Here is a 144,179-nt window from a genome sequence, read left to right on the forward strand (position 1 = left end):
GTTTAAAAAATTATTTTGTTAGATTTTATTTTATTAATGATTTTAATAAGAAAATAAAAAATAAAATAATAAAACAATAAAAAACAATAAAAAAATTAAATAAAATTAGTTTTATTTACATAAAAATATTATATCAATATTATATCAAATATTATGTCATTGTTGTTTTAATGATACATATAATATAAATAATCAAATAACTGTGTTAATTTTATTATTCAATTGTATATAACCAATACAATATATATTTAATTTTGTATTAAATTTTTCTAAAATTGGAAATTTAGAAATTTAGAAATTAAAAAATTAAAATTTGATATTGCAAAAAATTGATATCTTCTTCGTTTTATAATATATTATAAACAATCAAAATGTTAAAAATTATTTTTTATTAACAATATTTTACTTTATATTTTATATTATATTTTATATTACTTTATATTTTATTTCTGTTCTAGATGAATTTGATACTTTTTTCAATATATATTATTTATTCATTCAATAGTTCAATTGTTTGCAGGATATTTATACAACTGCAATATTCGTTAATTTAATTTGATAATTTAAATTTATAATATATAGTGGCGTGAAAAGACTTCAGATAATTTCTTTCCAAAACAAAACTTTTAGGAAATTCTTATTAGTAATATGTAAAAGGATACTATAAAAGAAATCAACGCTTTTAAATATATATAAAAAATTAAATCAACATTCATACGTGTTTATTTGGAGAATATGTATATTAACGTTCCTGGTCAGTTCCTATTATAGATCTGTAAAAGATCAGTAAGTGTTTATTTAAGTGTATTAAGTGTAATATTTAAATAATATTATACAATATTATTATTTCAGTTGGTAGTTAATTGCTAAATCGCAAAATTGCAAAATAAATCAAAAGACATAAAGTTGAAATATACAAAATTGTTAAAATTATCTTTTAGTTATCATGTGAAATTTCTTCAATATTATCTATCGGAAAGATAGATAAAAAGAAGAATATAATAAATGATATTAATAGATAATGTGTAAAATATAATGTAGAAGATCGTCCACGAAGCTTCAAAAGATTAAAAAAATTGATAAAATTATAAAATAAAAATAAATTGTGATCGTAGCTGAATTACAAGCAGAAAACTTTGTCAATATTACTAGTAGAAGTACAAAGATAAGAAGATTATACAAAATTATTTGGCAAAGTTAATGTTAAAAAATTATTGATTAATGTGAAAAATAAAATAATTCGATTAATGTTTCGTCGATTAATGTCAGAAAAAATGATACTTTTAAAATCTAAATTCAATCTTTCTGGAAACGATTATATACGACAAATGTTATGTACGACATCCAGTTGATATAAAAAATATTAAGTATCAAATACCAACTATTGAGCATAGAAAAAGCATTATGATTTGGGCAGCTTTCTCCATTCAAGAAATTAGTCTTCTTATAAAAATTAAGATGTCATGAATGATATCATATATATAAGGATATTCTAGAAACTAATATGTTATTATATGCTGAAAGAAAAATGCCATAAAATTGGTATTTTCAGCAAGACAACGATCTTAAACATGCATTAAAAATTGTAAAAAGATGATTGTTTCAAAATGAAATATAAGTTTTATCTTTTATTAATCTTTTTATTAATCTTTTTAAATAGAACATTTTTAAGAAAAGATGAATATCGAATGAAAAATTATAGAAATTCTAATAATTCAAAATGTTTTCAAAATTTAGTTAGTAATTTATAAAAATGAAATAAAATATACGATTATATTACTCAGTTAATTAAATTTATATTTCGTCGTTATGCTGCTGTAATTATCATAAAATATCTGGTTACAAAATATTAATAATAACTTTTGCACGCCACTGTATTTATATAAAATTCCCGGTCAGATAATTTCTTCAATTTTTTTTCCAAAATAAGAACCTTAAAAAATTTTTATCAATATCATATATAAAAATATATTTCGTAAAAGGATATTTATTATAAAATAAATCATACTATTGTTCATATATGTTTGTTTGAAAAATATATAGATAGTATTTCCCGACCTATTTAACAAGTAAAATGTTTATTTTTCATTGTGTACACACACACACACACACACACACACACACACACACACACACACACACGTAGGGCACGTAATATAAGTTATAAAAAATTAATTCTACATTAACAAACATAATAAACTAAACAAAGTGTTAAAAGTAAATTAAACACAAAAATTAATATATAAAAATATTAATTTATTTAGTAACAATAAATTTGCGATTAAATGAAGTAAGATTTAATTTCTGCTAATCCACAATTTCATTTTATGTTTCATCTTACTTGACATAAACATAAATTGCTTATTATTTAATAAATATTATTTAAATCTTAACATTTTTTGTACTAAGAAATCAAAGTTCATTTTATATATTAATTTTTATATTTGTTTTGGTTTCCATTGTTTTAGTTTGGTTTAATAAAGATATTGCAAAAAATGTAAGAGACTTAACATTCTGTGTATGTATATAATTATAAAATATAAAATTTCCAATAATTTTATAATTTATATATAATAAATAACAAATAAAAAAATAAATGTTAAAAAAAGTATATAAATCATAAATTAAATATGCTGTTATAAATACTAATAAATATTATATACTAATATATTATATACTATATATATAAAATATTATAATATAGTTATGAATGATATAATGAATGATGATTGAACGGTATAAATATTATGCGATATTAAATTATATATACACTATAATGAAATTTAATCAAATATTTCACTTTAAATAATAAATAATAACATAGTATAATAATTATGCTTTAGCATAGAGAATATTATTTACATACTTCGCTATTATAAATTAATTGAATAATGTGTAATTTAAGACGCGTATATATTATATAATCGCTTAACCGATTTCATAATGCAATGCAACTGAGACAATGCAACAGATTAATGACTTTTAAAATATATATATACAAGTGCTTGGATATCAATAAAATATATAAGATATAACATTGTTAATTTTTAATTTATAAATTTTTATATTTCAAAAAGTTATATTGAATATTTTAATTTTATATTATAAATGATATAATTGAAAATGTATTAAATAAATAATTGAATAGATTATTTATTACTATTTAAATTATTTAATTAAAAAACTATTTAAATTATTTAAATTAAAAATTAATTTATTAACAATTAATGATTTGAGATATTTTTTTCATAATTGAAAAAAGTTTATAATTACATCAATTAAAAAATAAAATTGACTCTTTGAACAAAAAAATTTATTATATTTATGTTAATTTTAATAAAATTTATTTTCAATTATGATTAATAAAAATATTTATATTATAAATTAAAAAATTATTAATACAAAATATATAAAATTTGAAAATAGAAAATTCAAATTCTTTTAGAATTTTATAAGTTTTGTATTTTTAAATTAAAATTATCAATAATAAATATATTAATAAATAGAGAATCAATAAATATTTCATTTGAACTTATATCTGTTTAAACGAATATATTTGTCTAAATTATTCAATTTATATATCATATATTTTGTTTCAAACTTTCATATTTAGGAAAAAAGTTTAATGTATATATTATTTAATATCTTGATTGAATCTTCAATTTATATATGCTATATATAATTTTATATTATATCGATACTTTTATACTACTATGGAATTATTAATTTTATAAACATCATAATTTATAATTAATTTTTAAAAATTAATTTTATAAATCATAATTTAAATTCCATTGTTGTTATAGTTATATTTTTAAGTTATGCTTATAAAAATATCAATTAAAAAAAAATATTATTTAATATTAATTACTAATAATTAATATTAAAATCTTTTCATAGCCATTTTCATCGTTTTTTTTTATTTTTTTAATTTTTATATTTCATTTATAAATGTAATCATTTTTTGTTCTAGTATATACAATATATAACTAAAAGTAGTTAATAAAACTTAATTTAAATGATTACATATGAAAAAATTCTTGAAATTTTAATATTAATCTTTATGAAATGAAACCTCTCCTCAATAAATATACATATTTATTATAGATATATATATATATTTATACATATATCTTTTTTGATTTCATATTATAAATCCATGATTAGTGATGGGATTAAACTAATATACAATATATATAGTATATATAGTATATATATTAGTATAGTATAGTATCGATATATTAAATATAATCGATACGAATAAACGTGTTCTAAATCCATACTATATAATGTTTGACCTCCAAAAGTATTCATGAAAGCAAAATGTATTAAGTTGTTGATTGATGAACGTTTTATAAGTAATAAATATCTATATTCAAATAAAATAAAATTTGCATAAAATATATTCAAATCTCATTATAAGAACATTATTAATCCTATTAATAAAAATATTACAATAAATCGATCGAGAAATAAAAAATTATTAAGTTAATATATACAAAAGATGACATAATAATAATATAATAATATAATGTTTTAGTTATGATTTATATTTGTTATATTATATTTATTTCTTATTATAATTATTATATATATAACTATTTAAAAATATATTATACATATAACTATTATAATATAACTATTTAAAAAAATAATTTGTTTAATTTTTTTTTTAATAATCTATTTCTTTTTTTTGTCTATGTTGTGTTTGAAAATATTAGTGAATATGTTAATATAATATTCAAATAATTTCTTTATTTTGATAATATAAGATATTTGATAGTATTTTCGATTTAAAATGAAAGTATGATTTAACATACTCTGTCATTAAATAATTTGAATTATATTTCTATTTGAAACTATAATATCTTTATTGACAAAAACTCAAAACTCGATCGAATTATTTTTATTCATATCATATTCTTTTCTTTTACATTTTAAAATATTTGTATTTGTCTCTCATTATTATAAAAATTTCTATTTATAATTCTATTGTTATTGGGAACATTAATAATTCTAATAATTGAATCCTGTGAGTTGATTCAATTTTAAAAGTAAATTGAAGAAACTGATATTGTAATATATATTATATGTATATATATTATATATATATATATATATATATATATATTCATACATGTATTCAATTAGTTTGATAATATTTATATTTTATTTATTTTTATAAATATATATATAATATAAACTTATATAATATATATATATATATATTATATAATATAATATAATATATATAATATAAACTTATATATATAATAAATCCAATATTATGAAATCAGAAACTACTACTTGTTAGTTAAAATATTTCTATCAGAAATATAGTATTTATTATAAATAGTATATTTAATATAATTTTCTAATAAAAAATTTTTCTAATAAATCATATAACGTTTATAGCAAATAGAATGCAATAGTAATAAATCGCCAATAACTTTCTATTTAATTTATAACTTTTATGTTTATAACTTATGAATTCTAGCGAAATTACGATTATTTTAAATTCAAATTTTTTTTTTTGAAAGATTTAAGCTATTCAAAGAAATATCAATATATTTATAAATATATTTATATCTTATAAAATAAACTTTTTTTATTGGATTTGATTAGATTTTATAAGTATATATCAATCCCATCATTATCGGAGATATATTTTCATTGAATTATTCAGGGAAATTCATCATTTGTAGTTATTTCTATTCCACAAATTCAACGATGAATAACATCTGAAAACATTTTTATAACATGACGGAAACTTAAATAATAACTATAGTATTTATATAATATAATATATATAATAATAAATATATGTAATATATATATAATATAATAATATAATAATATAATATAACCTTGTAAATAATAACTATTAGTACAGATATTTTATACCATATATGTATAATTAAATGTAATGTAAAGCAGTAAGAAATCCCAATTATTAGGCGCTTCTGATTTCTAAAGATTTCACATAAATATAGAAAAAAAAGAAATCTGAAATTTTAATTTCAAACTAAAATATCTTTAATGATTTCTCATTACGATACTTTCGTAAAGATTTATAATCTCAATTGTGATAAAAATATTAAAATTTAAAATTTTTTCCTACCTGATTGATGTCACTGTCCAAATCTCGCGTACTTTTCGCGCTTCTTAGTTGATCATCTCGATATTCTTTATATCTGATCATCACTTTGTCATCCATAAAGACTCTATTGCTGCTGTTCCTTGCATTCTTCTTGTTTTTCTCTTCCTTTGCTTTTTTCTGTTTTTTATTAAATAGTTACTTTACCTTGCTTATCGTACCGCTCTTCTTTGCTGCCTTTTTCTCGTATTTCTTATCCGCGTCTAACGCTAATTTCGGTAGTGATTTTAACATATCGTTCGTATATTTATCGTATTTTCGTTTTTCGGAAGGTTTAAAATTCAATATATTGTTTCTCATGTTTGATAAATTGTCTTGTAACAAAACCTTCGTCCTCCGACTCGATTTGTTCCCTTTGATCGACTTCTTACGAATCACGCCTGTAATCATTTTCGATCCCGGAATCAGCTAATGATCCTTCCGATTAGAGTCTCGCGATGTCTCTATTCAGTATGCACTTTGATATCTTGATGTGTTTTGACTTGCCATTATCATGATAAGTTCTCGGTTTTGTTGGATTTTTGTCGAATGGTTCTAATCGTCCAATAATCGTTTTCACGTGTCAATTTTCTCTGACTTTCTCTCCGAATTGTCGAAATAATCTAATTGATTGCGAAATTTCCATAAAAATTTCTCTGAATCTTTATTCAATTTTCGATGTTCTTTTCTTAATGTTCGTGAGATTTTGTCGTATCGAGTTTCGCAATGGATTGAATGACTGTAATATCTACTTGAATTGTAACCTCCGCAATCGATGCATATCCTCGACGGAGAATTATCATAATCATCGTGAATCGGATACTTGTTGTTCGTATATCATTGAGTGGTGCGTTTCTTTGTAGTATTTTGATTCTAGTTGGTTATTCGTCATTTGAGATATATCAGTAATCGTCGTTCTGCTTCTCGCATAAACTGTCCAAGTATCTTTTCGTAAACGGTGACTTTTCTTTCGTTCCGCTCGTTTATAATGGATTATCTAAAAGAAGTCGACGCACATTTCTAGTATTTATATAATCTACATGATTGGTTAAGTTCTCGTGCGATCTAGTCGTATATTTACTTTTTAGAGTTTTGATTCGTGAATTCTCATTTCATCCAAACGTGGATTTACTCATATCGGATTAATTCAAAATTCTTCTTCTTAGGGAGTACTCATCTCTCGGTCGAATATCTCTATCCGAAAAATCATCGCTTTTAGAGAATTTTTTTTCTGTCGTGATGAATTTCTTTGCTTATATAGGCGAAAAAAGAAAATTATTTTCCCTAGACTCGGTTTGAAAATGATGAATAACGGTGATTTCTTCGAATCGCAAATTAGATGACTTATAAGGATTAATTAAGATGGATAACGATCTTCTGAACTGTTCTTTCCTGTCATTAAGAAATAGTTTGAAATCATCCGCATAATCTTCGTGCGGTTATGTTTTAACAATATATCTGTCTCCATATTTGTCCGTTCTCGTTTCGGCTATATATCCATTTCACAGTTTGGTATCGATATATCCATCCGATAAAATTTTATTAGTAATTTTTTTTTCGTATCTGTATGACCGTTGTCTTCGTGGATTTTCTTTTCAAAAATATATTTCTTTCCATTGCTGTTAGTGCATGTTTCCGTGATGTACGTGATGTATCCATGTAACGTTTAGACGAGGCAATGCGATTAGAAGTGATCGGAGATAATCGGAACGATCGGCTGATAATCTTGTGCTCAGATTTCTTCGGCATGTTCGTGCTGTTCTTCGCGGTGAACATTTTGTTCGCGACCCTCAACTTGAATCTAGATTTAAAAAGATTACGTCTCGCGCTTAATTCGGATGTCTTATTCGATATTCCGCTTAGGATCTGTCTTGTAGAAAATTCGTTATTATTTCGTTGTCTAGCAGTTGTACTATCGATTCTGACCGTCGACTGAGACCGGAAGTATCTACGAATACTGTGGATGTATACTTTTCAAGTTTGTCATATAGATGCCTTATCATTTAATTCGTGATGTTTCGTGTCCATGTTTTTACTCGCGCAATCTCCCATTCCAACGTAATGATTGATGAATTTATCTTTTTCATATTTAAATTTGAATGTGTTCATTTCGTTATTGCGTCGCAGTTCATTATTACAAAAGAAATCCATTTTATAATATACCTTCTTCATTAGACTATTTTCACGCGACGAATCTTTTCTTTCAAGGTCAAATCCCTTGTCGCTATCCGAATGACTTCTTTGCGCCTTTTCCTTCTTGATCTTAAGCGTAAATCACATTAGTTTGCGGGGATGGCTACCACACATTTGTTCGATCTAGTGTAAAAGAATAGTCAATTATTATTATGATCGAACCAGATGAGACCATTGTTTTGATTAATTGCGGTAATGGTGACCGATTGCTGGATAATCGATGAATCATCTTATGTATCGTTGATTCTTCGATAGATCGTTGTTGGAAGTCGTATCAGTTTATGTGCAGCATGCTATCATATCGATTTTATCTATTTCGTCGAATCTAATATTTTTTACGATTGGCAAAGGACCAGTTGTCTTTTCTTTTTTCTTCTGTTCTCTCTTCTCTTCTTTACTTTTTTTTATCATTTATCTCTTGTTGGTTAGATATATATCGATTCCCTTATTTTTCTCTTCTCGATGATATTGGTTTTCTGATATTCACGTCCTTCTATTCGATTTTTTCTCTCGATTCCATCACCTTTTCGGCATTCCTCTTGTTTCCACTTCTTTGGTTCCGGTCTATTCTCACCGTTTTCGATTTTCAAACCGAAATGAAAAGGTTGTTGATCAATGTAAGGCGATACTTCGATAATAAGAGATAATTGATTCTTTACTTGATTCTTTACTTGATCTCCAAATGTAATCCTTCACTCTCGCTATCATTATTGGCCGTATCATTGAACTGGCTTATGTTTCCTTTCTAACTTCAGAGAGAAGAACTTGGATGAACTTCTTACCTTTTTCATCTTATATTGAACGGTAGTTCCTTTTTTTGTTACGATGCATTGATAATGTGCTGAAACAATCTAGCAATCATCTATTGTCGTGTCAACGTAATGAAGGTTGCCCTCTTGTTGAAATACTAGCGCCGCCTCCTGGACTAGAATCCTTCTTACTCCTTGATGCTATGCTCTCCTAATGGATCGAAGTGATGATCAATGTCTTCGCCTTCTCCTACAGAGCCATCACGCGGAATGCTCCACATCCTGAAACAATTTAATTAATAAGTAGTTTAATCGAAGATTTGTAATAAATATATATTATATGATATAAATATAAATTAATATGGGAAAATAAATAAAGTTTTAAAATCATGAGTATAGTATGGTATCGTAAATTTTGTTATGATTCTGTAGAGTTCTATAGAAAAAGAGCACAACTATATTTTCCTCAATTATTATTTCTTATTTTAATAATACTTACTATTTTACATAATTTTATATCAACTTTATTTAATTAATTTTATCTAATTGATTAATGTGAAAAAAAGGAATCTATCATTTCTAAAAATTGTTTCGATATTAATGTTAAATAATTTTTTAGCTAAATTTTATTTTTTCTTATATATAAAAAAATTAATTTAAAAAAATTTGTAGTGAAAATAAAGGTTCGAAGGTTGTTTTCAATCGAATATTATATTATTTATAGTATATATGTAAGATAATTAAATAATAGAATTAGAACTAGAATTAGATATTACGATATATTATATATCTAAAATAATTAAATAAAGCTCAAATAACAAAATAAACTTTCTAACTTCATGTCTCATTAAATTATTAAAATAAAATTTTCATGATTCTTACAAATTTAATTTTCTTAGTATTGTGTGAATTATTAAAAGGAATGTTTTTTTATAGATTATTAAAAGCGAGAAACAATAAATTAACGATAACTTAAATAACTTAAAAAATTAATGCATTCATAGTTTCCTCGGTTAATCTAATAATTTTATTAAATTATTTGATTATCTATAGGTTAATACTATAATCATTCAAATATTAATTGTCATTCTTATAAAAATGCGTCAATAATTTTCAAATCCAAATACTAATTGTATTATGATTATGTACTATTTCGTTAACAATCAAACGTTATATTATGTTTATTCCAACATAATCAATCTATTAATAATCTATAATGAAATTTAAACAACAATTACATTTCAAATCATTATGATTGTTTTTCCATTAATATATAATTAACATTTATTCTTGTCAATTTAAACAAATTTTATTTTTGAACAATGAGTTCGAGTTTATAAGATAATGAAATAAATATATTTATGTAAATAATCTAAAATTTCTTTCAAAATGTTAATTAATTTAAAAGTTTAAAATCAAAGAAAAAATTGAATAAAATAGATTTCAAGATACTGTAATATTATATTTATTATAATTTTAAAATTATTAGAATACAGAAAAAAAATTGGAATAAAATTTTTCCACGAGTTTTGCGAACAATTCAAATCTATCATTTATGTAAAAAAAAAATCCGTTCAAATATAGGTTAGATTAGAAAAAAAAAATAAAAAAAAAACTTCATTATTTATTAGAAATTACTATAAATGTCATCATAATAATAATTCAAATATGATAATTGATTTTCTTTTGTGTTTTCTTTCTTTTTATTTCTTCTTTGTTCTCTAATAGATAAGATTAATCTTGCAAAAATCGTAACTTAACGAAAAAACTCTAGATCATATAACTTTAATTGGACAACAACGATTGAAGATACATTCATTAATAAACGGAGAAACAAAATGGATTCTACTGAGAATAATGGATTATTACACAAAATTTATTATTAGATTTATAAATTAGTGATTTATATTAAATAGACTAAACTGATCATTAACAATTAATTATTAAGTTTATTTAAGTGCTAATTATTATTAAAATAAGTCGGATATAAACTTTTATAATAATTCATTATTCGACAAAATATGTATTTTTTTATTTCTTGTTTATAAATCGATCGTTAAATCGAAACAAATATTGCACTACAACAAAAATCGCCATTTTATAATATGCAAAGAACTGGTGAATTGTTCATAAAATAACATGTTTGCTAAATAATGTTTGTGTAAATAACATGTTTGCTTTTAATAATCTTATTTTTAAAAAATATAATAATAGATTTTTTTATTTATTATTTGATAATTTAAACCAAATATATAATCTATATGAAAATCATTCAAGGTCATTTTAAATCAATTAAAATAAAAATTTTTTTAAAGTATTCTTCGAATACATTTATATTTTTTTTTGTTATTGTTTTTCTAATCGCTAAATTCCAGAATATAATTTACAAAAGTTACAGAACATAAATAATTTTAACATTCGATTATTGGATTAGGAAATAATAAATGTTCTTCAAATTTGATATCTCTTCTATTTCTAAATAATTCGTATAAGAACGTATAAAAAAAAGGTTGTTATATAATACATTTAAATAAAATTTATCATATAGTAATATTCATATAGTATTGTTTGTAATGTTTTAAATCACATATCATTAATTTGAATACTTTATTAGCAATGGACATATATTAATTAATATATTAATGAATATTTATATATTTCATATTTCATACTTAAATTATCAAAATATTAAAAAAATACCTTTAAGCAATATTATATTTCGTCTTAATTTTTAATTGATTTTCATATTTTATTTGTCTTGAAACTGCATTAAATATATAGATAAGAAACTATATCAAAGAGAATTGGTTTTTATATCTTCTCCATTTTTATGAAAATAATGATATTAGATTTTCCCTTATCTTTCAAAATTGCAATTTTGATTTATTCAATCTATTTCTTTTATCATCAAAAACTATAATCATCTATTCAAATAATTTGCTTTAAATTTTTATTCTATATAATCAATGGATTATTATTGTAATTGCAAGTTTTAATTGAGAATCAATTATTAAAATCTGATAATGATGTTTATTTCTTCTCGTTCATTCATTGTTTTATCTTATTTTTTTATTCCTCAATGAATAAGAACTTTAAATTTTTATATGATTTTTGATGAAATTTAGAAATGTTTTAAATATATAATACGATAATTGAATAATTATCTATATATATGTATATATAAAAGAACAAATTTTTTGTTTATAATTGTATAAAAAGTAAGAAGTCTTTTTTGACATAAATAAATACAGTTCTTTTTTTGACATAAATAAATACAGTTCTTTTTTTGACATAAATAAAATATATAATAAAACATTTAACTTTCAAATGTTCATATATTCGAATGTTTTCCAAGTTTCAAAAAATAAAAATTAATAAAAATTAATAAAATAAAAATAAAATATTAAATCTAATGTCAAGATATTAATAAATATATATGAAAATTTTTATTGAATTAAAATGCATTTATACATTTATAAAAAAATCAAAATATGAATATATATATATATATATATATATTCATATGTATATATATATATATATATATATATATATATACTTGTTATAACATTTACTAAATGAAATTAATTTTTATTCAAATTTTATTTGTATGTGAAAATTGAAAATGTAATGAATATTTTAATTTTCAATTATTATTTAATTTCTAGTCGATTGATTTTTTGAATTAACTTTAAATCATTTGAGTCTTATTAAATGTGTCAATTCATAAATAATAGTATTATTATATTTTTCGATTTTTTGAAATAAATAATAAAAATCATGGCTTAGTTTAAAATGTAATTGGTATATAATATGCAATTCAATCTTTTCAATATATACCTAAAAATTTGATTGTAATTGAAAATTATTGATAGATTAAATAGAAAGAATATAAAATATCGCTTATAAAAACCCTTTTGCTAAATAAAATTATATATTATTTTACATAGTGTGTCAATTATAAATAAAGTATTATATCTTATATATATGTTATATTTAGTTAGTATTGTTTTAAATTTCAATTTATTGTTTCAATTTAAAAATTAAGATTTGAAAATTCAAAAATTTAAAAAATTCAAAGCTTTAAAAAAATAGTTTAAGTTAACTTAGAATAAAAATAAATTAACTTAGAATTTCTAAAATTATCAAAACAAAAATTATTAAAATATTCAAAAACATTGAGGACTACTCTTTTGAAAAGAAAATTATCTATGTCAAAATTCATAAAATGTCTTCGAATTTCGTAGGATAATTAAAGATAAAAAAAGTTCAAACTTATTTCATATTTATAAAATTATTTAAATCAAAAATGCATGTTTAGTTGAATCTTTTCTTTCATATTACATATTTACATTACACATTATATACATTTATAAAATGTATAACTAATAAGAGTCATTCGATTCTCTCAACAAATATCATTATTGAATTTTTTAAGATCAGATGTCTTCTACATAATTATAATATAATATATATAATACACTGTAAGTATTGATGTATTAACGACAGCTTTTTTATGATATTCATTTTAATATGTCAGATTATCGAATTTTCACATAATTTTAGTTTGATTTTAAATTTTCATGAAATTGTTAATTAAAATTCAAAAAAATATGGTACATAATAATATAGATTTATTATAAATAATAATTCTATCTATATAATAATATAAATTTTGAGAAAATATTAACAAAATATTATCAAAATAATATCAAATAAGATAGATAAAATTTAATACAATAATTTTGCATTTATTTTCTAACAAACTTTAAATGAATAATCTGTTACTTCCATATTTAAAAAAAATATAATTTATATTTTAATGTGAACATAAAAAAAATACATATATACATACATATATACATATATATATATATATATTGTAAATTATAATATAATACAATATAATTATAATATAATATAATATAATGTAATATAATATAATATAATTATAATATAATGTAATATAATATAATATAATATATAAAATAAAATATAATAAATAAATAAGATATATTATTATATATAATATATAATTTAATATAGTATAATATAATAAATATTCAATATTTCTGCAAGATTTTCATTTCAATTTAATTTTAGTTTAGTTTCTCAAATGATTCAACTTTTTAACTATATACTTATGATCGATAATTTTCTAAAAGGAATTTGCTATAAAAAATTCGCTATTTTTTTAGCTATTTATTTCCATGTAACTTTCATTATTTATTTATTTTAGTTATTTATTTCTTTAGATCTTAATTTTTTGAAATAAGCTGTGATAAGATGTAATATTTCTATATTAAATTCATAAAAGTTATATTTGTAAATTTTTAATTAAATTGTTAATAATAAAAATTCTTTTATTTCGGTTAATATCATTTATTGATTTATTGTCATTAATGATTTTAATTAATTAGATTGACCAAAATTTGTCTAATGTAAATGCAGTCTTAAATCAATTCTATAAGTTAAAAAGTCGCCTAATATGAATACAATCTTAGTTGCACAGTCAACAAATAAATTCAGTCAATGTAAATAAAATCTTATAAAAGATAGCAAGAACTATATTGAAATGGATTCAGTCTTTATTCAATAACATTTTTCCACGGACCTGCTTATGGAATTATTCATTTATCACCAATAATGAATTACAAATGACTATGAATCTTATTGTGTACTATATAGTGGAACATTGAGTTTACCTGCGACAATATCCAATATCCCAATTAGATTTTTTAAAATAGGATTATTAAAACCCAATGAGTGCAATTCATTGGAGATCCCAGAATAGTTGCGCCAATATCATGTCCATTTTATTGGATCTATTGAAATGCAGATCTACGAATTTTAATCCAAACAGCATTAATTTCTCACTTAATCGGAATGATTTTCTTGATATATTTCCAATTATGTTTGGTAAAATGAAATACGAAATAGTGCGATGAAAACCATTATATCTCGACGCTATTTCTAAATACTATATTGTATCTCGCATGTGGAACCCATTATTCTCACAATGCATATGTTCGACTCGGTGCAAAGTAAATAAGCCAAATTTCTTTACCATTCCATTAATTATAAAATTTGATTGAGAATCTGAATTCAACAATGCTTTGCATTCGTGTCTGAGTCTATATTGATCTTTTACAATCATTACAATCATTACCGTGGACAAAATTATTGTTCTGGCCAGTAATTGCAAAAAATATGATAGGGTTATAGATTTTGTCTATTGCCTCTTGTTTATTTTCCTTTGTCTGTTGTTGTCGGAAGTGCAATCAATACTAAAGAATCAATTCGTATTTTATTGTTATTGCTATGTTCAACATATAGAAGAATATTATGTTTCTTACTTTTTCAAGAACTACACGTACATTCTTTGTTTCGGTATCCATTCTTCAGACAATTAAAATACGCGCCTATTTTTGTATATGTGCGATCCATGCGCTTGGAGACAATTTTTTAAATTCAGGATATTGTAGGAGCTTGTATGATTTATTGCACAAGAAACAAGGAATTTATGAGGTTGCAATACATGCGACTACCTTTCTCACTCGGGTTCGAATACCTGCATTTATGATCTATGGTTTGGAAGACTGTAGCAGTGATTTTTTTATCTCTCTAGATACCTATATTGGGTTTCCAGAAATTTTGTTAAATTTGATAATTTAACGTTCTCAATAATCAATTGAGTCTTTTTCCATTCTCTTTTCATCACTGTGTCTAGTTTACTTGTCATCAAATGAATAATGATAGTCGCAAGAATCCCAGGCTCTTCTAAAGCTTGTAATGTCATAGATTATTGTTCGTGTCATCTAGTAACTCTCAGTTCATAAAATGATTCCTTATTCGATAGATATATCCCAAAGAATACGTATGTGATTTTGTTTCAAGAGTTTTTTATAATCAAATTTGTTTTTGAATGCCATTTATGTAATCGTATAATTACTCTCAGAAACATTGAGAGATTATATAAGTCTCGTCGCAACTCTCTTGAGAAAAAATTTCAAATAATGAAATTTTTCAATATTTGTCAATACGTCATTATTGTGTATCAATGATTCAAATGTATCTTTAAACTTCCTTTTTTCACATCAAAATTATAATTTTCATTAAAAGTCGGTAATTCTATTATTGGTAATTTTTATTCTAAAATGTATTTCAGAGCTATTATTTGAAGTTGTAGATATAAGTATGCCGGCAGATACAACCCGAACAGGATCAGATTTTTTAACCCCATTGGGCTATAAAATCCTTGACAATACCCACGATCTCGCAGTACAAGTTTTCAAATTCATCTCGTACTACGGCATGAGGTGCTTCAAATTCTGTATTTTTTATTTGTTGTTTTTTTGTATCAAAGACTTCAAAAATTGAAATTATTTCATTTAATCTTGAATGCGGAGGCACCCAAAGTTCGATCGTATATTTCGAAATATGATCTGAAGCTAATTTATATGAGATGCGTTCTCTAACGAGAGATTTTAATGCGGCATCTATACTATAAAAGAGATGGACTAGTAAAAGAGATATATGCTTAGTAAAAGAGATAGATTAGTAAAGATAGATTAAAATGGTCAAGGCGATGTCATCCAACTGGTATATTCTTATGTTGCATGAAGATGTCCCAGAATTCATTCATTTGCAGTTCAGCAGAAGGCAAGTGTCCTTGCTTTCTTGAAAGTTGAGTGTCTGGCAGATGTCGAGTAGGATGATGTATTTGACTACAGTAATCTCAAGATGTTAAAATTCTTAAGTTGCACCAATAGCATGACAAATTTTTACTTCACACTTTATAAATTCTCGGTTAATATGTGTATCGGTTAATATCTGTATTCGGCTCGAAAACCAGAAAAAATATTATTAATATTAATAATAAAATATTAACTTTAATCTATTTCTGGAACTATGGTACATAGCGATAAAAATGATTATTATATAATTATATATAAAGTTTGCTGTTAACAAGTTTAATTAACAAGACGATCAAAAGCAAAATCCATATGTTATCATTAAGATTGCAAAGTTACAAATTCGCAAAAAGTTGTTCAAAGTTAGAGAATTCTTAAAGTTCGAAAGATCCAAAAAGTTCTAATGACTCTGGTAGATCTCCAAGTTCTGATAGTTCAGAAAGTTTCCCCAAAACGCTGATATTCTCTAAAGCTCCCTGTTTATCTCGCCAGCTTGCAGATCTTCAGTGGGGTACATTATCTAATAACAGTAGATCAACCCCCAATCTAAAGAAAATTCCTAGAATGAGTTTGAGGGATTATGCCACTCATAAGTCCGTTGTTTTTCCAGGAAATTGTTTCGCACGTGTTTGCAGTATTTCTTCTCAGATAGAATGATATTGATTGTCGTTGAGATTGGCATGGTTGGAAGTTTCAGACTCCAGGACTAGATTGACACTTCAGCCATGTCGAATTGTTTCTACAATATACAAAGTGAAAGATTATTAAATTTTTGTCTCAAAAACGGCATTGTTCTTGCAGCATCAACCTGTGCCATCTATTCAATGTTTGAATACTATGTGTTCAATTTGAATAATTATTACTGTTTAAGACAAAAAAAAATGAAGAAAAAATGACAACAAGATGCAATTTGATGATTCCTATATTTTTTTTATTTCTCTATTTCGTTAATGATTTGACGGACTTGAATCAATTTGAAATTCATAAATCAATTGAAGCATCAATTGAGAAACTTTTGTTTTTATTTCACTTAAATTCAATATTTTTTATTCCGATATGAGATACTAAACAAAAAGTTGAAATTCGATATTTATATTTTAATATAATATTAATGTCACTATCTTATATCTAAAAAAATCATATAAGCATTGCATTTTTCTTTTTCACATTATTATTAATTACATATTACATATTAGAATTACATATTAGATTTTTTTTATTCACTATTCACGTTAATTTCTTTGAATAAAATTATTTTGATTATTATTTATTATTATATAATATAATTTTATATGAAAATTATTTAATTAAAATTTTATTTTAAATAAATATTCAAATATGTATTATTTCATCAAATTCTGAATTGATTCCGCGACGCGACAATGTGTTACTGATATAGCGTTGCTAACAATTGGATGCTAGGTGTTAGAAAAAGAGTCTTGAAAGACTTGATAGAAAGAAAAAATGAGATAATAATATTCGAAATCGAATGTTTGTATATTTTAAGTATAAGAATACGAAAATCTAGATCAATAATCTTTTTCGTTACTAAGATAATGTGCTTTGTTCTGGATTCAATTCGTTCGTAACGTTCATGTAACGTATATGAGAAATAAAAGTGTAAAAATAAAATTAGTAAATTTGTAATATTCATTCAAGCATATATAAAAAAAAAAAACAATTGCGATATGTATGCTTTTATGGATATGTGATATTAATATATAATATTGATTCATATTATTAATAAGTGATATCCAGATCGATTATTATTTCTTTCTTCATAAGAATGAAAAATATTTAGTGTAAGTGAAATAAAAATAAATATCAGTGATTTGATTGGATAATTTAATAATTTAAAATTCAAATTGATTCAAATATTTCGGATTTTCTTATACATGTGAAAATAATTAAAAAAGCAATTGTGTATATAAAAACATATTTCTAATTCGAAATCTTACAGAAGTGTGTTTTGATTTGCTTCTATGGATTTCGATAATGGTACGTTGAACGAAATACGATTCATTTATAATTTTAAATTAAATAATGTATAATCATCATATAACTCCAAATATTGTGGAATTTGCTATAATTTATCTGAGGTAAGTTTTTGTTAAATAACTAATTACATAGATTTTAATTTGCATAATTAAATTTTTTTTTAAATGACATAAAAGTATTTCATAGTTACATTACACGATATTTATGTATATTGTATATTATCTTATATTGAAATTCATTTGAAATAATCAATTGTATATAAAAAAATATTAGTATATTTATTTTCATTGAGGGACTGCGCTAAGCGACATTGTAATACGGTACTGCTGCGCATCCAGCTGAGCGTTCTCGCTCTTTCGCCGTCTCGCTCTATTTAATACAAACTTAAAATGCTTATAACTCGTTATAATTAAGCCTTATCGGATATGTGTATATGAACTTTTTTCATCGTTTTGATGTCTAGAATCCATCCTCCAAAGGTGTCTCACATGTTTATTAACACCTTGTATATATAATGATTATTTAATAAATCTTAAGAAATAAAAATTGAAATAAGAAAGATGAAATTCTAAACTGATGGAAAATATTTAATAAAGATAATTATCTCTTTGTGTAATCGATAATTGCATTAATTCTAATGTATATTCGAAACGTAATCAAAAATATTCGAAATAAAAATGTAATTTGTTTAATCTTTTCTATCGTAATATTTTTAATAATTTATCTGTATCTATTATGAGTTATTTATCAAATAAATATATATTGTTATAGTAAAAAATAATAATGAAGAAAATAAAAATGTATATATTTTTCATATGAAAAATCAAATGTTACTATCTGATTAGTCATTGTGTTGAACGATTTTTGAAACGATTATTCATATTAAAATTTCTTTTTCCTGCTTTATAGTAAAGTAATAATCTGCAGAAAAAATAATAAAATTTTTAGAAATTTTTAGAATAAATATATAAAATTTTTTTAAAAATGTTTTAATGTAATTGTATTAAAATAAGCTAATAATCAAGCTCAATATTTTAGAAATTGATAATTTCATGAATAATATAATAGCTTAATAAAAAAAAATTAAATAAATTATTTCTCCTGAAAAAATTATCAATTACAATAATATATAATAAATAATATTATAAATTATTGAATAAATTAAATAACAATATATAGGAAAAGATAATATTATCTTTTCCTATATATTGTTATTTATATATATAATATATAGGAAAAGTAAAATAATCAGGGAATATAATAAAAAGAAATTACACGATAAATTAGTTACTTGAAGTGAAGCATTTAAAGTCACGATTTTTGACGGAAGAATGATATCTCACACTATGATTTTAATTATCGAATTGGACAAGGAAGAAGATATAGTTCGGCAACAAATCGAAATATATCGAACGATATACAGTCATGAATCATCAATTATCCGAAAATAAAATATTTTCTACCTTAAATGTAATATCAAAATAAATATAAAAACGATACATTTTATTCTAAACAGACAGAATTATTATAAGAAACATTCTTAGCTTTGAAAAATCTGAATGCTAACATTTAATATATGAGAATATATATGAAATTGATTGACAACAATCTCGTCTCATTATTTTTATTTCTTAATTACTTTATATATGATTAAAAAACAAAAGAAATTGAATAATTAATGAAAAAGAAATAATAATTACTATTTTCTATATATTTTTATTTATTATATTATATATCTTTATTTTTAAATAAATCAATTTAGATATTTTTATCATATTTGCACTAAAATTGCATAACCTATTATATTTTTGAAATCATTCTATTAATTATCTAATCTCCAGTTTATTTAATTAAATGATAATCTCCACAAATATAAATAGAAATTAGAACCGTAAAACCAATTTTACATTAAATGTTAAAATAAAATAATAACTAAATTCAAATCCGTCATCGGATATTTTTAGTATGGATTATTGACGATAACGAGAAAATCAATTCAATTTCAAATATAATAATATTGTAAAAAATGATTTAAAACATATATATTAATTTAAAAAAAAACACTAATAATCTACAAATTAAATCATCAAATCCAATAAATATCAAATATATCTATATCGATATAACGCAATTCCTCTCTATGATTTTTGACAATAGACTAATGCCATGCGCACTGATTCGTCTTAATGTTGAATTTTAATGGTTTCCTGATTGGCTGAAATGGCACGGTTTCTTATTCATTTTAGTCGCGCGAAAATTGAAATATATTTCAATTGATAATAATGAATAATTAATAAAAAAGTTTAAAAAGAAATTGATTATAGGAATCAAATATATAATAAATAAAATTTAAAATATAGGAAAAGAGTTAAAAATAAATTAAAAACAAAACAAAAAAACAGAAGAAAAGCATAAAATCATATAAAACTGAATAAAAATTATTATATATTGAAATAATATAAGAATTCTTTCAATTGGTTTTAATATAGCAAAAATTAGAAATTTTATTTCATCATATCGTGATTATTTTCAATTGATTGGCGATTTTAGTTTATGATTATAATTATTTTTAATATTAATAAATTATATTTAAAATATTTTGATATAATTTAAAAATTAAAAATTAATAAAAATAGAAAAAAAAATGTAAAAATACATTTAATTTGTATTTATTTGTATGTAATACGTAAGAATATATTAATTTTTAAATATATTATTGTAATATAAATTAATAACAAAAATCTAACAATAATTGAATTGAATTATAATAGAAAAATTATTTTTCGCAACATGAACAAATAAAATATATTCAAATCCAATCGTTGTTACCTTAGGTCGTGCCGCGATTTCAGAGAAAAAAGATCATGATTTAAGAATCACTTTCTTGATCAAATTTTTGTAAAAAATACATCGAGTTCAATTTTTACCTAAATTTAATTCTTAATTTGATTTAATTTTTAACTTTTAATTTTATTTTATTCTAACTTTCAATTTTTAATTTATTGATTAATTTTCGATTTTATCTTTAAATTTCTTAATTACTTTAATTTTTAATTTTTAATTTTATTTTAATCTAACTTTTAATTTAAAAAAAACTTTTATTTTTTAAATTAATTTGATTTTAAATAAATTCTAATTTTTTATTTGCGTTAGCTATTATTATAAAATTATTGTTCTATTTAAAGAAAATTTTTTACAAGAATGAATTTAAAATTTTTCCAATCCCGAAGAAATTTATATATTATATTATTATAATATATTTATTAGTATTATATTTATTGTATATTTGTTATTATTATAATTATAATTATATTTTATAAATTTTATAAATTATAATAATTATTATAATATATACATATGTTGACTGGATGGTGATTTTAGAATTTAACAGAAAAATCAAATAACGATCACAGATCTCTGAGGAAAATGAAATATTAAAATCTTATTCAATTATATAATCTTATTCATCAATCAATTACACATATATTAATCTAAATAGTAAATTTACTAAATGCTTTATGTTTTTTAATGGATTAAATGTTGCATGATTATTTGAATTTTAATTTAAATTCAATTACCACGATTTAGCAGAAATTTTTATTAGCAAACAAAATTAGAATTATCCTCTATTATCCAATATCAATTATCCTTCTTTATTTACAAATTCTTATTTAATATTGCACCGCTATTCTTGATTGATCACTATCTGTCATTTTAATTTATAGCTACAAAACAGTCCATAACATACAAATAATTTACAATTGTTTTTCACGTAAAATGAAAATATCGCATTTAAAATATTTTAATAAAATTATAATTGAATAATTATAGTTGAATCGAAAATCACAGATAATGTTACAGAAATCTAAAATTTAGTTTTAGTTTATATATTAAAAATATATCAATTATTACGTTTACTATCGTAATAAATTGTTAAAGGCGTGATAAAACGATAAAAATAGTAAAGATACATCAATTTTTTATCGTAATAAATTATTACGATATTATAAATTAGTAATAAAAGTTGAAAAATTGTTAAATTATTCATCATTGTACTCGATAAACCAAATAAATCATTGCATCATTTGGCGCAATCGATAAAAAACGTACGTTCATCAAACTTCGTGACAGTGGCAGCGATTTCCTATACATACGATGCGATAGAGCGGATAGATAATTTATAATATTATCACATTTCAATGAACTTATGTGTCGAGAAGATCGATAATATTTTAACTAAATTTTTATAATATCGAGAACATTTTTTAATCATTTAATGTGAATAACGAAATAAAATTTATTTAATACATTATTATGATATATTATTTTATTTTTTAATCAATATTTACTTATCGCTTCATTTATTTATCATATTATTAATCATCTGCACATTCATTTATTTATTTTATAAGATATTTCTTAATATATAATTTTCACTCATTTATTTATTCACTTATTCTTTTACGTACCCTTTATTTCTTTTTTTTTTTAATTTATAGTTTATTATTTTAATCTATATTTTGTTTATTTATTCATTTATTTTTTCATCTATTCATTTCTAAATTTATTTCTTGATTTATTTTTTAATTTCTTATTTATTTATTCTTTTATCTATTCTACATTTATTTTTTAATTTATTTTTCAATTTAATTGAATGTGAGTCGATATAATTACCATCTCGCTAGTGAGACCCGGTAATCGATTTCCAATTTTTTTTTTCAAAATTTTTGTCCACGTCAAAAAAAAAATATTTATTTCGTTAAAAAGTTTCTAAAATATTTTAAACTTAAAAATATTTTGTCATTTATTATGATGGAAATCGATGGCAAGCCAAGAACTACGCATATGCACTCCAATCTAAACCTTGCGCGATTAATTATTTTTCTCAATCATTACAACTGGATTGCATGTAAAATTTATAGAATATTTTGAACTCTCTCTTACTAAGCATTGCCATTCTTGATATAAATTAATTATATAATTTCTTTTTTTCGCTTTAAATGAAATGAGAATATATTTGTTACGCATTATAAATTTAAGATTTATATTACTATTAATTATAATAAGTAAAATAAGATAGATGAAAATAATATCAAGGCATAAATTAAGCCTCGTTGTTGTCACAACGTGATTAATTGCAAGCGATAAATTGCTATTGTAAAACAAATTGCTATTGTAATTTAAATAATCATTTCATTCCGAATTAATTTTTTTTTGAGATTTATTTAATTTTTATTTCTTATTTTTTCTTTTTTTGTTTTTTTCATAATTTATTTAACATTAATTATTAATTCATTTCAATTATCAATTATTTATATTTTACATTTTTCTAATTCATTTATATTAATTATTAATTTTAATGTTTTGTACTTTATTTATGTGTTCTTAATATATTTAATTTTTGTTGCATTTAATTTTTTAGTTTTAGGTGTTTAGGTTTAGTTTTAGTTTAGTGTGTTTCGATAGTCACATCCTCGTGGTAAGATCTGGTTTTTTAAGATCTGCTAATTGGCATCATTGTCCAAAATTTCTCTTTTTTTTTTAAATTTTCACTTAAAAAGTGTATATGAAAAATATTTTATTAGAAAAATTCAATAATTTTCATTAGTAATTTTTTGCTTCTTTTTCTTTTTTTTTTTGAAAAAGGTGCCAAGCTAAGAATTACGCTTTAATCCATTTTTCTATGTTCTCTAATTTAATGAGCTTTTGTATTTCCTTTCTTTTTTGTATTACTTTTTACATATTTATTTAATTTTTATCTTAAATTACTTTATTGCGTTTTTAACTCTTTCAAATTCGATTAATTTTTATTGATAATTAATTTTTATACTTAATTTTTATTATATTTTTTTATAAATGAACATTCATAGGATTTCAATGTACAAGAAACTATAATTAATATTATATTATATAATGTTTCAATTTTCGCACGGTTAAGTATTATAATAATTAAGTATTATAATAAATTTGCATCGTTTCAACCAATCAAAAAGTCCTAAGTAAGAATATATATATATATACAGCGCATGGCATCATTTTTTTTTCGTGAAAAATCATCGTGACAGAATGTATTGCTAGTACTAGTGTTCTCTCAATTATGGGATAACTACTTAAATCTATCCATTGCCACTTTATTATGGAATTTATAGACTTTATTAAATATTGTGACAACAAAATTAATTAAACTTTTGAGTCTTTTTATACTTTTTCCTTCGATCGATAGTTTTATTGAGATTGCTGATATTATTCATATTGCATGTATTATGAATTTTTCAGTCAAGATTTCAATTGTTATCGTTTATCTTAATATAATTTTAATTTATAAAACGATTAATTTATAAAACAGACCGTGGTATATGAATAATCTGTAATTGTTTTTCACGTAAAGTGGCATTTAAAATATCTTAAAAATTATAATTGAATAATTCGAAAACTAATATCACAGAAATCTAAAATTTAATTTTAGTTTATAAAAATATATCAATTATTACGTTTACTATCGTAATAAATTGTTAAAGTGATAAAACGATAAAAATAGTAAAGATACATAAATTTTTTATCATAATAAATTATTACGATGTTATAAATTAGTAATAAAAATTAAAAAATTGTTGAATTATTCTTCATTGTAATCGAAAAATCAGATTTAAGTTAATCCGTAAAAAACGTATGTTTTATGTCGAACTTCGTGGCAGCAGATTTATATATACGAGGAATGGTGCGATAGAGCGGTCATTTCTTAACGTATCTGACAAAATACTTGATAACATTAATAATTATTCTATATTTGTATATATAAAAATGTAATAAGAGATATATGTAATATTAGTATGTAATTAAAGTATAAAATTATCTCTTTCGGTCGTTCTTATATAAGGACCTTCTCAACCGTTCTCATACTAAATAAACTTTTGGTCTCGATGCATCAGTAATACTGAAATTAGCAGAAAAAATCAGTGAAAAAAATGTGCTTTTCATTTTCGATAATTTTTCTCAAATTAAAAAATAAGAATATATACACGATATATACTGTACGCTAAAATCGCTTCGATAACTATCATTTTCGAGTGACAACGACATGAAAAAACTTTATAGAGGCTTCACTAAGTAATTTATAAATGAAAATGAAGAAATTATAATAATACAATGGTATGACACTAAGTCAATAGTAATAGTTGTGTCAAATTTTTTGTGTCAAAATTGGAAAAATAGATATCTGCAAAAGATGGAATAAAATTGAAGAGAAATATGTAAATTGAACGGTCAAAAACTATTCGAATTTATAATCGATATATCGATTATAATCGATATATGGGAGAGATCGACAAGATAAATTTTCTGATCAATTTATCTCACATTCATCAGATTGCGAAAGAAGATTCTTCGCATATTTGCTCAATCGATATTGTATGTGTAAATGCCTGAATTGTGTACAAGAAAAAAACATCGCAATTAGATGTTCCTAAAAATAAGATGTTTAATTTGCTTTACTTTAGAATAAGTGTAGTTGAAGTATTTATAAAAATAAACAAGCCAAGCTATCAGAAAAAGAGAGCGTCCTATTGAGAGACTAATGCATCTTCAAGAACCTCAAGAAAAGTCTACGTGAAAATTCGTCCACCAGCTGATGTCCGTTTGAACAACGTTGGACATTTTGCATTGATTAATGACAAAAAAAAATCATTTGATAAATATAAAAAACCAAATTTTTTTTGTGCAAAATGTAATATTCGAGCATTTATGTATTGATAGGAACAAAAATTATTTTTTTGATTATCATACATTTTCGAAAATTCAATAACTTACTTTATATATAGTCAATAACTAAACTTTTATAACGTATACTTATATAGTTTGGTGAAATAAAATCTTTTTGAATACTTTGAATTTTCAACTTATACTGCAGCCACTTGAACATAATGTCCTCATTTGGGAATGCGTTACATCTCCTTCTTTCCTAGAGAATTTCTCGGAGATATTTTATAGAATTGAAAAATCATAATTTAATTTAAAGAACTGCTTAGTAAAGCCATGATTTTTTTTCCAGGATTAAATGATTTCTGACCGAAAGAGTAAACTTGTTGATTATTATAGTATCAATATATGAGATTAGATTACATATAGAGTATATATTTTTATTCTAATGGGCGATGTGAAAAAAAAAATTAGGTATAGTTTTTATAAAGCATTTCTTTTTTATTTATAATTATTCAATATTATTTTTTATAATAATAAATTACAATAATATGCTATGAAATATATAACTATAAATCATGATTCTGATAATTATTTTTATTATATATCTGATAATTATTTTATTTATTAAACACTATTAATGACTTGAAATATGGGACAAGGGCTGTATCAAATTAGGCGTTGAACTTATTTGTATTAATACGATCAAATAAGTTGCTATAGTACTAAAAAACTAAAATAAAAATTAAATTTTTTAAATAATTAAGTCAAACATTATATTTATTTATTTACTAATTAATACTTACTAACATTGATAATTTATTGTTAAGAATATAACCTCCAGCAGTAAATTGTAACGGATGTAGAAGTAGTTGTAATGAAAATTGTTGTACCTGAAATTATTGTTGTTATTAGATTTATTTTTTTTTTATAATAATAATAAAATTTTATTTTTAATTAAATCGTAAACAGATTTTTATTGATTTGTATACGTGTATAGATTAGTATCCAATATATTTTTCAATATTATAATATTTTTCAAACTGAATCTAAATAAGAATACATTTTCAAATATTCCATATAAGATTAAAATATAAAATTTAAAGAATAATTTGTCTGAATACATTATTATAACAGATATGCAAAATTAAAAAATCAAATTTTTTTTAATAAGCATCTGAATACAAACAACATCTGTTTATAGATAAAAGATTAAAAATCAATTGGAAATATATATGTAAATCAAGATTATTTTTTCATATTATTCTGCATATTTATATAAATAAAAATCATTCTTCTGTGAAGAAGTTATGTCGAAGCGAGAACGAGAGATCCACTGTCCTATTTCGCGGTGGAGGAACGGGAAGAGAATAGTCTTTCTTATTCTTCGGAATAATAAACAACAACACTGGGTTGAATCAAGTCATCGCGTCGGCTCGTGAAAGCGGTTGCCATTGGGAATCTTGCGATGCTCCACCCTCAGTGAGGGCTGTGGGACCGTCGGCACGGATGGGAATCTGTGTCGACCGGATGGCGGTCCGTGGAGATAGCAGCGCTAGTATGCCCTCGGCATCGCCAAAAAGCATAATTCGAAATTTTGCACTATGTGACATTCCTCCCTCCTTCTTCTTTCGCACTAAAGACATGCCTAAGCGAAATAGGCGTCGCGAGAGGAATAATGGAAGCGTTCGCTAAAGGTTCCCAATGCTTCCCGGGGGCGCCAGAGAAGACCTCTCCTGTGAGCGCTTTGGTCGACAAAAGTCTGGCCGGAATGTTTTACGAAAATTTCTTCTTCCATAAAAAAAAGTATGTAGATGTTAAAGTTGAAGAGTGGTGAATGACTTTGAATATTGCAAATGGAGTGCCTAAACTGATGTTACTATTCGAAAGACCATCTACTATTGTAGGATTATATATTTGTTTATATTATGAGCTTGTATAGTGATGAACGAATGGCGATACTTTGACTCTTTGCGACTAACTGTGATGATTCTAACTATATTTTGATGTACACTATATCGTCGTCAAATTCTATCTGTTTTCGTTTCTATTTCTATATCAACTCTATCGTAAGACTGTCGCGACCCTTGATTTTTCCTTCAATCCTTGCCTTTTGGGAAAATGTATAAAGAGAGGGAGTTGGAGGGACCAATGGTCGAGCTGGAGGGCGGCTTCGAAGAGTGGGTCCTCGTGGGATCGCGTCGCAGCGCGTGGGAATCAGAATCTTTGCGATCGCTACCACGGTAGTCCATCACATGGAATGCAAATGTGACTTGTGAAATCACATTTCATTGCTATGACACCTTTGTTTAAATTAGAAATCTGGAAAATATTAAGGAAACCATGCCCGTTCATAAATTATTGTCAGGTTATTAAGAGTACTCGAACAATTGAAAACACAACCCAGATTACCCAATCGCTTCACAAGTCCTGTGCTTAAATAGATAAGTCAAATAGTAAAAGAAGAAAATATTCAAAATTATTGTAATCTATATAAAAATTGGAAATATAGTTCTAAATTATGTGATATTTTAGATAAATGAATTTTGAACTAATTCAATTATTCGAGTATTCAGTTTAAATAAATGAATATTATATTCTTATATTATATCATATTTATTATGTCATAAATCTGACTTTATAATATATGACTCAATAAATCAATAAAATATTATATTATCAATATATTATATATTATACTATACGATTATAACACAAAAATTTATTCATAAATTAAATTGATTGATAAGAGAAATATTCTATGTTGATAGGACAGACAAACAATAAATAAATGCACTGATTTGACTGAATGAACACATGTTTAATGAAAACGTAATTGAGTCTATTTGTTACAATAAATGAAAAATATAAATGTGAAAGGAAACTAATAGATACTTAGGCATGAAATAGTGCCGTTGGCAACATTCAATAATTCAATCAACATTCTTTTTCAATTAAAAAAGAAATATTTCGAGACTATGTTCTAAATAAAATTGGAAATTGTGAGAAAGGAAAAATGCTACTTGAGGTTCGTGTCTATTAAATCTATTGAATCATCTGAGAATCTTCGACTGAATGTTCATTTCGAATATCTAAAGAAAGAAGGACCATAAAAAATTTAGTGTAATGATGAGAAATTTAGTGTAATGAAGAAATATATCTTTATTGATTACGAAGAAATCTGAAGAAATTATTGGATTTGATTATCAATAGAAATAAGTAGCGTAGAAGCAAGCAATATAGAGTCTCGTAAAATTTTGATTTAAAAAATTCTGATAGAATTGAATTATGAAAAAGTAGAAAAATATTTGCTATAGTGTAATAGTATAGTAGTAATTTCTACTCAAAAATAGAAAAATACAATCGTTTGAAAAATAATAAAGACAGTATATTGAAAAGAAACATTTTAGGATACAAGTTGAAATAAAATTGAAATTTCAATGATATATGAATATTGAATGTCTGAATATAAACTTTTATACGAAAAATATATGTTCTAGATTATTCTTTCTAAAAAAAAAGCTAAATTAAAGTAATGAATGAAAAGATAAAGAATATTTTCTGACAAAAAATAAAATTTGGAAGCTAATCGAATCTGAAGAAAAGATATCTACGATCGTTAATTGCAAAATAATCTATAGTATGAAGCTAAAGTCAGAGAAATTTAAGACTCGGTTTGTTTGAGTTTGAATGAACTGAAGATTAGCCAGTTTTGATTATAAAACAGCTTTTCTGAATGAAATCTTAGAGAACGTTATATATTTTAACCTGAATAATGAATTCGGATACATGTACGGACTAATTAGATATCTATATAAATTTAAATAAATGGAATCAGAAATTAAAGAATTATAGAATGTTTAAAATCCATAGAATTTAAATGTGTTTATAATCTCTGCGTATTCATTAGTGGTACAACGATGATATGATTATTGCTGTCGATGAATTGATTCTTGACATAAGATTCAAAGACAAAATAAATTATTGGAGCGTTACAGCGTTAATTTGAAATTATTATTTGTAATGAAATCATTCATTTTCTGAGTTTTTGAATAGATCGTTTAAAAAATGGAAAAATAAAAATCGAGTAGTCTATGATTATCAGAACTTTGAAAATTTTTGGAGTGAAAAATTATTACCCTACAAGGATTAGGATACCCTACAAGGATAGTGGACAAAATATCTATACAAATGTTGAATACTGAGATTAACGTAGATAATGAAATATTCACATATTTAATTATTATAATGGCAAAATCTAATTTCGCGTTTGAAAAATCATTTTGGCTTTCAAAATCAATAATTGATTTTGGAAATTCATAAAACGCATAATAAGATATTTAAAAGAAACTATGAGTTAGTATGAAAGTAACAACGGTTTGTAAAGAAAATATCTAAACATAGCGACATCGATCACATATGAATATTTCAGATGATCATGTATAGGATATGTATTAATGTCGATTTAATAGCAAAACCATAATGATAGATATGTAGTGGTATCAATAGCTATCAAAGAACTTCGTTTCTTAGAGAATTTTAACTCAAAGAATTTACTATTGATTATAATTGAATTTCATTGATAATAGTCAAGATAAGACTTATTTAATATAAATAGTTTTTACATCAAAAACAAAGCATATATTAATTATGATTCTACACATGGAATTATTTAATAGAAATTCTGAAAATCATTGAATTAGTTAAGAAATAGTTAATAAGTACGTAGTTAATCTGTACGTTCTTTAGATTTAATATTTATGAATTTTTATTTTATTTTTTAAAATCAAAATAATAAATAAATAATAATAATAAATATAATTTTATAATTTTATAATAATAAATATAATAAATTTTTAATAAAGAAAATATGAAGAAGCATATAAAAAGGACCATATGAGAGATTACTATTGAATTGAATAAAAATTTTCATGCAGTGATTTTTACATCAATATTTTAAATCATGTATCAATATTTTATGTACCAGATTTTCATTTTGAACACTTTTAAAATACAGAGTACAAAAAATAAAATAGTATAAAAAATGTATTATAACATGATTCTAAACTTCTGGAAGATTTATAAAAATATAAAGATGCATGCAAAAATGACATTGATTTCGGAAATTTTTTTTTATTGCATTGTATTTTATTTATCACAAAAATAAAAAGATTAAAAAAATCATAAGTCACAATTTCGATCTTTTGAAAAAAAATACTGTATTTTCACTAATTGATAATTTTCACGAATCTATATTGATAATATAAAATCATACTATAATGCTCTTTACGCATCATGTATAAATATTAAATATAAATGATGATTTTTAAAAGTAATATATATACATATAAATTAAAAAAATAATATAAAATAATATATAAATTAAAAAAATATATATACATATAATATATATATATATATATTTATTATATAATATTCCATAGTATAATAGATTGATGCAACATTATTCAGCAAATTATTCTTAAGAAAATTTTCGATTATACAAAATTCAAACATTTCCTCTAAATGACAATATTTTTTGTTTAATATTTATTAACAAATTTTAGATTGTGAGAAAATCTATCATAATATTTCAGATATAATATGAATTTGTCTCAAGTATTAAAAATTGTATATCTTAACTATTAAAAGTTATATGATTTGGAACCTTAGGGAAATTTATTTTAATTTAATTTTTTATTTAGTTTTTATTAATTATAGAATAAATTTTAGTATATTTCATAAGTCCAGAGAATTTTCTCTTTTAATAATCCTGGGTACATGTCTATAACATTTAATGCAGATTTAAAAATTCTGTAAAAAATTTTTAAATAAAAAAAAAGAATTTTGTAAATATTTATTTTATAAAAAATGCCATTTTATAAATATATAAATATTTTGTAAACTTACAATTACTTACAATTTTGTAGATTTATAATTATTTTGTAAAACAGTATTTTTTAAAAATATATTATAAAGAAATATTTTATAAATAAAATGAATGTTAACTATACAAAATTAATTTTTTTTTTAAGAAAATGGTATATGATTTTTTTTTACTCATTGAAATATTATATAGTATTATAAAAAAATTGATTATAAAAATCATATTTAAAATAAAATTTACAGTCATTTTTTTAACAAATCTTCACTGTTGCGAAAGCATAGAATTATCTTCCAAATTCATAATAAGTAATTTATGACATCCATTTGATAACATGCTACACAATAGATATAGATTAAATAGCAAAATTAATATTTTTTGTTTAATTTTATTTTTACTATTTTTTAGTTGCAAAAATTAATTATAGAATTATATTTTTAATGCGTATTCTTGCACTATTTTTAAATATATTTGTTTTTGTGTTATTATATAATTATAAATCTTAATTTAATAATAAAGATTTTTTGTGAATACTTTTTGTATGTTATATTCATATTGAATAAAATTAAAAAAAATTTATTGCGTTATTAATAATTGGTAGAATACTTAGCTTATGTCATATTATTTATTTGATAGAAAATATAAAAAGTAACAAATGGCTAATTAATTTCCACACCTTTCTATCAAATTTTAACACCTAAAGATAAAATTTGATAAAAATCTATTAATAATAATAATAGTTTTATTAATGGATATCAATTTTTAAGTTTAATAATAAATTAATTATAAATTAATAATAATAAATAATAATAAATTCAATATTTATTTGTTGAATTCATGAATTATGAATTATGAATTTCCTTATAGGGAAAAATATAATAGATATTTATTTATTTAAAGTCTCATGCATATGTAATATAATCATGTATATCAATAGTATATATCAAATGTTTTTATATAATAGGCAAAATTGTGATTTGTAAGAATTCAATCGGATTCAATTTATTTGATTGATCAATTTATTGCGGATGGGTTTCAGTGTAAATTGCATAAAGATTTATATATTGGATTTTTGTATGTGCGATAAAAACATGATATATTAAGATATAATCATATGTGTTTTTTCTATCGCCCACAAATGCATTCTTAAAATTTAGAACAAGAGAATTTGAATCAGATATTAAAAGTGACAAAAGTAGTCTTCTTGATATCCAATAAATGAAAAAATTGTAGGACTTCTTAAAACAAAAAAATTTACCTTGACTATATTGACTAAATTGTTTATAATCATTATTTTTATTAATTTTCATAACATTTAGCATATTATAAGTTAAGTTTTAGTAAACGAATTTTATCTATCCATAGTATAAAACTAAATATTTATTAACTATTTTCATATTAAATCATTTATATGAATATATCATATTTTGAATTTTGAAACAATTTTTGATATGAAGATCAAACCATTCGATGCAGTTTACTGGATATTTAATAATTATTTGGAATAGAGAGTTCTTCACTGATTTTAATAATATTTTTGCTTATATTGTAGAGAACAAAATTTTTTAATAAATTTTTCCTGCTGAATGTTGCTCTATTTCAGTTTTCGAGGTATTTATAAAAAAAAGATTGCTATTATTAAATAAATTTTTTTTTATATACATGCCCATAATTGCGTATTAGCCTGTGTCCACTATTTATTATCTATTAACACACAATCGCAACAAATAGCACCCAAAATGTATAATAAACTGTCAAAAATTACTTTCTTATAGATTATGATGAGCTTAAATTTCAAATCCAATTTTACACACTCTACAAATCTTAAGGATTCTTTATGGATTATAGTTATAACCATATGCAAATATCAAGAATGATGCTAATATTCATTGTAACTTCGATTGCTTAAAAGTTGATTATATTATACTATTATATTATATTATTTTTATATTTTATTTATAGTATCCTAAGTATTAAATTTGACATTTTAAATCATAATCTATGAGCAAATAGATTTTTTACTAATTCCTATTATATGTTTAAATGCTTGCTGCCGTATTTATATTAATAGAAGATATATTAATAGAGATATGATTATATATATAAAATTAGGAAGTATAAAAGAAATTTTATTTATACAATTTTTTGTATAATAATTTTTTTTGTAAATATTTCAAAAATTAAAGCCGCGTAGTGATTATAAATAAAATTTAAAAAAAAATGATGAAAATGTTGATTTCTATAATATATTAAAAAATTATCCAGATTGGATATAAGGATTTTTCTATTTCGAATTTACTGATTATTGATGTTTTACATCTGATTGATACATTTCGATTATAAATCTTGTCACTTATAGAAGAAAATATTGACATAAATGCAAAGAAAAATTTACAAAGAAATCGATTTTATTGCAAAATTGCATTGTTCATATATATCACTTCATTCATTCATTTAGCCATTTAACATATTAATTTAATAATGTCGTATTAATAAGCAATATTTAATAATAATACAATATGCAATTTGTATTATAGTGATAATATGATAATATATAATAAGCATAATTTATTTTTTATTTTAATTTTAATACATTTTAATACATTGTTACTTTTAGTATATTAGAACTTAGCAATAATAATCTACGTACTATCTATCGATACTGCATGGATTGATGATCAATAAATTATCACTAAACTCACAATTGCAAAATGCCACTTTTTTAATATATTCACTATTATTATTGAAATATTATTAACGAATAACAAAGATTATCAGATGCTATATTTTGATAATGATGGCGAATAATTTTGTATCATATAATTTTGTATCAACGTAATTTTTATATAATTTATCTATAAATTTATTTTTTCTATTATCTATTAATTTTTTTTCTATTTATCTATTAATTTATTTTTTAATATTTTTTTGATGGCAAATGTGTTCAGATACTAAATAAATGGTGTTCAATAGTGTTCAGACAATTGAACAAACGGCACAGGATGATGCTGCATCATCTTACCTGAGAAAAATTACTGCAAACACGTGCGGAATAACTTCCTGGGAAAACAACAGACTTTGTGAGAGACTCTGTCACTCAAGATCCATTTTAGAAATTTTCTTTAAATTGGGAGTGTCGTTCAATTAGTGAGTTGGTCCATAATGTTATTGGATAATGTACCGCACTGAAAACTCGTAAACTCGCGAGATGAATATGGAGGGAACTTTAGAATAGGTATGAGTATTTTGAGAGAATTTTTTGAACTTTAGAACTTTTCGACTCTTTTTAATTTTTAGAAATTTCTTTCTGAATTCCCGAACTGTCGAAATTTTAAGATTTTTAATTTTTAATTTTTAGAATTCTTTTGAACTTATAATCTCGAACTTATACGATATTGAATTTAGTGATAAATGTGAACGTTTATTAGTATATGAATTTTGTTTTTGATCATTTTGGGAGAAATTTTTGAACGGCCAGAACTTCTAAAACATTAGAAACTAGAACTCGAGAATTACCAGAACAATCAGAATCTTCAGAACCTTTAAATCTTTCGAATTTTTAGAATTCTCTAACCTTCAAGAACTTTTTGAACTTAGAATTTTATCGAATTTGTAACTCCGAACCTTAAGTAAACCGTCATTAGTATATGGACTTTGCTTTTGATCGTCTTGTTAATCGAGTTTTTTAACAGCGAATTTTATAATAATTATTTTTATTACTATTCTATAGCTCTAGGAACAGATTGGATTTTAACAAAATGTTAAAATTGCTCACTTGTCAAAATCATATTTAATCAACAATTCATTAACATCCTAGATTAAAGAATATAAGTAGAAATATCAAGATTTTGCCCTATATAGTATTATCTTTTGACAAGAATTGTATTTCAAATATGATGACTAAAATCTTTCATATCAATTAATAGTTATTATTTATTTATTATAATTAATAGTTATTATTTATTTATTATAATTAATAGTTATTTTATTTATTTAATAGTTATTTTATTTTATTTTTATTTAAATCGTTTAATTATTTTTATTTAAAATGTTTGTAATTTCTATACAAACATAATTCTGTAATTCTCATTCAATAAAATTTATTTTAGTTTATTTTTAAAGAAAAAACTGATTTTGAAAGAAACAAAAAAAATAAGTTATAATTATTTAATTATAATTTTAATTATTATAATTTTAATTTCGATATATTAATAAAAATTTAAAATATTTTTGACTATGATATAAAAGAAAATAAAATAATGAATTAAAGTACAAAGTGTGAGACTTAAAGTGTGAAATACATGAATTAAAATTAAAAAATTAAAATTAGTAGTATAACTAAAATTTTTTGAATATTTAAAAGTTTAATTATAGATACAATGTATTATCATAATAATTATGATAATGGATCAATCATGATTATATAGCTCAAATATATGATATTGCAAAAAAAGGAAAATTATTCGCCTAATTATGTTTTATTAAAAATAACTTTGTATTATATTATTCGAATTTGTATTCGTTAGATTTTATCTTTATTTAAAAGAAGTAAAAAAATTCATGATATTTATGCAATATATTGCATATGAAATTCCTCAAATTTTTTCATTTTGATTTTTATATTTATTACTATTTTGAAACTTTTTATGCAAAACATTCAAATTCCTAGCAAAAAAATGTGATATCATGTGTTAAAGTTGAGTTATTGTTATTAAATCGATGCATTTCTATTAAAATTCATGTATTATAATTAATATGAATAATGCTGCAGTATACTGATCAATTATCGCTTAGTTATGATGAACAACAAATTATGATTCAAAAAATTTGAATCATATGATTTAAAATGAACAACAATTTATGATTCAAATTCATTCAGTCATTTTTATGTTATTTAAAATATGATTTGCAATAACATAAAAGAATAGTTGCAAACAATTATATTAGATTTTATATGATTTTCAATATTTTTCAATATTAATTATAATAGATTGAAATTTATTATTAATTATAATAGATATATTATGTCATAATAGATTTATCATTATTTATATTAAATACATAGATTTAAATTTAATTGATATATGAATATAAATCTTACCTCGTCTTTAATAGAATTATCCAAATAGCAAATTTCTAATTCTCGAAGCAAATGTGCTGTTACTTCTATCTATAAAATATGAGAATTACATATTATGAAGTTTTTTACTTTTATATTAATTAATAATTTTATATGTTAAAAAATAATCTTACCTCGCGATAATAATTATTACAATGATTATTTAAAAAAATAGTTTTTGCAGAACTTACAAAAATCCATAATAGAAATAATAAATTTTCTTTATTTGTTAACAAATCTGTTAACTTTAATATAAAAGAAAAATATATATTATAAAGTCCACACGTTATTAATGTAAAATGTACTGCTAAGTCTAACAGAATTTGATAAGTATAGGCACGATTAAGTTCATGTGAAAGTTTAAGAATCTCAAAATGCATATATCTTTAATATATAAAAAAGAAATAAATTAATAATAATAATAATAAATATTTTATTTATATTATTGCGAAATTATTAAATAAGTAATACCTCATAAGTTGAAGAAAATGCCGAGTAAAATGTTTTGTATTATAATAGTCCATTACAAGTATAAACTTATGTGCAATGTGTGATTGCATTTTGTATCTTATTTTTATGTCATTTATATTCGACATTTTTTTTATAGTCACATTCATTTTATGCAATTTATCTATTAAAATACTTAAAAATTTAAAAATATAAAAGATAAAAGAATTTACACAAATGAACATATAAACTTAAGAATATAAAAATATTTATGAATTTATTTTAGTTTCTTGTGAGAATTATAATATTTTTTTTGGATTTAATAGCAAAAAACTGGAAATTATTATTATATCTATTAAATTATTATATCTATTTTCCTGATCAATTTAGTTTATGAATATTTTTCTTTTCATATAATTTACCTTATGAATATAACAAAAGTAAAAATCTCCAAATAAATAATTGTAATTGGTATGTATATTAAAATATACGCATTTTCATATGTGAACCAATATATATTTAATAAGCAAAGGCTTGACATCATTGTGCTCCATATAATTAATGATTGTGTGACAAAAAGAAAAGTTTTCCTATAATTTTTTTCAATACCGAATGATTCTAAAGTATTGTCTATTTCTTCACATCTCGCAATAATTATTCTTGAATGCTATAATAATCAGAAAAGAAGAAAGTTATAAAAACTGTGGAAATTTTATAAAAATAAAAAGAATTATATATACATATATATATATATATATATATGTTTATTTATCTATTTGTTAAGTTTTAACTTTTATTTTTCTTGTAATATTTCAAAATATTATATTTCGATATAAATGGTAAATTTATTTAGTTAAAATTTTGTGAAGATGAAATTATTTTTTTCTGTTTTTATTAATAAAAATAAACAATAACAAATCGCATTTAAATTTTGAATTAAATTTAGACTACTTTATATTTATAAAAAAAATTGATATCTTGTTATTTCATTTAACAATGTAATAATTGATTTTCTTATTAAAGAATCTGAAATTAAAATGAAGCGATGAATTATTTTTAAAATTAAATTCAAGTTATTGGGATTTGTAATTTTTTCTCCTATTAGCATTTCTTTTTAATTACAGAAAGAATCATTAGTAAACAATTATAATAATAAATTAAATAATTAATTAAATATAATTATATACATAAAATCATTTTTATATCAATAAATATTACACATGTGTCTTTACATTTTATTTTTATTTTTATTACATTTTATTTTTTATTTTCTCTACAATCCTATATTTTTAATACAGGCTAATATTTAAAATATTCTTGAAATTTTCGATCATTCTCAATCTTCGTTCTTAACATAATTAGATAATAATAATATAATATAATTGTAATATATAATATAATATAAATGTAATGTAATATAATGTAATATAGAATAATATAATATAAAATAATTAACGTGAAAATCCATTCAAAATTGAATTGTTCACCTATATTTTTTTATCATTTTATCATTTTTTTATCTATATTTTTTTTATTAACATTCTTGGATATAATGAGTACATCGATCATAAATTATTAAAATTATTAATAAAGGTTTTAAAATAAAATTCTATCCAATAAGCAACTTCATAAATTTTCAGAAACAAATACTTTATTTCTGTTTGTATTTCTCTGTTATATTCGTAAGATTATTTGATATCAAATATCTTGTATTGTTTATTCTTTTTTCTATTCTGTCTTAAGAATTTTTCATGAATGAAATGATTATTACAACTTTTTCATGAATGAAATATTATATTACAACTATTTATTGCAACTGAATATATATATATATTATTACAACTGAATGGTTTTGAATATATATATTAGAGACATGTGTATATATATATCGAAATACATATTTTCACTGTATCAATATATATTAACCTTAATATATTTATATCTAATTTTTTATTAAAAATAAAAATAAATATTCGAATATTTAGATTTTACATAAATAATTTATAATACATATAATTATACATTTTAGATGAAAATAATTATGATTTTGGTTAATAACGCTATTTGAAAGCGTTAATTCAAAATAATTATAATTCAAAATAATTAATAAAAATTTTGAGTAGCTCAAAATAGCAGCAAAATATTAGAATAATAAAATACTATACGTGGATTCTAATAATAATATTATAACTTATTATATAAATATTGTATTATGTATTTTATAGAAATGTTATTGTAAAAAATTTTTTTTTACTATATTTTTGAACTATATGTACATATATATGGTACATCAAATACAATATAGAACATATAGCAATGGATAATTTATTGAAAATTATTAAAATTATTAAAATAAGATAATTTCATGTCACAAAATAGATAACATTTCTATGACTTAATAATAATTGATCTAATATCATATAATAAAATTATTTAAAAAATCATAATAAATATGGTAAATTTGAATACTATTATCTATTACAAGAGTGAGATTGGTTATTTGCTCTTTTATTTATTATTAAATAATCTTTTATTAGGAATTAATGAACATTTTTTATTTATAAAAAAGAATTACTTTTACATTATTGTTTTTTTTATTATAAAATTTTTATAAAGTTTCTTTAGTTTTAAAAATAACATATGTACTAAGTAATCCAATATTATTCGAATATTTGCTCCATTTTATATTTATTAGAAAAAGATATATTATTATATATCATTTATCTAGAAAAAAATATATAAAAAAAAAAAATAAAATAAATCGATTTTTATTTAATACAATCAAATCTTTATACGTAACTCGAAAACTTCTGTGAGATTACATTTTATTCATTCTTTTCATTTTCTTCTATTCATTTTCTTGAAAAATACTATAAATCAAAATATAAACTTATTTAATTCATTTGCTGTTTTACATACAGATTATTCATTATTGATTATTTCAAAAATGTAAGAACTGAAGATTTTTGATGTAATTTCAACATTTTTTTTTCTTTTGCAAAAACTTTCGTTGCGGTTTTGTTAATGAGTTATTAACAAAAAAAAAAAAAAAAAGAAGAAATACTCAAAAAGCATAATCAATCACAAAGCGTGTCTATTCGAGCCGTGTTCGCTACGTCATATAGCGTTGGCTACGTGCGTTAGTCGATTGAGCATAAACAAATCTAAGCAATATATCTAAGAAAGTATGTTGAATATTATAATTTATTCATTATTTGTGATATAATTCAATATAATTTTATTGATAAAAAAATATTTATTATATATTCAGTTTCTTGTTAATAATTTATTATTATGAAAGTTTTTATTATAATAATTATTTATTATAATAATTTATTATAATAATTAATTTATTATATGAAAGTTTTTGCAAAAAAATGTTGAAATTTTCAGATAACATTTTTGAGATATTGTGTATATATTACCTATAATGAAATTCAAAATATTTCGATTTCCATAAATTTAATGATTTCTATAAATCAAATTAAATCAACTTTATTATCTACAATTGAAATCAATTATGCATGACAATATATGTCTTCTATTTTTTTTCTTTCAATTCGTAATTATTTAGAATACTCGAAAATAGAAAAAAAATTAAAAATTTTTCCTTCTTTAAATCTTTAAAATTAAAAAAAAATCATTTACATAATTTTATAATATAAAATTTTTATTTATTAAATTGTTAGCCGAAAATTTTTTTATCATAATGTTTTATAATTCGAAAATCTTAGCTATTTTTTGAGATTCAAATTACTACACTGAATTATTGTAAATATTACAACTCAGTACATATTATGTAATGTTTTAATAAAATACTATGTAATGACTTAATAAAATAATTTAAAAAACAGACGAAACTTTTACATTTGTTTGCCTCAAATATTCGTCAAATCCAATATTTATCATATTTTTTCAAAGATAATTCAATATTAGTTCAAAAATCTAATTTCATTATCCGATTCATTACTAAAAATTGTATATTGTTACATATTCTTTATTTCATTTTCTATCATTAACAAAAATGAATTTAGAATAAATTTATTTTTCAATAAAAATATATTTCCATTTAAATTTTTATTTATTTGTTAACAGGATAGATATTGAAAACTAATTATTCCTTTTTTCGTTATTTTTTCTAAAAAAATGATTCTATAATATATTCAATATTTATCCGTTTTTCAAGAATGAATTAATAACGAATATAGTCATCCCTATATAAGCATTATTTTATTTGCTTTAAAATATATATTTATTAGAAAATTAAAAGATTAAGCAAAAAATATTAATTATAAGAAAATAAAATGTACATTTTCGAAAAAATTATACCGCATTCATTTTTAGATACATAATTTTTATCTATAATATCGAGTTAATTCTTAACTTTGGAACATTTATAAGATCACTAATTTTTATTTATCTCTATTTTTTTTTCTGAATAACTTATGACCTCATGCCATATATCTTTCAATTAAAGTCTAATGTTCAATTAATAAAATTATTGACAGTTTTATCAATATTTTTATTAATAAGATTGGTTTATTTTTCACCAGCGCTCTGCAAGACTGCCTATAATAAGTAGATTATTTTTTATTCATTTCAATATAAAAAATGTTTTTTATTTTATTTTTTATATTTGATTCAAATATATCAATATGATTCAATATTATCGCGAATTTATTTATTTTTTAAATTTATTTTTATTGATTTTTATTTTCATTACAAATTGAATACTAATAATTTTCACTAATAATTTTTATTAATAATTTTCACTAATAATTTTCACTAATAATTTTCCTTTTATATTTCTATCTGCTATAGAAATAAAATCTCTTGTTAAATCGCTAATTATTATTATCGTTATTATTATTATTATTTTTTTTTTAGTTCTTATGTAGAAAATTTAGATTATGAAGAAAAAAACATCATAAATTAGAAATGTCATAAATTAAAAAAAAAAAGAATAATAAATTAAAACGACATGTAATTACAAAAAAAAAAACATAACATTATTAATATATTTTTTAAAATTTAGGTCTCTTCATTATTGATGTATAAAGTAAAAATAATTAAATTTAATCGATATTTCTATGTATATGATTACAATAGATGTTAGTATTCTGAGACTTTTTATAATAGTTGCATCAGTTTTAATATTTTCTTTATTAAGATTAAATGTTTATCTGTAAACATTTAAACAGCATTTTGTTAATAATATAAAATCATTAAAGAGATTTTAATTTTCCATTTTTTAGATTGTTTTTCATTTGAAATTAAAAAAATTTATATTGATAAGTAAGAATGTGAAAAAAAAAATTCTCGTTCCGAGAATTTTCGAGAAGCAAAGATTGAGAATTATTCACGATATGTATGTAAAATCATTTATATTACTAAAATCTAACATAAATCACAAGTTACAATTATATTAATATTACTTTTTACTTTGTTAAAATAGATAGAACTTTAAATAGAAATAACTGATAAATGTTAGCTTTTTACTAGATTAAAATATTACTCATCATTAATTATAATTATAAAATAAAGATTTTTTTTATAATTATAGTTACATTGTATTTTTTTGGAATTATTTTATATAATACGTTTATATAATAAATCACGATTAAAAATAATTATGTGCATTGAGAATAATCAAAAAGTGAATATTTTCATATAACATTTTTGTTCAACAATCTTATAATATTCTTACTATATTTTATTATTATAGCTTTAGAAATACTTACTTTTGTATTCATCATTCCAAGAATTATAAAAATTATAACAACTGTGACAATAATAAATAAAAAAATTTTAAAAGTGATTTCTGCATATGCAGGCCAATCTTCGTAATTCCTTCTCAATGCTGTGTAAAGATAAATAATACATAGAATGATGCCTATACCGGCGTATATTATACTACAGCTATATCGTAAATTGCCTTTTGATTCAAATATACGTAAACTAAATATTTCATTGATTGTAATCAGAGGTGCGAGCGAAGCATATTGAGTTCTTGGTGTCCATATTAAGATTTTTGTTATAATTTTATCAATTATTACGTCTAAAAGCACAATAAATATTGGAATTATGATTAAATGAATTGTAACAAAAAATTATTCTGAGAAAAATGAGACAGATTTATAAAAATTGCAAATGTAAATTATAAATATATAATACAATTTTACAAATATTCAATATTTTTTATTTAAATTCATAGAATAATGTTTTTTTTTTAAATTGTATAAATACAATCTATAAATTAATGTGAAAACAAAGAAATAAAATTTTGAGTAAAATAGATCAATGTTTAAAACCATCGAGATAGTTTATTTAAATAATCATATTTCTTTATCATTATTATTAAAAAGATTATTTCATTATATAAAGAATTCCACATATATAATATTTGCTTACCTTTCATATTCTTCTTATTTTTGTTCATGTAAATAATTATATTTAATTTATATATTTTAATTTTCACTTTTTTACTAATTATCTATTCTTTTTTTTTTACGTTTTTACTAAATTGTTATATACTATTGCAAAATGAATAAATGCATCTATTTGTATGCCCATTATAATATTTTTTTCATTTCATTTATGATTAATCTGATTAAAGATAATCGTCATGTTATCTGGAGTTACAATATATTTATAATTATATATTTTCAAAATAATTCTTCTTTAAGAATAATCAGAGATCATATGTCATTTTACATGTTTATCGATAATAAAAATGATACAAATTAAGATGTAGAATAAAAAATGTAGAAATTTTTTTTTTAAAGAAAATGTTAAGCTCAATTTAATCTTCTTTCAAAATTAAGTTATATAAGTTTTATATTATGAGTGATTAATGAGAATTAGAATGTTTTCCATTAGAAATTCCTTGTAAAAATATTATGTTTTATTTGTGATAAAATCTTAACACATCAATTTTTCTTTATTAAACCATATCGTTGATTACTTCATATGATAAAGTATGATAAAGTAAAAATAAAATAGGTATAACACGTAAAAATACGTATAAATGTGAAAATATTTTAAATTATTTTAAATAATTTGTTAAATAACTTTTCAATTTATTGAATATATAATTAATGTAAGAAAATAAATTATTTACATTTATAAAAAACAGTATAAGAAAAATGAACAAGAAAAATTAACACATATAATTAAATTAAATTAAATGGAAACACATTTATATTATTAAAATATTATTATTTTTATTATTAATTTTTTAATATTATTATTATTTTTATTATTAAAATAATTTTATTATTAAAATAAAAATAATAATACATGATATATTACTACAGAGTAATGCAAAAGTAGTATATAATAATTTATAAACAATAATATGTCACTAACGAGTCATATAACATATAAATCTAACACATATAAATCTGTTTTAATTAGTCGGTCTTCCTATTGTTTCTTCAAAAAAATATACATGTTTTAGTTAAATGATTTTTCTATCATAAATTAACCAGTGTATGATCAGTAAAACAAAACATATGAAATATGATTCTGCGAAACAATTAAAAAATTATTATACATATTATATAATTTTCCTGAAAGATGAAGAGAGACAATTAATTCGCTAATTATCAGTTGGTTAGATCTCAATATAAGTGATAAAATGTACTTCATGTTGGAAATCAATATTTTTTTCTTTATTCAATTCAATTTTCTTTATTCAATTTTTTTCTTATTCAATCTTTTTTTCAATATAGCAAATACGATATATTTTTCTTATGAAATTATTAGGGTATCTCATAAGTTTCTTTCGCACTATACTAGAAATGATTTAAATTGGCTATTTTTATATGAACATAGGTTTCTCTATTATGGTTTATCTATTATGGCAACGGTTTCAGTCTCCCCAGACCTTTTTTAAAGTTCATTTCGTTAGTTAGATACAGTTAAATACAGTCTCTTTTAAAACTTTTTAGTATTTTCGATTTTTATTTTTTTAATTCTATATTGTAAATATTTAGAAAATTTTTGGAATAAATCTTATCATAATATATATCTCATTTGATGTGAATAATAAATATAATATTGTCTGTTTAAATATAAATTGCAGATTCGCATTATTTAAAGAGATGTTTTTGTGTTGTTCGGAAAATAGTTTCGTTTTTTTATGACAATAAAATATATTTTTTAATAGTATATATGTATTTTATTTAATTACATATTGATTATTGTGGTCGAATATATGTTGCCATCTTTTAAGTAGTAACATGATTCCATGCTCGTAGAACTTTTGATCTTTGTTTGCAAAAAATTGATCCAAGTAATTTTTGACATCCTCATTTGAGATAAACATTTTGCCATCTAAAGAATTCTGTAATGATCGAAATAGATAATAATCTGATAGTGCTAGATTTGGCGAGTATGGTGGATGTAGTAGCATCTCCATCCAAATTATAATAACTTTTGACGAATCATTAAACTCGTGTAAGCTCTAGCATTATAGTGATGAAACACCACACCTTTCCTATTAATTAATTCAGGTCTCTTTTATTTGATGGAATCCTTTAGTTTGTCCAATTAATTGCACTTCCAAATTAATTGTACAATTGTCAGGTAGAAACTCAAAAAAAAAAAAAAAAAACTCTCACCAGAGAGCACCACTTTTTTCTGGTGAATATTAGTTTTTGAAGTTCCTTGCGCCGACTCTCTATTGCTTCTTGATTGTTTTCGTTTAACATTATCATAAATGATCACTTTTTATCTCCAGTTCGATTCGCTTTAAAAATAGATCATTTTCCTCACGTTTGAGCAGTAAATTACAGATGCGACGGAGTAAATCTTTTTCTTTGAGAACCTGTGGAACCCAAATATCGAGTTTCGAAACGAAACAAAGTTGTTTCATATGATCAGTCGAATTGGATAAATTCAATCTCAAGGTAAAACAATTTCTCAAAGTATTATTCGTCGGTTTGTTTCAATCAGTGTCTTTATTTTATCTTCAGCTTCAACTAGTTAGTTTCTAGAATGTGGCACATCTTTAATACCGAAATTATCGAAAGCAAACGAAATTTTGAAAACCAGTTTTGATGTACTGTTAATACATGCATCTTCTCTATAGATTTCACATAATTTTTTTCTTGCCTGAACAACATTCTTATCTTTTCGGTAATAAAAAAATAAAATATGCCAAAAATGCTTCTTTTGGTCTTGTATTTTTAATACACAGGAAAAACACAATCGCATAGAATCAAACGAATTTTTCTTATAAATAAATCATGAAATGTCAACTTTTAAAATATATAATAACAACACGGTTTAGAATGAAGTTGGTTGGATAAACATTCAACTAGCGACATTTGTGTAAAAAAATGAAATTATTTTTCGAATAATCCAGAATCATGAGATTAGAATTATGTAGAATTGTTAAAAATATTTAAAGTTAATTGAAATCGCACAATTTTATTTGTAGTTTTATTATATTGAATGTTAGTGACACTATGTTTAAGTTAGTAATTATTGATTTTCACATACACACACTTTAAATATATTGTAACAAACATGCGCAATTATGTTTTATTAAACAACGTGTTCATTTAGCCAAATCAGTGAGTTTATTTATAGTTTTATTTGTATTTTATTTATATTTTTTTCCTATCAACAAGAACTAATATATAAATCAAACGATTAATATAATTAGCGAATTATATTAATGAATTATATTAAGAAAATATGAATTATAAATTAAATGAGATAATATGATAAGATTCATTTAAAAAATTTTTTATATATTTATATCAATATAGATTAAAAAAAAATAAAAATTGAAAATATTAATAATTTCATAAGAAAAATATATCGCATTTGCTATGTTAAATAAAAAAATGACATCAAATATAATGTTTAATTGTACAATAGAAATAGAAAAGAAAGATAAGAATTTTTCATTAGAAGAATGACTAGAAATTGGATTACGAAAGTCGCATATTAATTATAGACCAACGAATATATTAGTAAAAACATCATCCTACGACATTAATCCCACAATTTTTAAAAAATCGTAACTGTCTAAAAATGAAAAGAAATCATTTCTTTCTATATGAAAATATTAATTTTCAATTGTGCATCAATATTAGAGAAATAAGCATTAGGCAATTTATTATTAAATAATTTTTAAAAAAAAAAAGTCATTTGCGAAGAAAAAGAAATTTACGAAGAAATTAATGGTGTATCGAATTTCATTACAAATCGAAGTTGGCTTTGGAGATTTAAAGAAAGATATAATATTCATCAATCAATCATTCATTTCAAACAAGCTGATGTAGATCTGCAAAATAATTTATTTTTATTTAAAAAATTTAGATTATTTCAAAATGGTACAAAAAAATATTGCAACACAAAATGAAAATAATATATTTATTATTAATAAATATATTTATATTATAATAATATATAAATATAAAATAATATATTTACAATATATATATGGATATGTATGGATATATATATATATATATATATATATATATATGGATATATATATATATATGGATTGCAATCAATCAAAAAGTAATTGCAAAATGTAAAAATTCTTTGAAATAAGTTATTTTGGTGAATATATTTATATAAACAACTAATATTTTTTTTTCATTAATTATAATGCATTTTATTTTTGCTTTTATTCTTTCTAAAAGCATATCCAAATATTAAGACGAAATTAATTAATTTATTTATATGGATTATGATATAAAAAATTATATCAATTTAAATCCATTTCATAAAACTAACATAACAAAATCAAATATTTATAATTCGTAGCAGAAATTATTTAAATCGTGGAGACAAAGAACTTATATTGAAACCAGAAAAAATCGACAATCTATCATTTCGTTTATTTTAAATTTCCGATTTTTCAAATATCATATGGAATAATGTTCAATTTATTCCACAAGCACATATTTTAAGATATAATTTTTTATATTATTATAAAAATTATCTATGTAAACATTGTAAAGCTAAATATAAGTTAAAAAAAAATGTTTAATATTTTTTAAATTTCAGGATTCTATTGTAAATTTTGAAATTTATAATGTGTCTTATCCTTCTAAATTATTCTTACACGAATTCATTCTTACAAAAATTCCATATTTATAAATTTTCTAAGATTATTAAACGTTTTACGATTTTTCTATAGAATTATTCATCGAGATATTAGATAAATATTTTCTAATTTATAAATAGTCCGAAATTTATTTAAAATAATCAATTAGCTTTTGAATTTTTAACAATCTTTTTGTATCAAATATTTTTTTCTTAGAATTAGAAAAATGTAGATGAATAAATATAGATATACTTTATTGTTCCCATTTGATATATTATAAAAAAAATTGAATTATATTTATCACTGGATTCTTATATCAATAATAATTTTTTTTATATAGTCTATTATTAAAGCAAAAAATCTTTTCATTTCTTTAATTAACCGAAATAATTCACAAATTGTTACATATTTTCTTAATTTTCATTAAATATTGCTTCCTTTATTACTATCATTATTATTATACTCATAATATAATGGTAAAAAATTTCTTACATATTAAAATGTTGTGATATATTTGATGAATAATAATAGTAATTATCATTACCAATAGTTGTCAATTATATATGGATATTATTGGCATATTAATCCATAACACCGATTATGTTTTACATTTCGAGTACTATCATAGTTGTTATCACTATTTTATTAGTACTATTTGCGAATATAATCATCGAATTATTATCAAAAAAACATTCAAATTAAAAAATAACAATAATCGAATTAATAATTTCTAATAATATTTTTTATTTAAATAATTGTAAAATAACACTTTTGTTGTTTATGAACTTCATTAGATTATTTTATTTTATTTTTATTAAAATATTTTAATCTGACATAAAATAAAATATTTTAACTTTGTTTAAAGTATCGAGTCATCTTATAAGGATGTTGTTTTTTCAATTCTTTGATTGAAAGTTAAAAAATTTTATCGTTAAAATATTAAAAGAAATTAAAATAGAAACAAATTATAAATAATGATAATAAAAAATATTTTTGCAAAAACCATCTAATCAATTCTACAAATTTCAGTATAAAATATATAAAAAGAAATTTAAAAACTCAAAATATATTAAATGTGAATCATTATTTACGATAATACTATTTAAAATAAAGGAAATAAATTATGATAAACAAAATATTTTTAAAAAAATTTCAAATATTTTCAATATTCTTTAAATAAAATAATATTTTCAAATATTATTTTAAAAACTTGTTATATCAAATATTTTTTATAATATTCCATTTTCAAAATAATATATTTTAAAATATATTTTAAAATAAATAAAATTATTTACTATTCATTATTTAAAAATATTTTATATTCTGGTACACGATGATAAAAAATATCATTTGATTATGATCTTTTACGCGATATTATATCATCCATAACAGAAAGCAAGTATATATATATTAACACAATATCGCATCATTCATTGTTAAAGAATAATATTTTTTCTATTTCAGTTTATGAAAATCTGTATTTTCATAATATTTCAGAGATAATTATGATTTCTTTTAAGCATGTTTGCTTAATTTATTTTTCATTTTCTTTATATATAAGGTTTTGTTAAATATAATTATTTTCTTTCTCTTGTAACATGAAACATTAATTATTATAATGTTTTACTTTGAAATTTTTTGTAAAATTTAAAATTTAATTTATTTGTATGACTCCATAATTGTAAATCAAAAGATCATGTAAATTTTAACATTTTATATAGAAATTTTTCTTTCATAGGGATTTTTATAAAAATGTAAATTTAATATTTTTTTATATATAGATATTTTATTTCACAAAATATTATCACCTTAAATTATGTCATTATTATTATTCGCAGCGAAAAATGTTTTGATGTTATTAAATACTTTTAAGAAATATATATATTGATATTATTATCATTATTATTATTTTTTTGTAAGTAGATGTGTTAAAACATATATCAATTTTCATTTTTTAAATAGAAATATATTTTTTCACCAATCGAGTTACAGTTTTAAATTTTTTTAAAAAAACATTTAATTTATATTAGACATTTGACTGTTTTTAAACATTTTTAACCGCTTAGGAAATTATCGCGAAAAAAATCTTTTCAATATAAAATAGCGACAAATAAAAATGTAATTTTAAATAAAATGCAATAAATGAAATTAAAGTTTTACTTAGTTATATTAAATCCATCTTATCATGAAATTAAAAAACAATCAGAAATTAATCGGACGAATATTGTACGCATAAATTTGTGTTGTAAGCACAAATTCTACGTCACTTATTTAAAGTTCAAAAGTTGATTAATAATGATTTTCATTGTCATATAGAATTTTGAGAATGGACTCTCTATAAAGTTTTTTGATTTTCTTAAAAATGTCAAATTCACAGATTTACGAATGATTATGACTATAAATTTACAATATTTTTGATCTCCATAAAATCCATATTGTTTTAAACGAATTAATCATCGATATCAATTTCTCGATCAGTATACTAAGTAATTATATTATACTAAGTAATTATATATATATATATATATATATATATATTTTATTGATTATTGAGATTAAAATATATTAATTTTTTTCACAAATTTTTAATATTATTGAAAAATGTATTACATATTCGATTAACATGGATTCAACAGAATGAATTTCCTGTACATTATGCATTAACAAAAAAAAATATTATATATTGGAACAACTTTATCCAAATCGTTGGATATGACATGGCAAATCTATTAATTTTTCGGCATCATCACCTGATTTAATGTTCTTTAACTTTTTTTTATGTGGTTACTTAAAAAATAAAATTTATTACGGAAACTCCGATTACATTGTTCAATATGAAAGAATGTTTCATAAACATGAATATTATAAAATATCCCCTGACATATTACAAATATAAGATAACTATTGTATCACTTTCAAAAATATCGAAATGTAAATGGACATTATTATATTGAACTGTTTTCATAAATAAAGTTTTTAATTAATTAATAAATAAATACACTTATTATTAATAAGCAAAGTGATGAAGTTTTATAATAATTAATAATTAAATTAATATTTACATCAAAATATCTTCTAAATTAATTATTTTTCGAGATACATAAGTTTTTATAGAGAATTAAAAACTATATTTTTTTATAGAGAATTAAAAACTATATTGATTGATGCATAAAAAATATACGATTCTATTTGAAACATGAAAGTTAACTTTTATATATCCTTAATGCATTTACTTACAAAAAAATAATCAATATATGCACTGATAATCAATAGATGCATCTTTTGAAATCAATGTCCATCGAATAATAATAATGACATAATTTAAAATAATAATATTAAATGAAACATCTTGTATAAATTCCCCATTTGAATTTAGACTTGATTCTAAATAATTCTAAATAGTTTATTCTAAATAATTAAAATATAAAATAATTATATGATAATATAGTTTAATTAATATATATTATTATATCATTATTTTATGATATTTTGTGTGTATATGTGTATATGTGTGCGCGCACACGCATATATATATATATATATATATATATATATATATATATATATATANATATAACACGAGAGGAAATTATTGCACATACTTTGCATAATAATATTAATTTATTTTTGTTCTTAAACATATAATAAAATCTCAATTTCAATAAAAAAGAAATTGTCTAATTCTTATCGAATCCTTCAATTATTGTTTTGTTTTAACATCGAGGCTCATTTTAAAGTTAATTTTTTAAGTTTTTAAAAGTTTTTAAGTTTTTAAAATGTCAATATTATCATATTCTCAAATATATCATATTATCAAATGTCAATATTTATCATCACATATGTTCATCTATATTAATTTATTTATAGATTTATAATTAATTCATAGATTAAATTTTTAATCTTTTGTCAAAAAAATAATTATATAAAATAATACATATACCGTTTCTTTAGAATTTTATTTGATTTTATGTTTAATAAGTAAATTATTTCTTATTATTTTATATAACTTTTTTCAGAATGATAATAACTTATTCATATAATTTGCTAAATAAAATTACAACATTTTTGTATATTTTATTATATTATATTATATTATATTATATTATATTAATTAATTCCAATTTTTTATGATTTTTTATAAAAAAATTTTTAATAATTTTTCAATTTATTTAAATGATTTTCAAATTAATGGAAAATAACCTAAAAAATCATCAATTAATGAAGTATACTTTTAGCATCATTTTTCAATATGTTTTAAATGAACAAAAAATATTTCTAATTGTTTTATTTAATTTTTTTTATCTGTTGCTATGAAATATTTTTAATATTATTGTAGCTATAATTGAATTTTTTTAATAATAACAAATCGTTAAATTATTCACTAATATTATTATTAGTATTATTAAATAACGGCAAACTTGAACTTTTAAAAGTAAGTATGTAATAGATTTCAATTATTACCTAATTATTATATTAATAATATTAATATAAATATATTATATCTAATATAAAAAAAAGATAGAGTAGATAATCAATTGCTATATTTATAATAGTATGTAGATAATCAATTGATATCATTTATAATAGTACTATCAAATACTATTAATATATTGTTTTTATATGTTGTTGTCATACATAACACACAATATCCTATAAAAATATTTAAAAATGTTCAATTTTACTGTTTTCAATGTTACTGTTGGATACATTTTTTATTTTAAAATAAAGCAAATTTATAATTTTTAATAATATTGAGAAGTTTTTTTGTATTTGAACGAAACAAATAAATATCGATAATAATTTGGATAGAATAATGGCAAGAATAACTCTCGATTCTTGCAAATATTAAGATAAGTAAAACATTATGGATAATTATAAACTTTAGTTTCAACTTCCACTTTATTGCAGTAATACATGTTAGCCTCTTGAAATTAAAATTGTATTATATAGTAAAAATATAACGATAATACGATTTTTTCACATAATTTTGATGCAAATCATTAGAATTTTTAATATAAAGTTTATACATTTCATGCTTATTCAAATCCAAAAATAAATATTTTTTGTTCAAAATATATTATTTAATGTATAACAACTGAATTTTGGGAAATTATCAATATTTTTATTTGTTTTTTAAAAAAATTAATGCAATTACAGAAGTTTTATTGTTCAGTTTATGTCATCTGTTTATTGTAGCAATATTGATTGTTTTTTCTTCATCAGAATATTGTTAAATCATTTGACATTAATATAGTATAAGAATTAACAATAAGAATAAATAATTCGCAAACACAATGATTTTTTTAAGCTAATATTTGAAAAAACATAAATCAATCTAAAAAATTAGATTTTATGAAGAATTTACGAGAATACGAAAAATTCAATATGAGAATTTAAATATGATTATCTAAAATTATGCAATTCTAATTATATATAAAATATATTTATATTCAGAAATATTTTTATTGCTTTTATATTGATAAGAATGCTCATAGATAAATACAAAGTTTAGCTTTTTTTTCTTCTTCAGAACAATATTAGAGTTTCGTAATTTTTTATATTTATTTTTCTGCGACTATTTAGTAATAATTTCTTGAAATAATTTACGGTTTCATTATTAATTTTAAATGATTTTCCAAGTGTATTATTTAATTCACTTTGAAATGCTTTATTATAATAAAAATAAAAAAGCATAACATTTTATTTAAAAAAGTAAAATCCTTATATCTCCTCATTTTCACGTATTAAAAAATTGTTGATATCATATTATATGAATATGCGTGAAACCTCGAAATCAAAAAAAAATCAAAAAAATTATTTAACTTTTTTTTTATTTCACTTTTAAAAAGCGAGTGATAGAATAGATTGTTTAAGCTCTATTTGCTTTATAGTCATTCTATATTTTAACAATTTATTTTATATAAATTATAATAAATTAAATAAAATTATAAAATTATATAAATTATATAATCTTGAAATTGATTTTAAGCATGGTAATTACGAGAAATAAAAGTATCGAATAAATTGCAAATATACAATTTCTTTGAAAAAAAAAAATATTAAAATTTTATAATTTTCTCAATTCATTTTATTTATAAAATATTTGTTTATGTACTTTTTTATAGAATGCTTAGAATTTTTTTTATAAAATATATATTTATATAATTTTTTGAATACTTAATAATTGAATACTTAATTATAGAATGACATTTTTTGCAAAATTTTAAAGTCTGTATCAAATACTATGTGTTATTTATAAAAGGAAATTTCATTGAATTTATGAAATATATTAAAAGTCGCTATTGTTAAAGAACGTTATGATTTTTTATAATTGCAAAGTTTCAAAGTCATATTAAATTAAAATATCAGAGAATATCAGGTCAATCTCATAATTGACGCAAATAGAATAATCTTTATATCTTATATATTAAATATTATTGATATATATTATTATTATATGCAATGTTATAATATATATATATGCAATGTTACATATCGAATTGGAAAGCCTTCGATTCGACAAATATCAACATATTTAAACACTTTGATTAAATAATTATATCATTTATTGTTAAATAAATTGTGATAAAATCCACAATATTTTAGATATAATTTAATCTTCAAATTTTACCAATTATTAAAAATTACATCAAAAATTAATTACATATGATTTGAAGATCAATTTTAAAAGTAGTAATTTTTAATATATTTCATGAACTTAAAAAATTTTCTTTTCTATCAATAGCATATATTTTTATGTAGACTTTAAAATTCTGTAAAAAGTTATTTTGTAAATAAATATTAAATAAAAAAAATCATTTTTTATTAATATGATTTTAAAATATATATTTTATAATTAATATTTTAAAATATGTATTTTATAAAAATTTTATAAAAATGTTGTTCTATAAATAAATATTTTATAAAAAAATTTTTATAAAAAAATATATAAATAAATATTTTATAAAATAAATTTAAATGAATTATAAAACTTAATTATAAAACATTAATATTTTTTCTAAAAGAATGATACATTTGCGAATTTTTCCAAGATTTTGATTCATACGTATATTATGTGATGTAATATAAAAATTGATTATAAAAATCATCATATTGATAATAAAATTTATCATTACTTTTTTAACAAATATTTTATTTTATCTTCCTCGATAAAAATATTTTCCAATGATAAATAATTTTTAATATTTTATTAAATATTCATTTGATAATTTTTATTGCGCTACATAATAAATATAGATCAGATAGCAAAATTAATATTTTTTGTTTAATATTATTTTTTTACTATTTTATAATTATAGAATTATATTTTTAACATGCATTCTTGACACACTACTTTTAAATAGTGCATATAAATATAAATATATGTATTATTATATAATTTATAATTAAATCGTAATTTAATAATAATAAACATTTTATGTGATTTTTTTTTATATTACTTCATATAAGAGATTAAATAAAATAAAGAAAATTATTGCAGTTCTAATAATTGATAACATAAAACTTATACTATGTCATTTATTTGATAATTTTTTTGATAAAAAAAATAAAAAACAAACTTATACAACTTTATAAATTTTTACAATAAAACTTGCCCATCCTATTAATAATAATAATTATAGATACCAACTTTTTAGCGAATACATCTTATTAAATTCATATTATAAAATAGATATTTATTTAAATCTCATAAATATAGTCACATGTATCAATTCCAATAATCCCATAAATAAATATAATAAATATCCCATTTTTTTGAGGATTGTAAGCAAAGTTATCGATTTATAAAAAGTCGAATTAATACATACAGCTTATAGGAGCAGACTCCATATGTTGCGAATTGCAAAAATTTATACTCACGTCTGTCTAAAACAAAGTCTGTTTAGACATTACACGTCTAAAACAGAGAAATATTTTTGCTGTCGCTTGCAAATGTATCCTCAAAAACTAGAACAAGCTAGAACAAAAGAATTTGAATTGAATATGAAAAATAATAAGAAATATGATCTTTTCACTAAATTTTATCAATAAATATATATCTATAATCTTTTCAATAAATAAAGAAATCAAAAAATTTTTTAAAATGAAAAAATCCGCCATAACTATAAATATCATAGTTTTAATCATAGCATTGAATATATTATAAATTATATTTTAATTAATAAATTTTTTCAGTTGCAGTATAAAATTAATAAACTAATATAAATATAATATAAAAATATAATATAAAACTAATATAAATATAATAAAAATAATATATTAAATTAATAATATATTATATATTATATATAATATATTAAATTAATATATTATCTTATTTTGAATGTAAATATTTTATATACTTTTCGATATAAAATCGAACTATTCAGTGCAAATCATTGGATATCTTTCATTCTTTTCTGATTGATATGTTTCAGTCAAAAAAATGATAGCCATTTGAGAAAAAAATTTACAAATGACTCAACTTAATTACAAAAATGCTAAATATATCTTTCTTTCTCTTTTTCTTTCACATATATATTTATTAAAATTCTTTATAATATTGTATTATTAGATGATATTTAATATGATGTATGAAATAGATAATAAACATAGATTTTTTTTTGCATCTAACTTTAATACATTCATTGTTATTCTTAATATGTTAGAGCTTAGCTAATTGTGGTAAATTATCTATTAATAATAGTTCAACAATGCATTGATAAAGATTACTATTATATATTCATAATTATAAAAGAAATATCGATGTCATTTTTTGATATATTTATTATTATTATCAAAATAATATATTAATAACATCAGATATTCTAATCAACAATATTGCTTTGACAATGGCAACAAACATAATTTTATATCATCGTCTATGATATCATAACCATTACTGATGAAATTGTACGTAAATATATGTTGATATTTGATATTTAAATACATTGATTAAATAAAATAAAAGAATTGGAAATAAATTAAAAAAAGAAAAAAAAAAGAATAAATCATTTTATTTAATTATGATAATATAAGCTGAGAAATAACTTCAGATCCAATAGATAAAGATAAATAAAAATAGATAAAGATATACATATAAAAAAAAGAAGCACTTTTTTTAAAATAAAGTTCCTCTAAAATATATTTCTATGTTATTTAATTTAAAATCCGACATTAAAATAAATATAACCAAGTTATAGATTTATCGAACAAAATATATGTGGAGAATAAGATTTTTTCATGGAGTAAAGTGCAAATTCGATTGCATATTGTTTTGAAGCAGAAAATTGTAAAAAATTAAATTGTATAAACTTGTGTGTGTCTAATTAATAAAAAACTGTAATATACTCTAAATAATGAAAATCAAGTTCAAGATGAAACTAATAACTAATAATTCAAAGTAAATTAAGATGAACATACCTTATGGAATATGGGATTCAACTAATGAACATTATAATTTACGAGAAGAAAATTAAATCGTCCGAAAATTAAATGAGATATATGCATATTAATTTTATTAAAAAAATAACATTAGGACAATTTTTGAATTTGAAATCTGAAAAAACTCTTAAATGTATATAGTAAATAGTAAATGTATATAGCAAATAGTAAAGTAGATAAAAATCATAAATAATGCGATGAATTCATTGCGGCAGAATGAATTCATTGATTCTCAAAGAATAGAAATGTTACCAATGAAAAATAGATCAATATTTAAAATTAAACTAATATAAAGCTAGATAGATGGTATATTTAAAAAAAATATGAAATAAATTATTATCAAATTCTCAATTATTTGATTTTATTATGGCAATTCTTACAATATTCAAAGAAATGATCCTGCACCATTATGATATAAAAACATTATTCCGTTATTATAATAAAATTAACAAAGTAGTTTATATAAAACAATTTATGTTTTAGAAATGCATCATGTTCACAAATTAAATTATAGCATATATGTACTATAAAACATAACAAGTCTCAAAATATTAGATCAAATGCTTTAAAAGTATTTTAACTTGAAAAATTTAACTTAAAAAAACTGTTGCAGGTTTATGTGTCTTTACGAATTCAAATAAAAATTTGCAAGTTATTCTAATCATATATATTAATGATAATTGCAAGTAAAGTTAAAATTTTTGAAAAAACTCAAAATTTTGATCATCAAGATCAATAAATTTAACTATTTTCTGGATTTACGAAGAGAACACCATAGGAATGATTTGATTTTTTTATATCAAGACTTTTATAATCAAATTCTATGATTATTAAATTCATTTAATATATAGCAAGTTTTGCATCAGCATTTCAACTAATAATAATAAATAATTGATTATCAAGAAAAGGAAGAAAAAGCTACCAAAGCACCATATCATGAATGAACAGCTTATATTTATCTATTAAAACAAAATCCGATATTATATTTAGAATAAATCATGCAAAATAATATATGCAAAACCTTCTGAAAATTCATTAGAATGCTATAAAATGAATTCTCAAATATCTAAGGATATATAAAATATAAAAGAAAAAAACGTAATCAAGAAATGAGATCTTATTAGACATTTAATAACGAAAATTATATGAGAGAACTAGAAACCTAAAAATCTTCAACTGAAATTCTCAACTAATTGCATAATATTAAAAAATAAAAAATCATGATATTATTTGCAATAAAAACATAGTATCTTATTGTTTTTCAAATTGTAAAGTGACTTAAACTAATAATGAATATAAAATTTTATAATATTAATTTTATAATATTATCTTTTGAATATTAATCTTAGCAATTTTATTGATAATCAAAATGCTATTAAATTTATAAAAAATCCCATCAAAAGACAAATATATTGATATTATTCTATATACGTGTATAAAGAAAAAATAAGATGCTGAGATTTTTATTCCGCAACATGTTGTCTCAGAGAAACAGGAGACAGATTTGCTAACGAAACTGTTATCGAACATAGCAATTTTTCAACATCAAAGAAAAATGTTTCAAATATATAGAGTTGTTTTATTTTATTTAAGTTAAAATTTTAAGTTGTACCCATTATTTGACAAGTTTTCACAAGAATTATATTTCAAATATTATAATGATTAAAATCTTCTTTTACACAACAAATAGTTATCTTTTTTTTATTTAATGAACAATTATAATGAAAAATTTTTAAGTGTTCTTATTTAATGAAATTTGCTGTAGTTTATTTTTAAGTTATTATAGTTAACTTATAAAGAAACAGAAAAGATGAGTTTATGATATTATTATAATGGTAATTTTAATATATTAATAAAAATTTATAATGTTTTTGACTAATTAATAAAAACAGTTAAAATAACAAATTTTGGTAAAAAATATGAAATATGTAAGTAATAGTATAAAAAAATTTTAATTCTTTTATTATAGTTACAATATATTACAATCATATTAATTATGAACTTATTATGATTGTGCGAGTTAAAATTTGCATATTGTAAACACAATTATATATATGATACTAAATTTTGCTTTACTATAAAATAAAATAAATTGTTTGCCTAATTGTGATATATTTTTTGCTATATTTGATGTAATCTATTATATTTTAAAAAAAATTTTATATTAATAAAATTTTTCTATTATATTTCAAACACAATTTTATAAGTTCTCAATAGCAATTTCATATTGCTCTCAAAAGCAATATTGTACCACATTGTCCGAATATAGTTTTATCTTATATATCTTCTCTTCTATTCATAATTATGGCCCGTTTAATTAGCACGACAGCAATAATAAATAATAATTTTTAATTGTTAACATATCATTTATCATATATCATTTTTAAATGTTTACATATCATTAAAACATCACAATGTTGTATCAAAATAATCATAATATTGTACAAAAAAATATTTAATACAAATCAGATATTCTATTTAGTTTGTTTTTGTTTTTGAATAAAACGGGAAAAAAACGTAAAAGAGAGATTTTAAACAAAAGCAAATCATAAAATGATTGACCGAGCAATAATATTATTCTAAAGAATATTATAATATATAATATTATTCTTACTCTAAATGTTTTTCCAAACTGTATAAAAATTCATGATTTTCATAGACTTCTCATTTGTTTTTCTTTACAACTGATTTCGAACAAAGAAGTGAAAAATGCAGTAAGAAATATACTTATTTCAAGCAAAATTGCTGTTACTCATTTCGGAACAATATTATTTCATTATAAGTTAAAATAAATATACATTTATGTTATTATGCAAACAAGTGATTCATGAACAAAATATTCAAATTGCCAATGAAAAAATGCGCTATCGTACTAATGTATCATATAATCATACAAAATATCTGAGCAGTCTTGAGCATTAAATGGATGTATTCTATTACAATACATATGTAAGTTAATGCAAATATCCCAATCAATTACCAATCAATTGTTTAAATAAACAATGATTTTTGAATTGAAACAAGTTTTTGTGTTATCTAAAAATAGTGTTATCTAAATATGATTTGCAAAAAAATAAAAAAACATGTACATTAGATTTAGTAATTATAATATTTTTTTAATATTTTTAACAAAATTAAATCATAATAGATATTATATAATCTATTAAATCGTAATTTAAATATAATTATTATATATTAGATTTAAATATAATTATTATATATATTATATTATATTATATTATAATTATATTATACTACATATATTACTATACTATATATACTATATACATTATAATATTATAATATTATATTATTGTATTATATTATTATATTATTATATAATTATATAATAATTATATTATATTATATTATACTATATTCATAATAGATAATCATAAATCATAATAGATGTATTAAATCATAATAGATTTAAATATAATTATTATATTATGTTGTATTATATTATATTCTGTTATAATTATATTATAATTGCATTGTATTATATTATATTATATTGTATTATATTTTATTCTGTTATAATTACATTATAATTACATTATATTGTATTATATTATATTGTATTATATTATATTATATTGTGTTATATTATATTATATCGTGTTATATTATATTATATTGTATTATATTATATTAAATGTGAATCTTACCTCTTTTTTAATGGAATTATCCAAATAGCAAATTTCTAATTCTCGAAGCAATTGTGCTGTTATTTTTACCTATAAAATACGATGATTATACACATATCTATATATTATGTAATTTTTTTGTATTAATTATATAACTTTATATTAGAAAATAATTTTCTTACCTCCTGATAGAAATTATTACAATGATTATTTAAGAAAATAATTTTTGAAGAAGATATAAAAATCCACAATAAAGCTAATAAATTACTTTTATTTGTCAATGAATCTATCGATTTTAATATTATAAAAGAGAAATATATATTATAAAATGAATACGTTATTAATGCAAAATTCACCATTAAGTTGAATAAAATTTGACAAGTATAAGCCTGGTTAAGTTCACGTGAAATTTTGAGAATCTCAAAATGGATATGCCTTTGATAAATAAATAGAAAAAAATAAATTAATGATAATAATAATTAACATTTTATATATATTGTTATGAAATTATTAATTATACCTCGTAATTTGGAGAAAATATTCGGTAAAATATTTTCTGTTATAATAATCCATTATAAGTATAAATTTACGTGCAATATATGATTGCATTTTGTATCTTATTTTAATATCACTTATATTCATGAACTCGTATACTTCTTTTATAATCACATTCATTTTATGCAACTTATCTATTAAAATACTTAACAAAAATTTAAAAATATAAAAGATAAAAGAATTTACACAAATAAATATTTAAGTTTAAGAATATAAAAATATTTATGAATTATATATTTAATTTTATGTAAGAATTATAAAATTTTTTTCAATTTAATAATAGCAAGAAACTGAAAATTATCATATCTATTTTTATCATTTCGTTTACTGTTAGTTAATAGTTGTGTTTAGTTAATAAGTTGTGTTTAGTTAAGATTCAGTTTATGAATATTTCTATCTTTATATAATTTACCTTACGAATGTAATAAAAGTAAGAATCTCCAAATAAATAATTGTAATTGATATATGCATTAAGAAATATGTATTTTCATATGTAAACCAATATATATTTAATCCAAAAAGACTTAACATCAGTATGCTCCATATGATTAATAATTGTGTGACGAAGAGAAAAATTTTTTTATAATTTTTTTCAACGCCAAATGATTCTAAAGTATTATCTATTTCTTCACACCTTGCAATAATTTTCTTCATACGCTATAACATAAAAAAAGTTTAAGAATTGTAAAAATTTTTCTTAAAAATAAAAAAAATTGTATATATGAAATTATATATATAAATTATATATACAAAAGAATAATGTAGAAATTATTTTTAACGTAGTATTTATTTCTTATTTTTATTTATCTATTTGTTATCGATTTTAATTTTTTATTTTGTATTACAATAATTTTGTATTTATTTTTTTTTAATGTTTCAGAGTATTATAATGCAGATATTTTATCTTAAATATATATTGTTAAACTCTGTAAGGATAAAAAAATTTTTATTTTTGCACGATTGGAAATATGAAATGCTATTATTTATAAATTATTATTTTTTTGATTCATATAGTATATAAGTACAAATGTGTTTCGATAATGTATTTTTTAAAATAATTTTACAATATAAAATAAAGAAAAAGTCACTATGATATAATAAAATTATTTTAAAAATCAACAAATATAGATTTCAGCAATTCAATAAATCCAATATTACATTCAATATAAAAGATTTCCAATATTATATTAAATATTTATTACAATTATATGATTAAATATTTGCTCTTATCAAATAATTATTAAATAATTTTCTTTAGGAATTTATTGAAAATTTTGCATCTATATATAATATAAAATATAAAAAAGGATTATTCATTATTGTATTATAAAACTATTATAAACAAAATTTCTTCAAAACTTTAAAAATAACATGTATTATGTAATCGAAATTGTTGCTTTATTCTGCAAACAACTTATTTAATAGTTTGTGTATCAATTGATATGTTTATACTATTATTGATATATTTATATTATTATTTGATATGTTTATATTATTATTTACGATTGTTTAATGAATTATATGATATTGTAAATATACAATATCACACAAATATGAGCATATCTCGTTCGAGAATACATAGTATGGCTTTCATACTACTAAATCATTCTCCACAAAGATTAGAATCAAATAATTTTATAATGAAATATGAACATTATCTTACACTACAGTAACAGTGAATAAATATGAATAAACTATAACAAAAAAGTAATTATTATAGCTGAGAATATAACTGAAGTCATAACTAATTGTTTATACCAGAACAAAAACAAATCATCCAATTTATATTTCCAATTATTATTTTACTTTGATAGTAAATCAATTTAATGCCACAATTCTTAATGCTTAACTGTTATTGCAAATTATGTTATGGCAATTAAGAATCATAATAAAACTAGAACCATAATAAGATCATTAATTATTCTCAAAAAACAATTTTTTTATCTAACGAATATATTGAAAAATTTTATCTAAGGATAACATCAGAATGACCTTCAAATTAAAATCTGCGATTCAAGAACCAAGATATTGGTATAAATTTTAGAAGACAGATTTATGTAAATTCTGAAGATGCAGCAAAAATTCTTTTTAATAAATTACATATAATAAATAATATTCACATCTAAAGTGTAAAATGAAATGTTTTATATGCAAAAAAGAAAAAGGTACAATAATATATTATGAAAAAAATGATTTTCCAGATATAGTCACTATAAATTCAAATACAGGAAAAAATCCGAAAACTAATAAAATAATAAATTTAAATATCTTTGTTAAATTAAATAAGCAACTTTCTAGCTATTTCAAAGTCATAGAAATTACATAACAAATTATTATTAGTACAGATAACAAAAAGATATGTTACAATTCATTTCTGAAAACTCCAAACTTTTCTGAATGAGAATAACAACATTTATATCATATTATAATAATACATACAACATACATTTCAACAAACATACATATCAATTAATATATTAGGCACAATAAAAGCAGATAAATACCGAAAAATAATATCAAAAACTAATAAGATATCATGATAATATAGGATAGGAAATCGTGATAAATTCAGTAAAAGATATGAATAAATAATTCATTTACAAAATATTTATTAAATTGAATATAATTAATAAATTTTTAAAAAAATATAATCGTTCCGAAAAACTCTATAAATATAACATAAAACTATAAATAATTGGACATAATTATCTTAGCTAATATATTATCCATATTTCTAAACGAAAGAAACATAAAAAATAGAATCAGTAAAATGATTAAAAAACTAAATATCAATGTACCATTTTAGTTCACAATAATAGATAACATATCTCAAGATCATTCAAAATACATTAGACTAAAACAGATAACGAAGGAAATAATTATTGTTTCAATTTTATAATGAAATTTAAATAGTTTCCTCTCTTGATTACAAATATTATTAAACATATGCTAAGTACTAGATATAGTATATCTCGAGAAACAAACCTAAAACTTTAATAGATGATAAAACTTAAAAACGTTACGCTATTAATGCATATTAACGGTAATTAATTTCTAAAATTCAAACGGAGAAGTAACGTAATATTAATTAATTTATAAAATAAATATTAACAGTTACAGAATTAATATTACATAAAGATCCCAATTTAATTCAATATGGAACTAATAGCATGTAAAATTAATTTATATATTTACATATATTTACATATATATATTTAATATAATAATATATTATATAATATAATAATATATATAATAATGTATATATTATTATATTATATGTATATATTATATATTATATAATATATTATATATTATATATTATATAATATATTATATATTATATATTATATATACATATATTAGATATATTTCACACAATCATCAATCAAATAAACAATTTTTTTGAGAGCTTGCAAAAATTATATATAATAACAACAAATTTTAACGGTTACAACATCTTATAGAAATTAGAGAGAATATTAAAAAAAAAATCTTAAAGAAAACAATATTAAATTATGAAAAATATAAATATTTTTCAACAATTGAAGTCAATTTATTTGTAATGTAGCAAATAAAATAAATATAATCCATATATAATTTTAATATGTGTACATACAAGTGTGAGTATCATATTATAATAATTAATTAATTATATCAATATTATAATAATAAATATATAATAAATATTATAATAATAATTAATTAATTAATTATCAAATTATAACGATATTTGAATATTTGAATTTATATAATACATACTTTATATAATATATACTATATTATATATACTATTTATATGTACTCTAAATAAATATAACAATGATCATTTTCCAATATTAATAATAAATAAATACTAATTATTGTATTAATTATCTCAAACTCAAATAATAGTGAATCATATATTCATATTCAAAAAGAAGAAACATGCAAAAACTTATAAAATATTTTTTCCAAATATATAAGAATTAAATTTAAAAACATTCTCCAGAATCTTGATTATCGAAAACAAAATTCACAAGACTCGTATTAAATATCATCTTATTTTTATTATCAATAAATGGAATTGATATAATTATCGATGCTAATTCAATCAGAACTTTTTTTGATGATCTAATATATATATATATATATATATATATAATATATCTAATATATATATATATATATATATATTTCTTATAATATACTCTAAATAAATTATAAAATTGGAAACTCAAATTAAGCTTCCAATTTTTAGAAACGAAAATTAAATACATAAGTTTTTCAAAAAATAAAAACTAGTAAAAATAAAATTTTATTTCATTTTTTATATTTCATTTCATATTTCAAAAACTCAAACTTGAGAAAATGAAATGTAAATCAAAATTCTAAGCATAAAACTTAAAAATTTATAGTAAATACAGTAATTACAAGCCATTAGAAATAATTGCATATAATATAATATAATATATTTTTATAAATATATTATATTATAAAAAAAATAAAAGACATAAAAACATAAATACATTAATAAATCCATCATTAGAGCTAAAATAGAACTGAAATGAAATGAATAATTTATTATCAACTGGAAAAACTATTTTCAAGAAACTAGTTTCAATATAACGTAGCATATTATAACTATATAACGAAGTCATTTAAGACTAGTTTCATCTATAGTTCTATATTCTTCTCATCTATATTCTCTTTAGAGAGAAAAAAATCATTATTTCGATATAGAAGGGAATTTCTCAGTATCAACCATAAAATAAAGTAGAAAAATATGATTATTCCGAAAAAAATATATATATATTTAATCATTTTTGCGATACAAAAAATATATTGCACTAACACAAAAAGATTATTATAACTCAGAATAAATAAGTATGCAAAATTGAATTTAGAACTATAAAACATTATCCAAGGAAACCTCAAGTCATCCCATTGCAGAAAATTTATTCCATTGAAACAAATAAATCTAATATTATACCTAAAAGCCAATCCAGAAATTTTGACAACTAACTGTTGATCATTGTTGAAGATCTATCAAGACTTTATACACAGATAACTCAAAATCTATTTTTATAATAAGATATGCAGTCATTCCGTATTACACTGTTGAAATTAAATGCATCGTTAATTTTTTGAATCGAATTAATGATCGTTAACAAAATTTCTCAAAAAATAATGAGTACTTTATAATTACCAACAAATAAATAAATAGACATAGATAAATAGGCGAGCTCACGAGATGAATATCTCGAACCTCACGAGAGGAGGTTTAGAGTACCAATCTCAACGAGAACTTCGAGAATTGCCAGAACTGCGAGAACTATTAAAATTCCTTAACTTTCATGAACCTTAGAACTTACAATTTTTTCCGAACTTGTAACTTCGAACTTTAATGATAACGTCAATAGCATATGGATTATTTTTGATCGTCTTGTTAAACGAACTTGTTAACGGCGAACTTTGTAATAATTATTTTTATTACTATATATTATAACTCCAGAAACAGATTGGAGTTAATATTTCTTATCTTGAAGCTAGTTCTTCTATTCATCTTCTATTCAAGAGATGAATATATAAAATATTTTATTCAAATGCAATTGATTATATGCATTTGATACATATGAGTTTTATATCATGTGATTTGTGAATATTTTTGCTTACATTTAATATAAAATAAATAGTGCACATAAATAGTCTTTATTCAGTTTCCCATTGTAGTCTTAACCTTTTTTCGTCTGTCATATCGATATAGTTAGTTATATTCAATTAATGGAATTTGTAGTTTCTTTCGTAGCTGCATCTGCTTTTACAATTCTCTCTTATTCCGACATAGATCCATATGATTTTCGTATTATTTTTTTCTTTTAATTATTTTTCATATTATTTTTATGATTTTAATATTAAATATGTTAAATATTATATGATGAGTAATTGCTTATCGCTATTATTGCATTCTTTGTCAATGAATATTGGACCAGCCCCCTAATTAAACGATATCCCCAATCTAAAGAAAATTTCTTAGAATGAGTCTGACGCCATTCACAAATCCGTTGTTTTCCCAGGGAGCTGTTCCATACATGTTTGCAATAATTCTTCTCAGATAGGATGATGTTAATTGTTGAGACTGGCATGCCTGGAAGTGTTGTCTCAGGCCCCAAAACCTTAACACTCCAGCCATGTTGAATTTCTAAATGTATAAAGCGAATGGTTACCAAAATTTTTTCTCAAAAATTGCAGTCTCCTTGCAGCATCACCCTGTGCCATCTGTTTATATTTGAACATCATCTTGTTCAGTGAACTGAACAAGAAGAATGTAATATATCAATTATATTAAATTATTTTTTTGCAGTACCTAAAATATAAAGCTCCTCGATTGAAATACACATTAAAAAAACTTTTCATCAAAGAATTTAGAAGATATAAAATTAAAGTTTCCTATTAAAAAATCCTGTTAAAGTTTCTAAAATAAATCAACTATTCAAAATATTTAATTTCAATAAATTTCCTAATAATCCTTATCACCTTGATGCGATTTTAAATTTCAAAAGAAAGGAAGAATTTATTTAAGAAAAAAAAATTGTAATTAAAATTCAAAATTTTCTATAATAAATTATATAAATTAAGTTTACAATTTTTCATTAATCGGAATTTTTGATGAAACGAAATCTTCATAATTCGATCTTAACTATCTTTAAAATTCGAATTACCATACATTACATTGTATATATACATTGTATATATATTACATAATTAAATGAAATACATGATTTAATAAAATAATTTAAAAAACAGAACTTCCACATTTTTTTTGTATATTCTATCATCTATCAATATTCAAATTCAATATTTATTATTTTTTATAATGAAATATTTCAATATTTATTTACAAAATTAATATTCATTATCAAAAATTTCTTATTCTATTGTTTATTTCATTTTCTGCTATCAATAAAAGTGAATTTAGAATTTATTTTTAAATAAAAGTAAATTTTTATTTAAATTTTTATTTATTAACTCGATTTGATGAAAACTAATGTTTTTTTCATTATTTTTTTATAGAAAAAATTAATTCTATATTTAAAAACGAATCAATATAAAATAATGATTCTACTGTAATAATTCATCATATTAATAATTTGCAATCAATATTTCAAATTTTTTGAAAAATATGTATTAGTTTTTTTTATTTATTTTAAAATTTTTATTTATTTTAAAATTAGAACAGACATTTATGAACAGAAATTTAAATGGTAAAATTTAAACTAAACGATATTAATAATAAAAAAATGAAATATATAAGTTTTTAAAGAACTCATATTATATTCATTTTATAAATATTTTTTGTTACGTTACTCCGAATAACTATTAAATATTTATCAATCCTAATTTTTATTAATCTTTACTTCCCTTTTTACACAACTTATGATCTCATATTATTATCGTTCAATTAATGTCTTATGTTTAATTTATGAAATTATTGACAGTTTATATTTTTTAATTTTTAATAAGATTAATTTATTTTTCGTCAGCAGAAACTATATATACTTATAATTATTTTTATAATTTTATTTATAAATAATCATTTATAATCATATAATCATTTTGTCTTATTTGTTATTTCACATAACCGAAATAGCATCATTTCAAATTCATTTTTTTAAAATTTATTTTTATTGATTTTTATTTTTATTACAAATATTGGAATTAAAAATAAAATCTGATTTTTATAATAACTTGACTTTATTTTTTCATATTTATTTATTTCTATTTTTTAAGTTGAATATTTATTCCTTTTCTTTTTATATTTTTTATAAAAAAAGTTTAAGATTAAAAACAAAAACTAATCTCATAAATTAAAGTCATAATTAAATATATAAAAGTAATAATTAATAATTATAAAAAAAAGTTTTCAATACATTTGTTCAATCAAGTTTGAATTTTTTTATTATTATATATAAAATAAGAACAATTGAATTTGATTTTTTCGATATTTATAAATATGTATAACATAACATATAGATATGAGATTCTATGAGATTTCTTATAATAATTTTTTAAGTTTTAACATTTATAATTAAGGATAAAAAATTGATGCAGAATTGATGCAGGATAAAAATCGATGCAGAATTTTATTAATAGCGCAAACTAAAAAATTTGATTTTTTGAGAAATATTATTTTTTATTTAAAATTAATAAAAATGCGAAAAATAGCTCAATTTTCGATAATCAAATATTGAGAATCATTCACATATTTATATGTCACATTACTATTATTAAATTTTAAAAGTCTCAAAATTATCAAAATTATTAAAATTATTAAATTATATTAATATTGCTTTTTATTTCATCAAAGTTGCTTAATTTTCAAAGAGTAGATAAATATTAATTATTTTATTTTTTCTAAACTAAAATATTGTTTATTATATATAATTATAAAATAAAAATTTCTTATTAGTTAAAATATTATATTTTTGTATTTGATTAATTATTCTGATTCAAATGTAATTGATAATATGAATATTAAAAGTAGCTATATTCATCAAGTAAATATTTTCTTATAGTACTTATATTTCATTTATAATCTCTTTATTATATTATTATAGTTTTAGAAATACTTACTTCTGTATTCATGATTCCAAGAATTATAAAAATTATAATAACTATGACAGCAATGGATAAATAGAATTTAAAAGTGATCTCTGCATATACAAACCAATCGTAATCTTTTCTCAGTATTTTATAGAAATGGATAACATATAGAACGATGCATATGCCAGCATATATTATTCTGCAGCTATATCGTAAAGTTTCTTTTGATTCAAATATATATAAACTAAATATCTCATTGATTGCAATGAGAAATATTAGTGAAGCATATTGAGTTTTTGGTGTCCATGTTAATATTTTTGTTTTAATTCCATGTATTATTATATCTAAAAACATAACACATATTTGAATTATGATAAACTATAACAAATAATAATTTCGAATGAAATGAAACAAATTTTTAAAGAAATATATCTACAAATTTAATATAAATTCGTATAATAAAGTTCTTTTCCAAATTATGATATATCTTTATAAATTAATATGGAAATAAAGAAATACAATTTTAAGTAAATAAATGTTTAATTAAGTAAATAATGTTTAAATAACCATTAATGGTTCATTTAAATAATAATCATATTTCTCTACGATTATTTTTGAAAAAATTATTTCATTACATAAAAATATCATAATATACTTGCTTACCTTTCATATTCTTCTTAATTTTATTCGTGTAAATAATTCGTGTAAAAAATATATATTAATTCACTTATTCTAATTTTTATTTTTTTATTTTTCTATGTTTTTTCTTAATTCTTATATCATAGATATAATTCTTATATCTTAAATTCTTATATACTACTGTAAATTATAAAATGAGTAAAACCAATCTAATTTGAAAATAATCACCATATTATCTGAAACTACAATATACACTTATAATTATATATTTTCAACATAATTATTTTTTAAGATTAATCAAAGATAACATGTTATTCATTTATTGATGAAAATGTAAATTAAAATGGAAAATATAATTTTTTTTATGAAAATATTATATATAACATATATAATACTTCAATTTAATCTTCTTTCAAACAACAATTATATGCATTTTCTATATTATGAGCGATTAATGAAAGTTAAAATATTTTCTATTGCAAGTTTCTCATTAAATGTTATGTATTATTTGTGATAAGATCTTAACATGTCAATTCCCGAGTTATATCTCTATCAATAATAAATAAAATATGTGTAATACATATGTAAAAATGCGTTCTAACATTATTTTTTTAACAGTAAAATTCTCAATTTACTAAAGATATAATTAATATAAAACTAATATAGAAAAACGAATTATTATTAATATTTTATACTTATAAAGTTAAAAATTATACATACATATAATAAGAAATTAACATATAACATATAACTAAATTGAATTAATTGTATTGTAAATATTTTTATCAAAATAATAATAAATGATATTATTAATACATAAAATTATGTACTATATAATAATATAATATAATTTCAATATAATATATAATTTATAAATGAAAAAATATCCAGATATGTCTATATGCAATTTTATTGTTATTTCTTTAATTTAATTAGAATAATTGATAATCTTACTTTTTTTCTTCAAGGAATTGCATGAATTTTGCTCTTAATTAATTCTATGAACAAATTACATGCATGACAAAATATATGAAATATATAATTGTTAATTGTTGCGGCAAAACGATTGAAGAAGTATATATATATATATATATATATATATATATTTAGTATATATGTATTTATATATATACTATATAATATAAATATATATATATTTATATTCGTATATATTTATTATAATTCTATGAACTGTGCTTTTAGATGTAATTGTGATAATTAAAACGAAAGCATAGACACAAAAAAATATGCTTCGCTATTCTATTAATGAAATACTTGGTTTACATGTATTTGAATTAAAAGGACATTTACGATATGATTAAAGTATAATATATACCGGCATATCCATTATTTTATACATTATTGTATTTTAATATAATTATTTTAATATGTATTTTAATAACAATAAACTCATATCATATAACTTGACCTGCTTACAAAGAGATCATTTTTAAACTTGTTATATACTGTTCGTAAGTATATATTATTTGCGAGATTTATAAACGATTTATTTGGAGAAATTTTTTATATAAAAAAATTCTTTTTGTTACTATCGCGCGCAGGCTTCTATTAAGCCTAAACAAAGGATGATGTTATTTGAGAAGACTGTCTTTGAGAATTTAACCAACACTTATAATTATATATTTCTGTCTGTTGAATCGATCCTAACGGTGATGTATTCCAAACGTAACTGATTCAAAGAAAAATAATATTGTTCTGGTTCGAGGAATGTATAAGAGAAATGCCCCGATCTGTTCCTGTTTATCATGAGATCTATGTATAGAGATCACCATCCAAGCAAAGAATTTCTTTGAAATTGGGCGGTATCATGAACTGGACACTGACCGCGATATAATTGGTTATTGGCGTGTCCCACCGAGAAATAACCCTCCCAATTGAACAAAAAGGGATTTTTCTGACACGGACTTTACTTGCAAATAAAATCTCATGATTATCACGTTGTCGTTTAATCGCTGAATAATTGAATAATTTGTGATTCACATCGTGCTCTGATCGTCGGACATGATTATCTACTACAACTTTGTGAGAAACCCTTTAACCCTTTTTTTTAGATACTCTTTAATAGACACGCACTATGCACGTGTAACCACTTATACAGTCATTTTTAAGAAATATACCACTTGTTATGATATCAAAAGGCATTCGACAAGCACCCAGCTATTAGCTTACATTCATTAAAATCAATACAATATTATTATTGCGGGCGCGAACATATATATTAACATTATTATATGTGTTATATTTTTCATAATTCTTGAGATTATAAATATAAATTTATAAATATTTCAAAAATATAATCGCAAAATTATGAGATAATTAAAAGACATTAAAAGAAACAATTTATTTTATTTGGTATAGATTTAGCGTTCGTTATTATTTCTATTGAATCTTGAAAATAAAATCTCACAATGAGTTTCAAATTTGTCAATTAATATGACTTGAATGAAATTTAACAGCAACTTTTTATTTTTTTAATTAATTTATACTCATTTTCTCTTTCTTGTTAAAATTGAATTTGTCCAGAATATCCAGTTAAGATTCGATTCAGATTAAAAACGCTAAAGAAATTGATTTTTAATTGATTTCGGATTTTTTTCTCAGATTTTCACTATATTGATTAAGTTTTTATTAATTAGATAATATTAAAATAAGTATTTATATTTAAAAATTATTATATTGTATTTATATTGTATTTTATTAATGATAAAATAATTATTAATTAATTCGCTTATTATTTTTAATTGCTTATTTTTTATTTTTTACCACTTTAAGATACCTATATTATATAATTTTAAAAAGATATATATATATATATATATATTATAATGATATAATACATATAATAATTTCTATAATAAGAAATTTTTAAAATATATTTTATATATAATTAATATCTATTATATTAAAACATAATAAATATAATATTAATAAATATATTACATATAATAAATAGCTTAAGAGAAAAATGATTACTATGATACTTATAGAACATTTTTTTTTTATATAGAGTATTTCATTGCACCGGAGAATCTTTATCAAAGATATCTATAACATAACAAAAATCTATATCTATATCTTTTTGATCTTTTGAAGAATAATTGAATATTTTGATTGTTTTTGAAAACAAGCTTAAAGATATTTTGCCATTAATTATTTTATTTTCTCTAGATGATTATTTGTATTTTTTCGAAATTTTGATGAACTTTTTTACGAAATATCAACATATGTAAATGATTATTCTATATGTTATGGATATATGATATCGAATAAATAATGGAATTAATTCAAATATTTTTATCTTTTAATAGAATTATTTTGACATAAACTTAACTATAACTCGAAATCAAAATCAAATATCTATTTATTGATTTTAATCACCCATCGAAGTGGGATATTGTATATATTTCCTTTATTATTTACTTGCAAATGATTTGCAGAACTTAATTATTATAGCATTACAGGAAACTTCACATTAAATTTAATAACAATTAAATTTAAAAAATACTATATAAATACTAATATAAATAAAGTTTAGACATTATTTTTATTACAGTTCAATGAAAAAAAGAATAAAAAATATGTGCAATATATGATTAGCAAACTACTTTTATATTAATATATCGAGATATATAATTATATTATATAATATATATATATATATATATATATATATATATATATAATTTCACAATAATTATGAACATATGTTATCACATTTCTTTCAAAGTTTTTTTGCAAAAGTTTTTTTGTGGATGATTAAAATTATGAAAAAAAGATTATTCCTTATAATATAAATGATAAAAAATCTACCCTTTTTCAGTAATATCTGAAATTTTTATATCTGATATTAATTTTAAAATATAATATTCGGAATTAAATTGTATTTTTCTAATTATTTCATGAAAATGTATTATATTCAAAATACAAATTAATTAAAAAACTAACATCATACGCTTAACATTATAAATTAAATAGAAATCATTCGTCATTCATCTTTTAGCATTCGAATAAAATTTTTAATTTTATTATTTTTATCATTATTATCATGGATATTAGTCATGATTCATATTTATACGGGCAACTACATTGGAAAGTATAACAAAGCATAAAACCTTTTGATACTTCATGTTAAGTTTATATGTATAAAAATGAGACTTATATGTTATATATTTGTAATACTATATAAAATATACAAAATATTTTAATAATTATATTATAATATAATTAATATTATAATATACAAAATATTTTATTATGTATTTATTATATATATATATAAATTGGATGTCATTGAACGCGATCGTTGTTTCGAAACAAGATTTATTCTTTTCCCTTTTTGAATCGCCGTACGAATGGAAAATTGAGCTCAGGATAGTAGAATAAAGATATCAATTCACATTATATAACATAATTTATTCTATTTCCTTTATTAAATATATTTAATTGCTGTATATTCTTTATTTCATTTAAATCATTTCACAAACTATTTCTTAATAGATTATGAATCCAGTATCTTTTGTTATCGTAAATGATTGATATTGAAAGAATAATAAGAACTAAACTGCTGAAGTTTTGTAATTTAGTATATTTTATACCTGTTAAAATTAAAATTAAAAATAAAATAAAAATTGCTAAAGCAAAACTGTATCATCTTCATAGGCAAAATTATCTTCTATAGAAACGACAAAAAGAAATTCATATGATGGAGAATAAACTGAAAATATCGATGGTTTAATTCTTGAAAATGAAACAGATATTGCATTATGGATTCAAAAGGAAGCTGAAACTCAAGCCTTTTTAATGGAAAAAAAATAGGTCAATTAAGACATTGGACTATTCTATCATTAGACTATTATTGCACAGGTACGGACAAGATTGCGAATTATATGCGTTGAGAAAAATGATCAATCGGAACAAGAATTTTTGAATTAATTTATAAATGCAAAAATGGATCCGAAAAAATCCATCGCACATTTCGAAAATAGTCGCTGAAAAACTTAAAGACATGGATATAAAAGAAAAAAATTCTATTTTTATCGCAAAAATGTTATCAAGTTTATCAAGTTTTTTTTGTTAATAACAAAATATAATAATGTTCTCATAACCTGATATGCTGTATCACGAACGGAATTAAGTGATTGATATCATTTAATAAACGAAGAAATGCTGTTAAAAATACGAGATATACATATTCAAAAATAATGTGGCTACGAAAAAATCTATGTGGCTACGATATTGAAAAAATTATATTTAGTGTGATTCTCATGATTCTGATATAAACACATACAAAAAAAAGCACACGTCATTTCTGCAGAAAATTGGGCTCGTGATTGTACATTGAAAAAGAAAAGAATAATTCTTAATAACTCAAAAGAAAAAGAAAACAAAAATATTGAATATTGAATATTTTGGTTCAAGTGAATTGTTTAATATAAAGAATATTCCATAAATGAAAGATGAAGATACATGATTTGTCGATTCGGATACGACGGAATATATGTTTTTGAGAAAAGAATGATTCAAAAACATGAAAATGTATTTAGAAAATACATATACAATTCGTGACGGAATTAAAGATAAAAAATTACAGTATTGATGACAAAAAAAACATTGATAAAAGTGGTAAATACTGACAGAATATATATGCGTCATACAATTGATGGAATATTATATGTATCGCAATTAAAGTAAAATTTCTTATCAATCGGATGTATTTCTAAAAAAAGAATGAAAATTTTTATTTTTAAAGACGATGAATAAAATGCACATTTTTACAAAAACAATTAATTGTTCAGGAAAGTAAATTTAATAATAGATTATATAAATTAAATTTTATATCGATACTTGTGATAAGAGCAAATGTGTTAATAACTGTTACATTAGAATAGTAGTATGAAAGATTAGAACACGTCAATTTTAAAATTTGCGATGCATTCAACAAATTCAAATTGTGCAACAAATTCGAGTATGCAAAATTTAAAAATCGATGATGTAATAAAAAATGGTATGTTTTGTAAAAAATATATATACGCCAAGCAGCATTGAACGTCTTTTTCAAAAGGATTTGAAAATTTGCCAGAATCAAGTATATTATTTCATAACAATCTATGCTAGTAAGATGAGCTAACTATCTATTGGAGGATTGTATTATTTCTTATCATTAAAAGACAATTATTCAAGATATTGCTATTTTTATTTCTTAAAAGAGAAAATAGAAGTTCTCAATTATTTGAAACATTTTAATACTGATGTACAGCAAACGAATATAAAAAGATTGAGAACTGATTGTGGTAAAGAATTTTGTAATAAAGCGGTCAAAAATTATTTATTTTCAAAAAACATTAAACACGAGACAATACCGCGTGCACCGAAACAAAAGGAATTTATCAAGAGCTAAAATAGAATAATTATTGAATTAGCGAAGTTTGTGTCGCATGCAAAAAAGTTATCACTATATTTATGGACTGAGACGACAGCTTTGGCTTTTTACATTAAAAATCGGACAATTATGGAAACCTCCAGAAAGATCGATTGCCTTATATAAAAAATGATATGGTAAAAAGCCATCTGTAACGCATTTACAAATTTTTGGAAGTGATGCTCATCCCAAAAATCAAAGAAATAAGTGAAAGATAAATTCAGAAAAATATTTGATGATAAAATATAGCGAAGGAAATAAGACATATCGTTTATTTGATCCTGTGAAGAAATATTACATTTGTAAAAATATTTTCAACAAAAAATCTAAATATGAACCTATAGAGATAATTAAGTTTATTAATAATGAGACAAATAAAATAAATGTGCAGGCGGATAGTGACATCAATAAAGAATTAATAGATATTATTATTATATATATATTATTATATGTATATTATTAAAGAAAACGAAAAATTCTCAGCAACCGATTTAACGATTCAAGATTCATATTTGCTTCGTGCAAAATATTCAATAGAAACTCATTTTGAAATAGTTAAAACATTCCTTGTTGTTTGCGAACTACAAACAGTTCAAGAAGTATTAGAAGAAGAATATTCGAGTAAATAGACAGAAATGACCAATTCCAAAATCATACTATGTTAAAATCATTGGATTTTCAAAAAAAAAAAAAAATATTAAATGAATGAAATAATTTGTAAATACAAGATTAAACTCGTTATAAGAAGTTTATTTATTACATTATTTATTACAAAAAGATTACAAAAAAAACATTCTCTTCGGTTGTAAAATATGGCATTGTTAAATTAGCGTTATTGGTTGCTATTGTAATGAATTTGGAATTGATATAATTTAAAGGCTGCATTTCTGTATGATGATTTAGAAGAGATTATTATTATATTATTATTATGTTATTATTATATTATTATATTATTATATTATATTATTATTATATTATTTATATGAAGCAATTAATTTCCAACTAGCTTCAAACTAGATGATTGTATTTGTTATAAAAAAACTTGTAGACTAAAATAAGTATCGATACAAAGTAATAAAGGAATCAATAAATTTATGTGTGAATATAACACAATCTAAAAATGATATTTATATGCATTAATTAATCAGAAATTTTAATTATTATGTAGTACTTTATATTGATAATGGTATAATCTATTATATTCGTTTATATACTCGTTTAAAAATTAATGATTTACTTTCAAATCTCAATATTAAAAGTAAAATATTCTAAAATTGAATATTTTATTGGAATGCAAATAGAAAAAAATATAGAATTGTGAACTGTAAAAATATTTTAAAAAACTTATGCAAAAAAAGTATTAATAAATTTAATCATACAAACTATTCTTTAGTTGCAATAATCTGCTAATTCCAATGTTAAGTTCACTAAGATTGATACAAACGAAAAGAACGTTGAATCTTTTCCTTATAGAGACGTTATCGGTTTATTAATATTTTTAATGCACAAGACCTGATTTAGCATTCATTGTAAAAATATTGAACTAATTTGAAGAAAAACCAAATAGAAATGATTAAAATGGAGTTAAACAAGTATTAAAATATTTATAAAAGACGATAAATTATGGTTTAATTTATGGTCAAGCGTCAAAAGATTCAATTTTAATTACTTTAATTAATTTAATATTTACTAAATTATATATACTAAATTATTTTAATATTTTAATTGTGACTCTAATTGGATAAGTGACATATTAGAAAAAACTCCACTGGATGGATTTAAATGGTGATTTTGTAGCGTGATTGTTATATCAACAATCAATGATTATTGCCTCAGTAACTGAAGCGGAATTTATAGTTTTGTATTCGGCAATGAAAGAAATAATATAATTGAGACGAATTAAATTATATTTAAAATTTGTCAACAATTTATTGTAATAATTAAGCTGCAATTATTTTGATAAAGAATCTTGAGTCATGTAAAAAACATGTAGTATTTATTTTACTTGCGAAAAAATATAAAATATTTTAGAGAAATAAATGTTAAATATATTAAAACTAATAAACAATTAACCAATTCGTTTATGAAAACATTATCAAAAAATTTCAAAATTTATTATATCTCAAAATGGTATTAAAAGAATGGTATTAAATATGATTTGTCTGATGTGAATGTACAATTTCAAAAAGATATTCGTCAAATGAGAGTATTGAGTTTATATATGTACACATACGATTTATATCTTGTATATTTGTGTGTGAATTGAATGTCATTGGGATCTATTTCGATTCTGTTTTATTTTTTTCTCTTTTTAAACCGCAGCTGTAAATCGTGGAAACAAAAAGTAATTCTTTCTTGATATGAATAATAACTTAACAATATAAACAATCATAATATGAGAATTGTTTTTTAAATAAAATTTGTTTTAAAATAAAAACAAATTGAATATTGAAAAACTTATTACATATACATAAAAACATTTACTTTATTATTTTTTTACATAATTATATTATTGATTTAATTATATTTTTTATAGCACTTTTTTCACTTTTATAGCATTAGTTTTCAATTCATTATCATTTATAATTTTTGTGATTTAAGCTTAAATAATTACAAAAGTATTAAATTTTTCATGAATTGTTCATCCACTTTTTCAATCAAATCATAAATATCGATAGGTAGTCTCTACACTTTTTATTATGAATGTTTATTTATTAATCATTATTAATCATTATATCATTTTTAAAATAAAAAGTATCACTATTTTCATTGTCATTTATAAAAATCTATCTAAATTTTATTACTAATAACAAACTCATTATCAATAATATTATGATTTAAATAATACAGCTAAGCAAGCAATTTAAAAATGGATTTTATTTAAAAAAAGTTATATTTTGTAATTATACTTTCTAATATAATATTAATTTTGAAAGTTATATTTAATATTCACATTTTTATTATTTAAAATTTAAAATCATTATCAATATCTTTATGAGCAATTATGTATCAATACAATATCGTTCAATTAGTTTTTCTAATGAGAGAATTATCTGATACATATTATTAATAATGCAAGAAAACATTAATTATGATACAATTTAAAATAAAATTTATAATATAACAATTTATAATAAAATAATAGCTTGGTTTTGAAAATGTCGATGTTTTATAGAAGATTATCAATTAAAAAAGAGATATAGTAATTGATTGATTATAGTAAATAATTGATTCATGATATAAACACAATAAGTTTATAAAAACATCGATATAATTGAAATATAATAATATCAAATTGATTTCAATTTAACCATTAAAAAACTAGTTATAATATTCGTAAAACGTTGGAACGAAATGGGATTGATCTAATTTAAAACTGAAGTAATCTAATTAAAGTCCGAAGCAGTAATGTATATATTTGATAATAAAATATAGTTTAGATTTTACATAAAATTTACTTATATTATTCATAAAATTTTTTATAAAATAAAAAAAATATTAGATATGAACTTAGCAAAATAAATAGAAAATATTTTCTATGAAAATATTTCTATATTAAAAATATCTACATTTTTCTAATATTTTTATATTATATTATATATTATTTTTATATTAGTGTTTTTTATATTAGTGTTCAAGAAAAATTATTACAAGATATAAAGTAATAAATAATATCATTTGGTATCGAAAAAATTACAAAAATTTTTCTCCAAATCATAAAAATATTAATTATATGGAGAATAGTAATGTTGAGCAATTTTCCATTAAATTGATGATTCACAAATAATGGTGTACAAATCTTTCTTTTAAATATGCTAATATATATACCAATAATAATTATATGTTTAACAAATCTTATCTTCATTATATTTATAAGATAAATTATAGAAAAAGAAAAATGCAAAAGAAATTAAAATAAATTAAATTAATTGAACAAGATAAAAAAGATGGATATTATATTTCTTCATTTAAAATCAAGTTTTTTTAAAAATATATAATAATATATATTTTTAATTATAATTAAATATAATATATAATATTTCTGTATTTTTTATAATTTTATAATTATTAATAATTAATGTTAGATTATAAAAAATGTATCTGATGTTGATATCTTGATGTTCTTACTATTATTATAATTATTTTTTTTTTTTATATTATGATTTTCTTATTATACTCGTAGTAAATATGTTTCAAATGAAAATTGAATTATTGAGAAGAATATTATGATAGTTTATTAATTTATTTATTTAGTTTATTAGTTTATTATGATAGTTTATTAGTTTTTTCGTGAATGGATATATAAAAATCATATGAAAATTTACTTTTTTTTTTAAATAGAATTATATATTTTTGATATATTAATCAATACAATTTGATATTCTTTATAAAGAAAATATTATGTTATATATGTTTAAAAATTACTTCAAGAGATATTTTGATTTGAATTTTGTAAAATTTATTGTATGAAAGACAAAAAATACGCAAAATGATATTTATCTGTTAATTGATTTTCTTTCTCTTTTAATTTCAATAACTGTTATAAAATACAAATTCAAAATTCAATATCTTTAATTTTATAAATAATAATTTTTAGACATATATGAATTAATACTTTTTTACAAAATGTCGATCAATATATTAAAAAATATATAATTTATTTTAAAAGAATAAATGAATTTCATTTTTATATGATATTTAAGCATGCACCTTCAAAAGAAATAATAAGAATTCAATTTAATTTTAATCTGAAACTTTAATTATTTAATTTTAATTTTAAAATTTTCGTTACGAATAATAATATTGAGAAAATTAACATATCAAAATAAGATAAGATATTCTCTATATTAAAAATTAAAATTTTTTCACAGAAATCAAAATTAATCAAAATAATGTAAGTATTTTTATAAATTATTTATATTATTTTGGTTAATTTTTGCTAGTTTACATACTCTACTACATTTCTTTTTGAATTATGAATATGATTTGAATCTTTGTTAAATATTTTACAGAATAAGTTGTGTAACATGATTAAAATTATGAAGGAAGTATATCAACTATCAAAAGTAATTGATATAAATATAAGATATAAAATGTAATCACATACATTTATAGTTATAATGGATTGTTATAACAAGGAAAACTTTATATAACATTTTCTTCAGGTTACAAAATATAAGTTTTGATAATTTCACTAAAATAGAGAATATACAAGAATTATATTAATGATAATAAATTTTTTAAATTTAAAATTTAAACAATATTATTATAAAAATAATATTCATAAAGGCATATTCATTTTGAAATTTTCAAACTTTCACGTGAACTTAATCAAACATATATTTATCAAATTTTATTAGACTTCATTTTATTAGACTATTAGACTTAATAATGCATTTTATATTACTAATAGATTCTCTCTATTACTTATATTTTTACGTAATGTCATTGAACTTGTCAGAATTGTCATTAAATAATGAAATTTTACTTTCTTTGAATTTATTTGATTTCTTTGAATTTTGCAAAAATTATTATTGCAAATCATTAATGTAGTAATTTTTATTCCAGTAAGATTATATTTTTATATATTATAAAAAAAATAATATATAAATATGCATATTATATATAATATTATATATAATATTAAAATTTTATATAATTTTATATATATAAGTAAAAATAATAGCACAATTGTTTCGAGAATTAGATATTTGTTATTTAAATAATTATAATAGAGACAAGGTAAGATTTATGTTTATATTATTCATATATATATATATATGTTTATATTATGTTTATTATATATATTTATTATATGTATATAATTAAATTTAAATTAATGATTCACTTTTATCAAAATATTTCTATTTAAATGTAAAAAATCTATTGGGAATTTGTCGATGTACTTTTTCTTCATTTTTATTATCTTAAAAAATATAATAAAGCTTATCATTTTGGTCTTATAAAAACATTTCCTCCATATATAATAAGCTTCAATTTCTGAGTAATTCGTAAAATAATTCATTTATATAATTATATTTATATAAATTAAATTATATAAATAAATAAAAAAATGAAGTTGTTAATCCATTACTATTAAGCAAGGAAATTTTTATTTTGTCATTTTAATTTATTTTTTTTAATTTAGCCTATTTTAATTTATTCTAATGAACATTAGACAATATAACATCTAATTATAAAATCTAAAACAAAATCTTCTATTTCATTATTTTATGAATTAGTTTTATTTAAGCTAAATGCCATTATTTATATTATTTATATTACTTTGCAATAATATGGAACGTTATTAGGATATGAACTTTGCCTTTAATCATCCGGTGAATCAAACTTGTCAACAGCGAGTTTCGTAATAATTATTTTTATTACTATATTCCATAATTCCAGGATAGAACGGATTAGAACTAACAATAAGTTATAAAATATGAAAAAATGATCTTAATATGGAAAAATAATTTTAATCTAATTACATCATAATTATATTTACATTGATTTTTACATTTATATGATTTTTATTATTCCTACTAATTCTTATTTTGTAAAAAGATGTTATTCATATTTAAACATTTTTGAAAATATCAAATATCGTATTTTATATATTTATATAATAAGATACTATAATAATTACATATTCAAACAAATTTTTTTTATTCTGATCTTATTTAGAATGTTTGTTTTATTATTTGATTTTATTTGAATGTTTTTTTTTTTCTATTTATTTAGAATGTTAAAAAAAAAGATATTATGAATATACAAATATATATATCTGAAATTTTTTCAAATTTTTTTTTTTTTTTATATTAAAAAACATCGAATATAAATAATTCCCATTATTTGGAGTTATATATATTATAAAAACAATAATATCAGATACAATAAGTTTGGAGAATTAAAGTATATTTACTAATAACAACAATAATTTCAGATACAACAATTTTTACAACTTTTTTTTCATTTTTTAAAATTTATTGCTGGCGGTTATATTCTTAACAATAGGTTATCAACAATGGTAATTTAAATAAATGAATAAATATTAATAATAAATATTATTATAATTTGATTCACTTAAAATTTTAATACATATAATTCACGTAAAAATTTAATCTCTCTTTCAGTTTCTTTCTTTTAGTATTATTATTATAATCTTATTTAGTTAGTTGCATTAATACAAATAAATTCAATGTCTGTATAATATAATTTTTATATAATTTTCCAAATTTTGAAAAATTAAATGTTTATTATTATTAAAATTATAATTGGTCATTATCTATTTTAATTCTTATAACATTATTGTAATTTAGAAATAATAAAAAATTGAGATATACATAAAAGACTCTAAAATTATAAAATAAAATAAAATAAAATTAAAATATACACATAATGTATATTAATATTTAATGAATTACATGAATGCATATTAATTGTATATGTATGCATATTTATTTATTTTTTTATCAGAAAAAGATCCACAATTCCATTAATCATTTTAACTTTATTGCATTTCCCAAATAATTCTTTAATGCTTCTCTTGTTCAAATTTGTATTCTTGATCTTATCTTCTTTTTTTTCTTCTTCTTCTTCTCTCTTTAACTTAAGTTAATCTTATTTTTCATTATTTTCTTTCTAGTTATTATTATTATTTTCTGCTTGTTTCTTTATTTTTTTGTTTATTATTATTATTATATATTTTCTTATCATTTTATTTTTTCTAAATCCAAAGTATTTAATTTTATTTGCAATATCATATATTTTAATTGAATATAAAATATTAAAAAAGAAACGTATGTGAAAATAAAGTGAAATTGAAAATATAAATTAAATAAAAGGATCAGAATTGATTTATAAAGTGACAACAATAGCTTTCTTAATAACTTTAAAAGTCTTAATAATTCTAGGATTCCAATTTCTTAACAATAATTTATAAATATAGTTTCCTACATTGTTCTAAAATCAATAATATTTGATAATTAAACAATAATATTTGAGAAATTAAAATATAATATCAATGATCATTTTATAATTCACTTATACCAAGTATCTTACATTCAATTACTAGAGAAACAATCTTAACTTTTATAAAACGCAATTCTACAAAAACCCATTAAAAAATACTTTCTATAAGCATTTTTTTTTCATTTTTGCTTAGTTATATTTTTGTTAAAAGATTGTTAAAAAAAAATTCATTTGGTACGAGAATCAAAAATTTGCTATGGTTTTACAAAATCAATTAATATAGAAAATAATGAGAAATCATTCAACTATCATAGAAAACAATTAAATTTCAATTAATCATTAAAGAATTTACTTAGAAGTTAATTAATTATCATTTAATTGTATCAATAAGAAATTATAATAATGCCTTATTGTATCAATAAGGCATTACAACATCTTCATTGAAAATGCAGAATAAATAGTTACACAGTCCCACAATAATGCATAGTTTTTTGAGCAATAGTAATCACTTTAAATATTCCTTTTGTATAGTAATCAAATAAACCTTAATAAATAATATTTATTTGTTTAACACAAAATAGAGAACAGTTTGAAAACATGCTATGAATCAATAAAAAAAATTAAATGAAATGAAAAAACCTTTTTAGAAATCATATCATAAATAAAATATAACATAAGGAAAATATTAAAAATTATTAATAGGAAATAATCTAACTAATAGGGAATAATCTAATCATCATTAATCTCATTATAGCACAATAATAATAATACAAAAAGCATACAATTGTTTTATAATTGAAAAATAATTAGATTAAAATTAATATTTTCTTTAAAAAGAATTTCTACTTTTCATTTTAATTTACTTTTCAATAAATAAGAGAAATAATAGTCGATTATTGTATGTATTCTAAAAATATATATATAAGTGCACATTATATTTCCAGATAATATGCTGATTATTTATTAAGGACAAGACTTATGAAGCGGTTGGGTAACCTGTTTTCAATAGTTCGAGTATCCTTAATAGCCTGACAATAATTTATGAGCAGGCATGGTTTTCCTGCCAACATTTTTCAGATCTCTAATTTAAAACAAAAATGTCACAACTACGACTACTTCACAAGTCACATTTGCACATCGTGTGATGGATTACCGTGGTAGTGATCGCGATGGATCACCGGGGAGCGAGCGCAAAGATTCTGATCCCCACGCACTGCGACGCGATTCCGCGAGGACCCATCCTTCGAGGTCGCCCTCTACCTCGACCATTGGTTCCTCCAACCCTCTTTCTTTGTGCATTTTCTCAAACAACAAGGATTGAAGAAAAAATCAGATCGCGACAGTCTTGCGATAGAATTGATATAGAAATAGAAACGAAAACAGATAGAATTTGACGACGATATAGTGTACATCAAAATATAGTTAGAATCATCACAGTTAGTCGCAAAGAGTCAAAATATCGCCATTCGTTCATCACTATACAAGCTCATAATATAAACGAATATACAGTCTTATGATAGTAAATAATCCTTCGTATCAATAACATCATTTTGTTCAATATTCAAAGTCGTTCACTATTTTTCGACTTTAACATTATTTTTAATCAGATTATTTTTAATTCATAAATAAGATAAGAATCTATCTATTTTTTATATAAATTGGAAAAATTTATAGAAAAATTTTACGATGTTTGATCTTTTCTCTATATTATTAAAAAATAAATACTTCATATGGGTGTATATATATATATATATATAAAATTTTATTAAAATAAATTGCATTATTGAGAAACACTGAAAATCATAAAATATCTAGAAATGTATACAAATTTAATTTCAAATTTTTTAGTATTAAATTTAAAAAATTAAAAAGTCATTTCTCACTTATTGCTCGCGAGATTTATAAACAGAGATTTGGAAAAGTTCTCCATTATGCTGCAATATGAGAGACTCTGCTTTCTAATAAATAAACACTTAGTAATATATACAGTCCATAACTAAGAAATATATTTCTTATAACTAATCGAAGAGCATTCGACAGTCATTAACTTACATATATACATTAAATCAGTATAATACTATTATTGCGAGCGCGATCATTTCGAGTCGGATCCTTGGTGGATTCAAGCAACTACAAAGTTGAAGAAACCAGTTATAATCGAAACTGGCGTATATCCTATTCAGAAAGAGCTATTTCATCTTTTCTGGAGGACAATACTCAACAGACATTTGATTCCTGCGAATGGCTTCCAAACAACAAAGACTATAGCTGTTTTCAATCTATGTCTACTATGGATACTAGGCCAACATACGTTTCTTGATGATCGACATAAAAGGAGACCTGCAAGCATTTATTGAAACTTCGATCAACAATGATAATTTTCACTGACTTATCCATTAACATGGCATAACTCTATGCTTTATCAGTTGACAATCATTTCCAAGATCAACGAGAATGAAAATTTCTAGGATCAAACGATATCTATTATCGATCTCCTCTTTTTGGTGAGTTGAATTGTTCATTAAATTTCTTAATGTGTATATGTTGCCTCGACAATTGAACTCTAGAGATTAATCAGCGAACGTGATTGTATCCAGACCAATTTAACTCGATTAAAAAATTTCTGCGTTGCTCATGGGAAATTCATTAAAGCCGATTTTCTTCAGAAGCGATTAAATCATAATATTTCGCTAATTGATAAGTTTGTAATTCACGATCGCATTGAATTGCTTATCATAAACATCGTGGATGAGAGGATGCATTGCGATTTCCAAAAATTTTGAGAATATGTATTTCGATACGATCAATGAGATTCATGGTAATATATAATGCGTAAAGATGTATTCAATGTCTTGTCAACTTTTTGTAGATATGTCTTCCGCAATAGCTTTCGTTGCCATTAATTCAAATAACCCTAATCTCTTCTCCGAGTATTCGTAATGAGCCTGGAGAATGGATTTTCAACAATCAGCACTTAAATTCGCAGATTTACAATAAAGTTGTGAGCGATGAATTCACTATTCAATTCATGTAATCAAAAGAAAGAAGATTCGAAATATGATCAATCAATCAAGTTCTCCACATATCATAAATCGAGCGTAAACCACATATCGTAGAATCGAGCATGCAAAACGTTCCTATTGATCATCATAGAATCTCGATTATAGCTATTGACGGATTTGATGAATTAACGCATTCGCGCGAATTAAAAAAAATTCCGCTGCATAATCTAAAACAAAAATTCGCGAAACTGTTCGTGTTGCATGAGAATTTTGAACTCATTGTGAGAAAATACATTGCATAAGTCACATGATGGAAATATCATTGACATTAAAAATCATTGCGAATAGCGAGTTCAATTCGCGCCATGTTCTCAAAGCGTCGAATATCAATTCTAAGATGCATAGTATCCAAGGGCTTCATGTAACACAATATCATTGGTTGATACAATGCATTCAACCAATTATTTAAAACAATCTTCTGTCAATTTTTCTTCGTGTTAGACCTAACATCGTTTTATACGCCGACATAAATACTATGTACTAGCATTTTATGTAAAATCATTTTAACCTCTTTAGCGAAAAGAGTCTCTTGTGGAAAAAGGATATTGAATGGTTCGTAAATGGTAAAACCATGTAAACTGATCTGTGGCATATGACACTATTTTAATCCCTTCGTGAATATGCGGATGTTGATAGATTCAGCATCATTGCTAGGAATAAGAATCCGCGATATTATAATATAAGAACCATCGATGTTATATGAAGATTATGTTAAATGATTATATGTTATATTATATGAATACTTTTCCAAATATAAATGTTAGATACATTGTAACATGAAAAAACTGATAAAGAATACAAAGAAAAATTTTGAATGAAACGGGTTTTGAATGTAATGAGTTGTTTGGGAAATTTATTCTAAATATTTAAAATAAAATGAAGTTTAAGAAAAAATTTCATCGATCTTTACTATAAAATCATATATCCATAAAAGAAAACTGTACAATAATTTCATACAGCATGCAGAAATTATTGTAAAATATAATATTTGAATAATTTTTTTTTTATTTTCATGCGATGAAAATGATGATAACATTGCGCATTTTCTAAATTTTTAGGATTAATGTGTTTTAAGTTTTTATTATAATGGATACGTTTTTTAACAAATGAATTCTAAGAATAACAAATAAGATCGAAATATTTATAAAACATATTCTATATAAGGGATATTATATATAAGGAATATTTAAAAAATGGAACGTCTATAGTGTATTTATCTCATAAAAATGTATTTATCATAATCTATTTATTTGATTGTGCCGATGAATTTAAAATGTTAATTTGTTTAAAAATGAAATTATGATAGTATTGTACGATATCTTAAAAAAGATAACATATTATTAATAAATTATTAATAAATTGTATTGATGTATTGTATTGAGTATTATTAAGAAATCAAATCGAAAGAAAGGAAATCAATGTAATAATGTAATTCAAAAAATAGTAGTAACATTTATTTACATAAAAATTCATTTATATAAGTTAAAAATTCTTTGTAGTAGCAGAAACTATATTGACGGACGAATGAAAAAAGATACGCTTAAAGAAATTATATATTATATTTTAATTCCCGGATCATAATACCGATATAATCATACAATTAAAAAAAATTCATTTCGTATTCATAGTATGAAAATTGAATAAAAATATATATTCATTATGAATATATTTTTTTTAATTGTTATATATAATATTTAATATAATATAAAGCTATTACAATAAAAAATGAAATAAACAAGTGTTGTTAAAGTATGACTTGAATATTGCACAAAACAAATGCTTAACTGAATACTACCATTTAAAGAATCATGGTTATGGAATCCATATAATTGTTTATATTTTAAGTCTTGAGTAAGTTTAATGATGATTAATTTTTGCTTCTTTAGTTAATTGACAATTGGATTCCTAATTTGTGATTTCTAATTTATATCTGATTGACTTTTTTTTTTGTGATGGATTAAATAATATTATAATACTAATTGATGTTGTGTTTTGAATCTTTTGATCAAACTCTGATTTTTGGAAATTGTTGCGGATCTTAATTTTCCCTCCTAATTATTTTCGGCGAAAATGTAATTAAGAGAGTGGAAATAAAGCAATAATAGTATTGAAAGATAAAAAGATAAAAGACACTCTCACTAAGGGATTACATTGTACTGCACAGGGATCAAGATTCTTGAAATTATTTTTTTGATTGGGTGTTATTTGATACCCATGCAAATGTAATTTATTATTATTATTGTAATTTAGTTTCGAATAATTATTGAATATATTTAAAAAATATAAGGAATCGTTCATAAATTATTGCTAAAAACTTAAATTGTTGAAAATGAAGTTATTGAAAATTGAAATTTAATTATCTTGCTTATTATTAATCAGTCCTAATTTTTGTGTATTATCGAATCAACATATTCGTAATGTATCGCACAAAAATCACGGCGATTGCTAACGTTAAATATCGCTATCACTATATGTTTTATTAAGTTATTTCGTTTCTACATTAAAAATAAAAATAATTTTGTACTTTTCTTTAATTTAATAGAAACAAAATTTACTTGTTTTTTATATAATTTCATGGTATAGTTAAATTTTTCTTAAATTTTAAGAACATAGCAAGCATATATCTATAGTCTAGAAAATATATTTATAAATTAGTAGAAATAGATATAAATATTAATATTTAAAAAAACTTCAGGTTATGATTAGTATATTTTAAAAAAAATGATCAAATCTAGAAACGCAATTATAGTAATAGTGCAAAATTTAAATAAATATAGTAATAGTGTAAATTTTCAAATACAATAATAAAAAAAAGTTTTGTTCGATATCATGGTTAGAATAATTATCGAAATTTAGTAAATTAAAAAACTCTTATATCCATATCCATATCCAATATATAAAAATTTATATATTCATATCCATATTCAATCATATTTAAACTTTTTAAGAAATTAATTTTAAAAAGACTGATTTCTATAATAAAATAAAATCTATAGATAATAAAATCTAATTTAGATTTAAAATCATTGTTAAATATACAACCATTGATCAAGTCAAGAATGTCATCAAAGAATGTCATCAAAGAATGCTTTGAAAAAAAAGAAATATACTTAATTGTCCTAGATATATATACAAGTTTTCCACAAAATCCAACATAAAAGTTTTATCCATGAATTAAAATAATAGTCATCTCAAAATTATTATGAAGATAATTAATAGAATTATATATATAGATATATATATTATAGATTATATATATAAATAGTTAATAGAATTATATCTTACTGACAGTTATTTTAGAGTTAAAATGAAAAAAAAAAAAAATAATAAAATGACTTGCAGAAAATTCTTCATACGACAATATTTTCTAACAATATTTTCCAATAAATAAAGACATATAATAATATTCGCAATAATATTGCTCAATTAACGACAACAAATAAAATACAACAGAATTTCAAAATGTAGTCAATAAAATGAACGAATAAATTAAACTATAATTAAATGAAATAAAATTTGTACATGTACATTTGTTATAATATTTATATTAAGAAAAGAGAAATATCTTTACATTAAATGACAAAATATATATTATTGTATGATAATTAAACTAAATATCTAAGAACGTATACTTCAAACTAAAATGACATGCACATCAAAAAAAAAAAAAAATATGAGTTAGACGTTTTAAAATTCAAAAAAATATAATTCATAAAAATATAATTATTAAACAGAAAATTCTAATTAATAATTTTTTTATAATAATTATTTTATTTATAAAATAATATTTATAAAATAATCGTAAAATTTGTTTGGATCTATGGAATTCAATTATAGAGAATAATCAAGAAAAGAAAATAAATCAAATTAAAAATTCAAAAATAAAAATATTAAAAATTATATAATTATTTATAAAAAATATATGTCTAATGTATACTTAATTTTAATAAGCATTACATATGTAAAATCAACATCTGTAAAATCAACATATGTAAAATCATCAATATTAAAATGAACTTAAGAAATAAATTCAAATTTATTTCTTTCAATAGAATATTAGAGTAGAGATCATATATATTATACTTATTATAATTATAATAAATACTTATAATAATTTAATAATATGCTTTATAAATATGTAGAAATTATGTAATAAATTTAATATAATACAATGATATTAAAAATTAAATGAAATCATAGTTATTTTTGTTTAAAAATATTTGAACATTTTAAAAATTTTTTTATAACATTTTTTTATAAAAGTTAACTTTTGATATTTTTTTAGTTTTTTAATAGATATTTTTTAATAGATTTTAAAGTATAGATTTCAAGATATGAATTATTTCATTATTTTATTTTAGTAATGCATTTTATATTTTATTTCTACTCTTTATGAATTTATTATTTTTTTCTATTGGATGGTTTGATTGTTTATATTTCCTTTTTTTCTTTTTATTTTTTTTCTTTGAATCTAAAATTTTATTAAAAAATGTTTAACATTTTTATCCTAATCTAATACTATTTAATTTCATTAAATAGAATATTATTCTATCAGATGATAAAATTTTACAAATTTTTCACATAATTTGAAAAATAAAAATCACGAAAATGTAAATTGAACATATAAAAATCAATCTGATTTTAATAAATTAACAAAAGCGGAAAAAAAGGATGAATATCGATTCTAAAGTTAATATATGAAGAAAAGAAAAAATTGTGAACTGCATACAAAATATATACAAAATAATAATAATAATAACAATCAATAAATAATTAATGATTTTTTTCACAATTTTTTTCAGAATTTTTCCATGTGAAATAAAATTCTTATAATTCTAAAAAGTTCTGCATAAATGTTATGTAGCATTACAATTGCAACTATGCAGCATAAATAAATAAATCATTAAAATGCTATATATCAAATAAATACTACAAAATAATATCATAAAATAATACTATAAAATAATACAATAATTAATTTTGTATTATTTAAATAAAAATTATAATAAATAATAAATAAATAAATAAACCAATAAAACTTTAAAATAAAAGAAACTAGCGAGGAAATATATTATTATAATTTATGTATAAAATATTATCATTTCAAATATTGAAATATCAAACCAGAAAATAAGAATTTTAGAAAATTAAACTGCAGAAATTTTAAAAATCTTAACATATAATATTTATAATGAGAAATTTTGGACGAATAGAGAATCCTCTAATTCTTATTAATCGCTAATATACAGAACATATAATATAAAACATATAATACAGAATATATAATACAGAACATATATAATTATTATTTAATCTTGAAAGAAAATTATATTAACTTTTTTTCTTTAAAAAAAATTGAATTCCTTATTTTAATTTATATTACTTTAATTTATATTTTCATCAATAAATAAATAAAATAATGCATAAAATATCTTTGATTAATCTCAAAGAAGAATTATGTTGAAAATATATAAATGAAAATACAACTCTTAATAAGATGATAATTATCTTTAATCGCATTAGTCGTAAATGAGATGCGAAGGAAATATGATAATATATAAATAGATACCTATATAGATATAAATATATTCATTTTATAATTTACAATAATATATGGCAGGAACGAAAAAAAGGATAAATAATTATTCTAAAAAAGTAAAAGTTTCTATTAAACTAAATAAACTAAATATTATTATTTACATAAACAAAATGAAGAAGAATATAAAAGGTAAGTGGATATCATGTCTACGAATGGAATTTTTGCTCATGTAATCTTTTTAATCATGATAGAGAAATATAATTATCATTGATTATCTCATTTATAATTTTAGACATTAATCTACTTTATCCAAAAGTTTATTTCCACATTAACTTATAGAGACATTCACAATTTGTACTGATTAATGAAATTATTTATTCCGTTTATGATCATAATTTTACCGTGATGTGCTTATAGATATAATGATTGATGCAATTAAAACAAAAATCTTAACATGGATATCAAAAACTCAATATTTGTCACTAATACATCTCATTATCATTAATGAGATATTTTGCTTAGGTGTATTTGAAATGAAAGGATAACTATGATATATTTGGAGTATAATATACGCAACTATATACATTATTTTAAATGTGTTAGTTATGCATGCAATAATAAATGTAAATCCCGATAAATTCTCTAAATATCTAAAGATTAGTTATAAAGTGGCTTCATGCGTTAACATTACATGCGTTATAATTTTTATAGTTATTGGAATTATAAAAACAAAAGTGACTATTAATAAAAATATAATATGTAGTAATAAAATTACTATATATATAGTAATATAATATATATGTAATAAAATTACATAATATACATAATATAACTATAAGATAATTAAACAAAATAAATATATTAGAAGAAAACTTTTATTTTTAATATTTTACTACACAGTAATATCGTTTTTTATCAATTTTTATTATTATTTCTATTAATTCTTAAAAATACAATCTCAGAAAAAATAAATATCAAATATGTCGAATAAAATGAAATATCGAATTAAATTTGATAATTTAATTTTTTCCGATTCATAGATAATTTTTATTTTCTTTTCTTTTTTTTGAGATAAATTCATAAAAATCATCTAAATATTCAACTCGAATTATAATTATTTAAACAACATATATTATAATTACTATTATAATTAGTTTTTCGCAAGTTACTATATTTAGATCAATTTTAATAATATAATATATAATATTATAATAAAAAATGTTTAAAATAAATTGTTCGGAAAATTAATTTCGTTTTTTTATACGAATGTCGTTAATTGAATCCAGTCAACTTCATTTTAAACCGTGTTGTTATTATATATTTTGATTGAAGTAAATCGATCTCGAGAAATTGCTATGAAATTAAATTTATCGAATTCGATTGTTCATGATCACATGAAACGACTTTGTTTTGTTTCGAAGCTTGATATTCTCAAAGAAAGAGATTTGCTCTGTTGCATTGATATCTGTGATTTGTTGCTCAAACGTGAGGAAAATGATCCATTTTTAAAGCAAATCGTAATGGAAATGAAAATTAAATCGTTTATGATAATATTAAACGAAAACAATCAAGAAGCAATAGAGATGAATCGGCGCAAGACACTTCAAAAGCTAATATTCCAGAAAAAAATTATGATCTCTGTTTGATGGGAATTGTTTTTTTTTTCTTCTACTTGACAATTGTACGATTAATTCGGAATGTATTGTACTGCAATCAATTAGATAAATTAAAGGATTCCATTACAAAACAAAAAAGATCTGAATTAATTAACAGGAAAGCTGCAGTGTTTCTCGATACCATTAGAACTCATACGAGTTTAATGACTCGAAGTTGTTACAATTTGGAATTGTTACCGCACCTACCATATTCGTCAGATTTGGCACCATCTGATTATCATCTGTTTTGATCTTTATAGAATTCTTAAATGGCAAAAAGTTTACTTCAAATAAGAATATCAAAAATCATTTGGATCAATTTTTTGCAAATAAAAATTAAAAGTTGTGGAATCATGCTAATCATGCTAAAAACATGTATTGAATCACAATGATCAATATATAATTAAATAAAATATATTTTATTAAAAAACGTATTTTATTGTCATAAAAAAACGAAATTACTTTCCAAACAATTCAATAGTATCTATTATATATTTATTAAAGTGTCGTCAAATGTCTATTTCATAACAAATGTATTAAAATTATAAATCATGTTGCAATTCGATTGCTAATACAAAATATTTTTACTACTTTTAATTCTTAAAATAATTATTTTATGTGTTTTTAAAATAAAAAAAACGCGAAGAAAAATTGCTGATATTAAAATTATTATAATTCTAAATAAATAATTGTAAATAATAAATTGTAAATAAAAAATCTTATAACAACTTCCTAAATTCATTTTAATTTAAGAGTTTATTTGCATTTTTTTACATACATTCTTAAGTTTAATTTTTTCGATGATTCTTTTTAATTATAAAAATGAACGTAAAACAAAAATTACTTTTTTCTTCTCAGATTTTGAAAATTGAAAAATTGAAAATTTTAAATTATATATTTAAATTTTTTATTGGAATTTATTTTTTAATAGTTTTTTTAAGGAACATCTTATCGTTTTAATGATTTTCAAATATTTGATATTTTTTTTTTCTTTTCATCATTTTATTTTATGTATTTGAAAAGTAAAAAGTAAGCAATAGTTTATTCTATATCATAAGAATTTATGAGCTATAATTACAAAATTAATATATGCTATATATACAATTATTTCTATAAATTTCTATATTTCTATATCAAAAATAGATAGTTTCAAAAAAAATTATTCATAGTATTTATAGGGACACATATAATAATGATAAGTTTGAGTTTGGAATAATTTTAAAATGTATTCTGTGATTATCAGATTTAAATTTTGAAATTGAATATTTTTTACTAATGATATCTTTATAAACTTATATCGAAATGTTTTCAAAATATTATTTACACATATATTTTTAAAATATTATTGAGTTAATAACTTTCAAAATTTACATACTATTGATTCTTTCAGTTTATTAATTAATTATTAGTTTTTTTAATTTTAAATCGAATGTGGCTAATAATTATGACTATCGTGATTGCAATTTTCTACCATATAATTTCTGTATATAAAACAATAGTTTTCTTGATTGAAAATAAAATTACTAATAACTAAAAATAACTAATAATACATATAGAAAAATATATATAAAATATAAAAATACATATAGAAAAATAACATACGAAATGTGAAATATTATTTTTCCACATGTAAAGAAATAAATAAGTAATTTTAACATAAATTATAAAAATGTATCTTCAATAATAAAGATTTTTAATATCTTTAATAATAATTGAAGGATATTTTTGTAATTTGCATTGGAATTACTTTTACTCTTTCTTTTTCTCTTTTTTTGGACTCGTTCTCATTCTCTCTCTCTCTCTCTTTCTCTCTCTTATACATATAAAATTGTCTTTTTTTTAAAATTATCATGATGTACAAAATTCGATTAAATAACTTTCTTGTGATAAATAATAATATAATAATATATATAATGTTAATGCTGACAACATATAAAATTTAATAGGCAATACTAAATAAAGGTATAAAAAGATACATATAATATATTTTGAAAACATCTTAAATTAAAAAGATATATAATAAAAAATATAAGATTTAATTTAAAAATTTGAATATCATATAGAACAATTCAACATTATCCTTATATATAAATAAATATTATAAATAATATATAAGAATATATAAGTTCTTATCATTATATTATAATATATAATTATTATATATTTATTATAATATATAATTATAATAAATAAAGTGCTTTGATAAATAGACATAATTTAATAATAACTTAATAATTTAATAATTTAATAAATAATATAAAAGAAATAAATAGATGAAATAGACATATAATCACAAAAATATAATAATACAAAACATAAAAAAATTATTTATCTGCACGTTTGTTAAATAACATTTCTTAAATAGCTAGCTCTGGTATGGTCTACATTAAATATAGCTTTAAATGATATATTAAGATCAGTTCTCACTCATTATCATAATTATAACACATTGATGATTAAAAAATACAATAATTAATTAAAAAAAAGACTTCTTAATTTTCTAAAATTTTCTAATATTATAAAAGACAAGATTGTGAACTTTTTCCCATATATAATCGTTATTTGTCTTTAGTTTCTTAATTTCATTCTATTTTGAATAATTACTATACTAAAGTATAAAAGTTAATATAAAGAAATATCAAATGAGATTTATTTATTATATTCTAACAATTTATAAATTTGATTTAAATGAAATAAAATATAGAACTGAGAGTACTTTGTTTTTAAAACTGCGAAGTTTTCATACTTCGTGATAATTCTTCATTTCATCTAACATAAACTTGAATTGATTATAACTTAAAACCTTAATTAACATTTTTGTACACCAATTTTTATTTATTTTGATTTCTAGAATTAAAGAGTATTTTATTTTTATAAATATTTTTATTTTTTAAAGATTTTTATTTCTCATATTTTTTTTTTTTACATTATAGTGTTCGAGGAAAATTATTGCAAGATGTGAACAAATAAACAATACCTTGGATTCATTTGGTATTGAAAAAAATTATAGAAAAACTTTTCTTCAAGTTGCACAAAAATTAATTACGTCCAGCACAATAACAATAATTATATTCTCATTTCATTGTTATCGGTATATTAATATATATGAACAAAATTTCTATTTGGGTATTTTTACATATATACCAGTAACGATTATATATTTAGGAATTTTTATTTTCACCATATTTGTAAGGTAAATTAAAAAAAAAAATGCTTATGAATTCAAAATTAATCAAATAGAAAAATAAATATTTGTAGATAAATTTAAAATCAAGTTATTTTAAAAATATGTAATAATATATTTTTGATTTTTTTAAATAATTTAGTTTATAATATTACAATAATTAAAAACATAATATTATACTATATTATAATAATATTATACTATAATATTATAATATACTAGATTACGTAATTAATAAATTTAAGAAATATCAATTTTCTTAAATAACTTCAAATTCATAAGTTTTATTTTATTTCAAATTTATTTATATAATAATTATAATTATGAATAATTATAATCATCTATATTTTTACAATTTTTAAATAAAGAAAAAACAAAAATAAAACAAAGAAGAATTGTATAGTTCCATTTCTGGTATAAGAAATGAAAGGAAACACGAAACAAAAAATTTTGTGTCAAAAATTTGAAGGAAAAACGAATATTCTTTTAAAATTGTATTTTAGAACATCATTATCTTCATCAATTTTTTTCTTTTATTTTTAATTACATATAATCAAGCGATAATGAACACTAATAATTAAATTATTTAAATTTTTTCTATTTAAAAATTTCTATTTTTTAATTTTTGCAATATAATTAATTTTTGCTCTTAATTATTAATTGATAAATATAAGATATAGTACAATTTATTATTATATAATAGATCTCTAATTTTTTAATGGTGTCAAAATCAAATTTTAATATTGGCTATGGAAATTATAGAATCTGAAAAATAAAATAATAAAAACTTTTATAATATGATTTTTTTATTTTTTTTAAATCAATAAATTATTTAGATCTATAAATTATTTTTTTTTACAAAAAAGTTATAATTAGGAAAAACCGAAAAATATAAATAATATTACAAAATATATAATATCTATTTGAAAGATAACAGAAAAAAATTTACAAGTAACTCTTCAATCTCAATTCAATCATGTTCAATTAATGATTTTGGAAACAAAATTTTATTGGAGCAAAGTTAAAATTAAAATGGATTAGTGCATATCTATAATATGAATAAATCTTTAATAAATTTACGATTGTTCAAGCGTTGAATAATAATAAAAATAAATATTATAGTAAAAATATTAAAATTATAAAAATGATATACATATATCGATGTATATAATGATAATTAAATTATTAATATTATGTTTTTAATTTTTATATTATATTTATATTATATTAAATATTACATTAAGAATTTAAATATTTTTATATATTATTATAAAAATTCAATAAAATTTTAATGTGATATTTTTTTTTATTTTTAAACAAAATGTTCGTTAGTAAAAGTTAATGATTACTTGTATAATTATCATTATATCATTTGCATTATTATTGAATATATAATTTTATAATAATTAATAATTTAAATAATTATCATTATATAATATAAAATAAAAGTGTTATAAAAAAAAATTTAAGAAAATAAGAAAATCTTTGAATTTAAATGATAATTAAAAAATATAGTAAAATTTTATTGCTATAAAATTAAATTTTATATTACCACTAAAAATTCATAAAATATATTAATAAATCAAAAGACATAAAACTGAGAGTGAAATATGAACGAACTGAGAACGAATTAATAATATAGATTGAATCATATTAAAACAATAATAAAAATTATGTTATAAATTCATCAACATACGTATATCCTTGAGTAGTTTGGAAAAAATTCAATAGTTTCTTTATCTTATGGCCACATTGTTGTGACACTTGAAAAATTTTTATTTATCCTAGATCTTATTATGGCTAAACCATATATTAAGAATCTTTTGAAATAGAATCTTTATCGCTGAATCAGACTATATTAAATTTTTTATTTGATTTAGAAAATTTAATTATTTGGCATCATACCTATCAATATCCCATCATTCCACATCAATATTATCATAGTTTATTATTTAGAAGCAAATTTAATTCTCTTTAAATCGCAATCTCTTTAAATCTTCTTTGAAATGGAATGAAGATAAGAAATGAAATGCAAGATAATGAGCAGCAAGATAATAAAGCTTCAAGACAGAATAATATTAGTCGCATTTGAAATCAGAAAATATTTTTTATAATTAATACAGAATGAAGTTGCAAGTCTTGTTTTAACAATTAATTTTAAACTAATGCAGAATGAACACTACTATTTCAAACACAATTATTCATCCCAAGAAATCATTAGCTTGCATCTATCTTGTAAATAAAAAGTGGCAAAATCTAACTTTTATCATTTTATAATTGATTAATGGCCAATCAAGTTTTAACAATAGTAGTGTCCATTACGAGAGATTATCAATCCTCAATAATAAATAGCTCAGAATCTGTTCTTTCCTAGATTAATAAAGACATTTTTAATATCTTGACTAACTGTCTCTAAAAACAATTATAAATTAGTAATAACATTAGATTAATAAAGTATAATTTTTCTAAGACAATGCGATGCGAGGAATAATAACAATAGCATTCTAAACCACAATGTGAATATAATTGAATATGAAATATTTGATCAATTTAAAAGATTGATAATTTGAATCAAATAAAATTATTCAATTACTAGTCAATTGCAATTTTTATTAATTAAAAATAAAGAAAAATTGAAAAAAATATTAAATACAAGGATATTAAAATTAATTGAGTTTATTTTTTTGAGTTTATATTTTTTTTTCTTATTCTAAAATGCCAATCTAAGAAAACATTCTTTTTTTTTCAGATTTATGAAAAGCGAAATTTTTGTTCTTTCATTTTTTTTATTTTTTTTTTTTTTTTGTGTATCACATTACAGAAATACATAAAATTTTTTTAAATCTTTATTTCATTCTTATGGAAAATGAAAATATGGATAAGTTTATAATCATTCATAGTATTTTTTTTTTTTTGAATTGATGATTTTGGATTTTTGTTAAGTATTTTACAGGATAAATTGCGTAAAATGAACAATGTTATGAAAGAAATACATCAACTTTCAAGTATAAATGACATTAATATAAGATATAAGATGCATATTGCAGATAAATATATAATTATAAAAAACTATTATAACAAAAAACATTTTGTTCAACATCTTCTTCAAGTTACAAGGTATGTTTAATAATTTCTCAATATATGTAGAATTTTGTAATTTTATATAATATAGGAGAAAAGTGAAAGTCAATCGCAAATAGTGAATAGCTCCGTACATTTTTAATATCTTGACTAACTGTCTCTAAAAACAATTATAAATTAGTAATAACATACATATTAAATATTATAATCAATTTTGTTATAACTTGTGAAGCGATCAAACGCTCGAGTATTTTCAATAGTCTAATAATAATTTACATTATTCATAATTTATATTAATAAATATAGTTCTTTAATTTAAAAACAAAGATATAGCAGCAATAACTATTTCACAAGTCACGCTTGCGCACTTAGTGTCTTGCGATGAAAATGAGCGTAAAGATCTGATCCCATACGCTATGACGCGATTCCATCCAACGCGATTATTGGTTCCTCTAATTTCCTCTTAGTTTGCATTTTCGTGGAAAATAATTGGAGAAATAACCCGTGACAGTCTTTCAGAATAATTAATTAAAATAAAATTCAAATCAAATAGAATGCAGCAATACAGTTCATATTCAAAGTACAAGTATAATCATTACAGTCAATTAGCATAATATAAATAATTAAAATAAAATACCATTTTAACATCATTCAAAGCATAATATAAACGATTGTACAATCCTAGGGCAATAAGTAATACTTCGAATAATATCAGTTCACGCACATTCATCACATTCAATTGTAATATATATTTAAAATAATTCAATTTCGAAAGAAATTTTCTTCTCATTGAAAATGACATTACTGAGAGCAAAAAAATTTTAGTCAAATTTCATCAATGTTTATTGTGAAATTCATTTTAATATTAACAATTCAATATATTTTAAAATTTTTGAACGTTTAATTAATTTTTTTTATATTCATATATATATATTGATAACAAAAATATTAAATAAAATTAATTAGGAAGTACTTCTATAAATTCAAATCTGAGAAGCTAAAATTAAATATTTTTTAAGATAAAAAAAAATTTCTTCTTAAAATTTTATTATTGATTATTTTTCTTTCTTTTATTTTATTTAAATGTTTGGAGCTACCTCTTTTTCCCTATATGATAATATTAATGATAATATTGTTTCTGAATTTATAGAAATATAATATTATTAATTTATAGTAATATAATATATATCATATTATTATTATTTTGTTTACTTATAACTACTAATCTTTTTTTCTTTTTTTTATTAAAGATATATTCATTTTGAGATTCTTAAACTTTCACGTGAACTCAATCAAGCATATACTTATCAAATTCTATTGGATATAATTTTACAATTTTCATTATTGCTATGTATACTTTATAATACATATTTTTATTTAATATCATTAAATTTATCAGAAGTATTTTTAGATAAAGAAATTTCAATAACTATTATATGGATTTCTTTGCTTTCGACAAAAATTATTCTTATAAATAATCACTGTACTAATTTTTATCGCGAGGTAAGAATGTAATATCATAAACGAAAAGTTAATATACATACAAGTATATATATATATATATAATATTAAAGTTTTATAGGTAGAAATAACAGCACATTTGCTTCGAGAATTAGATATTTGCTATTTAGATAATTCCATTAGAGATGAGGTAAGTTCTATATTTATGTAATTAAATTTAAATTTACTATGATTCATTTTTACTAAAAATATCGAAAATAAAATCTAACAAATCTAGATTAAACTTCTCTATATGCTCTCTTTTCAATTTTAATGATCCTAAAATATATTGCAAAGAAGTATTATTTTAAGTAAATATTTTCTTTCATATAATATATAATTTTAATTTTTGAATTATTTGCAAAAAACTTTTGATATTATATTATTAAATTTTGTTTGTACAAAGTATTAAAAAATTATTGTTACGATTTTGAAAAATAATTGTACGTTTTTCGGATTAATAGTCACATATTAAATAAAATACAAAATTGATCTTGAGCATGACTTTCAAGGTTAAATTATTTTTTTAACGCATTGCATATAATACTTGTGACAAAGAAAAAATATTTTCATAGATCATGAAGATACTCTTCTCTTAGAAAAAAATATTTAAATTTTATGTATTTAAATTCATTTTATTTAGAAAATTATTATATAAATATTTAGAAAATGATTATATCTAATTGCTTGAAAAAATATCTCTTCTTACAAAATGGTTCTTTATAAGATCTCTTTTTTTTTAGAAAATTCCTTTTCTTTTACAAAATGCACGTTTAGAAAATGAACTTTTTATAAAATGATTATTTATAAGCTAATTATTTTATAAAATTTTAAAATCTGCATCAAATGCTGCTATATAGCAAATATGGAATATATTAAAAAATATTTCCAAGATTATTATCAAATCAATATGACTTTTAATAAATAGAACAATTTTAAGATTATGTTATATTTGAAATATGTTATATTTGAAAATATTATGGAAATGTGAATTTTTTTTTGCAATTTATTTAACTATATTTATCTAATTCTAAAATTTTCGATAAATAGAGTCATTTATTTAAACATATTCAATTTTATATAATCATATATCTTTTTCGCAGATTTTATCCAGATTAAAAAACTGTTTAATCATTTTGAAAAATAAGCAAAGTCATAAATAATATTTTGTTTTTCTTTATTGTATCTTAATTACGAGCTTTACTTGGTGTTTATTAAATTATAAATCTCGAAATTGCTTATCCAATTATGGAATTTCTTTTGAAAATATTATTAATATGATCAGATATCAATCTTAGCGTGTAGCGCAATCTTTTAATATATCGCGATATATTTCGATTGATCTCACTTAATTGTTTTTTATATTATATAATAATAATTATAATTATATAATATTATATAATAATCTCTAGCATTTGAAACAGATTTTAGCATTTTATTAAAAAATGACTTTGTAAACATTTTATAAAAAAATCGTTTTTTATGCATTAAAAAAAATAATTTTCTTTTAAAATAAATATTCTATTTATAAATCCTGAAAAAAATTGCATTCTATAAATTTAAATGAACATAAAACTTAAAAATGATTTATTTGATACTTATTTTTCGTGATGAGTATTATACATTGTAGAAAATAAAAGAATAATTTAAATTGAAAATCGTATCCAAAATCACTTTTACAATTATTTTTCTTATCAAATTTCTACTGATTCAAAAACTAAAACCACTTCCTTAAGATATAATAAATATTTTTTGTATAATAATATTCAAAAATATGTAATATATACATATGCATTTATGATAATATATGACTATATACTGGTATTATATATACATTTATATATATACATTTTTTTTATATCATTTATATAAATTATATAAACAAACAATTCTTAATCTCTAAGCATAGTTTAATGTATAAATTATATTTTAATATTTTAATATAGTCTTAATTTTAATCTAATTTCAACCAAAGGAGAACATATAATATAAATAATGAAAGATCTCATTGTAAGCAAAAATTTTTGTTTCTTCTTTTAATGAATAAATTATAGTTAAGTTAATTATAAATATGATAATTCACGTTGCAACAGAAAAATTTATTCTTTCAATTGTATCTATAAATTCAAAATCTCATCTATTTTATAATTTATATAAATATCATAGAAGAATATGTAGCATGATGAAATATCGCCTGATTCAATATTTATTTATTTTTTATTTAAATATATATTTTTATATTTATGTTATAATCTTATTTTTTTGCTTTAGAAAACAATCTTTTACTTGGCATTATATTTTTATATTCTCTTTAAAAAGATATTAATAATCTTAGATGATAAATTTTAAAATAAATTTTTTTAAAAATTATAAATTTTAATCTAAATATTTATAAATCTCTATCTATTCAATGGATTTTACTATAAATTATATTTGCATTCTTTTCAACAAAATTTGACTTAATTTCAAAAAAAAAAAAATAACACATTAAAAGCATAATCTTTTATTTTAATTTATTAAAAATCTTACATTACATAAAGAAAAAAGTTTTTAAAATTCATAATACACAATAGAAAGAATCGCTTAGATTTTCAAAATCATAGTTCAAACTCAAAAATTAGTGATTTAAATAGAAATAGTATATAGTAAATAATATTCAAATTTAATAATGCGAAGAATTAAGAAAAATTAAATTCAATTTTCAACAAAATTAAATTCAATGAGCAACAAATATATTATATTATTTTTGTATGTATTATTCTTCAGTAATGTTTTTATTTTTCAATTAATTTCATGTTAAATGTTAATTTGTTATAAATTACTTTGACCATCAATATTAAAAAACGGTACAGTAAATAATTATATTTCAAAAAGTTGAAAAACTTTTTATGTGAGTGAATTGATCTAATCTAATTAATAATCTATAAATCTAATTAATTTTAAATAATCCATAAATATCTAATCTAATTAATAATCTAATCTAATTATTTAATAAATTATTTTCTAATTTAAGTATTTTTTTTGTTTTTATGTATTTTTTTGTTTCATTTCAATTAGATATTATTTATTGATCATTGTTAAAAAAATGTTATATTTGTCTTTTTATATCATAAATTTATATTATTTATTTTAAGAATAAATAAATTCAATTTATTCATCCTATAATAACTAAGTATTTAAATTTATTGATAAATTATATCGAACATATAATATCGAATATATAATATAATTTAATATAATTTAATATAATAAATATTCAATATCTTATTTCGATATTAAAATTTATTTATTTGTTATATTGATCATGTACTCAACATACCAATATATATACTACAATATATTAATTTGATACGTTCACGATTGATTAATGTTTTTTATTAATATACAAAAAACTGAAACAAAAATTTTTGTAAAAAATTAGAAAGCTTGAAATTACTTCAAGAATCTCTAGCTAAGATATATTCATTTTTGAAATATATATATNTAGCGCACAAATTACTTTGTTTCTATATTCTGATTTTATTTATATCAGCGAATAGTATCTGTACGAATTCTTATAGACTTTTTCAAAGAATATTTTATATCGAAAAACGAATCAAATACAAATAATTTATAGTTTAGAGTTTAAAATTAAAAATATTTAAAAAATAAAAGTTAATGACAACAATAATTTCAGGTACTACAATTTTCGTTACAACTCTTTCTTCATCCTTTAAAATTTACTGCTGGTGATTATACACTTAATAACAGGTTATCAACAATGGTAAGTTAAACGAATGTATAACCGGATTAATTACTTAAGGATTTAATCTTTCTTTCAGATTTTTAATACTATAATAACATATTTGATTGTATTAGTACAAATAAGTCCATTGTTAGTACGATGAAGCTTGCGGTCCAAAGATTCTTGGAAAATTAATTTTTATCACTAAAATCATAATTTATGATTATTTTTTACATTTTATATTTACATAATAATATATTATTATAGTTTATGAATAAGAAAAAAATTATAATATTCGCCATAATAAATTTATTATATGATTAACATATAATACATTTCTTTCAAATAAGATTTTTATAATGAACAGAACGCTTTCCCGTTCTCTTCTCCCTTTGATTATTTATACATTAATATATTTGTGAAACTTAGAAGATTTTAGAAGTCAATACAAACACAAAAATTAATAAATATTATTAACTAATCTATTAAATTAAATTAAAAGCAATTTAAGTTTTCATTAAATCTCTATTTCCGTTTATATCCCCATTATATTATCAGTTCAAATTGTCCCTAATGAAAAATTTTAAGTAATTATAAGATAAATTATAAGATAAATAAACTTCAAACTCTCGATATTCTCGCGTAACAAATTCCATATTATTTTATCTTAGAATTGATTATTTAATTATATCACTTCGAATGATAATCAAATTCATGATTCATGAACAAATTACAAATTGAAATGAAAGAAATAGAAGAAAGAGATCACATTACTGACATTGGTATTATCGATGTCAAAATCCTGTTAAATTAAAGCAAATAATAATAGGATTATGGGAGAGTATCCCATAAGTTTCTTTTTTTTTTTTTTTTTGATAGGAAATGAACACATGATATTTGTTGTTTAAGATTAATTTATTGCATTATATATGAATCATTCTGCTCTATCATATTCTTCTATCTCTCATTATTTCCTTTTTCCAAAATTGTTGGGGTTTATTTGCAAAATATTGTCTTTTTATTTCGCTTACGGATTGGAATCGTTTATCATGAAGAGAATATTTTTAATAACAGGAACAAGTAATAATTGAATAGAATAAGATTTGGGGAATACAGAAGATGCAATAGAATGTCCCAATTAAACTGTAACAGCTTTTTTCTTACAGTCAATGCAACATGCAGTTTTGCATTGTCGTGATGGCCTCATCGATTCGCCAATTTTTGCTGTTTTTCTGCTATGGCGTATTTCAATTTATCAGACTGATTGGAGTATTTTCCAAAATTGATGACTTGAGAAAGAAGCTCATAATAGATTACATCTTTCCAATTCCACCAAATGGATAAAAGAACTTTTTTCGGGTGAAGTCCAGGTTTCACGGCAGTTGAAGGTCTCTATTAAATCAAGTGCGTTTTTGATGCATATTTTGATACAAGATCCAAGTCTCAAGTGACAAGTCTCTTTAAGAAAGAATTTCTTTCATATCGCTGGAAAAGGAAATTGCACGTACAGATGCTGTTCAAAATCTCTGTCAATAACTGTGGAACTCAAACTTCACATCGATTGACATATCCCATCTTGGTTAGATCATTATCTATCATTTTGTAATCTGGAAATGTTAATATCATCTACTATTTTTTATACACTATCGCAGATTTTCAGCGAGCATGGTTTTAATAAAGTCTGTATTCGTCGTTGCTGGGCGCCTGCTGCGACCTTCATCTTTCAAGTCGAAATTGCCTGCTCTAAATCTCTTAAACCAATTGCAAATAATCGTAATAGTTGTAGCATCATTCCTGTAAATAATACAAATGTCATCTTCAGTATTATTTGCACTATCATCTTTTTTAAAGCAATAAAGCATAATATGCCGCAAATACTTCCTTTGGTTATTCATATTGAACAGTATAGAAAAAAGTTTTAAAAAAGACAGTATCACCAACGAAACGTACTTTAGAAGAGCTTCGAGATGACTGAAACCGATGCGATGAACAGTTAATAGATAAGTCTGCATGTTCATATAAAAATAAACAGTTAAAGTCATTCTTAGCGTGGTGCGAAAAAAACTTATAGGACATCCTAATATAATGTAATAATTGCAAATACATTTATAAATTGTAAAATGACATTATAAATAAAATTATTTCAATATAAACATACAGCAATATAAACATACCATATACTTTTAAATTGATTTATGGAAACATTACTGTATAAAAACAAGATTTTGAATTTAATTTCACTCTTATATTTATTTCGTCTATAAGTATCGAGAAATTACTCGATAATATCAAGATTTGATCATTCTTTTTCTTTTTTTAGCAATAATGCGTATATAGATATCGATAGAGCGTAAAAATATATAATTATGATTTTTTTTATTGTTATTATTAATTATTATTATTTTTATTTGTAATAATATTTAATAATTTTCAAACATATTTCAAACATTATTTTCAAATAAATATCGGAATATTTATAAATATTTACAAATTATATTAAATCGATATTAAATCGATAGGGAACAAAGCAACGCGATCTTGTTAACAAATGTTAAAAAATCAGTTAATATATCGAGTAATAGTAATCGAGATAAATGGCTCCTATCATTTATTCTCGTTAAATTATTATTATTTTTCTTTAATTCTTTCTCATTATTTTATCTTTAATTATTTTAATTAATATTATTTACATGTTTTAATAGCTTAATTCATATAATTAGTTTAATTTATGTTTTAAATAGTTCATTAATGAAAGGTATTTTATGACTTAATCGAACTACATATTTAAGTCTTAACATAGTTAAGTCTTAATTAATCTAATTAATTAAATTTTTGATTAATTATTTTAATTCTTTTATTCATACTTCTTAATAATCGAATTAATTTAATTTATAGATTAATTATTCGATTGATTGAACTAATTCCACTTACTTGTTTTCGTTAGTCAATAACAAATTATATTAATTTGATCTTCTCGATTAATTTAAATAGACTCGTATCAATAGAAGATATCTTAAAACGGGAACGGATTATAAAGTTACGAATATTTTTCGAGATCAACTCCCGTTTTCAAATGTCTTTCCATTTACTTCTTTAATTACACTCTTCTCCCATTACCATTGAACACTCGACACTTTTCTGCGTCATTGAGCTAATATCTCGTTGTCACAGTCAGATTTATACATTTTATACATTAAGCATCACCGGAAAAAAAAATATTAATCAATTTAATTACTTTAATTCTTACGCGTTCGTTAGTGCAATTAGTTTAATTAATTCAAATTGTTCCGCTAAATTAGTTTAATTACTTTTCTTAGTCTTAATTACTTTTATTAGTTACTTTTATTAGTTATAATTAATAAAGTTTTATTAGTTACTTTTATAGTTATAATTAATTTTAGTTTAATCAATTCATTTAGATCATTTTAATTAATTCGAATTACTCGTCTTAAACTCGTCTTGGTTCAATTATTTAATCAATTATTTTAATCGTCTCGATTAGTTTAATCAATTCGAATTATTTGGCTTAATTAGTTTAATTATTTTAATCGTTTCGATTAGTTTAATTACTTTAATTTGCATATATCAATTGACGTAATTAGTATAATTAGATTAATTAATTCCAGTTATTCAACTTAATTACTTTCATAAACATCAATTTTAATAGTTTAATATCTTAGTTCAATTATTTTCATTTGCATGTATTTATTATTTAATTAGTTTAATTACTTTTTTATTTATCGGTTTTACTAAATTTAATTAATTCGAATTATTCATCTTAATCGGATTATTTATTTTAATTAACTCGTCTTGATTAGTTTAATTAATTTTAATTCTAATAGTTAGTGATAATTTATGTAATTAATATAAAAATAAAGATACATTAATTTAATCGCGTCTTAATAGTTCTCGATCGATTTAATTAGTTTCAATTTTTCTTGATTAGTTTAATTAATTTTTAGGATTAGGTTTTACAGATTAGGTGCGCACTCTCCGCAGGGGCTGCAATCGTTGATTGAGTGCAAGGATTTAACGCATCCGGGATACTCGATTTCTATCATATCTTAAGCTTGTGGTCATGTTTCGCAGGTACAAGGATTTTGCCTTAACCGAGGACAATTTCTATAAAATATTCCTAACTTTAAGATATGGCAGGCGGCGAAAAAGACATCCTTCAATCGAGGACATTGGAGGATGGATCGGTTCATCACTCGCTGCTCTAGCCAATCCGGAGGTACCTGGCGTATCCTCCTCTCCCTCCTATTTTAGCCTTGCCTGGGTAGAGCAATTCTGCTCAGGTGAACATATTTTCCGATCACTCTTGTGGGACCTATTATACAGAGTCCAATTTCAATAAATCCAATTTTAATAAAGGAGAGAAAAAAGGGAAAAAAGAGAAGCAAAATAGAGACATGATTCCGTTTTATGCCAGAACACCTCACAAATCGATACAGCATGGAGAGAATTTCTCAAGACACTCATACCGTCAACATTCAATATGCAAAGGCAGAGCCAATGCTTGGTCAACATTTCATCTGTAATGGCGATATGTTATACGTTAGAAATACACAAGTGTAAAAAGAAGAGTAATGGATCCGTTAGATCCATCGAGATTAAAACAAGAACGCGAGACAGACCGTGGACATCTAACGAAAATACTGCCTTGATATCAAGCATCAGTAGAATCCACCAAACTGGAGATCGAGACCTGAAGCGAACTAACAACCGCCGAATACATTGGTGATCCAAAGTCGCTATCTTGTTCAAGTTTTGCTCTACTAGATGAACGATTCGTACCGGCTCCACTATAGAATTGAAGTTGGCAAATGCGGAATAAGGTCCAAAATGGAGAATCTCAGATACGAACTCGAACTCGAAACTCTGAGATTATAGAGTTCAGCGGCGAAAAAGGACCGAGAAATCGCGCAAAAATAATCTGTGCTTCTGCCGCCGCGATTCTGAAATCGCCATCCTGCGAGTACGCGTATCATTTACGTTTGCCATAAGTGAGCTCATAGATAAGCAGATTTTAAAAGACAATTCACTAATTAATGAGTAATGGGAGAATCGACAGATGATGTTGAGAAAAAAGAATGGCGAAGAAAATCTGCAAAGAATCCAAGAAGGCATATATTCTGGCATGATACGATGGCAGCCAGGCATGATGAATCGAAGAAAAGGCTAAAATCAAAGAATAAAAAGAAAAAGGAAAAAGAAAATTTGAAAAGAATGTCACGAATCGGAGATACAGACGGACCCCGAAAAAAGATTGGACACAGTTCAGATTGGATCTGATATCCTATAGCTGCTGCAAAGAAAATCGCAACGGTTAGTAGAATTAAAATAAGGTGGACTTCAGCGAGAGTGAAGATATTGCAACGATAACAATTCCAATGTTATCGCTATGCTTAAAAAGAGGTTATGTTAGTGCAAATTGCATAAATAGCAAATGAGGGAATCATGGAGTGCATGGCTTTATAGTATCCTTCTGCGGAAATATCTTATGATATAATGCGAAGTATCTTATGAGGATTTCCTCCTTTTCTTTCGCCCTATATATGTAATCTTTAACCAAGATTTCTGTGAAAATTCCGTTGTTATTCCAATAGATTTGGCAATCTTTTCAATCGTAGAAGCCACGTTTTTTGTTACACTTTTTTGTACTTCTCCTTGCTCTTTTTCGGTGTCCTTAAATAACGCTTCCGGTTGTCATTTTGTGTGTAAGCTATCCATTTCTTTTCTCAGATCGAAGAGTTTTCTATCTATTGACTCGCCAATGGCGGCCATTCACGAGCCATTATCAATCATGGATAAATAAGACGATGACGTCTCAATCTTAGACTTCGGGGATGGAGATGGCAGAAAATCTCATATTTGAATCCCTCTTTATAGAGTCCTCCCTTGCAGATCTATCTGCTATTGGTGTCGCACTTGGGACCTCAATTCTGCATTTTTGGATATGGAAACAACTACTTCCATTTCTTTTATTGCCTTTAACATTAGGACACTTATGTCAAGAGTAGATCTCATTCTATGTTTCTGACGAATGTTATTTTTTTTCGAGCCATATTTTTAATTTCTCCAGTAGCAGAGGCTCTCAATTATAGCTCGCTGCACTCGCTGCGCTCGATCAAAGTCGAACTTTGAAAAAAGAGAAAAGAAGGATCCCTTTTGGTCTCCTCCACAAACTGCTTCTTTGCTTTAGCTAGAGCAATATATTTCTCAATAGTGGTCCTTCTTTTCTCTTTTTTCAAAGTTCGACTTTGTCGAGGTTAATTAGCCATCACTTTCAGCATTGCAATTGCTGATAGTAAGCACGTTGTTATTGTATTCAACACCGACTCTGCAAGACGCTGCACCTTCTTCCGATATGGACGATATCGCTCTCTCCAGCAGCACAATCGAAAGGTCCCGATGTACTGTATTGATTTGTGAGATGCACGCAAAGCGAAACCTGATCTCTCTTCTTTCTATTCAGAATCCTTCTCCAACCTTTCTTTCGTTAAATCAATGTGTTTTTTGAAATAGTACTCATTTCGGATTCCACGAATGAAATCGGAATAAGGGTCGATCAAGCAAATCTTGTATATCATAGGGTGAAGAACGCCAGATACTGGATTTGCGATTCGTGTCCGATGCATCCACTCTCTAATGCTGATTGGAATAGCAAACAAAAGTATTTGCATGTTATGCTTTATTGCTTTAAAAAAGGTGATAATGCAAATTGAGATTTTTACGGGAATAGTGCTACAATTATTGCGATCATCCGCAATTGTTTTAAAAAATTTAAAATGACAATTTTGACTTGAAAGATTGAAATCGCAGTCAGGCCGCCCAGCAACGATGAATACGGATTTTATCAAGATCATGCTCGCTGAAAATCCGCGATATAGTGTGCAAGAGATAGTGCCATTAATATTTTCAGGAAAACGGTAATCATCTAACCAAGATGGGATATGTCAATCGATGTGAAGTTTGGGTTCCACAGTTATTAACAGAAACCGATTTTATGAACAGCATCTCTACGTGCGATTTCCTTTTCCAGCGATATGAAAGAAATCTTTTTTCAAAGAGACTTGTCACTAGAGATGAGACTTGGATCTTATATCAAAATATGCATCAAAAATGTATCAAAAATGCACTTGATTTAATAGAGACCTTTAACTGCCGTGAAGCCTGGACTTCACCCGAAAAAACATCTTTTATCCATTTGGTGGAATTGGAAAAATGTAATCTATTATGAGCTTCTTTCTCAAGATAAAGCTATCAATTTTGGAAAATATTCCAATCAGCTTGATAAATTGAAAGATGTCATAGCAGAAAAACAGTTAAAATTGGCGAACCGACGAGGCCATTACGACAATGCAAAACTGCATGTTGACTATAAGAAAAAAGCTGTTACAGTTTGATTGAGACATTCTATTGCATCTTCTATATTCCCCAAATCTTGTTCTATCCGATTATTACTTGTTCTTGTTATTAAAAAAATTCTCTCCATAATAAACGATTCCAATCCGTAAGCAAAATAAAAAGGCAATATTTTGCAAATAAACTCCAACAATTTTGGAAAAAAAAAATAATGAGGCTTTCTGAGAGATGGAAGAAGATAATAAAACAAAACGATTCATATATAACGCAATAAATTAATCTTATACAACAAATATCATGTATTCATTTCGTATCAAAGAAAAGACAGAAACTTATAGGATATCCTAATAATATGCATATTTTCGAATAGAATAGTTTAAAGAATTTATAAACAGAGAAAATTCATAATCACAGTTCAATCTAATATGATTAAATAAAACCTATCAACAATGTACAAAAGAAATCATTATTAAGAAAAATCAAAAAGTGACTATTTTTTAATAATAATTTCAATTTGTTATTCAAATTGAAAATACTATTCAATTCTACATATATAAATAGAGAGATAAACTGATTTTGGAATTCATTATACATACATATACAATAACAAACAAATCATAAATTATTAATTATAATCAATCATTAGTCTTCGATAATATATTGATCTCCGCCTATCGAAAAAATTCGATTTCCCGTCGGAAAGAGTTTTAAATTTTGCAATTTTTTCTTTATATATATTATTACGATTATATATTATTACATATACATTATTAAATTAATATCATACATGATATAATCTATTTAATATACATTAAATTTATTTCTTTACATTTAGATTAAATTTTATATATGCATTAAGCATTTTATACTTTAAAAATGTTATGTAAGCATATTTTATAAAATTGTATTATAAATTTGTGTATTTTCAATTCCACAAATAAATACAAAATTATAATAAAACAAACATGTTTTATTATCTCGTATAACATCATTAACATTCAATCATTAATTTGATTCATGCATGTAATCATGTGTCTTAGATATATAATAGATAAATAATAGAATTGCATATTATTCATTGATCAATTATGATTTTGTTTGTATAGTAACGATCATCATTAATGATTTGGCATCGATTCCCGGTTATAATAATGAAAATTTGAATCCAGTATGAGTGTTCGGAGATGGCTTCGTGTTGGTATAAATGAACATTTCATTTTTTTATCGAACAACTTTAATAATTTATTAAATTCTCCAACATTAAGTATAACGCGATGGATAAAATCTTAAGTCTAGATGTACTGCCAATGCGAGATACAATCAGATCAAGATTCTTATTTATGCAAAATAATATTTGATAACGTGTAGCACAATATATTAGCCTTTTTCAGAATCATACAAACTAACTTGATCAATCATCATAGAATCTTCATCTTGACTCAAACATATATGAAATATCTTAAGTCATTAACAAGCCTAAAAAAACCTATATAATGCTCTAAGAAAGATCTATATATATATATATATATATATAGAGAGAGAGAGAGAGAGAGAGAGAGGGATAATATTTATCTAATAAAGGGATAATATTTTTTTTAAAAACATTAAATATACATAATATACATTAAATATACATTAAAAATACATTAAAAATACATATTCGATATGTATTATATATAGTACAAACATGAGGCAAATACACATAAGATACACGTACATATAAAATAAAAGTCCGATTTTTTTATAATATATCTTCAATAATTAACTTTTTATTTTAAATGCTATAAAAAAATCATGTATCGGCTCTAAAGATTTTTCTCTACAAAGATATTTGAAATTTTTTAAAGTCAATAGTATCATTCAAATTTATGAAATTTCGAAAGGAAAAAAATAATTTTTCACTGTGTTCTATATCAAGAAGCTTGGAAAAAATTAATGATAAAATATATATATGTATATATATAAGTAAAAATTTCATGCTATAAAATAAATTCAAAGAGATCATCGTACAATTTCTTTCAATCTTGTAGAATAATATATAAATGAAATTAGATTTAATATTGATGTTGAAAAAATATTCGAAAAAAAATAGTTTTATTATTTATATATAGCTTTATTCACTTTTCGATTTATCGGAGTTCTTTCATAATTATTTGTAAACATTAAATGTATATTGTAATTGCTAATGATCAATTTCATAATAATTTTGAGTTTTCCTATACATATTTGTAAAAATGAATTGTAATAAAATGACATTTGATATTTAACAATTTCTAATATTTCATCGAGAAAAAAGAAAATCTTAAGATCGATTTATATTATCTATTTAAATATCGAATATTTCAATTCAAACATTGTATTATTATTAAATATTTAATTATTATATATATATATAGTATTATGCATCAGTTTACGCTTATATAGTAACATATGTACATATATATATTTCGGATAGTTCAATCGTAAATTTGCGAACATAAGAAAAACATGAATAATTGAATGAACATATTTTAAATATGAATCATTGAAGCATTTGAATCCACTGGGGTGCACTTTATTTCCGAACTACTATTGGAAGTATTGCAGCTAACTCTTTAAAATTTGGATGAGGAATTTGCTCTACACTGTCTGGAATCTGAAAGATGGCTAAAAGTCTGCAAGTCGGATAACATTTTGAGAAAGAAAACGAGATGGCATAAACGAAAAAACGCCACGAGAATTTCGGAAAAAGATTCAATAAAGTTACACACGGGATTTCGAAGTATTGCAGTAAATGTGAGATAGAAGACTGCAAGTGTTTGATAATGAGATTTTAAAAATCGCAAGATCAAAAAACACAACGATGATAATAATAAATCAGAAGGGAAATATGGTAAGCATATAAGATTGTGATTTAGATTAAATTAGATAATATTTTAATTTAATTATAATTAAATTATAATTTATATTAAATAATTTAATTATTTTTTTGATAAATGTTTTAATGTAATTAAATAAATATTTAGTCTATAATTAATTTATTGATATTAATGTATTGAAAAGTTCGATGAAAATTATACGATTGTATGATATTATAATGACGTAAAATATAAACATTATGAATTTTACAATGAATGACTAATGACTTTTTATATTAACACATCGTAATAAGATCTTATTTTTTTCTTTAATATAACTTTAATATAATGATTTTAATATAATGATTGAATCGCAAATCATACCGATATCGTACGGACGATTATTCAAAATCAATGAAACGAACGAGTTCTTTGGTGTAAAAAATGACATGTTCTCAAAATATAGGACAACGAGACACGAGCGATATGGATCGTTAAATTTCTTTATTGCAGATTTATCTGTTTGAAATGACGAAATTCTCCAAAATAAACGAATCATAGACATCATTTGAAACAGATAAGTGACTTAACTTCTAAATTATCCATCATGATAGCAGCTTATGTCTTTGATAATCCTTTGTACAATGCTAATATTTCTTTGTTTAGTGGATTACCTTGAAATCAAAATATTTGTAATCGAAACAATTTTTCTAATTTATTTGGTAACATTCGAAAGTAATTTTGATTTGATGATAATGATAATAACAATAACGATGACGATGACGATGACGATGATGATGATGATAATAATAATTATAACTGTGATTCTTGTATCTGAAAATTACATTTTTTGAAAAAATTTCATTTTTCGAACTAAAATTCTATGCTGCACGTCAAGATTGGATTAGAAAACGAAATTCCTGTCGTTTAGATATAAGAAGATAGAAGAAGAGATATAATTATAATAGCAATTTTTTTAATCTAAAAATCATAATTTTGATAAAAATCGATTATACCAGTCAAAATTTGGCATAATTCGACATATCTATACATAAAATATTAATAAGTATGTATAAAATGATATATTATATAATAATATATTTCTGATATATTATATTGACATAAATGAAATATTATTCAACAATATTGTTTTTTGTAGCAATATAGGAAATATTTCATGTTTATAGCATAATGTGGGATAAAATCAAATTTTTAAAGCTTTAGATATATAAGGTGTCAATGACATCAAATATATATAATCCAAAAATGTGAGAATATCTAAATTGAAAATTCCTGATATAATTTTAAACAACATTTTCATTTGTAAAAATTTTTATTATAATTTTATTAACAAATTATCAACAAAAAAGACTGATCAATCACACTGATTAAGCATATGGTTTGAATGGCTAATTCTTATCCAAGAACATTTTATGAATGTTGTCACATTTTTGGGACATTCTGAACGAATACATATAATATATAAGAATTTTATTAAAAAGTATTTATATTTTAATTTTATATTTTAAAATTCATATTTTAAAAAATGAGAGATTATTAATATTCTATTTTCATACGGTTTTTTATTAATAATAAAAAAATTATTAATAAACCATTTAATAATATTTGAAATTTCACAGTTGTTTTTTATATAATAGCCATTAAAAAATTAAATCTATTTCTAATGCATTTGATTTGAATGATTCAGAATATTCTGGAAGAAGTTGGTGCAAGTTCGATCTAAAACCGGTTATACTTGCTCTATCTATTTTCAATCTATTAATGTATTGCTAAAAAGAGTCAACTGTTCTTTTCATTTCTTGTAAACTTTTTTTAGAGATATTTGCAATCCGTTATTTACGAAATTTGTAAATTCTAAAAATCGACATAAAATAATATATTTCAATAGAAAAGTAGATTTACGAAGATTATTTACATCTCAATTTATTAAAATTTACTAAAAAGAAAGAAATTTTGTGTCGTAAAAAATAACATATAATTTGAACATTATAATATAAAATATTCAATGTACAATTTCATATAAACAAATTAAAGCAATTATTCTTCTATATAGAACAAAAAATATTTAATTGTATAAATTTTCTAAATATCTAATTTATCTAAATAAAATTTCTAAATAAAATTTCATAGTTAATATTCCTGTGAATTCAATCTAATTTTATCAGTCATTTAAAAGTCATAATGTTACAGATTATGATTAAGATTGACACTAGTTATCATATGGTGAAATCAAAAATACATTTATTTAAAAAAATAAAAAAATGACCTTGGTTTTTGAGAGAATTTTTTGGCAATCATAAATATTGCAATTTGTAATTCGATCATCAACTTATTTAAAATATTTTTTTTTTTACATTAAAGATTCTTGAAATATTAGAAATATTTAAAAAATCATACACGTTATTACATTATTAGATATTTGATTTTATGATATGATTTAAAATATATGAATCATCATATATTAATATATATATATATATAATATATATATTTATTATTATATACTATATATATTTACTCTATTCGTTTATAGAAACTTTCAACTTAAATGAAATTTAATTTGAAATTATTTAAAACTTATAATTTAAAACAATTTTTTTGTTTATTTTTTTTACCAATATTGATTTTTATTCATTAAAAACTTACAATTTAGGGTTCGTACTTTCAAATTATCAACAAAAAATATAAAAAAAAATTCAAATTAGGAGCAAAATTATGATTTCTAATTTAAAATCCAAAATCTATTTTTTTAAATCCAAAATACATAAACATTTATTCGTCGTACATATCTTATACTAAAAATTATGTATTTTCCACTTTTTATTTTTCAGAAGTTAAAAATAAATATATTCAATGTTAATGTGTAATTATTAATGAATATATTAATTAATTCGATACACTTTATCTTATTTTAAATAAAATGATTAATAATAATGAATAATGATGAAAATTATTTATGTACTTTAAATTTTAAAATCAAAAATGAATAAAATTAAGAATTATCAAGGAATAATGAAAATTCTAATTTATAGGCAGATAATAAAATAAATTTTATTATTTATACAAATTTATATTTTACTCATAAGCATGTATTATTTTTTTGTTTCTTTTTCTTGTCAATATATTAAAAAAAAAAAATATTATTATACATAAATTATGTAAGCTTTATCTATTAAGAACATATCCTAAAATATCTGTATAAAAATTCGTTATATTAAAATAATTCAAATATATCAAAATTGTCATTGGTTATTATTTTCTATATCCTGTACAAAAAAGTACAAAATTATTTCATTTATATTTTTAATAAAACTTAAATATATTCAAATATAATAAATTTATATTTGATAAATTTTTACCTTTTCCCAAAGGTAGTTTGATATTTGTAGTTTCTCTTTTATAATTTATACCTCTTCCTCCTATAATGAAAAATAAAATGTAGAAAAAAATTAGAAATTTAAAATTATATATGTTCCTTCCTTTATAATCAAAAATATAATAAGATATAAAAAAAGAAAACTAATTATAATTATTGAAAGTAGATTATGAGTCCTTCAAAATATTAAATAACATTTATTTAAAAATTAAATGAAAAATTCAATTAAAATTATTTTTCTATTTAATTATTCTTTTTTTAATATTTTGAAATATATTTAAAATTAATTTTAAAAAATAAGTACCTTACCAATTGGTGGGAAATCAACACATGGATCAATATTTTCTTGCACTCCGATAAGAGTTTGGGCTGAAATATTACAAAATAATTTTTATCATTTAATTTTATTAATTATTAATTTTTTAAATCTATAATAATTATTAATTTTATTAATAATTATATTAATTATTGATAAAAATTATTTTATATTAATTATATATTACATATAATATTATTTTAGACATATAATATAAACTCAAATATAAATATTTATAAACATATGTATGTAATGCTTACGTATTGTGTTTGGTCGCATTGAACATGTTGATATATTTAACTAAAAATTTATTTTCATATTATTTCGAAATTAATTCAAATTAGTATAATAATAATTAATGCTTACTGTTAAATTATGTGAAGTAGATGTACTAGCTTTACAATGATCAATTATGTCTAATGGTTTAGTCTCATTACATTGTCGTTGATCATTACTGTAATTTTGTTTAGATGTATTGTTCTTATATTCTTTAGATATCTATAAATTATAATTAGAAAATATTTAGTTAAATAATATGAAGTAATATTAGTTAGATAATTTTATGTGATAAAAATCAATAATTTTTAGTTTATTCCATTCATTTCAGAAACCTTGTCACTGATGTTTAAATGTTTCATATGAATGTCAATATTAGTAATTTCTTGTGTACTTGTATCTTGATCAGTAGATTGTAGAAATGATGTTTCTTTTGGACAATGCACACCTTCAATCAATTCTATATTCAGATATTGACAACAATAATCACATATTGTGAAACCCCATCTTTTTACTATAGATTTGCTACAGTATTGAGACATATCTATAATTTTATGAAACTATACCAAAACATGTATAAAAAAAAATTATTATATTATTGAATTATTAAAGAGATATATTAAAAGAAGATAAAGAAAAGATATAATTTATTAAAATATATTTTTCTTCTTACATCACACTCGAAGCCACGTATATTGCATAAAAAGTCTTTTGAAAATTCATTTTCAGCAACAATGAGTGGAATACTACGATTGTCTACTTTTTGCACAGCAGCATTTCGCAATGCTCCAAATAGAGCTTCTATTGAATAGATTAAAAAGTCATTAATCGATCCATCTGAAATATAAATGCAAAATATTAATAATATTTTTTATATCATTTTAAAATATCTTAAAATAATCTTTATTCTTACTGTTAACTTCAATCATTTTTATTAATAATGATTCCACAACAGGAATTAAATTTTTTGTAGTGAATAATGGAGGAAATTTATTTCCAGTCTTGTTTGTTTCTAAAAATTTAATCAACTCATTAAACATATATGAAAAATCACTTTGTCCCTCTTCTAATTCTATAGGAATTTGATGTGTTTGTTGACTAATTTCAATTGCATCTCTTTTCCATCCTAATGGTATTTTCATTTTTAACACTTCATGATAAATATTTTCAATACCATTTTTAAGACTAAATTGTGCAACTGCAAATTCCGCTGGACAAAATTCACATTTGTTAATTCCTATTTCCTTTTTATAGAACCAATTTACATGTATAAATATAAATTTTAATTTTTGTAAATCTGTAATAAATAATAATTATTTAATAATCAAATATTTATATAGTATTTAATAATTATTTAGTTATTAAATAAATTAATCAAGATTTTTCAAAAACATAATTTAAAAAATTTAATATAAAGTATATACTATTATGTAATAAACCCATAGATATGACAGAGTTTATATATTCTAGCATTTTTTGTTGGAATTCTTGTTCTTTTTTTGCATTTAATTCCATTTCAGACAAATCTTCTCCAATTGTAGTTTTTTTACCTCCTTGAGCTTTAATCTTGCTATTTTTTGCTTTGGCAATATAAATTTCTTTGTCTTGTGGTGAAATATTCTATATAGAAGATTATAAAAAATGACTACAATTTAATTAAATTATCATAAAAATTATAAATTCAATATATATTTTTTAATACTACTTTAAAATTTATATTTAATAAGACAAAAATCTTGTTTTGTTAATTTCTTATTCAGTATTTTACAGTTACAGAAATAAATTTATGAAAATATTGATATGTTGATATAATATTAAGTTTTAATAATAAAATACATAAATATATAATCTTTTAGAGTAGTCACTATTTTAAACAAATAATCGAATTAAACTAAAAATTATTTAAAATATTATTATATTAAAAAAAAATTATATAAACTCTTACCTTCCATTCTTCACTACATTTTGGATCCGCTGCAACATCTTTTAAACTGTTGAAAGTTTTACCATACCATTGTTGTCGCTTTTGCCAATCGAGCATAAAGAAATAAAATGCGGTTTTTGACATATTGTATAAATTATTATAGATTGTTGAGGCTGACCATGTGACTGTTGACTTTTTTGAATTTAATCGACTTTTATAGTACCCATAGTCACTTGATACTTATTAATAGTGCCATCTTCAATTCGAAGAAACTAATATTTTCGAATTCAAGTTTTAAATTATGATTTTAATTTTGAAAAATATATTAATAGCAAGATAAAATTTTATATGCATATTATGAATAAAAATTTTGTGTGATTCTTAAATATGAATTAAAAGAATAAAGTATAAAAATTATATCATATAAAACCAAAAAATAAAAACATAATTAACGGTACGTCATAGAAATAATGAGAATATACACTTTTTCATTGGCTGTTGTAAGAAACATGTAACGTAATATTTTACTTGAAAATTTATCAAAAATAAGTCAGATTTGGATTTATTTGTTTAGACAATCTTTCATTTTTACATTATAAATGATCTAAGAAAATGAAATAGTTGAGGAAGAAAAAAATACATATTTTATTTCTTCAAGTGTGTTTTTAACCTAATTAATTAGGTGAAATCGAGAAGCATAACTTTTTGTAATCTTTTTATAAGTTTTTAATGTCTTATAACATATTAATTTGTATATATAATTTTTCATATAAAATAGATTTATTATTTTATTACATTTTTTATTTTATTGCATTTCTTTTAAAAAAATTGAATATAAATAATCTTCAAGAATGTTGTTTTAAATATCATTTTATTAAATAATTTTTTTTAATTTGCATTTCTTTTCTTTTCATTCTTATATATTTTTTTCATTTTAATCAATATATATTTAATCATTATTATTGAAGAATGATCAAAAATGTGATTTGTAAAAAATATTCTTTTCTATTAAAAATATTTTTATGTATTTTGTTTTTTATGTGATATAATATTTTATATATAGTATATGATATATAATATTGAAAAGAAATATTAATTAATTAGCTAATTTAATATAAATACTTCAATTATTAGTATATTTACATGATCAAAGTAAGATCAAAGCTCAAAGAAGTATGATTAAAAAAAAAAGATTACAATTGAAAAAGATTTGTCTGAAGTGAAATTAAATGTAAAAAAAGAACAAAAATTTTAAGATATAGAATTTATCTTTATAATTTATATTTATTATATATAGAATTTATTAATAATATATAGTATATTTTATACTAAATTTTTTAAATTATTTTTTTGAAAAATAATAATTAATTATTTGATAACATTGTTATTTATTATAAAAATTAAAATTTATATTTATGTAAATTAGCTCTATAAAAGAAAAATAACAATTAATAAATATGAATTTTATTCAATAAAATTGCATTTAGTCTTGAAAATGATATTGAGAATATATATATATATATATATATATATATATGAGATGTTGAAACTGAAAATATGATTGAAAAGAGATATAATTAAAACTAAAATAATACATCAAATCTCTAAACCAAGAATTAAAATTAAAATTAGAAGAAGAATGAAATGACTTTGTACATATATGTTTGAATTGATTAAATTTTTAGAATTAAAGAGATTGAAAACAAAAGATAATTTCATACAAACTGCTTCAACAATAAAAATAATTAAAATTGGGAAAATGGTAAATAGTTTTAAATGATAACAAAAATATCAATATTTCTAAATTGCAATATTATTTATTATATTTTATATGGACTATTATAGGAATGCATTTGAATGAAGTTACTATAACGTGAGAAGTTATAGTAACAGCAAAGACTATGTAACTAATTTAAATTGTTAGAAATGAACAATAAAATCAATACATTTAATTGAATAATTAAATATTAATATTATTACAGTAATTTTAATATGATATAAAAATAAACTCTTAATTAAATATATCAATATGTTTATTATGTATATATATTAAATATCTATATTATATATATATATTAAAAATCTATTTTTTTATATTTTTAATAACTTTAGTAGATATTATATTTATTAACATTATTATTAGAATCAATCTATCAACAAATATCAATTCGATATTATTCATGTTAACTGCATAAAATAAAAAATAAGAAAATATTAATAGCTTTATTGCAAATATATAATTTTTCGGCAAATTATATACTTCTTTTATTATTGATTTAAGAGTTTTTAATTTAATAAAAATAAATTTAAAAAAAGATTATAATTATATTACATAATAATTATATATATATATATATATACACATAATAATTAGAATTATGGAGTTTTCAACATAAATACTGCTTTTTTTGGTTAAAGTATTATCAACTTTCACAATTTTATAATCAAAAGTAAAAAAATATATTGGATGAAGCTAAGTTTTTATAATAAGAACATTAAGTTGATGCTTTGCAATAGTCAGAATCAATTTATTTTTCTAAGAAACAAACTTGAATTCCATAATAATATTTTATTAATCTCTATTACAAGTTTATCAAAAAATACTCAAAATAAAAATTGGTTATCTTTAAAAAAATTTGTAATTTCTCTAATTAATAACATTTTTATATTCTCTTTGTTTGCATAAAATATTTAACTATATCAAACATGAAATTTATTCATTCATTTTTATAAAAAATCAAGATTCTTGAAAATCATAAGAAAATGAATTTCAATATTTTTATTGCTCATGTTATAAAAACGATATAAATGTACATTTATGTATACATATATCTATTAATAAAATATCTATTAATGAAATTTTTAATATAAAAAATCTTACCTGAAAGGAAATGATTTTTGTTACATAAACTAATAAAATACATAAATTAATAAATAATAATAATGAATAATAATAAAAATAAATTGTGTAATTATAATAAGAGCAAATAAATTAATTAAAGTTTGCTTTATTTGTCGTATATCTACATAGCTCTGTTTTTGGAATTATTTTACATAATAATTGTGGTAAATAGTATATTATATGAAATAGTATATACAGAATATATGAAAATTCGAATTTTTATAACTTTGCTATTATTAAATATTGAAACGTAGTTATCAACGCACTGAATCAAATTTAAAATAAAATCAAATTGTTTTTTATATATGTAAGTAACACATAAATTTAATATATTTATAATATTATTAATAATACATATTATTAATATTACATTAATTAATATTATATTATTAATAATACATAATAATACATAAATTTTTCGACCATTTTTTTAATAATAACAAATGAGAAAAATATTTATTTTATTTTACGTATTTCAATATTCTGTTTTCAACAATGTCATATATCATTGTTTTATATTGTTATCGAATATTTAGCTTATGATTAAAGACATTGAGATTCCATAACATTTGACTTGTTATGGAAAACTTACTAACTTACTTCGACTATTTGAAATTGACTAGATTTAATTTAAAGTTGAAAAACTCTTAAAATTTGGCGCTAAATTTTTTTAAGCAATAAAAACATATCATTAATAAAATTTACTAACAACAATATTTTTTAAATTTAAAAAATTATCTAAATTATTTTTTAAATAATACAATTTCTAATGTATCAATTTTTCCTTAAATAAATTTATAATACTTATTATGTGATGTTTTGTATCTTATAATCCTAAATATCAATCGATATCAATAGACTTATTTGATTGCCTAATTATTTATTCCTTTAAAAGAAAAATATTATGTTTAAATTTTTTTATATCAATATTGTTTCAATATTAGTTAGAATAATTTCGATTTTTTTCTATTATTGTTTTAAGATCTCTATTGGATTACATTTATTACTGTTACTGTTTTATTTTTATTCATATATTTATTATTATTATTATTGTTATTAATATATTTATTATATTTATTATTATATTTATTAAAAATGATTCAAAAATTATTAACATGGTTAACTTTTTATTAAATTATTCTCTAAAAACAATTTTTTTTACTAATAAATAAAAAATTTTAAACTTAAAATATTAAAAAATTTTCTTTGATTATGAAGTTTATATATTTATAAGTTTATATTATTTATTTGACTGAATTTTATTGTTTAATTAAGTTTATTTATTATTTATTATTATTAAGTATATATATATAATTAAATTCACAAATCCTCTTCTTTTTAATTATAGATAGATATAATAATTTAATTATAAATATAATAATTTATTTAAAAATTTGTATTAAAATTTTTATAAATAATATTGAAGTTTACATTAGATTTTATAGGAATTGCAATTTTTACATTGTACACGATAAACATGCAAAAACACTTTCTCTTCAAATAAGTATAATCAAATTCTTTTTTTCAGACAATGTTAAAATTATATATTTGTCTTATATTATATATATATATATATATATATATATATATATATATATATATATATTTGTCTTTTTATTTATGTAATTCATTATACATAAATAATATAATAAAAATTACAATAAAATTATTACAAATAAAATAAACAATTATTAATTATTGTAGATAAGAATTTAAGCTATTGTAAAAATCAGAATTTTTTATTTCGATCTTTTTTATTAAGAGCTTATTGCGGATCATTGTAGATTTTATAAACTTAACTGCTATTATTATTGCTTAAGTTTTCGCGGCACATCGAAGTGTAATCAGTAATTTGTTTCGTTTACTTTATTTTGATTTATCTTTGCTTATTTTATTTATTTATATAAAAATATAATTTAGTATAACTGATATATATTTAGTATAAATGATAATATAACTATTAATAAAATTTTATTTTATCAATATTTTATTTTTATTTTCTCATTAATAATTATCTTTCAATCGTTTAATAAGTTATTCGGTCACACATTGCTTAAATTTATTTGCTTGTATCATAGAATTCATAAACCATATATTAATAAACATAACTGATTTAATTGTAAATAAGAACTTATCCTAGATTAACAATTGTATAAATAATTAGCAGTAAACTTAATACATCGAATATTTTGGCAATAAGATAATATTGTTCATTTTACGATTCTTGTTTCAATATTAGGACTTGGCAAATAGACAATTATTTCATATACGTCAAAAAATTTGTGTTAAAGTCGAAAACTAATGAACGACTTTGAATATTGCACAAATGAAATACCTAAACTGATATTACTGCTCCAAGGATCACTTAGTATTATAGCATTGTATATTCATTTATATTATGAGTTCGTAGTAAACGAATGGTGATACTTTGATTCTGCGGCTGTGATGATTTTAACTATATTTTGATGTACACTATATCGTCGTCGAATTTTATCTCTTCTCGTTTCTATTTCTATATATATTTACATTTCTATATTTCAACTCTATCGCAAAGCTGTTGCGATCCTTGGTTTTTCTTCCAATTTTTGTCTTTTGACAATGCACATAAAGAAGGGATTGGAAGGACCAATGATCGCGCTGGAAGGCAGCTTCGAAGGATGGGCCTTTGCGGGATATGGATCGCGTCGCAGCGCGTAGGGATCAGGACCTTTGCGCTCGCTCCATTGCATAGCATGCAAATGTGACTCGTGAAATGGCCATTGCTGTGATACTTTTGTTTAAATTAGATATCTGGAAAACATTAGAAAAACCATGCCCGCTCATAAATTATTGTCAGACTATTGACGGTACTACTGAAAATACACATTACCCGACCACTTTATAAATCCTTAACATGCCGCCCGCCTTGACGCTAGCGACTTCAACTCACATGCTAATAACGCTAATATATTGATTCTGTAAAATGTCTCTATAATGTCCACATCTTTTTATTATCCAGATGGGGCGAAATATCCTAATTCATTTTTCGTTGATGATTCACTGTCGTCATGTATAGGCAGGATGCACAGTTTTGCCGTTGGCCATTTAATGATGCCGCTGGCTGTTTTTACGATAGTCATATGTGGAATACCGTCTGTCCCAAGGCTGCATCATTCTACCCATGCGCTATTGTAACGGGGGAAGATTTTTCTTCTGTATTATTACCAAGTCATTCTCTTGTAGATTACCTATCGATTTGTGCCATTTATTTTTCTGCTGTAATTGCTATAAATATTTTTTGCTCTAACGCTGCCAAAAATGCTGAAACATTTATTGAATTAGCTGATATCGGTCGAGGCGATTCATTTTGACCTCTTGTAAATTATTCTTTAGTATTGTGGTCAATGCATCGCCGATCAGGATAACTTGGAGTCAACAGGTCTGGATCGGATAACATAGGAGTGATAGGTCGGGAATTCAGACAGGATTCTATTTGCGCTAACAGAATGTATAGCTCTTCGAATGTCAATTTTTGCTTGTCAATGATACACCGCAAATGATATTTGGTGGTCTTTACTGCACTCTCTCATAACTCACTGAAATGTTGCGCGTGCGGAGGTGCCATTTTATGCTGTATTTTCTTAATGCACATGACATCTTTATGTTATGCTCCTATTCAAGAGCATGTCTAATTTATAGAGCTCATTTCGCGCGCCTATGAAATTTGTTCCGTTGTCTGAAAATATTGCATAATCCTGCATAATCCTATTGCGAATATACGCAAACAATTCAAAAAGGCCTCAATCAAATCCGTGACTAACTTTAGATGTATGGCCCTCGTAATGAAGCATACGAAAATGCATAAATAAGATTTCTATAGTTTTACTACGAGTTCTTTCAAGTGTATTAGAAACGAACTTGCGTAGTCAAGACCGCAGAAAACGGCCATGTGATGTTACCTGCAGGTAGCTGACCCATTACATATTTTAAGAGTTGTGGCCTTGTTGAAACACTTGAAACACTTTATGCATTTTCTACGATTTTTCTTACCGAGGATTTGCAGGTTATATCGCTCTCGACATAACGCTATTTTTGGCATCCCACATGTAATAATCTAATAAATTCGTTCCTTATCATGTTTTGTAAACAGATGCTTAGAGGGTAATACTACAGGATGTTTTTTTCTGAAAGTGTATGAGTGCATTTTGTAATCTGCTACCTACTCTGATAATTTCATCCTCATCTAAAATGCACATATTGGAAGTAATCTAGATTAGATTTTGGCTTGCCCTAGTGAAAGTGCCGCTAATCGAGGTGAGTTTTTTGCTATAACAGGTGAAAATTTGCCCGGTGTTGATTTACACATAACAATGTACCTAAAATGTGCCTGTCCCAATAAGCATATCTATTTTCCTGCATTGATTGAATTGAGGATCGGTTAATGTATGGTTAATGTGTAACGGTATTTCTAAATCTTCCTTCGCTAATGAGAGATTTGACAAATCTATGGTAATTTTATCTATGATCAGATAAGAGGTACTGGTGCTAAAATCGTTATATCCAAAAAAAATGTTAATAACTGTTTCTTCTGATACCGGATAACTGAACTTCTAATATCCGAAATGCTTCGTTCCTTTGTATTTTATTCCCAGCCTCTTACAAAACTCCTGGGTAATAAAGTTACATTGCAAATCTGAATCTAATAAAACTCGGCATTTCTGTTTTTTTCGTTAACTATCCTTCACAAAAATGACCGCGGTTGACAATATATTCTTTGAAAGAGGAATGGATTGCAACATTTGTGACGCAGGATAAAACTGATGGGGTATTCTTCACTGAACTATTTTCTCCTAGCTCAAAACTTTCCAGAAAAAGAAGACTTTGAAGAAGCCTTGAGTTCTTTTATTTTAATATTATCTCGATGCAATAACATGTGATGCTTGCATCCACATGTCTTACAAACTCGGCGATTGTAAACAATTGAAATAAAGTTTCGCCTATTGTACGGTTTTCGTTTTTTCATCTATACTTGAATCCTTAAACCTTTTGCATTCCAACAAAGAACAAGCTGGACATGCGGAGGAAACATTGACTACATATGATTCGTTCCGATTAGCACGTTGGAGGATTCGTCGGACGTTGCCGCTAATTATCTACTAGATACTGCTGTTGCTTATTTTATTTTCTTTTCGAGAAATTCTCCAAATATATAGCCTGAGCTTCTAAGAATTCATAAAAATCTTTGAAGGTAGAATTGCGCATAACAAGCAATACTTGCTCTCCTTATTCTCCTAACGCTACTGAATCTATTTTCTTGCAAGAATTACCAGAATCATTATCCCACAAATCATGGTATTTCCCTAATTTCTTTAACACGCGAAGATGATTTTTTGCATCATCAACAAATTTTTTTAAAGCGCTGGACGATTTTGATCGATGGCAGGTCTAGAAATATACCCGAATAGAAAACAGGAATATTCACAATTTTCTCATATCGAACTTGTAAATTCTCCCAAGCCTGTAATTTGCTTCGGATACACCTAAGGACTGGATTGTGCGAGCAGCTTTGTCCTTTAACGATATTCGCAAATAATGAAATCTTTGCAAGTCCAATAAAGATTCATTATGAACTAATGAAACAAACGTATCTCTAAAACTAATCCAATCCTTAGAGGAATCCGTCAAGAATTAGTAAGTTTATTTGGGACAAAATTGCCGGAAATTGTTGCTGGGAGAGAGGGATGTTCAATTCTAATAAAAAGACACTCTTTTCTCTTTTTTTGCACGCGTGTGTCTTTTATAAAATCTCCTACTGTGGATATTATATTGAAATATGCGTTTTCGAACTCGATAAGATGAGCTGTTTGTATTGATTCTAATTCGTCCCTTCAACAATTTCTTCTATGCTTTTTTGAATATTGACATATTTGTTGTATAAAGAACACGTCTCATATCGCTTTCTAATTTCCATAAGCTAATATAAAGATAAGAATTTGCTTACCGGAATTAAATGGGAGATTAGATCGATGACGCTGAACTTGATAGCAGTTAGAATGCTGGCTAGATCGAGAGCTTGATACAATTTTTTGCTATTGATGATTGCGTTGACTTTCCTTTCAGCTCGGATCAGGAATATACTGGCAGTTCTCTGATGCTGAGATGAATCCTTTTTTCATAATAAGGATTCTTGATTGCTATTCACCATTGTTAACTGACTACTGAGCTCACTTTAAATATTCATTTTTTGATTGTATCCGACTATATCCGGCTCGAAAGACCAAATGTTAAACTCGAAAACTGATGAACGACTTTGAATATTGCACAAATGGGGTGCTTAAACTGATGTTACTGCTCGAAGGTTTATATTATGAGTTTGTAGTAAACGAATGGTGATATTTTGACTTTTTGCGGCTGTGATGATTTTAACTATATTTTGATGTACATTATATCGGTGTCGAATTTTATCTGTTTTCATTTCTATTTTTATATCAATTTTATCGTAAGATTATTGCGATCTTTGGTTTTTCCTCCAATTCTTGCCTTTTGAAAAAATGCACATAGAGAAGGGATTAGACCAATGATCGCGCTAAAAGGCAGCCACGAAGGATAGACCCTCGCGGAGGATGGATCGTATCGCATCGCATGGAGATCAGAATCTTCGCGCTCGTTCCCAAGGTGGTCCATTGCATGGCGTGCAAATGTGACTCATGAAGTGGCCGTTGCTGTAATACCTTTCTTTAAATTAGAGATCTGCAAAATGTTAAGAAAACTATGCTCGCTCATAAATTATTATTTACTTGTTGTGTGTATAGGTTATTGACTGTATTTGAACTATTGAAAACACAGACCAGGTTACCCGACATCTTAATAATTTGACTCCTGTCCTTAACAATTTGACTTGATTTGATGGAATCTACGAAATATTTTATGTAGATTAAATTTTTCAATTAGAAGTTATGGTTTGTTTATCAAATATATAATTCATCAAATTTCCTTCATGTTGATTCATAATTTTATTCTGTAAATCTATTTTTGATAAATTTTTATAAAAAAATATAGTTTTTTGAGAAAAACAGAATTTATGAAAAAATATCAAAGATAAGATTAGGGTAAAGATGCTTTAATATTCAAAAATATGGAAAATTCATTTAAAAACTGAATAAATTAATATTTATATCGGAAATCATAATTTCGCATACAAAAGATAAAAATAATTTCTTGATATACAACAATAAATTTTGGATATTAAATGATTTTAAATGATTTTATCCTGAAAGACTATATAAGATATAAATCAATGAATTCGTTTCAGAATAATTATAGACTCATCTAAATAAAACTTTTAATAGAAAATATACACTATAAATAATATAAATTTAAATAAAATATAAACCCTTAATATACTTTTATATAAAAAAAAACAAGCATCATCTTGAAAATTCAGAAGCAGAAAAATGATATGCTATTATCATAAAATATCTATTTTCTTTAAAATAGAGTAAGTTTTATTTGAAATATTATTTTATAAATAATAATGAAATTATAATATAAATAAATTATATTATATTTGAGAAATAATTGCGAAAATTTAAATATATATGTGAATATATTATTTTTATAAATTTATGTTATATTGTGAGTTATTATTACAAAAAAGGAATAAGTAAAATATTGATATTGATTTTATATTTAAATCTTGATTTAAAGATAAAATGAAAAAATTTATTAATAGCATAAAAATTAACTAGTATAATTAAGAAATTGAAGAAGTATAGTATAGTATAACTAAGAAACTGATAAAATTGAAATTAATTTACAATGTATTTTCATCTTATCAGAAACTTGGACCATATTCCATAGAATTGTTATTGTTATTTACAAAACGAAAGAACAAAATGTTGGAAAAAAATCAAATTGAAAATTAAATATCAAAATTTAATATCAAAAATTTTTTATATTTTAATTTTAAAACTAATAATTTTTGCAATACTAGCATTAATAGCATTTATTTATAAATATAAATAATAATATTTATAAATTTGTAAAGACGGGAGAGATTGATGAAAAAGAATGAAATCTAAGAAAATTGAATTTTCTTAGATTTCTATGAATTTTCTATGAATTTTTGTTATAAGTAATTTTAGATAACTATAAATTATTAGATTATAAAAATTTTAAATTATTATATTTTATAAATAAAATTTTTATATGAATTTTATTCTGTGTTATTAATAAAAAAAAAAAATAATTAAAACACATTACGATTCATTAGTATAAAAAAAAATGTAATTAATTTTTAGTAGATAAATGAATTCAATGTTTTTTTTCCTAACAATGAAATGTAATTCGATACTCGCGAATAAGACATAAAAAAGTATATTCGTAAATAAAATTTGCAAAATTATTATATTTTTAAATAAACGTACATATTTAAAACAATTGTGAATAATATATATATATTTTTTCTAACGCAATATTTATGTATAAATTAAACATGTTCTCAACTTTGATATATTCATACTTTACAATAATTAAATACTCATATGATAATTGTAACTTGATTAATAAAATTGAATGCAATAATATATTAATAATGACATAAGTAAGTAAATAGTTATTTATAATATTTTTTCATGGTAATTTTATATTTTATATACTTTACTATTAATTTTATTATTATAATATTTATTATTTTAATGTTTTTATTATTATAATATTATTATTATAATTATTATAATTTTATTATTTATTTATTATTATATCGATAAATTAACGCAACGATATAATTTAAAATTTATTTGATATTCATTTTTAAATTCATTTTCAAATTTATTTTAAAATTTAAATTCATCGATTTTTTTCGTTCTCTATATTGTAACTTTTCTTATAATCCATCTCTGATGCTTTTAGAATGTTAAGTTCTTCCTTTCCGTCAGTGTTTTCTATACGTTAAACAGCGAAAAAATGCTACAGAATCTAATATTGTATAATATTAAATTGTAATGTAAATTCATTGAATAAAAAAATAATGATTTTTGTATTAATTGAAAAATATTAAATATAGTGTTTATTCACGAGAATATGATTAAGAACAAAAGTATTATTACCATTATTTGATATCTCTATTTCATCATATGTATTTTTGTATTATTAAAACAATCTGTCTATAATATAATATAATATAAATCGACAAAAAAAAGAAAAACAAATAATGAGTGTAACTGAAACAAAATAAGATGATGATTTTAAAACATTGTTATAGACTTATTATATAATTATAGTATTAACACACTAATAAAATATATTCTCATAATTTATAAGAATCTACTAATATGCCAACATTAAAAATTAACTTATTAATATAATCAAATAGACCAAACGGAGATTTCCTGCTTTTCTTCATTTTCGTTAGTCATGGTAATTTCGATAGTGACATTTTTTTCATAGACGAACAATACTTGTTTCATCAATTAATTTTTTCTCTTTTTATTTTTCAGTGTATAAAATATGTGAAAAAAGAAAAAAAAGAAAAAACTATTGATACTATTATAGGTGAGGACATAATTGCTTAGCAATTTGATGAGATATCTACAGTTATTTCATATTATTACATATAGATAATTTAGATATTCTATGAATGTTTTGTTTTTTTTTATCAAGTTCCAAAAAAATTTTTTTAAAAAAGGTATATAGTTTTAGATTTAATAAACTAAAGAAAAAAATTAGATAAAAAAAATTAATATAAAATATAAAACTGTACTGGAAATATATTTTTTTGAAAAATAAAATATTTAATAACATGTCATAATGTTTGTATAATAATTCATATCTAATAATGGATACAATTTATATTTTTGTAAGGTATTTAACAAAAAGCTCTTTAGGAGTTTAATAAGAGATATTACTATATTTAAATCTTTGTAACTAGAATCACATCTTGAATCATTTATGCTTCCAAGATATAATAAAAAAGTAGAAAAATGATAATGATTTGTTCTATATTGGTTGATAATAATGATGAATTCATGTATAAATTTTTTGTCAATATATTAAAGTTTACTGTTTTTATTATAATATAATTTACTGTATACAATATATTAAAGTTTACTGTTTTACTATTTTTATAATTTAAAATAATATCGAAAAAAATTTTTGCTATTTGTTTGTACCCGGTATTTCTATAATTTTCTTTGTATTTAAATTATATTCGTATTTAAAGACTTCACAATAACTATTAATGAATCGAATCTATCCTTCATATCTATGTTTGAAGCTTATAAATTCTTTAAGAGTTTAAGATTGAGACATTGATGTTTAATTGTATTTTTTAAGATTATAATAAATCAGTATGAATGTTTTGCACTAAGAAGATCTATTGAATATAATACTTTGTATTTGAGTATTTTACAATAATTACAATCTAAAAAATATATTTTTGTTTTTCCAAATAACGATATATATCAACAAGACAATATTTTTTTTTTATAATTTGCAAGATTTCTGCTACAGTTAATGCATTTTATTTGTTTATCTTTATCTTTATATCTGTCAATTATGGAAAGATGAAATTTTTTACATATCTTAGTGTTATGAAACGGCATTTTTTTATATAATTATACTTTTAATATATTTTGCATTTAGTTATTTCTTTTTTAATGATGGTTTAATAAAAATTTTAGTGTTTTTATAGTTTTTGTGTTTTCCAAACATATGAAATCACTGTCTTTCATAATAATTCACAATATCATCGTATTTGACGATCAGGATTTACATAATATTATATGCTATCATATTCAACAATAGATATTGTCAGTACAAATTTTCAATTCAAATTTTTCAAAATCATATTATCAAAAATTAATATCCAAGAAAAATCTTCAATTTAAAAAATTCATGAAACATATATGTAAATAATATTGTGAGTAATAATGAAACTCTTTGAGTAATTGCGAAGCTTAATTCAAGGATTTTTATATTGGATTTGGAGTTTTTTGGCGAATATCGTAAAAATATGTATTCAGGATTAGATCCGTGCGTGTTTACCCGCTTAGTAACTTGATATTTAATTATAAATTCATACAAAATTAAAGAATTATAATTAGATTCCAGATGTTTATGCAAAACATATCAAAATATGCAAATATATGTAAAATATATTCAAACACAATATTTAAAAAATATATCTATATATTTAAAACATATATAAAATATAAAAAAAAATTTATATGTATACTGTATTAAGATTATAAAGACATATGAATTATTTTATTATTACTATTTATCATTTATTATAATTTATATATATAATATATAATTTATATATATAATTATAATTTTTTGCATACTTTCAGCAAATAAACTTTTGTTCAGAAAAATTAATTTGTACACAGAAAATTTTCATTCAACAAAACATATGCATATATATATTTTTTTTCGATATTATTGTTCAATTTTGTTTGATTAATAACTTTTAAATCATATAATTTATCTAATTGTATATAATGTATATAATTTATCTAATTTTTTTTGTGCATATATTTATATTTCGTTGTTTTTTATTATATTCATTAGATACGAGTTCTTTAAAATTTTTACTTATAATCTGTATATAATTTGTAACTAATTTAATAATTGTTTAACGATAATATTTTTTATTTTTTCTTGTTTTAATTCTTTTCTTTAAATTGAGAATGAAATATTTAATAATTTGTTATATTATTATGTTATGTTATATTATATGTTTTATAATATTTGATATTATGTCATACTTTCAATATTTTATTTATTTCATAGAAGCTTTAATTAATATATTAATTAAAAAAGATTATAATTACTTCCTCTAATATTCTATTACACATATTATACATAACATATTGATGAATAAAGTTTTAGTTTTTCTCAGCTTTTATCGTAAATGATATAGTACCGGTTATTAATTATATTTTTTCATTAAATTATAAGCATTATCCTTTTCATCCTTAAGCATTCATTTTTCTCCAATTATTTGCATACAAATAAATGAGATGCTTTTTTACATTTTTTCAATACATAAAGACTAATTTTATTAATATTTCTATCTATTGATATATTTATTGATAATGTTAATTTATATATTTTGAATTACAATATTGTTACAATAGTCTTCTAAATAATTTTTCTTAAAAGTAAAAATATGTCGCTTGAATTTATTCGTATTCGGTTGATGGTACATAGCTAATGATATTGTCATGGTTTGATTAGGTTAAACACAATGTTTTTTGTTAATAACTTATTAAAAAAACCGTAACGAAAGTTTCTGCAAAAAAAATGTTGCTTAAAATTACTTCAGAAATCTTCAATTTACGGATATTCTAACATTTTTAGAACACCCTAGTAGTATTGCACACTTAAACGTCTACAGTTAGGATTAAATACAGTGTGAGGAAATGAAGATATTAATATTCATAATACAATATTAATATGCCAAAATGATTAACGATTATTATCAAGTTTCATTTGAAATGCTCGAAGCTCATTCTAAAATAATAATAATAATCATTCTATTCAGGAATTAATGAAGATAAATTTTATGTGAACAAAAATACAGATGCTTAAGTGAATAATATTTATATATATATTTATTTATTTAATATTTGTATGTTTATAAAGGAATGTTTTTTTGCATCTTAATTTCCAGAATCTTAAGATAAAAATTTAATATATAAATGTAATTAAAACTAAAAAAATAAAAATCTTCTTTTTTTCTTTAATTTCTTAATATTGCTTTATATTGAAATAAGATATTTTTCTAGATTGTTAAATAAATTATATTAATTTTATGTTTATATTATATTAATTTTATATATATGTATTATAAAGTAAATCAAGAATAAAGATAGAATAAAATATAATGAAATATAATAAAATGAAAGAAAATGGAAGAATGAAATAGAGTAATATATATTAGAATAAAATAAAATAAAAATAGATCACTACACTAAATTACTAAAAATCACAATTCAACAATATATATACTATAAAAAAGTTTAAAATGAAATTCAAACATTGCTCTTTTTTTATATAATGTGTTTGATTTAACTCCAAACACTCAAATATATTTGGAAAAGAATTACGAATTATATAAAAACTAAAAAAATATTTAAAAAAAAAATTATATGACATTAAGAGGAGCATATTGTATTTCTATTTGATCTTGTAATGAACACGAAATATTTCGTTTATTATGTGAAGATGATATTAATAATTTTCAAATGAATTTTTTTATTTCCTATTTTATATTTTTATAACTAGATATCTTTAAAATATCAATTTGTATCTTTTACATTACTGATATATGAAAAATAAATTCGATATGTTGTCAGTATTAGAATTGCTGGAGATATACCGCGTGGAAGTTGGTTAATAAAAAGAATCATTTATCTTTGATTTGCTATTATTTTATTTATATGCTCATATATATATGTATATTAATTAAATTACGATCTACAATTTCTTCCATATTATAGATGTTACTACAAAATTCATACTATTATTCATTCATCAATATATTTGTTTCTGCCACAAAATTTGGTGTAAACTTTAATTTATATAGTCTATTATCAAGTTTATTTCTTGATTTTCTTTATATATCATATAATATATGATATATATTATTTTTACTCATGTTTATATCCACAAAAATCATGAAAATTGCAGGAAATACGAGAATCAAAATATAATTCTTTCGATATTCTTTCGCAAAATTTTTCTCCTGTCTCTTCATAGGATATTTGCATTTCACATCTTTAATAACATTTTTCATTTAATTAATAATAATATAACTATTATATACAGCAATATAATATATTCTACAGCAATAAGTTCTAAGAGTACTAGCATCAGTTCAAACATTTGTTCAATATTTTAAGTTATTCAGTTTAAACTTTAACAGAATATAAGAAGAAATATATTAAAAATTTTAAAAGAATATATTAAAAAAGTCGATTGATATTCATGAACTTTCCTATATCCGTAGGACATATGAATAAATATGTATATGTGTGTGCTAATGATGTTTATTTGTTATTGATATAACCGATCTATAAGATGTTATACGAGCATTAGATTGTAATGAACATTGCAAATTCGAAAAAAATTTATATTAGTGTGACCTTCAATTATTATATGATTATTAAATATTTCGATTATGAATTATGAACTAGTTTATAATTTAGGATTTGAATAGATGAGCTGTAGTATTTCATATTTTTTTTCAAAGAATAAATGCTTCTTAACATTTCTACAATTGAATGTAATTCCTACAAATTCAGCGTGATTAATAAATTCTAAGAAATAAAGTTTTTTTTATTCTTTAAAAATATTAAAAATTCAAAGAAATAAAAAAGCATTAATATAGTGGGATTGGAATTCAAATTTCGTTATTGAAATTGATCCAACAATAGAAGAATAAAATGTAAAAGAATATGAAAACTAATATGCTATATTAGATGTAAAATCGTATATTTAGATATTAAAATATTTAAATATATAAAGTGCACATTGCAGAAACAGCTAACTTATATAAACTTATATGAAATGAGTAATTTTGGAATTCGAACAATGAAAAAAAAAAAATTAATTCTATACAGATTTATGAACTATGATAACTATTGATATATCTTGGAAAATATTAATACATGAATGATAAATAATAATATGAATGAACTTTTTAATAAAATAGAATCAAAATAAAATAGAATCAATATGCGAATAAATCAATACTCTGAAAGCATTATTTAGAAAAGTGTTATAATTTAAAACAAAATATCAAGCAAAATATAGATGACTATATTTATATATCAGTAAACAAAATTACTAATAAAATATACTAAGTAAATATACAAGTTATTTTGCATTAAATACATTAAACTATATTAATTGATATATTAAAAAAATATATAATTAATTTAAAAAAATAAAATTGATGTTTATATGATCTTTATGCATTCATTCATTAAAAAACTAATAATATATTCTTATTAACATTATTCATCTTTCGTAGAAGATCAAATAAAGATCTTCTACAAATTTAATAATAAGAAACATATATAACAATTATTATATATAATAAAATCGCATTTATTTTGTTCTATGGAATTATTAAAAATCATATAATTATTAATTCTTCCATATATATTTTATTACATATTAATAAGAAAGAAAAAATACTTTATTAATAAGGAATGAATATATATAATTAAAGCAGGAAAATATTAAAACTATTTTATAAAAACAATTCACATAATTTTGTAAAAACAATTCATATAATTTGTAATTCATTGATTATATAAAAATACATGTTATTATAGTAAATAAGTTAATATTCTAGTAAAATATTATAGTAATAAGTTAGTATTAAGTTATTCTCTGTTAAAAAATTTTTTTAAAAACTTCATATTGTATTGCAGCAAACAGAAAAGTTAAGAAATATTTATTACTGAAATTTGTGTTAACAATACAAAGCACGTGGTTTAAAGTAATATAATTCTATATTAAATATTTCTGAATTATATATGATTTGATTGAATTAAAGGTATTATTAATACTAGATTTACGGGCATTGACTATATCTTTTTTTATTGAAATCAATCTTTTTGAAGAATATATTAAAATGTAATTTTTTGTAAATTATTTAAAATCTATAGATTTATTTTAAAATCTATAGATTTTTATTTACTGTTCAATTATATACTACAATATTTACTGTCTTCAATACATTTTTTACATGTAAACTCTGTCTTGGATGTATACATACTTATGCATACATATTTGTTAGATTTAATGCAAATATAGTTAGATCCCAGATAATGAATTGAAACTAGTATTTTGTTCGTCATGACGGTCACTGCTCAATTTCTTCAGCTAATTGAAAGAGAAATTTCTTTCGAGATATGCTTATTCAGTAATCTCTTTGTATAATATCCAGACATTTATGACTAATCTAAAAACAATTATAAATCACAGAAGAGGCCATCTTCTACGGGATCCTGCTTTCACGTTATTTTCTTCATTATTAGCATCTTTTATTTTACTTTTACTTTCAGTATCTGAAAAAACGTATTCTTTTTCTTTTACGGTATGTATTGCGATAATTTTCATTCCCACTGTCGTCTTTCGTTTATATTATTAAATTTTTTCTCCATTTCGCATTTGTTTATATTAGAATCCGATTCAGATTGGTCTTTATTTATGCTGGTTATTCTTTTTATTTCTTTTATATTCTTTTATTATTCTTTTTTATCAATTCTATATCTTTTAAAGAATCTATAAAACTATCTATTTATAATATCCTTAGTTAAATAGGATAAAAAAAATAAACGTAAAAAAATTTTAATATTTTTTTGGATAGATTTTAAAAATATCTTGAAAAATTCAAATCTTCACTAAGCTTCCAAATAGTATGCATTTTTTTTTTTTTTTTTTACAAAAAGCACTGTTGAAATTATCTCTTACGTGGATCTATTTGTTTTATAAAATTATAAGATAGATTTACTTACAAAAATCACTTCTTTTCTCTGCAAAATTCACTGTTGAAAGGATTATTTGTTATCATAATTGTAAACAACTTGTTTGATCATGTATTTATTATTAAATAGTCGTCATTTGTTTGATATTCTTTTTTTCTTATTCATTATTATTTCATTTTTGTTATTTTGCAATAATTGATCTATATAAACTTAACCCGTCAAATTGATTTTCATAAAAATAAGTATACAACATCTAGAAACAATAAAATATAAATGTTCCAGAAAAACGAATAGAAATATATATTTGCTGCACTATATCATTAAAAACCAATATATAACCAACCAAATCAATATATATATCATTAAAAACCAATAATATTTATCTAAAGAATAATATTTGCATATTATTTATATTGCAGAATTATTATTATTATTATTATTATTTATATTGCAGAATTATTTATATTTGCAGAATTTTTAAGCATAAAATCGAAAATCCGTCAAATTGATGACGTCAAAATTCCGTAAATCTAATGTTAAGAAATGCATCGATTACATATTATCGATGACGCCTTAATTCTGTTTCAAATTAATGATATAGTATTTGTACAATAATAGTATTATAATGATGATGGTGGACGTAAGTTAATAGCTAAGTGTTTG

The 144,179-nt window shown here is 21.2% G+C and overlaps 2 protein-coding genes and 1 pseudogene across 4 annotated transcripts; 1 reads left to right on the forward strand and 2 right to left on the reverse strand.

Annotated features, from left to right (window-relative positions):
* Positions 1 to 6,121: 6,121 nt before the first annotated feature.
* Positions 6,122 to 9,120, reverse strand: LOC122714121 (annotated as a pseudogene).
* Positions 9,121 to 16,275: 7,155 nt separating this feature from the next.
* On the forward strand, positions 16,276 to 108,175 carry LOC122714126. Its single transcript, XM_043935193.1, has 6 exons — positions 16,276 to 16,397; positions 17,153 to 17,365; positions 104,039 to 104,291; positions 104,371 to 104,439; positions 107,965 to 108,051; positions 108,110 to 108,175. Exons 1-6 carry the CDS (start codon positions 16,276 to 16,278, stop codon positions 108,173 to 108,175), a joined length of 810 nt encoding a protein of 269 aa, XP_043791128.1.
* A 13,143-nt stretch (positions 108,176 to 121,318) lies between these two features.
* LOC122714123 (protein maelstrom 2-like) lies at positions 121,319 to 124,487 on the reverse strand. Of its 3 annotated transcripts, XM_043935190.1 has the most exons (10): positions 124,152 to 124,487; positions 123,631 to 123,826; positions 123,120 to 123,503; positions 122,880 to 123,043; positions 122,542 to 122,766; positions 122,297 to 122,428; positions 122,191 to 122,230; positions 121,924 to 121,983; positions 121,598 to 121,657; positions 121,319 to 121,504 (listed from the first exon to the last, which is right to left on the reverse strand). In XM_043935190.1, exons 1-10 carry the CDS (start codon positions 124,272 to 124,274, stop codon positions 121,491 to 121,493), a joined length of 1,398 nt encoding a protein of 465 aa, XP_043791125.1. In that variant the 5' UTR covers positions 124,275 to 124,487; the 3' UTR covers positions 121,319 to 121,490. The 3 variants fall into 3 exon arrangements, with proteins under 3 accessions (XP_043791125.1, XP_043791124.1, XP_043791126.1); XM_043935189.1 differs by having other exon boundaries at positions 121,319 to 121,657; XM_043935191.1 differs by lacking the exon at positions 121,319 to 121,504 and having other exon boundaries at positions 121,516 to 121,657; positions 121,919 to 121,983.
* Positions 124,488 to 144,179: the final 19,692 nt, after the last annotated feature.

This window comes from Apis laboriosa, unplaced genomic scaffold, assembly GCF_014066325.1.
Source record: "Apis laboriosa isolate Shangri-la unplaced genomic scaffold, ASM1406632v1 scaffold281_cov141, whole genome shotgun sequence".
Classification (NCBI taxonomy): domain Eukaryota; kingdom Metazoa; phylum Arthropoda; class Insecta; order Hymenoptera; family Apidae; genus Apis; species Apis laboriosa.

Bases quoted from the DNA above. Each gene is read 5' to 3' on its own strand.
- LOC122714126 (XM_043935193.1), top strand. From the start codon at position 16,276: ATGCCGGCAGATACAACCCGAACAGGATCAGATTTTTTAACCCCATTG. The intron at 17,366-104,038 runs GTCCGTTGTTTT...TTTTTATTAAAG, and splicing joins AGGGATTATGCCACTCATAA to ATATATTCATTTTGAGATTC. The intron at 108,052-108,109 runs GTAAGTTAAACG...TCTTTCTTTCAG, and splicing joins ATAACAGGTTATCAACAATG to ATTTTTAATACTATAATAAC.
- LOC122714123 (XM_043935189.1), bottom strand. From the start codon at position 124,274: ATGTCAAAAACCGCATTTTATTTCTTTATGCTCGATTGGCAAAAGCGA. The intron at 122,767-122,879 runs GTAAGAAGAAAA...GTTTTGGTATAG, and splicing joins TACGTGGCTTCGAGTGTGAT to TTTCATAAAATTATAGATAT. The intron at 122,231-122,296 runs GTAAGCATTAAT...ATAAATTTTTAG, and splicing joins CTACTTCACATAATTTAACA to TTAAATATATCAACATGTTC.